At 41.5% G+C, this 144179-nt stretch overlaps 6 protein-coding genes across 9 annotated transcripts in view; 3 read left to right on the top strand and 3 right to left on the bottom strand.

Moving 5' to 3' along the window:
• Positions 1 to 14045, bottom strand: part of LOC308411540 (lipopolysaccharide-induced tumor necrosis factor-alpha factor homolog) — a 16806-nt gene extending 2761 nt beyond the window's left edge. Inside the window, exon 1 of one of the 2 annotated variants that reach the window (XM_080905476.1) lies at positions 13898 to 14045. The gene's annotated coding sequence lies outside the window, so the exon portion shown is untranslated. Of the gene's footprint in view, positions 1 to 1662; positions 1981 to 13897 lie in introns of those variants that run through there. The other variant, XM_080905475.1, reaches the window with a different exon arrangement.
• Positions 14046 to 15358: 1313 nt separating this feature from the next.
• LOC308412015 (myeloid-associated differentiation marker homolog) lies at positions 15359 to 21420 on the top strand (the record flags this gene model as incomplete). Its single annotated transcript, XM_080906084.1, has 3 exons — positions 15359 to 15625; positions 16034 to 16402; positions 19349 to 21420. The coding sequence occupies 3 exons, from the start codon at positions 15359 to 15361 to the stop codon at positions 19571 to 19573; spliced, it is 861 nt and encodes a 286-aa protein (XP_080762210.1). The 3' UTR covers positions 19574 to 21420.
• Positions 21421 to 30353: 8933 nt separating this feature from the next.
• Positions 30354 to 35973, top strand: LOC308411188 (somatostatin receptor type 5-like). 2 transcript variants are annotated; one of them, XM_080904986.1, is made up of 5 exons: positions 30354 to 30637; positions 32257 to 32736; positions 32812 to 32959; positions 33073 to 33411; positions 34656 to 35973. In XM_080904986.1, exons 2-5 carry the CDS (start codon positions 32294 to 32296, stop codon positions 34728 to 34730), a joined length of 1005 nt encoding a protein of 334 aa, XP_080761112.1. In that variant the 5' UTR covers positions 30354 to 30637; positions 32257 to 32293; the 3' UTR covers positions 34731 to 35973. The 2 variants fall into 2 exon arrangements, with proteins under 2 accessions (XP_080761112.1, XP_080761111.1); XM_080904985.1 differs by having other exon boundaries at positions 32257 to 32959.
• A 30204-nt stretch (positions 35974 to 66177) lies between these two features.
• On the top strand, positions 66178 to 117526 carry LOC308411011 (Na(+)/H(+) exchange regulatory cofactor NHE-RF2). Of its 2 annotated transcripts, none has more exons than XM_080904698.1 (6): positions 66178 to 66902; positions 67932 to 68228; positions 105050 to 105271; positions 111827 to 111980; positions 113461 to 113585; positions 113686 to 117526. In XM_080904698.1, the coding sequence occupies exons 1-6, from the start codon at positions 66696 to 66698 to the stop codon at positions 113848 to 113850; spliced, it is 1170 nt and encodes a 389-aa protein (XP_080760824.1). In that variant the 5' UTR covers positions 66178 to 66695; the 3' UTR covers positions 113851 to 117526. The 2 variants fall into 2 exon arrangements, with proteins under 2 accessions (XP_080760824.1, XP_080760825.1); XM_080904699.1 differs by having other exon boundaries at positions 66179 to 66902; positions 113461 to 113579.
• On the bottom strand, positions 78946 to 81906 carry LOC308411010 (uncharacterized protein). Its single transcript, XM_080904697.1, has 2 exons — positions 79617 to 81906; positions 78946 to 79469 (listed from the first exon to the last, which is right to left on the bottom strand). Exon 1 carries the CDS (start codon positions 81859 to 81861, stop codon positions 79855 to 79857), a length of 2007 nt encoding a protein of 668 aa, XP_080760823.1. The 5' UTR covers positions 81862 to 81906; the 3' UTR covers positions 78946 to 79469; positions 79617 to 79854.
• Positions 117527 to 142373: 24847 nt separating the features above from the next.
• Positions 142374 to 144179, bottom strand: part of dhps (deoxyhypusine synthase) — a 7843-nt gene continuing 6037 nt past the window's right edge. Inside the window, exon 10 of the mRNA XM_080905146.1 lies at positions 142374 to 143007. Coding sequence (XP_080761272.1) covers positions 142912 to 143007 — 96 coding nt within the window. The 3' untranslated portion in view covers positions 142374 to 142911. The remainder of the gene's footprint in view (positions 143008 to 144179) is intronic.

Raw genomic sequence — 144179 nt, 5'->3', positions numbered from 1 at the left:
TACTGAGCTCATTACCCAGTGTAGCACAAAAAATATGTTAAGAGGCCCTCCAATCTGTAACCACAAGTATTCAACTCAACTCAACACAATTGCAGTGGCTTAGATACGTAGACAGAAATCCAAGATTCACACTCTTTTGGGGGCGGGGGGGGGGGGGGGGGGGGGGGGGGGGGGGGGGTTGTAGTTTTTCTGCAGTTTATATTATAAATATTTAATATAATGCTAGATCCGCCCCTGCACAGTTACCAGCCGTCAGCTACGTAGAAAAGGATCCTGGTGTAGAAAGTAATATTAAATAAATTAGAACTACAGCTTATCAAGGTTAAGCGTGCTGCTGTTGTTCAGCCGCTGGTTTCCTCTTTCTGGCACGAAGTGGGCCAAAAACAAGCAAGAGAGACGAACTTGCGACAGAAAAGCCGATCAGCTGATCATTGATCAGTTTCATGAGTGAGGTAGCAGCAGGAAGGGGAGGGAGAGAGAAGAGGCAGTCGCTCCATATATCGTTGTTAAGCTTAACGCGGGAATGCTTTACAAACATTCAGAGATGAACTTACACACTTGCTCTACTTCTTACTTGCTCTATGTGTTGCTTTTTGAGGGGTTTTAGCCTATTTCACATCATCAGACAGCTTTATTCATACAGGCGCAGGTAGTTTTGAAGAACTTTATTCCCTTTATAAACAAAGTCATTACTTTAAAAGTTATATCTGTCTAATATTAAAATGTGTTTAATGATCTGAAACATGTAAATGTGACAAATATGCACAAAAATAAGAAATCAGGAAGTGGGTAAATACTTTTCCATAGCACTGTATATATAGCGCAGTCATCTGAAGTACTAATAACAAAGAAATACTCTCTCCAACATAAGCAAATACCTTAATGATAAAAAAGTAATATTTACTAAGTGTTATTCAAGGGCTCAAGTAAAGTGGCTCCAAAAATGTTCTTCCTGAATGTTACAATTTTATATAAAATACTATGAAAAAAACTCAACTAAGACGGGTTGCTCATATAGTTGGTGTGGGTTTTTTTTGTTGTTGTTGTTGTTTTTTGTGGTTTTAACTTCGACAGTGTTTTGTATTTTAAAAATTAAATCTTAATCCACATCTACACAGAGCTGAAATGAACTGAAGTACCAAACAGGAAAGTAACAATAACGAAGCTATGCTACTGTGTAACACATTTACTTAGTTTGTGAGACATGATGCAATCTGGTTTGAATGCACTTTACTCAGTTTGAGTCCTGTTGTACATTGACTACAGATTACTGGTCTTAGTCTCTTTTTATAATACAGAGCCTACATTGTGTACCGTGGGCTGGTCAGTGTGGTAGGAAAGAGGCCCAGTCAGTCCAACCAAGCCTTTCTGTATCTTGCTCTAAATCCATCCTAAATCAATTACAGAGAGCTACAAACCACATAAACTAATGAGGCGCTGTCATTCCCCTGAGCACACCCTGTGCACCTCATCCAGTTTTGTTTGAATGTTCTTTCTGAATAAGCGTTAGTGTTGATGAAGCTATGAAGCATAACTACAGAAGAAATACCTTTTTTTCCATTTCTGTTCTACAAAAGTACATAAAAAAACAGGCAGTCTAACTATGAACCAGGAAGAAACTCATCCTTATTTGACAGCAAACGTAAAACAACATTAACTTACCTCTTATCTCACCAAAAAAAAGTTTTTTCCTGGAGCTCTCTGTCAGTGCCTGAAGGGGAAACACAGTAAAACCACAACAGGAAGGTCCATACAGAGTACCGATGGACACGACTGCTACAAAATCTTGTAAACCAACGGAGAAGAAGCGTATTTCCTCAGTCAGCTTTGGAAGGCTTTTGAGCTGTGGATCTGTTAGTCTTCACTCTCTGTTTCCCCGTTCGCTCCCTCCTCCCCTCATATGTAACTGGGTGTGTCAGAAGAAGAAGAAATGAAGAAAAGCATTTCCCTGTTCGCTCAGTTATTGTTTAAACAACCCATAAAAAGCACAGCCATAAGATATATGTGAGCACAAATATGAAAAGACAGGGAGAGTGTGTCCCGCTGCTGAGAATAAAGTGTTCCTTGTTTACCACAATTTGTCTTATCAGTTTTAGCCTGTGTCTACAGCCCTGCCTACGTGTTTAAAAAAACTACGCACGCATAGAGTCCGATAACAGCATGAATCATCTCACTTAACATCTGGAGATCAAGAAACAAGATTTATTTTCATGTGAACCGTTTTTGTTTTGTTATTTTCTTAGACTTTGGTAGCGTAAACCAATCAATGCATGGTACAGCTTTTGGTTTCTGTATTCTTGTTTTTTTTTGCCTACATCTGTGGTTTCCTGTGGTTTTGACTTCCTCAGTGAACTCAGTAAATGAAAACTTATGTGGCCATATTTTCTTTCACATCCAGCCTTGCTCTTTAGAAGCACAATGAGAAAACTGAATTTCGTAAGGACATTCTCAGTCTTCCAAAACAGTTTGAATGTGCTGACAAAAATGTGCTCAACCAGATTTACAATACAAGAAATAATGTTGTACTGAATAATAGAATAGCAGCTATATAAATGCCTGCTATTCTATTATATATCCACTTTCCTCTCAGGTGCTACGTGCTTTTACATGAATATTTGTTTCTCATTTCCTGCATGAGTGTTGTACGTTTACTTCCACATTTTTGTGATTGCTTCCATTTGCCCTCTAAACACATCACTTTGACACACCAAGGTCTTGCGATATTCAGGAAAGGACACTGAGAGGTTCACGGGACTGTTACAATACCATTACTCATCACTTCTGGAAGACACTGCAGTGTCCGAGTATGAGTGCAGCCGGCCTGACCAGTGTCTGCTTTCAATTTACGACCACTAGAGGTCAGCGTAATTCCAGTGTTGCAACACTGTTTTTTATTTCCTCTAAACTTAGGGAGCAGTTCAAGCATCCTTCAGACTGGAGAGTGCGCCAGCACACAAAGAGTATCTCAAGCATCCGGTAATTGCAACATAGATTGGTATTTCTTGGGAATCAATTCCAGGCTTAAAACTAGTGTGATATCAGGCTTTAATATAAGAAATGTTCCTGTTTCGTGCCATCAGACAGCACTAGATTGCTTTAAGCAGAACAATGATTGTTCATTGACCATAAACAAAGGTTTGCATACTGTAGACTGTATTATATGCTAATCTTGAAGTCCATCCATTCATTTCCTTCATTACTCAGGGCCACAGGTGAGCTGGAACCTATCCTAGCTGTTGGAGAGTAAAAGGCGGGGTACACCCTGCACAGGGCACCAGTCTGTTACAGGGCTAACACATAGAGACAGCCAAGCTTTCAAGCTCACATTTACATATGATCCATTTACAATGGTCATACAAATATATATTCATAAAGTAACAAAGGAGTAAACATTTGCTTTTTTAAAAAAAGAAAAAAAGTGTGAGGAGCCAGACATGTATAGGACAATCTAATCTAGCGCTACTGGTCTGAATGTTAGTGATGTGCAACACCACTAATTTCCTTTCCGATCCGATACCAAGTAAAATTCAGGGTGGTATCGACGATACTGATCCGATACCGATACTTTGTACAAAAACTTATTTTATTTATTGTATCTCAAGTTATAGCGTCATAATGATTACAGGACATCAGATTACTTGTTCTTATCACTTAATAATGCAGAATTCATCATATAGAAATAAAAAACTTGAATTTGTGCACTATTTGAACACCTTGCCTGCCTGCAGCACTAAAGGACTCCGTGAGAGACGTGTGTCTCACCCTAGCAGCACCTGTCTCTGTCCACTCCTCCTCTTCAGTTCGCCTCAACATACGCTCGTCATGTTCTGTGATATGATTTACTCTGAGGTGTTTGACAAATTTGTGGTGTTGCCACAACACCTCACTTTCTTGCAAACCACGTCTGTGGATGTAAAATACGCACATAACTCCAGTTACGCTCAGTCATTGTTCTGAGTGCGCACGCCAGAGGCTGCGACACATTTATACAGCCGTATTTCGCACATGACTAGTAGTAGTAGTTCCTTCTAATGTAGACAATCCGAATGAAATAGGTTCTTCCCACTGTGTTCCTGTTAATGATAAACTACAAATTTACCCGAAATTACTAAAATATCGATATTTTACTGTGAGAATCGATTCTAGAACATACAGTGGCTTGCAAAAGTATTCACCCCCCTTGAACTTTTCCACATTTTGTCACATTACAGCCACAAATATGAATCAATTTTATTGGATTTCCACGTGAAAGACCAACACAAAGTGGTGTACACGTGAGAAGTGGAACGAAAATTATACATGACACAAAAAAAAAGATTTCCCAAGCCTTGAACATCCCACGGAACACTGTTCAAGCGGTCATTCAGAAATGGAAGGAGTATGGCACAACTGTAAACCTACCAAGACAAGGCCGTCCACCTAAACTCACAGGCCGAACAAGGAGAGCGCTGATCAGACATGCAGCCAAGAGGCCCATGGTGACTCTGGACGAGCTGCAGAGATCTACAGCTCAGGTGGGGGAATCTGTCCATAGGACAACTATTAGTCAGGCACTGCACAAAGTTGGCCTTTATGGAAGAGTGGCAAGAAGAAAGCCATTGTTAACAGAAAACCATAAGAAGTCCTGTTTGCAGTTTGCCACAAGCCATGTGGGGGACACAGCAAACATGTGGAAGAAGGTGCTCTGGTCAGATGAGACCAAAATGGAACTTTTTGGCCAAAATGCAAAACGCTATGTGTGGTGGAAAACTAACACTGCACATCACTCTGAACACACCATCCCCACTGTCAAACATGGTGGTGGCAGCATCATGCTCTGGGGGTGCTTCTCTTCAGCAGGGAAAGGAAGCTGGTCAGAGTTCATGAGAAGATGGATGGAGCCAAATACAGGGCAATCTTGGAAGAAAACCTCTTGGAGTCTGCAAAAGACTTGAGACTGGGGCCGAGGTTCACCTTCCAGCAGGACAACGACCCTAAACGTAAAGCCAGGGCAACAGTGGGATGGTTTAAAACAAAACATATCCATGTGTTAGAATGGCCCAGTCAAAGTCCAGATCTAAATCCAATCGAGAATCTGTGGCAAGATCTGAAAACTGCTGTTCACAGACGCTGTCCATCTAATCTGACTGAGCTGGAGCTGTTTTGCAAAGAAGAATGGGCAAGGATTTCAGTCTCTGTGCTAGTGATGGGATTTCCGGCTCTTTTTAGAGAGCCGGCTCTTTCGGTTCGGCTCACTAAAAAGAGCCGGCTCTTTCGGCTCCGAACCGGCTCTTCAGGTTGTTTTGTTGCTTTAATTAATTTATTATTAACAATAATATAAAATTATGCACAAAAGGAATTACTAACGTAAAAAGTGGTTTTATTTATATATGTTTATATATAAATATATGCGGTGGCCCCTAGAGACAAAACACGTACAAACTCCAAAACACATTTCTAGCATGAACTGAACTTCCAAAGCAGAGCTACTAGATCACTTAAATTACACAATTGAAAGCATGTGTGTATTGTTTGTGTATTTATACACAGGCACTCATATATATATTCAAATAATTTAAAAAAAAAGTTCATTTACCTGTTATTACCACACACCAAATCCGGTCGTTGGTACTTGCTGGCTTGTGTAGCCACAAGATAACAAAGGCTCAACACTGCGCCCAGCATCCTGGAGCACTTCTGTTGTCTTTTGTACGTGTTTTGAGTTTTTATGTGCTTCTGAGTTTTTATATGCTTCTGAGTTTTTACGTGCTTCGGAGTTTGTACGTGTTTTTACGTGTTTTGGAGTTTTTACGTGTTTTGGAGTTTGTACGTGTTTTTACGTGTTTTGGAGTTTGTACATGCTTCAGAGTTCGTACGTGATTTGAAGTTTGTATGTGCTTTGTCTCTAGGGGCCACCGTAAATATACTTTTATTTATTCACTCCACATAAAATGTAATAAATAAATCATATAATACAAAAATCAACTATTCACATTTCAAGTTTTAACTATTTAAATTTTCAGCTTTTTCCTTTCACAAATTTAAAGTGAAAAGAACACAAAACACTGCAAACCACAACACAATTAAATATAAATTATAATATGAAAACTAAAAGAACATGCATATTCTCTGTCATATGGACCTGCATGAATAAACTTTCTCAATCCTTTATCATCTGCAACCGAAAATAGTTGTGGATGATTACTATACCTTTCTAATGTTGTTGTCCCTGCCTCTCTTTCTCTCTCTCTGGCTCTGTTCCTGTGCTACTGAGTGTAACTACCGCCCCTCCCCCCTCTGCCCAGCGTAAAGCACAAGGCTCGCGTGCAGAGTGAAGCGGAAAAAAAGTGCGAGAGAGAGGCTGAGAGAAAGAAAAAAAAAAAAAAAACCCACGTGACGGCTCGCGATAAGGAGCCGGCTCGCGTCGTTCACGTCAAAGAGTCGGCTCTAAGAGCCATTTCGTTCGCGAACGACCCATCACTACTCTGTGCAAAGCTGGTAGAGACATACCCTGAAACAGCGGTCCCCAACCTTTTTCGCGCCACGGACCGGTTCATGCCCAACAATATTTTCACGGACCGGCCTGTAAGGTGTCGCAGATAAATACAACAAAATAAAACTAGTACCGGTACCGTAAAAAAGAAGATTTATTCATAACACACATGAAAAGACCCAGGAATACCGAGTTAACAATAAAAACGATAACAAAATAACGCTGAAAACCGATAAAAACCCTGAAAACCATACATTTCACACCTGAGCCTCAACTCTCGTGGCCCAGTACCAAACGACTCACGGACCGGTACCAGTCCGAGGCCCGGGGGTTGGGGACCACTGCCCTAAAAGACTGGCAGCTGTAATTGCAGCAAAAGGTGGTTCTACAAAGTATTGACTCAGGGGGCTGAATAATTAAGCACACCCCACTTTTCAGTTATTTATTTGTAAAAAATGTTTGGAATCATGTATGATTTTCGTTCCACTTCTCACGTGTACACCACTTTGTGTTGGTCTTTCACGTGGAATTCCAATAAAATTGATTCATATTTGTGGCTGTAATGTGACAAAATGTGGAAAAGTTCAAGGGGGGCGAATACTTTTGCAAGCCACTGTATGTTCTAGAATCAATTCTCACATTAAAATATCGATATGTAAATGACTGGTATCGGAGGAATCGATATTTCAGGATCAATCCGCACATCACTACTGAATGTGGCAAGTGTTTCACATTTTTGCACTGAAATCAAATCCTGGACAGTTTAACAATGAGCAAGTAGCTGCAGCTTGTTTGTGATTGAAAATAAAGACAAAAAAATAATGCCTTGTTTTACTTTATTTTATTTTAATTTACTTACTGAAAGTTAGGGCATAGTATATATTATTCTGAGGGAAAAGTGAATTTAACCCCTTTAACTTCCACCCGTGTTGCAAGAACTGATTCATAGTGTCTGTCATAATCACACAGGAAATCTTGCAAAGTGAACCTGTTCACTAAATGTGATTTTCTTTTCTTCATCAGATTCAACCCAGAAGGTATTTATGTCTCACCCTGGGGTTAAATCAGTGATCTTTTTCTTTTTAGGTGAATGTGTAAACCACTATGTTACTTCATTCAGTGCATATTTTCACAATACTAACTTATCTCCCCAGGTAAAAAAGCAGATAAGAGCTCTATTAAAATATTATAGTGTACAGATCATAAAACAGTGTTGGAAAGGTTTAGTCATCAAATTGAGCTACAGATGGAAATTGCTCCAGTTTTAAACAAAGTAAGATCAATTACAGTCCAAATACTTTCATACATACAAAAAACATAAATGGAAAATATGTCAAACAAAATTAGAAAAATAGTGTTGTGTTCCTTTACTTAAGTATATGTTCAGACAAACACTCTTGACACCAAGGTTAATTTAGGATTACAGCATCCATCAACAGCAGAGCAGGGCAGGAGGCAACTCCCAGGGAACGTTTGCACAGATTTGTGTCCACGTTTGTGATCTCAGAACTCAGGCCCAACCATGGGACTCAATGGACGGCAAGCATAAGTGTTTGTTTCTGTTCTAAGAACAAATGAGCTTGTGGTTCCTCTTCCTTCCCCTCACTCACACGTCTAATACAAACACACACTGGGTGGGTGTTGGGGTTTATTTGCCTGCGCTTGGTACATGGCTGGCAGTGATTGGTTTAAGCTGCACATTTTTCAAAAGCCACACTGACACAGTTTCACAGAGCTTGATATTGTTTCCTCCAACATCTCTAGAAACTAACATTTAACAAAATCCCCAGTGATTTGTGTCTTTTTCCATTTTGAGAACATTTGAGGACTTTGTGGCCTATGACCGTACCCCTGGGTGCTTTTCAATGATAAGTGGTGAATAGTGGGAATGCTGCGACCTAACTTGACCCAGCGATCATTCTTGTTGCTACATGTTTGGCCTTCATTTTCATTGGTTTTTGTTCTATTGTCATGCTGTGAGCTGTCATCTCAGACTGAAACTTCCTGCAGTCTGGGTAGGCTAACTGTGAATGAGAAACTGTTTACTTGGAGTAATGTATTTGGGTGTGTATGTATCATTTTGTGCAGATGTCGTCTTTAGCTCAGTTACTCTGTCATTCAGAGTTCTGGTTTTGGGGGGATTTTTTTTTATTGAGAACAATGATAAATACACTCAAGTCACAGGGTTGCTTCCACATCCATTTTTAAACAATCACACTTTTTTTGCTGTCGCTAAAGTACTCCGGCTGTGCATTGGAAAAGCCGCAGGTTTAAGGATGTAGGCCAAGTTCAGGTCTCAGTTTAATCAGCGTTCATAGTAGCTTGTACTACTGCGTATGCAATTTTAAGCAAAAGTGACCTGATAAAGACAAAGAAGTCAAGTTATCTTTCCTGTTGGGGCCTAAGTGGCCATGCTTGGAAAGTCTCTCTTATCAGCACAATTCCATATTATTATATAATTATTTTTATTTCAAATAGTTTTCTATTGCTCTATTTCCTCTATTTTTAGAGGAATAAACTTTGTATTCAGCATTTCTCCCATTTCTAAGATGCTTATTGTGGGGCCAGGATTCTGTCTGGTGCGCATTACAAGAGTAAGAGGTCATCTTTTCACATATCTGGCATTAAAATAAACAAATGAAGTTTGTAAGTTATAAGTTTAATATCAATCGTGTGAGGGACCAGTTTACACACTGATTGTTTAATGGAAAAATCAAAGCTAAAGTTTGTTATTATGTTGTTATGTGATATTTGTTTTAAATGTGTGCTCCAGTATCTGATAAAACGATTAGCTGTTATTGTAGCCTCTGTTCTGTTCTGTCATCAGTAGGGATCTCTCTCTCAGCCACACATTTCTTGTGAGAGTTGTATGTGTTGACTTTTGTAAACTAGAGCCAATGGAAATTTGGAGCAGTGTCTCAGGATGATCAGTGGGGGGTAAAATCATAAAATAGTGCTGTCCCATGTAAAGTGAAATACTCTGTAACCTTAGTTATAAAGTATAGTTGTTGTAATAGATTATTATAAGGGAGTGAGAACTGAATCGATGGGGTTATGTAGTATTCAGAACACTTTCCCAAATATTTAAGGGATGAGTCAGAGTTAAAATAATAGCTCTGTGCCAATCCTACACTATTTCAACACAAAAGTTGATCCATAAAATCTTTCATCTACAATCCTGTGAAAACATGTTTTTTCACAGGACTCTGTGCAGTCCTGAGCTCCCCATGAACCAGTAGCTTGTAGAACAACCTTTAGCAGCAATAAATTTAAGTCACTTTCAGTATGACTAATTAGTGTCCCGCATCATGGAGGAACTTTGCCCCTCTCTTCGTTACAACTTTGTTGAATTTTGCAGGCACGGCTCTCTGAAGGTCCCACCGCAGCATTTCAGTCAGGCTGAGGTCTCGTCTTTGACTCGACCATTGCAGAACCTTGATTCTTTCCTTTTTCAGACATTTTGTTGTAGATTTGCTGCTGTGCTTGTGATCATTGCCCTGTTGCATTATGGGCAAGTTTTAACTGTTGGTAGATGACCTCACAACTCAATGAATGCAAGCTGCCCAGGTTCTTTAGCCACAAAACAAGCCAAAATCATGACCGCTCCACCACCGTGCCTAACAGCTGGTATGAGGAGCTGCTGTAGTGCTGATATGCTATGTTTGCTTTTTCCAAATGTTTCGCTGTGCATGGCTATACATCTCCACTTTGGTCACATCTGTCCAAAGGACATTGTACCAGTATCTTTATGGTTTGTTCATTTAAAACTTTACAGACTTAATCTGAGCTGCCATGTTGTTTTTAGAGAGAAGAGGCTTTTTCCTGGAAACCCTTTCATATCTATTTAGTCCAGAGAAGTCTGTGATATGGCATTGCTCCAGACTAGCAACAAAATCTCTGCTTTTATAGAGGTGCTCTATCTGGAGATCAGATAATACAGGCATCTAATTATCCACACCGGGTTTCTATTTATCCTCTTAATTTCTACTGAAAACTGAGTTGCTTGTGAGCTACATAAGCAGCACAAATGAATTCAAAAGCACAAAAATAATCAAAATAAGCAACATCAGCTTCTAACGTTTTTGTTATCAGTTAAATAATTAAGGTTTTATAGGATTAGTTAAGTCTCCACTTAAGCCATCTACGTCCACTGTGAGCGACCATCTTTGAACAGAGGCGGTGGTTTACAACACCAACTGTCTGCCATCTATAATCCAGTTCTGAGATCCCTCCCCAGACGCCTTAACGCCCACTCACATCCTGGGCCATCTGACCTCAGGAATTCGCATGATAAGGTGGGGCCAGGTTTCACAATGAGCTCACCCGAAACCCTGGCTGATTGGGACCGACACCCAGTTTCACACCTTGGCTCATGTGATTACGAAGTCCAGACGCTTTTCTTTGCAAGCTCCTCTGACTACGATGACCTGGATGACTGAGAACCTTCACAGACTTAAGTCTCCGCTGTTTTACCCATAGACTGTATATAAAGATGGATGTTTTCTCTGGCTGTGGAAAATGAAGCTTATATGAAATTGGCTTAAGCTCTTTCTCAGTGCCAACAGGGGGAGACTGTGTTTATAATAGAGATGGCACGATACCACTTTTTTATGTCCGATACCGATACCAATATCATAAATTTGGATATCTGCCGATACCGATATGAATCCGATATAGTGTTTTTTAATCAACAAAACTGTTTTTTAAATATCTTGCTGCATTTTGTATAAGTTCATACTCAAGTTTAAAACAACAACTACACTAAAGCTATTCTGTTATACCTGTATCCAAAAAAAATATTTCATAGTTCAGCAATACTGATCAATCTAATAAACTTAAACCTACACCATCCTCCCTATTCTGGTATTTTAAAGAGTACTTAGCATATATATTAAGTAGGGGTGCAACGATACACAAAATTCACGGTTCGGTTCGGTTCGATACTTTGGTGTCACGGTTCGATATTTTTTCGATACAAAATAAAATGTTCATGCCTTTTTAATTTGTCATTTATTAAAATTATAAATATATATTTTAACTCAAAAGTACAGTTTTTAAATTTAACTCTAACCCTTGTGCGCGTTTTTTATTTTGACAGCGAATGCGCACCTGCGGACCACTTATGTGCACCCCTGGTTATTTAGCTCGTCATATTGCAGCCACAGAAATTCTTTTGTCCATGAAACCATAAAGCTGCACTTTCTTTTTGCCTTATAGTCTGATTTGTCATAACTTCTCCGTTTTGTGGTAAGCTTTTCTTTGGCTGTCACTTCTTCACCCTGACCTGTCTTATTTGGCTCAGCAGAACTAAAATATATATCTGTCTGTGAAGGTTCTCAGTCATCCAGGTCATCGTAGTCAAATATAAATCCTGCTGCTTTTACACACGCACTCACATAAGCTCAGCGATTCTCTGCGCGATCAACCTCTCACATGTTTAAGCTTGCTGCAGGAGATTTCACTTGTCATGTTTGCATAGTAAGCTAACGATTAATAAGACGATGTCAGAGGAATTGGTGCACAAATTATCATCACTCACAGATCAGTGCTGTCGCTCTCTATACACAGTTCGCACGATTGCAAAGTGAAAGCAAAAAAACAAGCGCAAATTCAAACGCAATTTCAATATATCACATATTGACAGTGGCTCACCGATGCCAATGACATAATTACCCAGCTACATTTCTGAAAGAATGCAAAAGCATTGACATATATTTTTCCTTCCTACAATAGCCCGACGGGCAGGGTAGCCCGTCTGAAAAAAATCGCTAGCCCCAGGACGTCGGGCTAGCGATTTTGCGAGCCCTGTATCTGATTGAGGAATCACTCATCTTTGGAAAAGAGAGTTTATTACAGAGAAATGGCTCTTTCCAAAATAAAAGCTATACTATCCGCTTCTTCTGGGCTATATTCTCAGCAGCATAAGGAGAATCATGTGCTAACAGCTGTCTAAATGACTCGGCTAAAGTTAGTAGCATGCTTGCTTGTTTTTTTTCTGCTTCCACTTGTCTTTGCACTAGGATGATGTCGGCGTAAATGTGCAGTCATATTCGTTGTGTTCCCACTAGTGCTTTCAGGTTAATCTCGTTGAAATGACCTTAACGCCACAACACGGCAAATCTCCGTTAACGAGCTACCGCCGATCGCCCCGTGCATGGGGCTAGACGGCCAACACGTTAACGAGCTAACTGCGCTAACACACTAGTTCCCACCCATGTAATTGAGCATTGCATGGCGCATCCAACATACTGTTTTACTTTAGTCCATGACTCGCTTACCTTCAGGGTCATACGTCACATGAAAACCAAAATAATTCCAAACGCCAGATCTGAATGAAAGTAGGGAACGTCCATGTTGCAAGGAGAGCTTAACTTCTGTCTTGCTAGCTTGCCCTGCGCTCTTCCTTCTGACTATGCTGTCTGTGTTGAGCGCTCAGTGAATCTGCGTTCGACTGCTCCGCCTAGGGTCGACAGTGCAGCCTAGGCGGAGTAGTTGAACGCAGATTCACTGAGTGCTCCACACAGACAGCATCGTCAGAAGGAAAGTTGATAAAATAAATTACAAATGTTGTATTGTTCGATACATATGCGTACCGAACCGAAAGCACTGTATCGAACGGTTCAATATCGATACGAATATCGTTGCACCCCTAATATTAAGCAACCTAACTAATAGGGTTCCAACTCCCAGCAACAACAAAAATAAATAAATAAAAAATAGGGAACCACCCCTCACGCTCCACCTCATGATGCTTAATCGACGTAATCAACCTTAATTTGATGCAGTGTGGGGAAAAAAATGCACAGAAATCAATTATTTTTCAAGAAATATTAAATAGATTCAACATCTTTCTTCAACAAAATTGCAGACTGCACAGATGGTACCTTCACAAAGGAAAAAGTACTATAGCTTACTAGGGTATATATATATATATATTAGACTTAATAGTTACTATATACAGTAATGGACTTCTATTCATTTTGCATCAAATTAAAACTTTGGCTGTCAGATAATTATTTATTAAAAGCTAGACATTTTAAATGAGAATAAGAAAGAAAAGTATGTCTTTGTGCCCCCTTTTCCCTGTTAATGCCCTATCGGCCCCCCTGGCTAAACTTTGCTAGATCCGCCCCTGCACAGTTACCAGCCGTCAGCTACGTAGAAAAAGATCCTCGAGTAGAAAGTAATATTAAATAACTTCTAACAACAGCTTATCAAGCTTAAACGTGCTGCTGTTGTTCAGCCGCTGGTTTCCTCTTTCTGGTGCAAAGTGGGCCAAAAGCAAACAAGAGAGACGTACTCCAGACAGAAAAGCCGATCAGCTGATCGTTAAGCAGTTTCATGATTGAAGTAGCAGCAAGAAGAGGCAGTCGTTTGTTAAGCTTAACGCAGGAATGCTTTACAAACATTCAGAGATGGACTTACACACTTGCTTTACTTCTCTCGGGGATAACTTTGTCGGAGATGAAATGCCGGGTTGCTAGCGAAGCTCCAAATGCTATCCAGACCACTGACAGGTCCCGCATGCCACAGCCGCTCTATCACGTGATGCATACTGCTCCGACGTGCTAACGTTCTGAGGTGAGTTACCGCATGTTGCAAGTTTTGTGAGGTGCTTTCGTGATATTTAATGGATCGGATTACATTTTTTATTTTTCTCCGATATCCGATCCAGTAATTTAGGTCAGTATCGGACCGATACCGATACGTAATATCGGATCGGTCCATCTCTAGTTTATAATAGAAATAAGTTTGACTGTGTTGAAGCTCACTTCATAAACCCTATTAAAACAATCTAAACTTTAACCCTGTAAAACTTGAATTGACAGGAAGTTCTTTTTCTTTTAATTAACATTTTCTTGACTAGCCACTTTTTTAAATTTGCATATATGAGTTTTAACTTGTATTATATTTGCTATATCCAGAAGTTAATGCAATTTATTGCTTTAAAAGGTGGTGGTGGTGGTGGGGGGGGTGGCACTTGGCATTAAAGGGTTATTTATCTTACAATTGTAGAAAGAGGTCTCAGTCTCTACTTGCTGTTCTTTTTCTGGTGCAGCATGATGTTTGTTCAGTAACTTATGGTCCTGTTTAGTGTTGCTAGATAATGACTTGCATGTGTTATGGGGGGTGGGGTTTTTTGTACTGTAGTGTGCTGTCCCTCTGTTCCTGATTTTGGTACAGACCATTCATAACATTCTGTTTCCAAACCCTTAGATGCCGATGCAAAACTCGAGGCTTCAAGCTGGGACTTCACTAACCGATGAACAACATTACTGAACACTGACTGCATCCACAGGCTATAAGTACTGTCCACGTTAAAATGTTAAATAATTTGTATAGTAACTCGGATCTTTTTTTAAATTATTCAGATAAACAGAAGTTTTTTTTCACAATATAAAGCAACTAATTCATATTTCTTTGAAATAATCCTACTTTACATCTGTAGATAAAACAATATACCATGTTCCTAAGGACCATTTCCTCAGCTTCTTGTAACATATTAACAGATTTAAGCTGTAAAGGCCAGAACATGCCACTAATTTAGAATTCGTAATGGATGAACAATAGGGTGACTAGAGAAGTCTGAGTCTTGTGTCAGCAGGTGTTGTTCCTGTTATACCTAACAGCTTAGTCAATAAACCAACCCTTCTACAGTGATAAGCAAATGTGAATGTCATACATTTCTGCAGCTTTGGATGGGATGCAACGAGGGAGCGGCCGCAGTTTCCACATACCTTCAGTTACATTCGACAGCATTTCTGCTGAGACAGAAACCAAACAGCTTCTACATAGCATAATAATAATTTTGAAGTGAGAGAAATAGAAGAGGTGCTAAATTAACGATCGATCCAGCTGTAATCTGTCTAACGGCTTACAGTCAGCATGGTTACGGTGGACTTCAAGACACTCACAGCACCGGTGGGCATTTTAAGGATACTGGCAGTGGTCTTAACCTGCATCTCCTTCAGCCTGGTGGCATCACTGGGCCACATTTCTGTGTCCTTCTGGGCCTGGTGCATGTTCAGCTGGTGTTTCTGCTTCTGCATCACCTTCCTCGTGCTCCTCCTGGAACTGACAACTCTAAATACAAAGCTGCCCATCTCCTGGGATGACTTCACTGCTGCATTTGCCATGTTGGCTACCCTGATGGTATGTGTCGATTTTTATTTTTTAAACTCTAATGTCATTTGTCTGTTCTTGCTATAGCTATTGCTGCAGGTTGTATGAAGGACTAGCCAGCTTTCTTCATGATCACTGCCACTGAGACTTGAAGAAAATAAAAGTGTTTTAAGCTGAACTTAAATTTAAAGGTTTCATACGGCTCAAACTACTTTAAGTACAATTAAACTACTTCATGAAAAATAAGAGGCAGATTAACTATGTTTTTAGAGATAGACATATCAACACCCTAAATGATGAGTTTAAAAGTCCCATGGTAGAGCTTTATTTTTTTGCAGCTTTATCAATAATCTATAACTAGTTAAACGGAGTGACACACAAGAAATCAGTCAAAATCAACTCTGAGTAAAAAAAAATTCCACCCTTTCTTTCACACAGATGTTCACAGCAGCTGTTATCTATCCATATTTCTTCGTCTGCTCTAGCTGCGGCAGAGGTATTGGTGCCAGTGTCACGACCTGCTTGGCCTTCATCCTCTACGCCGTTGAGGTGGGGCTAACCCGGGCCAAACCTGGTGAGATCAGTGGATTCCTTTCCACAGTCCCAGGCCTCCTCAAGGTTTTAGAGGCCTTTGTGGCCTGCATCATCTTCATCTGTTTGGACTTCACCTTTTACTCTATCTTCCCGGGGCTCCAGTGGTGCGTTGCCGTCTACTCCATCTGCTTCATTTTTGCCCTCCTCGTCATCATTTTTACCATCGGCCGCCTGCTGTCTCTCTTCCCTGCGCCCTTCGACAAAGTCTTGACGGTGTGCAATGTGCTGGCAGTGCTGATGTACTTCACAGCTGTGGTCATTTGGCCATTTTACAGCTTTAGGAACAATTTACGCACCAATGATTTTTACATAGTCATTACTGTGATGACCTGCTTGAACCTCATTGCTTACATTGTGGATACAGTTTACTCGTTTAAGCTCGTCTTCTTCGTCAGCAGAACATAGGTTGCAAAAAGTCAGCTTGAACTTATCTTTCATTGATTGATTGATTGATTGTATGATAGTTATTTTTATGATGGTTTATGTCATTCTTTTACTGCAGATTTCATATTAATTAGAGTAGCTTTTTTTAAACACGATTTTGCATTTTTTGAAGCGTTAACGTAGCTGTGGTTGATTCAGGGTTTTTTTTATTCAGGTTTATGAGCCTGTAAAAGTACCGAGTAGGAAACTCATTCAGTATAGTTTCTTACAAATCTCACCCTGATAAAGAACACTAAAATCCAGTCATTGTGGTTACTGAACGTTATTGAACAAGCCTACATACCCATATGGTTGTTTTAGCACCTCGGTAATAAAGTATGATAAGTAAATCTTAAATAAATACCACTTTCATGGTTTCAGGGTTAAATAATGAACTCCCCTTTGAGAATGTTTGCAAAGGTGTGTCCAAGTGTGCATATCCTGCAATACACACAGCTATGGGTTTTGAGCTAACAACTCCACTCCCTTTTTTTGATTATGGGCATGGAGTAAGTGAAAGAGAACAAAAAAAGAGCAGATTTAAGAAAGTTTTTTCTTCTTGTAGTTTTTTTAAAAGGCAGTCTTTAGCTGTTAAAGAAAGAAGCTGCTTTGTTTTGTCCTAATGATTTAACTGCTGATGATGAGCTGAGCTGTCGAACGGCTCCTCATGTGTGTTTACACAGGAAAAGAATTACTGGACGTTTACTGCCAGAACAGGTTTATTTAGGTTTATTTATTCAATCCAAAGCTCTAAAGCCAGTTGGAACAATAATCAGTGACGACTTTGCTGTTTGATTAGTCTACAATGGTTCTGGTTATTCTTTCAGTAAACAGTGAAAAATGCACAGTTTAAACTGGTTGTATTTGGATTTTGTCCAAACAGTAATAAAACATTATTTTTATAAATATTTTAAAGTTTTTAAAGATGAAGCACACCTTCACTCAGTGTCACAAAATAAAAATTTTCCTTAGTAAATCTATTACTTAAAGGGAGAGTACAGGATAAGTACTTTTCCATTTTAGTTTTCTTTTAACGGACCATACGAACCATAAAAGCAGTTGCTCAAGGTTAGCCCAGTTTGCTTATCAGAGTATAAGTAATAAAACTGATAACCACTAGCATATATGGTTGAAGCGTAACCTTTCACCCATCATGTAGTTTTGTGAGCAATGAGAGATTTTGTTTTTGTTTTTTAAAAAAGGAAAAAGCTACAAAATGGAAAAACTGGAGAGGAAGAGACCACATGGGTCACATCCACATTCTGCATCTGCAGATTTAATGTGTGTTAAAGTACCGTAGTGATTGTGTGTTCTTTTAAATGTATTCTTATAAATGTACACTTTTCTCTGCTTCTTTGTTTTGTGGTTTGTTTAAGGTTTTCTTACATTTTAAATATTCCATGAATGTTTAAGGAAATGAATCATATGATGTCCAATGTGTTAGTGTAAATGGAATAGTACTTATATAACAGTACTTATTATCTATTCTAACCCTCATTTATCCAACCTTTCACACACATTCGTACAAGCTCTTCATTCTATAGCACCTTTTGTAGCTTTCATGCTAACACTCACACGGATGCACCATGGAGGGAACTCAGGTCAGTGTCTTCAGTGCCTGAAATTTAAAAGCTCAATAACATAATTTAGTGTCCCAAATTGCTCTCTTTTAACTACACAGAAGCAATAAATCAAGTCAACAAAACTACAGGAAAAAACGCATTTATTTCTAGGATATGACCTACACCCCATCACTATGCTGTACTGAGCTGGGTTTGTGCCAAAGACCAGAGTCCAGTGTGGGTTGCGAGGCTAACATGATAACGCTCATGAGTATCCAATCAATGGCGTGAAACAGGGGTCATAAACAGCTCAGATAAGCCCAGGATGCTCTGAGTGAATGTGCACCACCACTTGCGTTTCTGTTTCAAAGAACACACCTGCTCTGGTCTTTGCCTTCATGGACATCTTTAGCTGCTATCATTTAAGCTGGTTTCAAAGTCAAAGGCTTGCTGTACACTGAGTACAGTAAACTGACTTGGAAAATCAAAGAATACTTTTTTTTTTTAAGGTCAAAGACACTCATCCTGTCCAGACATGGTGAATGTAGATGTCCGATCCCTTACCCAGCCAGTGGGGATCATGCGAATAATGGCAGCTATCCTCACTTGCATGTGTTTTAGCCTGGCGGGAGCGGCAGGAGATGGTTCATCTTCCTACTGGGCGTGGTGCATGTTCACTTGGTGCTTCTGCTTCTTCTTCACGTTTCTGATTGTCATCCTGGAGTTCACCACCGTCAACAGCAAAGTACCTTTCGCCTGGGATGACTTCACTACCGCTTTTGCAATGCTTGCGAGCCTCATGTGCCTGATCGTCTCCATCATCTACCCCACTTTTTTCACTTGCAAAACCTGCCACCGTGCTATCGGTGCCTCCGTGGTCTCCTGGGTTTGTTTCGCCACATATGCAGGTGAGGTGGTCTTAACACGCCTTTATCCTCGTGGGGAAACCAGCGGGTTCCTCTCCACGCTGCCGGGGATAATGAAGATGCTGGAGACCTTCATTGCCTGTCTCATCTTTGTATCCCTGGATCAAGGCCAGTACACTGGTAATTCAGGAATCCAGTGGTGTGTGGCTGTGTATTCCTTGTGTTTTATCTTTTCCATCATCATAATCCTGCTCACCCTCGCACAGCTGACCTCCTACTTGCCGATCTCCTTCGACATGGTGGTGATTGTCTATAACATTTTGGCAGCAGTGATGTACACGACAGCTATGGTGATCTGGCCACTCTACAGTTTCTCTAACAACAAACAAAGACCCCCTAACTGTGGTCACTTCTGTCCCTGGGATAAGCTGGTGGTGGTCACCTTCATGACAATCTTTAACTTTATTGTTTACACCCTGGACGCTGTGTACTCAATACGTCTTGTGTTCTGCATCATGAATCGTGAAGACTAATATGAAACAAAACATGCTCTGTGTTTGCATCACTCTTAATAGAACAAGGTTATAAAAGTGTTTCAATTTTTTATAAACTTGTGTTATACAGCTGCTGACCAAATAACGAATCCAATATAGTCTATTATAATCTAAAGTGCTGTCTTAAATAACTGCATAAAAGAAATGTAAAGTACCAAAACATACTCAGTTAATGATTAGATCTGTGGTATCACTGTCGTAAGATCTAAAAACAAAACAAATATCTGAGTGGAACTTTGGATCCTCAGGTGATCGAACAGTACAGGTAATAATGTTGAGGTCATCTATAGCTCTGCTGCGTCGTGTAGTCAAATTATATGCCAAATAAAGGTGGGTGTGTTCACATTCATCTTTTTACTTGACGGTGTCACAACTTTCTGATGAAAGGAAGAGTTTGACAGTTGACATTTCGCTGTATAATAAACACGGTGGTTATTTTTCAAAAAAAAAAAATGAAGGCCAAGAGCAAAATGTTATTGATGCACTCTTGAGTATTAGCGTAAAGCCTGACTGATATGTTATTTGTTTAGGCCGATACCGATATCTGCTGATTTAAAAAGTCTGATATCCAACATTGGATGAAATAAATGTAAACAGATTTCAGCCAATAACTGCACATTTGCTGTTTGTAGTTTATATACTTGTTTACATTCTGGCCAGTCAGCTGGTTGTTGTGTTTGTGGCAACTTTCCTGTTGCCAACAAGAAAGTTACTGAATGCCCTCTGCTGGTCAAAGTTCTCGGCATGAAGACTCGTGCTGCATGAGTGCTTCTCCAGTCCCTTGGTTACTTTTTAATTTTCATTTACTGGCCAATATAAATGCCAGTACAGTCAGATCGACATTTAGATAACGGTATCTCCTTCGAAGGTGAAGGTCGATATTGCTACCTTCATGTAGAACCAAGTATCCTGCATTGAAAAGTGAAAGCAAAAGTCTAGTATTATTTTGTTTGTGCTGAACTACCTAAAAATGAACGTGTCCTAGTTTCAACAATAGTAATCTACAAACCAATGCGTGACATTGACATGTATGTTCATCTTTTAGATCCAGTTAATAACAACTGTTTCCATGTTCCCAGACTTTCTGCTATTCGGGTGTGGTCACCTGAATTATATAATAAAGACCACATTTTGTTCCCTAAATGTCAAGCCAGTGTTGCAGATAAATATATAATAAAACCAAAATCCTTAGTGTGCAACACAAACAGGAAAATATAAACACTGAAAGGCAAACAGACCTGTCACTGAGATGGGGCTGGAAGAAATGAGAGAAATACAGGGACATTTGTTTTTTTTCTAAAGGCGGAGATGAAGCAGAGACAGCAGTGAGACGGCAAGAAATTTCCAGACCTTGGTGGGATACGTGGGAAAGCCAAAAAAGAAAATGAAGTTGGATTTGTTGGAAGGTGTTTTCTTTCTTTTTTCCCCCCTTTCTTTCTTCTTTAGAGATGTGCTGGGCAGGCCTGGAAAGCCAGGAAGCAAAAAGTAGAACCTCAGTTAATTCTTTTAAAACAGCTTCATCCAGATCTTACATGTAATCCCAAAAGTATTGTGCTGCCCGGTATACCAATCTGTGTGAGTGAGCTTGGGTCAAATAGAGTAAGTGAAGCATGGAAATTTAGCTTTTCTTCTCATGTCAGTCTGTCAGAAGGAAAGACCACATTTAAGTAAATCGTCTATATATGCCAGACGTGACAGTAAATTGGATTCTGTAAGGTGTGCTTTGATTTAGATTACCGAATGGACAACTCACGATCAACAGTTCACGAGTTTCTTCCACTTCAGGGGGGAAAAGAGGTATGAAAAAGTACACTGTACAATACATCCAAAATGTGCCTTCCTTATTAAAAGGAGTTGCAGTAAAATGTATTTTGTGACTGTATTTACTATTCAAAGCATCTATGTAAAGAGGTGTTACGTTTAGTGTGGTTAAATCAACCAACGCTTTCTCCCTGTGTGTTTGCTCATTAAATACCAGCAGAGTTAGTGGTAATCATTAACTAGTTCTAACTTTTAGTTGGAATACTAAAGTAATACGGAAGAGAACAAAGAATTGTTGATAACATAAAGCAACTGTTCAATTATTAAAGTACAAAACTACCATAGAAAACATAATGCAAAAGAGTTTAACACAATCTTAAGCTGAATTATTATTTTGAAAAATGAAACAAACAGTTTCAGTTTAAGAAGCCTTATAGTGCGCAGAGTGCACAGTGAACACATAAAAAATAGGACCCCCTGATGATCCTCTAATCGCCTGAGCCAAGGTGGGAAACTGGGTGTGGCTCAGGCGATTAGAGGATCATCAGGGGGTCCTTTTGTCCCTCTGTGGGGGGACACTCCCACTAGGTTTATATCTGGGACTCTCCACCATTTGACCTTAGAACTGAAGAAGCTTCTCGGATGAGAGGCGAAACGTCTTCAAGCAACTTAAAGAAGTCCAGACGCTTTTCTTTGCAAGCTCCTTTGACTTCTTCTTCTCTAGTTTCACCAAATGCAGCTGCTAAGGGATTTGAGTTCTCCTAATAAACTTCTCCTTGACCTAATATTGTAAGATCTTTACCTCACATTATAAAGTCAGTGTTTTGTGAATTAGAACTAAATGAATAAATACAACCGAAGTGAACTGAATGGAAGCTGAATTAAATTATATTTAAATTTATGGCCAAAATATTGAACTGAAGACTACTCAAGGCACATATTTGATGCTTAAAAAAAGCAGTTGCTGTATCTTCATGCAGGTATTTTTTTTTTTTTCCTTTCTTCATTTTTTTTGTCTCATGTGTCCAAAGAGACTGCAGCTGCAGATTCAAAATGCAGTCATTTTACCACATGCACAGCCAAAATCCAACTACACAACACAAGAAATGTTCTCTGTTTATCAGCACTGAGGAGACACGTTTAAAAAAGTCAGATTGAAAAAAAACATCTGGAGGCTTGATGAGTATATTCAGCTTGAGATAGAGGTCGACTGATCGTCCGTCAGCGTGCATGTGACTGTTCAAAATCAGGGATTCTGGCTGTGAAAGAAGGCTGAAAGTCAGCAGTGTGAGTTAACACAGCATGTATGTTTAATGCAACTGGTGATCTGTATGTCCAGCTAATCTCGTAGGGCATGCTACTGCAAGAATATTTCATTCTGGGACTAACAAGGCAGAACAATCTGAACCACACATCACAAACCAAATGGTATGTGATAAATACAGGCACTGGTACAGCCACAGAGAAAACTAATCTACGCACAGGGTTTAGGCCGTACATTAATTTTAAGCAAAAAATCCAGGCCTACTCTATGTCAGCATGTCAGCAATAAAATTATGCTAACCCAGTTATTCGTGTGCAAGTAACATGGCCCAGCTGGTAGATTTGATTGTGGCAAATTTGTGTAAACCCGTGTGTGTGTATGTGTTCGCGTGAGGCATATTCTTCGTCACATCATCACCGAGCAATATTCAGATCAATCACTGCTATGCGGCCGTCACAGTGTTGTTCAGAAAATAGCACAGAAATTCATTTGTCCCCATGCTGAACTTTCTAGACCGAATTGTTATGTGATTTATTGAATTATGTTCCCAACTAGATGTGAAAAAAACACGGTAATCTGTGTTTCAAAAGAGGTCCTTGAAAAAAGAGGTAAGAAGCGCCAGAGGTAGGTGCATCTGACAGGAAAGAGAAAGGAAAGACCATCAGAGCAGCAGATGAGAGGCTTCCTGTCCTGGAGAGGAAAGGGATGAACGTGCAGACCACCCCAGAGTCAAAGCAGAAAGTCAGCCTGAACGTTTGCTAATGATAACATGTGGATAGTATGACTGAATTTTATTGTTGGGAATTACTCATCTTAACGTCAACTGACTCTGCTTTTTAAAGGGTTTTGTTAGAGGGGACACGTGCTCCTTTCCTTTCATACCAACCTGCAGTACATTCATCAAACACTGAAAAGCAAAACCTTTCCACGGGCGCAACCTCAATTGTTCCCTTTAACTTGCTTTCAAAGCTGCTTCATTTATACAGTTAAATTCAGACATCATTGTTTACCTCCTTAATAATTATCACCAAATATAAAAGAAATACTATTTCTGCAGCACTTTTGAAATCACAAAAACAGAGCTTTAATAAGACTGAAACATGAGAATAATAACTACACCCACCTGCTGCTTTATTAGTTGTGCTTTCAGCTTGTACCTTTACAACACATGTCATATTCAACAAGCTGCCATACCAGCATGACAGGATCACATAGTTGCTGCAGATTTGTCAGCTGTACATACATAATAAAAATCACACCACCACATCCCAAAAGGGCTTGGAATGCTGATCTACATGATCAGCAATAATACTCAGGTACTTGTGGCATTTAAACAATCTGCAACTGGTACTAAATGGCCCAGAGTGCGCTAATATCCTCTATACTACACCAACAACAACAACCTGAATTATAGGTGCAACATGGGATGGCTCATGTTGGTTGTACCAACATGAAACCCCTTACCTTCGAGGTGTGGCACCTTGTGTGGTCTTCTGCTGCTGTAGCCTATATGCTTCACAGTTGCTCGTCTGCATACAACTAGATTTTTAACTTATTGTTGCCTTCCTATGAGCTCAGAGCAGTTTGCCCATTCTGCTTTGACCTCTGGCATCAATTTGGCCTTTTTGTGCAGTGAAATGCAGCTCATTGGATATTTCCTCTTTTTCAGACTTCTCAGCAAACTCAAGAGATGGTTGTGTAGAAAGTCCCAGGACATCAAACTCAAAGTCACTTAAATCACCTTTCTTCCCCATTCTGATGCTCAGTTTGAAAGGCTTTCTTGACCACATCTGCATTTCTAAATGTACTGATTTGCTGCCATGTGATTGGCTGATTAGATATTTTTGATAAACAACAAATTAATGTGTACATCAAATTAAAGGCAGGTGACTGTAAATCAAATACCACAACTAAAGTGTACAAAAAACAATCTCTATATAAAAGAAAAACCAAATGCAAGTCATTTACTTCTTTTTAAAGCAGATTTGGAGACACTTCTGTGCAGGTCTTTAAAATGTCGGGGAACACAGACTCGTGTATTTTGTTAAACAACTTGAGTCAGTTCAGTTTAGCCATGGCTTATTCATTCATTTAATATTTCTCTCTTACATACACACCTCTCTGCAGAGGTTATTCTGAGCTGCTTCCTTTTTGTGTAGATCCTTCAATTCTCCAGGGGGAAAGATGAATGCAGGCTGACACTGTCTCTCCAGTAAAAGCCAAACGATGCCTAAATGCTTAGTGACATGTCTCGTTTTAGAAATTGGTTGTTGCATCCAAAACTAGTGTCCCGACAAGTTATAATTATCATTGTCAAACTGGCTTATTTTGATAATACAATCTAGCCTTTCAGTCTTTCCTAATTAACTCCTCTAATTTGCCCTTCAGGGTAAAGTATAAAGGGGCTTTTGTTAGAAGGAATATTAAGCACTGCTATTATTAGCATAATGAGAAAGGGAACATGGACCTGTGTTCAGATCCTCTCAAACTATGCGATTTGTAAAGGCTCGAAAAAATATAGGGTTTGACGCCTGAGTGGTTGACAAGCAGTGGAAGAAGGTGATGTTATGAGCTACAGAATTTAATAAATATCACTACACTGTCCACTTCATGGAAGATGTTTATTTTAATAAGTGAAACCAGTAGTAAATTTTAGTGCTTAAACTGGTAGTAGTAGTAGTAAAACAGGTCTTATCTTTGATCATAAAATATTCAAACTTCCCCAAAACTTCAGCTCTGGCTCATATCATATATAAAACTACTTTATTACTAACCCACTGCACCGTGGACAGAGACAATGTTATCCTGTCTTCCTCCCCTCACCCCAACCGGTTGTGAGAGATGGCCGCCCCTCCCTGAGCCTGGTTCTGCTGCAGGTATCTTCCTGTTAAAAGGGAGTTTTTCCTTCCTACTTTCACCAAAGTCCTTGCTCATAGGAGGTCACTCTGCTTCCTGACATTGGACCCACATTAAACTCATGGACTGAACATACACACACCAACAACCACCAATAACTGAACACACACACACTTGAGCAAAAACAAACAAATGGCCAACTGTACCCTCATACACACAATAATAACATGGCCTGAACCACCACTCACAACCACTAGCACTTTATATAACCACTGTAGAAATTATCCACATATCTCACTGATCTAAACTGCACTACTGTCAATGCTGTATAGACAATCATTCTATACAATACAATAATTATAGTCCTACAACTGTTTATAACTTGTATAGTTCATATTTCATATTTCTCTATAGTTTCACATTTATATCTTGTACATAGCTTGAACACTCACTACAGCCTGTACATACTTATAGTTATAGCATATTCATAATATACCTTCATACCATGTACATTGTAACAATAATAGACCCATTTTTGTAATATATCTATATATCTAAATTATTGTTAATATATATTTTGTAATATATCTATATTGTTGCTAAAGCACTTTCTGGATGGATGCAAACTGCATTTCATTGCCTTGTACTTGTGACATGTGCAATGACAATAAAGTTGAATTATATTCTATTCTATATGATTGTTGGGTTTTTCTCTGTATGTATTATTGTAGGGTCTACCTTACAATATAAAGCATCTTGAGGCGACTGCTGTTGTGATTTGGCGAGGTATAAATAACACTGAATAGGCCATAACTTGAGTTAAGTTCAAGGTAAAGTTACTTTAACTTAACTCTGTCTTTATGTCAAATGATTTATGAACTTGTTTTTTGTCAGTGATGTGACATGCAAATACAGACAAAAACATGTAATAAATCCTCAGAGTGATGGTGTACTTTTGATTGTATAACATAAAAATGCATCAGTTTTGTCAAAAAAATTATAATTTAACTAAACTATCTTTATCTTTTTAATCACTGATCACTTTCAAACCATGACCCTGCAGTAGAAAAGTTGTTAATAAATTGGATGAGTGGATGAACCCATCTCTGCATAGATATGTTGAAGTATTTTATTAAAAGAAAAGGCCTTTATGAATGACTGATATCTGATGGCCTTAAAAAAAGTGTGCATGGTTATTAGAATAATATTGAAATCCCACTAGGGGAAGCTGTTACTCCACAAACACCCTGAGCCATTAAGCACTGTCTTATAAAAGAAAATAATTGAATCAAATTGTTCCTCTGTTGTGTAATACTTCTCCTTTCAGATATTTTTTGAATATATATATATATATATATATATATATATATATATATATATATATATATATATATATATATATATATATATATATATATATATTTCAATAACAAACAGCTTCGGCATTTCATTGAATTACACTAAATCTGTTTAAATCAGGAACTGCCTCATTGAAGTGTAAAGTCCAGGAAGTGCCGTAATAACTGCAAATACTGCAGCTTTTCACATTAGCGAGATACTTTAGCCTTGCGGGTGGTTTTAAACTAGCAGGGAACGTGCCAAATTATAAAATGTTTGTTAAAACTCTCATCTTGGCACACATTTGACAAAGGGGTTGCTTGAATCCAGGTAAACCTTGTTAGCTTTTAGCACGATGCTTGTCCCCACATGCTAACACCGTGCACGTTAAGGTCACCACAGCCATCGGCTCCATTTGAAGTCTGTGTAGAAGCAAACAGCCTCATTATTTGCCTTCGTTGTAACAAAAGTAAATGCGCACAGGTGGCCTGGTGATCACTCTTAAATCACTTTTAAGTTGAAGCAGAAAGTAAATAAATGCAGGCTTTTTTTGTTGGATCAAGATTGTCGTGTCTCCTACCACTAGGCACAGGCCAGTTTCTATAATACAATTTAATTAAACTTGCATAAAAGCTTATGACATGACTGCACTGTGATGTAATCAGATCACAAGATAATAAACAAAACTCTTACCCCTGGGTGCTGTATGTCAAGAAGGTCACTCTAAATAGCTAGCTCACTTCAGATTCTGTGAATTTTAGCTGTTTTTAGCTCTGCCAAGGTGATTTTAGAGGGAGTTAAACACATAGATCTGTCAACACATAGACACACAATCCCCACTTTGGACATCATCTGATTAATCTCTCTCTTCTGTCTTCCTCTTTCTTTCACTCATCCCCTCTGTCTCCTCTTTATAACCAGAGGTTCAGTATTGATTTAGCTGGGTCAAGAGCTCCTCCAGTTCCAAGCACATAAGTATCGCTCCATTTACCTAGAAGTAGTTCTCTCATCGATCTCTGCCAGCTTTTTGCCGTCGGCCAGACAAAGTCAGTGACAGACACCGCTCTGATATCATCTCAGTGCCCACAGAGAGAAGGCTTGATATAGAAAGGCAGGGGGCATGACAACCGCTGTAAGCCACAGTGACTCGTATGAGAAAAGAAAGGCAGAGATCAAGAAGAAAGGAAACCGTTATGCTTCACTTCCAACTGCATTTCAACATTTTTATATTTTCTACATGAAGCCGTTATTGGACCGTGAATTTACTCATGAAAGAAAATGCTTTCTCATGTTTCTAATGCAGGCTTATTCATGGATGATCTGATATCCTCGTGTTGGTGTTGTTCCCAGACCATCATGAAAATGTTGTTCCAGGTTCAACATTGCAAGTGACCAATCACATTGTTGTGACGTTATTCTTTTGCGCGCCAAGCCATTCGTGCATTTATGAAATTCCAATGTTGCAAGGACAATATCAATTCTGCTTACCGTTTATTAAAGGGTTACGGTTAGGGTCAGGGTCAGGGTCCGTTGATCGGCGGACAGAGGCGGTTTCACGCAGCTTTAGTACAGTTTTTTGTTTTACGCCGTTTTTTCCCGAAGTCGCAAGAGTATGACGTCACAACATTCTGATTGGTCACTTGCAATGTTGATCCTGGAACAACATTTAGTATGATGATCTGGGAACAACACCAACACGAGGATATCAGATCAACCCTAATTCATAGATCATTCATCGTTTAATGAAGGGAAAAAAGATGCTTTCATGAGTAAATGACATGTATAATACAGAAAAACTAAATTAAATTAAATTAAATGAAAAAGGAAGCACTACGAGAGTGCAAACCACTGCCAAGGCAGCTCACTCTTTGAGCAGTAGTACTGTATTGTGTGTATGTGTGCTCTTTAAACATACACTAAGAAGTTTGTAGTGTAGTGACATATAAGAATAGCATGACAGATGTTGGAAGGTCAGAGGTCAAACGTGACATCATGTCTCCTATAATGTGATATTTAGAATCTCTAGATATCATTCTCTACATGCTTACATGTTGTCAATACAAAATATGGCAGTAAGAAACACAGTTTATAACAGCTCTGTATGACATCATAATAATTTTGACCTTCAAATCTATTGACCTTGAAGGAGAGAGTCAAAGTTTAACATATAGTAAACTGGGTTAATTTGGTTTGTTTCAATACATGACAACAGTTTGCCATAGTTCAAATGATAGTGTGATTATTTGGTTAGCATTAAATTTGGTCTGCATATGATGCGGAAATACGTGTGTGTAATCTTACGTGTTCACCTGTAACAGAAAGAAGAGTTATTACACAGTTTTATAAAGAACAGAAGGAATGCAAAGAGCGTTCCTTCGACAAAAAGACAGAATAAATCTGCATCCCTCAGTAAGAACAATGCAGCTGGATGAAAGATCCAGGTGTTTTCTTCTAGCAGCTAATGCAGTCTCTGAGGAGAAGTTTAGAAATGTCTGGTATGCTGACTTTATTCTAACCTTCACTGCACCAGATTTTGGCTGGAGCCACAGTTTAGACATCTAAACTGTATTTGAGCTCCTCTTTAATAGTCCTGCTGTTAATAGTTACAGACCAGTTTAGCAACTTTTCATTTGTTTAGTTTTCTATAAAGTAAAAAGCATTTGTGAAGCTCTTTAGTTCTGGAAAAACTAAACAAAAACAAAAACGTTGGCTGTATAAAATTTGAACCCATGAGCCTGCATTGGTGAGAGCTTAGTATAAATGAGCCTTATCATTATCCTGGTATCCTAAATGCCCCTACACACCACCTGTCCCTTCAGGGCAAGCCTCTGTGCACACCTGTCCGGCAGTGTTTACTTATAAACAGTTGATCTGGTTTGAACCAGTGAACTGGACCTTTCAAACTGTGAGAAGTCACTGATGTCCCTGTGTGGTGTTTTAGCCTGATACAGACACGACACTAATGACATGAGCGGGGCATTGTGTGAGTGTGCCTCTGCAAGCGCACTCTGCCTGCATATGTGGTGTGTGTGTGTGTGTGTGTGTGTGTGTGTGTGTGTGTGTGTGTGTGTGTGTGTGTGTGTGTGTGTGTGTGTGTGTGTGTGTGTGTGTGTGTGAACGCTGCACTGACCTGGATGACAACAACATGAAACTAATTGCTTGAAATTAGGCAGCTTTCCCACACAATTATCATCAAATGTCTTCCTCAAAAGTGCACCCTCACCCTCCCTTCCACTTTCCTTCCCTTTTCCTTTTGCTCTAATATCTCAGGTGCCCAAGGCCACCATCAAGGTAATTTATTCCTCTGGCTGGAGCTTGGCACTGCTCCATCTCCCTCCACTATTTTCACAATAATGGTAAAAGTGTCATGTTATCATTAACCTAAAGGGCGGCAATAAAAGTCGCAGTAAAAAATTAAAGGAAAGGAGGGCTGTAATGCATGCTTTTATACCAACAACTGACCTCGTGGGTGGGGCTTCCTCATCCGAAGGCGGGACGAAGTTTCCCCACACATTAACACTCACAGTGAGTCGTGGATACTACAAGACCTTCTCATCATTGCAGGAGAGCATCTCTCCGCACACTGGGTTTTCTTCTCTAGAAGAAGCTTGAGGAAAATCGTGGGGAGGCGAAGATAACAGCAGTCTTGGCGTGGCTGGTTATGGAGACTGGACCACGGAGACTTCGGGAAGATGGCACAAAATGAGAAGTCAAGTGAGATGCTTCCTGTTTAAAAGAAATTGTGAAAGGAGCGTTGGCGTTTCCAAAAGCGCATGAGTGCCTAAGACGCGCTGGGTCGTGGAGAGGCGCACGGGAGCGCACAGGTTGGTGGAAGCAAATGCTTGGACATGAATTACATGTTAACTTAGACTGAGTTTAAAGAATATTCGAAGAGGTATTTTAATAGTTTAACTAATATTTACCAAAAGTGGGCAAAAATACGTTGTCATGCTTAGAAAAATGTTCAAGAAGCCTTAAAGTTTTATTTATGAAAGTAGTAGTTTAGTTGATTTCGTTTATTGAATATGAATATGAACGGTTAAACTGTCTCCCTTAACTGGGGGCTATGGTGGAAAACAAAAATGGCAAGCTTAAAGCAGCCTGAAGGCTCAGGGGCTGGACATATTTTGTTTTCTCAACATTATACTGCGGGCTGCGCGTCACTCCTTTGTTTTTCAGCGTGTTTCGGTTAATATTTACGTCACACTATTTATTTGTGCAACAAATTTTCACAGCTTCAGCTGGGAACGCCCGACAACAGGCAGTTATAAGATTATTTAAGTGAGCTACCGAAGGAGCAGTTACTACAAGTGCGCGGATTATTAACTATTAGAATGCTGGCTGCTTTGGTCGTTGCCATCATTACTCTTTGTTGTTTTACATCGTGTGACACGTTTATGGCGCCTGGGGGCAACTTTGAGATGCCAACATGAAACAGAATACCAGTTTGAAGGTTTTGGGGTGTTTTTAACAGCAACAACAACATAAAAAAAGGTAGAAGCTGTAAATAGGAGAAGAAAGTTGATTGTTTTTGCCACTTTTTACTCTCTTTATGTCTGATGAATTGGTTCAGCTGAAGTTAGTCTGCAGTTTTGCTTTGAGCTTTGCATCTGTACCAGCTTTTGAAAATATCTCTCATTTGAATTACATCGTTTTGGTTTAGTTTAGCGCCTCAAACAAATATACATTAAAAAATCTCACTTAAAGGTTGGGGGGGGGGGGGGGGTGGGGGTTTAAACCAAAGGGAAGAATCCTCCTAGATCTGTGAAAATGCAATATAGATTATCATGTCCTTTTTCTTTAATATAAAAAGCGAATGTAATCAAATACGTAATGCTTGTGCTGGCCACAAACACATAAAATGATGATCACGGCTGCCTGTTCTGGTGAAGTGGCAACTGTTTTGATTGCAGCAGTGAGCATATGTGAGAAGAAGTGAACTCAAGAGCCTTGGGAGGCATTTTCTTTACTCTCTCTTTCACTCAGAGTATTCACTGGAGAGTTTCTCCTGGTAAATATGAAGAAATCGGTGCTCTCCCCATATGTTGCTGATTCTCTGTGATCCAAAGGGCAGCAAAAATAGAGTTCCTAAAGCAGAAACCTACAGAATAGTAAATCCTCCACAATATAATAAACTATAGCTCTTTTCATATGCACTGCAGCAGCAGAGGTGCACAAACAGAACTTTACTCACTACCGTGTCAGTGTGCACCAGTGTGCAAGTAGCATTAATAATATTCTGGTACATTTATGGCTAGAGAGTGACTGTCATGTATGCAGACTTCTGAACTCTCTATCCAGATAACAACCTCATAGAAAGCACACAGATTGTTAACAGCACTGCAAATGCATTTGCAGCAGTGAAAACATTTACGGGGTGATTTAGGTTTGTGGTATAATAATTGTACAACTCTGTCTTTTTCTCTTTTGTGACTTTTTCTAGCATAACTCCAGTGGACATCAGCTCTACCTCCTTGAAGATGGAGGACTACAGTGGGATATTTGAGAATGTCAGCATCTCTTCCACTTACAACTTTACTGCGGACAGTTTCTCAAACACCACTATGCTGCTACCGTTTAACAAGGTCATTGTCATCATCCACACCATCGTCTTCATCGTGGGTTTTCTGGGTAACACACTGGCCATCTACGTGATGGCCCGCTATGCAAAAATGAACACAGCAACTAACATTTACATCCTGAACTTAGCTGTGGCGGATGAACTCTACATTCTGGGGATTCCCTTCATAGGGACCAACAGCGTGCTTTCCTATTGGCCATTTGGAGAAGCTGTCTGCAAGATCAGCATGACTGCTGATGCTATGAGCCAGTTTGCATCCACCTTTTCCCTGACACTGATGAGCATCGATCGCTTCCTTTTCGTGGTTTATCCTGTTCGCAGTGTTAAATGGCGGAAACCAAGGTTGGCGAAGATAACTAGTTGCATAGTCTGGGTTGTGTCATTCCTGATTGTTCTGCCAGTCATCATCTTCTCAAGTGTACAGGAGGACTTTAAGACCTGCAACATGAGCTGGCCTGAACCACATGATGTGTGGTCTGCTGTCTTCATCCTCTACACCTCTATCCTGAGCTTCTTTGGTCCTCTGATTGTTGTCTGCCTCTGCTACCTCTTCATTGTCATTAAGGTAAAGTGACAAATAAAAGCACCCTGTGACTTAGCTAATATATTTTTTTGTTATTCTGCTGAGATTCTGCTCTCACGCTCTCATTAAAACTTTCTTTTAATTTTCCTTTTCAGGTGAGGTCAGCACGTGAACGTGCAGGCCTGACTAAGCGGCGCAAATCCGAGCGCAAGGTGACACGCATGGTGGTCATCATCGTGCTGGTCTTTGTATTTTGTTGGCTTCCCTTTTACACCACCAACATTGTCAACCTGATTCATATCATCCCTGAGCACAGTATGGACATCTACTTTTCCGTGGTCATCCTCACCTACGTCAACTCCTGTGCCAACCCGTTTCTTTATGCTTTCCTCTCCAAAAACTTCAAAGAGAGCTTCCAGAAAGTGCTCTGCTTTCAGAAAGCAAATGTTGCCAGAGCTGCACAGGTGCTGCAGGGTAGACAGAATGATACCAAGGTAAACCAATATCCTGTTTTCTCATACAGCATTTGTGCAAAGTTTTAATAGGAACAGTAAGACACTAACACTTGAAGGGGTGGTGGCGGTGGCGGGGGGTCACCTAACCCTTTTTATTGATCCAATTAGGTGCAAAGTTTTTGCATAGATTACAGCTGTATTTTAGGTTATTGTCCACAGCTTACAGGTTGCATTGGCTGGTTAGCACTAGACAGTCCTGGGTGTTAAATCCGTGCATGTTCTCACGGTGCCTACGTGGTTGCTCTCCACATACTCCAGCTTCCTCCCACAGTGCAAAAACATGCATGCAAGGACAATTGGCTTTTATAAATTGGCTGCACGTGTAAATGTGAACATGAATGGTTATCTGTCTTTCTGTATTGGTCCTGCAACCTATCCAGGGTCTACCTCCCATGGCACTTGCAGCCATGAATTGGATTAGCAAAGAAAAATGGGTAGATTTTCTTTTCCTTTTTTTTTCTTTTCTCAACATATATAAAACACTCACAACAGCCCTGAAACAAGCTATTTTTACAGTCTTCATCTGCACATTGTGTACATTTGTGCGTCTCAAGCGGTTCCTTTTAATTGATGTGGCTTTTCTGCCAACTCTGCTTCGAAGGCCAGAATCCAAGAAAGGCCAAGAAACACATGTTTACCATTGACACTCGGGCATTTTTCATGCAGGTACCATTTCATCTGAACTTGTGAGGCATGTTTCTTCAAAGTGGAGATATTGATGTTGTTCTCTTGGTTACCCGTGAACCCTTACCCTCCACTTGTATTTCTAGTCTGGTTAGAGCTAGCTCATAACAAGCGTTATATCTCTATTTCATTGAGTAAGAAGAAGTTGAAGAGGCTTATTTGAGGGTTAGTCTAATGATCAGTTACACTTTAAACAAGCTAAAATTAAGTAGAAATATTATTGAGTAACGCAATCCTTCACTGGAATACAGATTAGTTCTGAAAATATGCCTCTGCATTCCTGCCCAGATATGTGTTGAGATCTTTCAAGATAATGGCATTTCCTAGAAACACTAAACTTCTGAGCACTTTTTTTAGCGCATGTGAATGTGTCAACACAACTAAATGCCTTCCTGTCTCTGAATTGCAAATATCAGCTTGTACTTTTGAATAAGTCTGAAAATTGTAATAATACTTACCCAGATCCAGATCTATATGTTTTCCATTGCTGCATTTACTGCATCTCTAATCCAGTATTGTGCCTGCTTTTGTCTCCATAGTCCGTCCAGCTGAAGGATCTCAGGACCGCTCACAGTGAGCCTCTCAATACAAAAAATGTGGTGAATGGCCAATGACTGCTGATCCACTATGTACTGTTTTGATACCACATGGAACCTGGATGCTTTCTCCCTTGTCATTTAATAACCTGCCTTTATTAATGATCATTTCTTCCTGAGTGGAACATTCAAAGGAGTAAAAAGAAGTCATTGCAGCATATTTTTTATGGACTTTGTACTAGACTGACTGTGTTATACAAGGCATAAGTTTATGTCATGATGACGTAGAAAACGTCATCGGATTACAAAATGCTGAAAATTTTCAATTTGCATTATTAGACCCCATGCTTTCTCACCTCTATTAGCTTGTCATGGTGCTGTTACCTGTTAATTCAGTCAAATGTGCATTTCAGTGAAAGTACTGACTTTACCTTACTGAGCGCATTTGGGACTAAACAACTATCATACTCTTTTCTGTGTTGAAGTAACTGTGATAAAAACAAGAGGGGTCTTTTAGTGCTCAGCTTAAAAGAAAATTAGGTTAATTTTTTTGAAAAGTGAAAGCATTCCTTTAGAAATAAACTGTGTATAACAAAGTAGTTAATCAGTTCTGTGGAAATACCGGTATACATTTTAATGACGTTAGATTGAACGTATATTCATGTATCAGGTATTAGCCTTACATTCACGCCATCTTTGACCCGGGCTCCTATTGTACCGCTTTATCTCAGACACTGTTCGTTCTTTAATTTGTGAATTTACAGTATTCGGTTTGTACTGCTGTTACTAGACTTGTGACTGTCTTGTTGATTGATGTAAAGCTGGCTGAATGGTCATGACTGTTACGGTGGATTTTCATGTGACAGGTTTTTTGGGACATATTAAAGTCAGTCTGACAGACTGGAGTGGACAACACGGGGAAGTAAAGCAGCATTCTCAACCTGGTGGACAAACCTGCTGAGCAGCACTTACCCGTCTTATATTTGTAACATGAGTCAAGCAAAAAGCATGTGACCAGTCGTGACTTTGAGCTTGGTTAAAAATCCAGGTGGACTTGTGAAAGCCTTACAGGTGAGAATGGAACAAGGGAATTTTTTTGTGTTCAAAGCACTGTGAATTATGAAAAGACGAGTGAATTTGAGTTTGTTATGCATATGAAAGTTAAATGTGTTGTATATGGGTCACCTATACGAAGGAAAAAAATAGTGAAGCTACTTTGACCATTAATAAACGGTGACGTCTGTTACTCTGCATCTCCATGGTCACAGTTGCTCCAAGACAGTAAGAACAGTAACTAACTAAACAAAATTAATTGTATATATATATATATATATATATATATATATATATATATATATATATATATATATATATATATATATATATATATATAACAAAGTTGCATTATATGTACATTTATTCCACTAACTGTGATTGTATGTTTTTTTAAATAAAAGCAGATGTATGTTTCAGCACGTTCCCATTGAATCTGATAGTAAATGTTAATATTTTTATGCATTATTCCTTCCATTCATAGGAGTAGTAAAAGGGGAGTAGCTGTCTCATTTTTCTTATGAAGGAAAATGGTCAAATAGTAAGTAAACACTGGTATGAGAGCTGTTAGACATATAAAATGCATACATCAAAACAAAGTATCTAATATTTCTAAAGTAGCAACATGTTTGTATATTCTCTAATTTGTAGATATGGAATGGGGCTGACACACAGCAGGATGTATTATAAGTGCACAGTTGTGATATGTGCATTCACTGGGCCTCTTGGCAGCCACACCTGTTCACCTGCTAAATTCCTTAACACAATTATCTAATTAGGCAATCACACTGCAGCAGTTCAGTGGATTTAGACACATAAACATGCAAAATAACCTGCTGAAGTTCAAACAGAGCATCAGAATGAGGAAGAAAGGTGACTTTGAATGTACCGCAGTTGTTGGTACCAGACAGCCACCAACTGAGTATTCCAGAAACTGCTGGGACTTTCCCACATAACCATCTCCAAGCTTAACGGAGAATGGTCAGAGAAAGAGAAAGCGGGCTTGTTGTTGTGAGAGGTAATGGTAACTCAAATAACTCATTGCACCAAAGGTATGCAAAACAGCATCAACAGATGGTCCACAGCAGCAGAAGACCATGCTAGGTGCCAGGTCTTTTCAGCTAAGAACAGCAAACTGAGTCTACAGGTTGAAACAGGCTCATCAAAACTGGATAACAGAAGATTTTAAGAACGTTGTCTGGTCTGATGAGTTTCTACTGCGACTTTTGGCATAAACAATAAACATGGTTCCATCCTACCTTGTTTTTACAGTTCAGGCTGGTGGTGGTCGTGGTGTAATAGTAGAGGGGATATTAGCTCACTGAGAAATTTTAAACACCGAAGCCTACATGAGTATTAATGCTGACCACTTCATGACTGCAATGTACCAGTCTTTTGATGGCTGCTTCCAGCAGGATGACACACCGTGTCATAAAGATCAAACCACCTCAAACCAGTGTCTTGAAGTTGACAATAAGCACCTTTGGATGTCAAGTCAATATGGACCAAAATCTCCTAAGAATGTTTTCAGCACCTTAAACCTGTTGAAAGTGTATTTTATGTTTAACAGGAAGGAGGATTATACAAATGTTGGGCAGGGTTTTCACATACAAAGACGCAATGACATTAACAACCACATAATATCCCCACATTAACACTGACAGGGTGTCAAAGGTGCTAAAAAACCGTCTCATCATTTCAGGAAAGGATTTTATTCTCTGTCAATCTAAGAAGTGTAAGAAAATCATGCAAAAGCAAAAATAATGTCAGAAAGGTTGATATTCTAAATTCTAATTATTCAGCCATTAATATGAACATTTAAAGTGGTTTTTAAGACTTGGAAAAATGTCAGTCCCAGTGCAACCTGAAGGGAATGGGTGATGGAAGTGTTTGTTTTCTCAACAGCATACTGCGGGCTGCATGTCACTTCTGTGTTTTGGACCATGTTTCAGTGAAGCTTTGCATCAAACCCCAGTTCCAAAAAAAATTAAGACTCTGACTAAAGTGTAAATACAAACAGAGAGGATTGATTTGCATAGAAAATGTATCAGATGTTTAGTTTGAGACATTATCATATTTTGTGGAAATATTAGCTCATTTTGAAAAACACTGGACCTCTAAGAGGTACTAAAAAGAAACAGCTGGAGGTTGTTGGGTTAATTGATAACATGTCAACTTAGGAATATGATGGGGTATAAAAAGCGCTTCTTTGAGAGGCAGAGAAAATGTAAAAATGAACAGTCACCAATCTGAAAAAATGAATTATTATTACTATTATTATTACTATTATTACTATTATTATTATTACTATTATTATTATTACTATTATTATTATTAATAATAATAATAATAATAATAATAATAATAATAATAATAATAATAATAATAATAATAATAATTCATTTCTAAATTGCGTAATAAATTTCAGAATAATGTCCCTGAACATAAAATTGACAACACTGTCTTCCTCTCCTCACCCCAACCCAACCGGTTGTGGCAGATGGCCCCGCCCCTCCCTGAGCTTGCTCATAGAGGGTCATATGATTGTTATGTTTTTCTCTGTATGTATTATCAGTGTTAGGGAGTAACGGAATACATGTACCGGCATTATGTATTCAAAATACAAAATATGGGTAACTGTATTCTGTTACAGTTACTGTTTAAATAGGTGATAATTAGAATCCAGTTACTTTCTTGAAATAAATGGATTACACAGCGGTCTTTTCCTGCTTCATGTGTTGGGCTATCCCCGCTCTAATTTTGGTAATTCCACGCATTGCTGGAAACCCAAACAAAACAAGCAATAAGAGGCGCTGTCAAGAAATCTGACTGTGCAATGCAAACTCTGTTTGCCAGCAATCAAGCTGCTCTCGGTGTCAAAAGACTCCAACCTAAAGAAACATCTGGATGCCAGTTCTTTAAAAAAAAAAAAAAAAAAAAAAAAAAAAAAAAAAAAAAAAAAACTAGCATTGACCTACTGCAACTACCTTGTTTCTTCAATGTACTATTGCTGTGCAATTTATTACTATTACTGAAGACTGCATTACAACCTCCTAGCTGCAAATAATCATTTGCAGTTCTGAAAGCAATACCTTTCAGAATGACACATACAGTGGGGCAAAAAAGTATTTAGTCAGCCACCGATTGTGCAAGTTCCCCCACCTAAAATGATGACAGAGGTCAGTAATTTGCACCAGAGGTACACTTCAACTGTGAGAGACAGAATGTGAAAAAAAAATCCATGAATCCACATGGTAGGATTTGTAAAGAATTTATTCGTAAATCAGGGTGGAAAATAAGTATTTGGTCAATAACAAAAATACAACTCAATACTTTGTAACATAACCTTTGTTGGCAATAACAGAGGTCAAACGTTTACTATAGGTCTTTACCAGGTTTGCACACACAGTAGCTGGTATTTTGGCCCATTCCTCCATGCAGATCTTCTCGAGAGCAGTGATGTTTTGGGGCTGTCGCCGAGCAACACGGACTTTCAACTCCCGCCACAGATTTTCTATGGGGTTGAGGTCTGGAGACTGGCTAGGCCACTCCAGGACTTTCAAATGCTTCTTACGGAGCCACTCCTTTGTTTCCCGGGCGGTGTGTTTTGGATCATTGTCATGTTGGAAGACCCAGCCTCGTTTCATCTTCAAAGTTCTCACTGATGGAAGTAGGTTTTGGCTCAAAATCTCACGATACATGGCCCCATTCATTCTGTCCTTAACACGGATCAGTCATCCTGTCCCCTTGGCAGAAAAACAGCCCCATAGCATGATGTTTCCACCCCCATGCCTCACAGTAGGTATGGTGTTCTTGGGATGCAACTCAGTATTCTTCTTCCTCCAAACACGACGAGTTGAGTTTATACCAAAAAGTTCTACTTTGGTTTCATCTGACCACATGACATTCTCCCAATCCTCTGCTGCATCATCCATGTGCTCTCTGGCAAACTTCAGACGGGCCTGGACATGCACTGGCTTCAGCAGCGGAACACGTCTGGCACTGCGGGATTTGATTCCCTGCCGTTGTAGTGTGTTACTGATGGTGACCTTTGTTACTTTGGTCCCAGCTCTCTGCAGGTCATTCACCAGGTCCCCCCGTGTGGTTCTGGGATCTTTGCTCACCGTTCTCATGATCATTTTGACCCCACGGGATGAGATCTTGCGTGGAGCCCCAGATCGAGGGAGATTATCAGTGGTCTTGTATGTCTTCCATTTTCTGATGATTGCTCCCATAGTTGATTCTTTCACACCAAGCTGCTTGCCTATTGTAGATTCACTCTTCCCAGTCTGGTGCAGGTCTACAATACTTTTCCTGGTGTCCTTCGAAAGCTCTTTGGTCTTGGCCATGGCGGAGTTTGGAGTCTGACTGTTTGAGGCTGTGGACAGGTGTCTTTTATACAGATGATGAGTTCAAACAGGTGCCATTCATACAGGTAACGAGTGGGGGACAGAAAAGCTTCTTACAGAAGACGTTACAGGTCTGTGAGAGCCGGAGATTTTCCTTGTTTGAGGTGACCAAATACTTATTTTCCACCCTAATTTACGAATAAATTCTTTACAAATCCTACCATGTGGATTCATGGATTTTTTTTTCACATTCTGTCTCTCACAGTTGAAGTGTACCTCTAGTGCAAATTACTGACCTCTGTCATCATTTTAGGTGGGGGAACTTGCACAATCGGTGGCTGACTAAATACTTTTTTGCCCCCACAAGTCTAACAGTCTGGGGTCTATGAATTAACCTCAGCTAATAGTTACCTTTAAGTTACTGTTAAGTAACTTAACGGAATACGTTACAAGCTACATTTTGGGCCGTGTGTTCTGTAACCTGATGTATGATACATTTTAAAAGTAACCTTCCCAACACTGTGTATTATTATTTACAATATAAAGCACTTGAGGTGACTGCTGTTGTGATTTGATGCTGTATAAATACAATTGAGTTGAATTGGATAATATCGTGAAAAGATTCAAGACAAGGTCAAAAATCAGTATAGATTTCTGTGATCTTTGGGCACTCAGACAGCATTTTATTAAAAACAGCCATGATTTCGTTGTGGATTTTTTTTCAGGATACATATTATAAAATCATGTCGGTTTTTGATGAGGCTTGTACACACTGGATATCCATGCTGGAGTGTGTTATATAACAGGATTACCATGCTAAGCATCTAACTTGTATTATCAAAGTGCATAAGACCCATTAATTTAGGTAAAGTATTATCCACATTTGTATCATAGGTGTGCCCACTAGTGGAATGAGTCATGAGGCTGTGCCACATGTTGCATGAGAGCCTGTTGATGCACACTGTTTGCTCTGGAATTTAACAAGTAAAGCTACTATGTAACTTCTGACAGTTTTATGGAGCGTGGTGGCAGGTTATGACATACAGATAGTCGACATTGGCCCCTCAGACGATGCACATGGTATAACAGTCCAAACAGCCCAAAGTTGTAAAAAAAAAAAAACCTCGTTAGCAAGATTTAGGATCTATGGGGAGAAAAAAAAATCTCTTATGAGTGGTAAGGGAGACGCTTCTACTGTTTAAACTTTTGAACTCACTTTGGCCCTGAAACTGTCAAAAGTACTAAAAGGTGATGAAGAACGATAAAAAGAGGGTACGGGCCCTATAAAAGACAGGTCAGATATACCCCCACCAGCTTTTTCCTGTCTCTGTCTCTGTCTTTGCTTGCTTTGCTATGTGTCGTCTTGTTGTTCGGTGTTTTGCTGTTTATATGACTGTTTAATAAGCTCTGTTTCAAGATTCTACTCTTTTCCAGAGAATCTTTTTAAATGATTTGATTTTAATTGGATCTAAAAGGGTGGATCTCTATATCATTGGCTGGATAAGGTTATCATGTTAGATTCAAAATTTTCGACCCAACAATTCTGTTGTGGAAATCAATGCACAGGCTCAGGAACACGTGCAGAAATCACTGTCCATAAATATTCCTCTTCTCTAAAGAACAAGCCCGCACCTCTCCAGGCCTTTTTCCATCTGCTCTCATTACCAATCACAATGTCATCTTAATCGACAGACTCCTACTTGACCTCATCTGTCAACCTCTTCATCACCACAACAAACAGGAAGGAGCCAATCTGTGATGTAGTCGCACCCCCACCTTGAACAACTCATGCCACCTTTCCAACATCATGCCGTGCCACAGCTCTTAGCACCCTAAGCTTTCTCCAGATCCACACAGACTCGGTGCTGCTCCTTCTAACCTTCTCTATAACTCTCCATCAACACTCTCAAAGCAAACATCACATCTACAGTGCTCTTTCTCTGCATAAAGCCATGCTGCTGCTTGCTAATTGTAGCCGTTCTCCTCAAACATATCTTGACAGCTCTTTCCCATAGCATCATGCTCATCACCTTTCCTTCTGTCTTGTCAGCAGCTCTGCACACCATTCTTATTCTTGAAAATCTGTGCCGGTGCAATTCTTCTCCATTCCTCAGGCATTCTCTCTGATTCTCCAGGAATCAAACTATTTGGTTTGACAAGTAGTTTGACGTCCCACTTTCTTCTCTCCTAAACATTTCCACACTTCCCCTGGTATGTTATCTGGACTAACTACCTTTCCACTCTCCATCTTCTTCATAGCTGCCCTCACTTCCTCCTCACTAATGCTCTGCATTTCCTAATTCACTAACTTTCCTACATCTATCTTCCTTTCTCTGACATTTTCTTTATTCATAGGCTAATCAAAGCACTCTTTCCACCTTCTCAACAGCCTCTCTTAACTCATTAGTACATTTCCATCGCTGTGCTTAATCACCCTGACCTGCTGCACATCCTTCATAGCTCATTCTATGCCTACCCAGTCAGTACAAGTCCTTCTGTCCTGCCTTAGTGTCCAGCTTCACAGACAAATGACTACAAGTCTTTTCCTTTCCATTTGCCACCTAGTCTCCCATTACTCCTGTCTACTTTCTTCGTCTCCCTGACTTTTCTTTGTCAACCTCTCCTGACCTTCTTTGAATACGTTCCCGTCTTCTGTCCAGAGAATACTCCAAATCTAAATATATCTTAAAGATTGGTTAAATTATTTATCTGTTTTGCTTTGTCTGTGACTAGAATATGTGCTCATTTTTAACATTTGGTACTCCGAGTCTGAATTATTTGATTTGGGTATTGCACCTCAAACATGCTTGGACGGAATATTCCTGCAGAAATCTATGTTCCCTCGCTTACTTTGACTTCAAACGAACTTTCCATCTAGTGTTTTTTATAAGCTGAAGTAAAGAATGCAAATGATAAACTCTTCTTAATAAAATGTTTTGATTATTTTGTCATCCTTTTGCATGAAGAACAGTTGTGTTAAAAGACTTAACACTTGTGCTGAATACGGTGAATGCTGCCTGTTCAGTTACACGGGACATGATAAAGTGGTCATTTTTTTGATAGCAGCAGGGAAAAGATGTGAACAGCAGTGATCCTGAGCGCATTCAGGATTCTTCATGTGCATTTCCTCTTGTTCAGTGTTCAATATTGCAGAATGAGATGCCAGATGGTTCATCTTTCAACAGGGGTTACTTGCCACTTAGTTGTCTTATTCTCTCTGTTATTCCATTATGGAAATCTAATCCAGTGACAGTAGCAGCACACAAAGCCTGCTCAACTAATGTCATCCTCTTCCAAAGCGCAGCCTCCCATTAAAAGAAATAGCATGTTGGCCACATGCCCAAACAATTCACAGGAGAGTTTCTCCTGGTAAATATGAGGAAATCAGCGCTCTCTACATATGGTAATTCTCTGTGATCCAAAGGGCAGCAAAAATGGAGTTCCTAAAGCAGAAACTTACAGAATAGTAAATCCTCCACAATATAATAAACTATAGCTCTTTTCATATATGCACTGCAGCAGCAGAGGTGCACAAACAGAACTTTACTCTCTATCATGTGCACCAGTGTGCAAGTAGTATTAATAATATTCTGGTACATTTACAGCTAGAGAGCGACTGTCATGTATGCAGACTTCATGTATGCCCTCATAGAAAGCACACAGTGTCATGATCCCGGGTCGTTGACCCAGTGCTTTGAGTTTATTGTTATTATTTTCCAGTTTCTGCTGTTTTGTTTTTGTTCTTAGGGTTTGAGTTGTGTGTTTAGTGTTCTATTATCCCTACCTGTGTCCTTCCTCCGTGTTCTGTTCGTGAAACAGTCTGTGAGTTTCCTGTTTTACTTTGTAGGTCTGTGTCTCGTTATGCCCATTAGTTCCAGCTGTGTCCCCTCCTGTGTGCCATTTCCTAATTACCTGGTGTGTGTATTTATACTGCGTGTCTGCCTGTGCACCTCGTCGTGTCATCTGTGTTTCTCTGTGAGTCTTCTGTGCTATTCAACATTTACTCTGTATTTTTCCACATCTCTCTCTGCCCAGCATTCTTCATCTGCCACCTCTGTACATCTCCCGCTGTCCTTATGTTTTTCAGGTTTGTTTGTTAGTTTTTCCCAGTTTAGGGTTATGTTCAGTTCTGCCCCCACCTTTGTTATTTTCACTGTAAATAAATCTCCACTCGCATCTCCACTGCCATCTGCATCTTGGGTCCTCCTTCATTCCACCACACGACTGCTGCCCCAGCCGTGACACACAGACTGTTAACAGCACTGCAAATGCATCTGCAGCAGATAAATTCCTGCTGTGAAAACATTTTATGGGATGATTTACGTTTGTGGTATAGTAATTGTACAACTCTGTCATTTTCTCTTTTGAGACTTTTTCTGGCATGACCTCAGCGGAGGTGAAATCGAGGACTACAGTGGGATATCTGAGAACGTCAGCATCTCTTCCACTTACAGCTTTACTCCTGACAGTTTCTCAAACACCTGCTGTATGCTGCTACCGTTTAGGTCATCATCATCATCCACACCATCGTCTTCATCGTGGGTTTTCTGGGTAACACACTGGCCATCTACGTGATGGCCCGATATGCAAAAATGAACACAGCAACCAACATTTACATCCTGAACTCTACATTCTGGGGATTCTCTTCATAAGGACCAATAGCGTGCTTTCCTATTGGCCATTTCGAGTCGCATCTGCAAGATCAGCATGACTGCTATGAGCCAGTTCACCTCCACCTTTTCCCTGACACTGATGAGCATCGATCACGTCCTATTCATCATTTATCCTCTTCGCAGTGTTAAAACCAAAGTTGGTGAAGATAACAAGTGGCATAGACTGAGTTGTTCAAAAATGATTTTTCCACTGAAATTCTGCCCTCATTAAACTTTCGTGTTAAAATTTTACTTTCAGGTGAGCTCAGCATGTGCACATACAGGCTTGACTAGGCAGATTAGATCTAAGTGTAAGGTGACACTCCTGGTGGTGACTTTTGTGCAGGTGTTTCTACTTTTTTGATTTGTATTTTTTTTTTACTTTCAGCATTGTCAACATGATTCATATCATCCCTGAAAAAAGAATAGATATAAACTTTTCCATGGCCATCCTCACCTACAGTGGGACAAAAAATATTTGACAGCCGCCAATCGTGCAAGTTGTCCCACTTAAAAATATGAGAGAGGTTTGCGATTTTCAGCATAGGTTCACTTCAACAGTGAGAGACAGAATGTTAAAAAGAAATCCAGGATATCACATTGAATGATTTTTAAAGAATTTATTTGCATAATGGTGTAGAAAATAAGTATTTGGTCAATAACAAAAGTTGACCTCAGTACTTTGTAATATAACCTTGGTTGGCAGTCAGACATTTCCTGTAGGTCTTCACCAGGTTTGCACACACTGCAGCTGGTATTTTGGCCCATTCTGTCATGCAGATCTGCTCAAGAGCCATGATGTGGGCTGTCGCTGGGCAACAGGGACTTTCAACTCCCTCCACAGATTCTCTATTGGGTTGACGTCCACTCCAAAATCTAGAAATGCTTTTTACGTAGCCACTCCTTTGTTGCCTGGGTGGTGTGTTTGGGATCATTCTCATACTGGAAGATCCAGCCACTTTTCACCTTCAGTGCTCTCACTGATGGAAGGAGGATTTTACCAAAAATCTTACAATACATGGCCTCATTCATCCTTTCCTTATTGCAGATCAGTGTTCCTGCCTTTGCAGAAAAGCAGCCCCAAAGCATGTTTCCACCCCTATGCTTCACAGTGGGTATGGTGTTCTTGGGATGCAACTCAGCATTCTTCCCAAACACAGCGAGTGGCATTTATACCAAAGACTTTTATTTTAGTTTTATCTGACCACGTGACATACTCCCAGTCCTCCTCTGAATCATCCAGATGGTCTCTGGTAAACTTTAGATGGGCCTGGACGTGTGGTGTCTTAAGCACGGGAACGTTTCAAGTGCTGCAGGATTTTATGCCATGACGATATAGTGTGTTACTAATAGAAAACTTTGTTACTGTGTTCCCAGCTCTCTTCAGGTCATTGACCAGTCCCACCTGTGTAATTTTGGGCTGTTTCCTCACCGTTCTCAAGATCATTTGTACCCCACGAGGTGACATCTTGCATGGAGCTCCAAGTTGAGGGAGATTGTGAGTTTGTTCCATTTTCTAATAACTGCTCCAACAGTCGATCTCTTCTCACCAAGCTGCTTGCCTGTTGTGGACTGGCTCATCCGAGTCTTGTGCAGGTGTACAATCTTGTCCCTGGTGTCCTTAGACAGCTCTCTGTCTTGGCCATGATGGAGGATAAAGTCTGACTGTTTGAGGTTGTGGACAGGTCTCCTTTATACAGATATCAAGTTCAAACAGAATCCATTAATACAGGTAATGAGTGGAGGATAGTGGGACAACTTGCACAGTCGGTGGCTGCCAAATACTTTTTTGCTCCACTGTATGTCAGCTCCTGTCAAAACCAGGTCTTTATGCTTTCCTCAGTAAAAACTTCAAGGAGAGCTTCCAGAAGATCCTTTCCAAAAGCAAATGTTGCCAGAGCTGCAGGGGTGCTGCAAAGTAAAAAAGAATACTACCAAAGTAAAGCACAATCATGTTTCCTCGCTTAGAAACTGCACACAGATGTAATGTGATCCATGCACATCAACATTCTTACGCCTGTCATTAAATATTCCGTTTGCAGCAATAACAGTCTGGCAGACCTCTGACCTGCCACAAGTAGGATTTGTTTGGCACTACTTCAAGATGTTTCTGCAGCTGCTCGGTCAAAATCAAATGGAAACGCTGTTATAGACTGCTTCTTCTCTAAACACATTAGAGCTACACTTGAGTCATTGTGATGTTATAGAAACACACTGGGTCAAATTCGGTGGAGTTTACAGGGTATGGTGTGGCTTGCAAAATGGATCAAAACTTCAACACCAAGAAATCTCATCACACTTCCTTCGCCATGCTTGGAAGTTACCATCAAGCACTTCATTTGTTCTATCGCTTACCTTTTTTTTTTAACCCAACATCAAACAAATATTTATCCGCCATAAGAACTTTTATTGTCTCCATTCTCTCCCTTCTTTGCGTTTATTTGCTCATTTTAATCTTTTCCTTTTATTGGTCCAGCTTTTTTCTTGGCAAATGTGTTAAAAAGGCCAGTATCTAAAAAATCACCTCCCATCTCCTTTTCCTAAACACCTTTCCTTGACCTTGATGGAAGACAACAAAGAAAGGTGTGCAGAAGAATTCAAAAGAGAAGCATGGTGCACATAGAATACAAGATATAAAAATATCTATCACTTTGCAGATTTTGCAGACTTTCCCAAAGAAAATTAAGCTTAGAGTCATTTTCCAGTTTCACACAGGAGAAAATTTGGTGTATAGTAACACAGTCGGTGTTTGTGTGTCACAATCAGGTAAAGAATACTAAAATTTTCAAATGTGGGTCAAAAAAGGTATGCCAATCTAAGTATGTATGTCTACTAAAGCCCAAAAGCTGCTACCAGACAGACCAGCAGTTAAAATAACAGTAAAATAACAGAGAATACCAGCAAACATCTGCATACATAACACAAATTATCAGTGGAATTCAGCAGTCATGGTTGCTGAAAATGTGCCCATGTTGACAGGTGTACAGATGGTTCAAAACAAGGACACGTCCAAGCATTTAGTAGTAGTTTAATCTCAGCATACAAATGCTCAGTACGGCATGTGCTTTTGGCAGCACAGTTAAATGTTTTCCAGTCCATGAATTGCAAATATCAGTTTTGTGCTCTCTTTCAGTTTCTGAAGATCCCAGAACCACACGGGGGGACCTGGTGAATGACCTGCAGAGAGCTGGGACCAAAGTAACAAAGGTCACCATCAGTAACACACTACAACGGCAGGGAATCAAATCCCGCAGTGCCAGACGTGTTCCGCTGCTGAAGCCAGTGCATGTCCAGGCCCGTCTGAAGTTTGCCAGAGAGCACATGGATGATACAGCAGAGGATTGGGAGAATGTCATGTGGTCAGATGAAACCAAAGTAGAACTTTTTGGTATAAACTCAACTCGTCGTGTTTGGAGGAAGAAGAATACTGAGTTGCATCCCAAGAACACCATACCTACTGTGAAGCATGGGGGTGGAAACATCATGCTATGGGGCTGTTTTTCTGCCAAGGGGACAGGACGACTGATCCGTGTTAAGGACAGAATGAATGGGGCCATGTATCGTGAGATTTTGAGCCAAAACCTCCTTCCATCAGTGAGAACTTTGAAGATGAAACGAGGCTGGGTCTTCCAACATGACGATGATCCAAAACATACCGCCCGGGCAACAAAGGAGTGGCTCCGTAAGAAGCATTTGAAAGTCCCGGAGTGGCCTAGCCAGTCTCCAGACCTCAACCCCATAGAAAATCTGTGGCGGGAGTTGAAAGTCCGTGTTGCTCGGCGACAGCCCCAAAACATCACTGCTCTCGAGAAGATCTGCATGGAGGAATGGGCCAAAATACCAGCTACTGTGTGTGCAAACCTGGTAAAGACCTATAGTAAACGTTTGACCTCTGTTATTGCCAACAAAGGTTATGTTACAAAGTATTGAGTTGTATTTTTGTTATTGACCAAATACTTATTTTCCACCCTGATTTACAGATAAATTCTTTACAAATCCTACCATGTGGATTCATGGATTTTTTTTTTTCACATTCTGTCTCTCATAGTTGAAGTGTACCTCTGGTGCAAATTACTGACCTCTGTCATCATTTTAGGTGGGGGAACTTGCACAATCGGTGGCTGACTAAATACTTTTTTGCCCCACTGTATATGATCCATTTGTGCTCTCTTTCAGTTTCTGGCATTGTCGATAAACCTTAAAATTATAATCAATACATATTTTACGCAGTTCTCTAGCCCAAAGCCAGTCCTGAGGCCAGAACATTTACAAACCAGGGTTTTGTGTTGCCTTATTAATTAAATTTCTAATCTGTTATTGTGTCTGCTTTTGTTTCCAGCTGAAGGATCTCAGCACCGCTGACAGTGAGCCTTTCAACACAAAACATGGGGTTGAATGGTCAATGATTGCTAAGCTTCCAGCTGTTCTTTGAGGGGTTTTTTATTATTATTATTACAATCGTAGCATTTTGTAGTCAAAAACAATGTGGTAAGAGTGAACATAGACCAAAATATTAAAGATGAAGGTGGCCAGAAGTGAGCCGAAACTCAATAAAAGAGATGTGAAAGATATTCCTCATAGGTTCGAAACTATAAATGACTACGTTTTCATCGTTACACTGTTTACATATCGCCTCTATAAAAGGGATCTGTTACAGCTATCTGTTCAGGTAGTTTCATTTCATGGAAAGAGGAGGTATAAATCCATAAACAAATTTTAATGTACCTGGAATCATTAAAATTTCTTAGTAATCATAAGGTTTTAGATATTCTTTAGACGCATGTTGGTGTTTGAACAGCCGCAGTCCCAAACTGATGTAGTCCAAGTCCACGGTGTAAATCTTTCCCAAAAGATGTGTCGTTATGTTAAACAGAAAAAGCTCCCACAGAGTTTGGCAGACCTGGATGACTTGGGTGACCTATTTGCACTCTCAGTTCACTCTTGTTTTTCAAGAGAGGGTGCACAATCTTAGTGAGTGACCTCCCTCCAGACCAGTGTTGGTCAAGTTACTTGAAAAAAGTAATCAGTAACTAATTACTGATTACTTCCCCAAAAAAGTAATTCCGTTACTTTAATGATTACTTATTTTCAAAAGTAATTAATTACTTAGTTACTTAGTTACTTTTTTAAAACATGATTTACAACCTGAATAGGTGATAAAGTGATAGATCTTTCAGCCCAATTCTACTTTTTCTGCATAATCCATCATACAAAATGTAATCAAATGGAAAGGTCTCTTTTTTTTAAACTTGTTTAAAATCTTTTAACTTTATGCATCAAGCAAAAATTTAATTATATGCAACTCTCTCTGAAGAAATTAGTTTAACATTTAAAACTATTTTCTGCACATTCCAGCACATAAAATAAAATATTCTTTTGTGTTTACACTCACTATTTCAAATAGATGCAAGTAAAAAACAGCAGAAAATAAATAAAATCAAAGACTCAGCGGTCCTGTTGCTCTATTTTCACCTGTAAAGCAGGAGTGGGGTAGGCGGAGGTGTGCTCTGGTGCAGGTGTGCCGCAGCGGTCAGTGGAAGAATCCGCGAGTTTCTCTGTGAATTTCCCATTACGTGGTAGCTTGCTTGGAAGTTTAGGGGGTTTCTTCCCACGCACAACGGACACTAATGTTTTTGTCACTTTTTATGGAATCAAAGTCAAAGTAAGGTCAGTACTTCCACGCTTTAAACGCTGCACGCTCATACTCTCTCCTGCACTCGATACAGTGGGGCAAAAAAGTATTTAGTCAGCCACCGATTGTGCAAGTTCCCCCACTTAAAATGATGACAGAGGTCAGTAATTTGCACCAGAGGTACACTTCAACTGTGAGAGACAGAATGTGAAAAAAAAATCCATGAATTCACATGGTAGGATTTGTAAAGAATTTATTCGTAAATTAGGGTGGAAAATAAGTATTTGGTCACCTCAAACAAGGAAAATCTCTGGCTCTCACAGACCTGTAACGTCTTCTGTAAGAAGCTTTTCTGTCCCCCACTCGTTACCTGTATGAATGGCACCTGTTTGAACTCATCATCTGTATAAAAGACACCTGTCCACAGCCTCAAACAGTCAGACTCCAAACTCCGCCATGGCCAAGACCAAAGAGCTTTCGAAGGACACCAGGAAAAGTATTGTAGACCTGCACCAGACTGGGAAGAGTGAATCTACAATAGGCAAGCAGCTTGGTGTGAAAAAATCAACTGTGGGAGCAATCATCAGAAAATGGAAGACATACAAGACCACTGATAATCTCCCTCGATCTGGGGCTCCACGCAAGATCTCATCCCGTGGGGTCAAAATGATCATGAGAACGGTGAGCAAAGATCCCAGAACCACACGGGGGGACCTGGTGAATGACCTGCAGAGAGCTGGGACCAAAGTAACAAAGGTCACCATCAGTAACACACTACAACGGCAGGGAATCAAATCCCGCAGTGCCAGACGTGTTCCGCTGCTGAAGCCAGTGCATGTCCAGGCCCGTCTGAAGTTTGCCAGAGAGCACATGGATGATACAGCAGAGGATTGGGAGAATGTCATGTGGTCAGATGAAACCAAAGTAGAACTTTTTGGTATAAACTCAACTCGTCGTGTTTGGAGGAAGAAGAATACTGAGTTGCATCCCAAGAACACCATACCTACTGTGAAGCATGGGGGTGGAAACATCATGCTATGGGGCTGTTTTTCTGCCAAGGGGACAGGACGACTGATCCGTGTTAAGGACAGAATGAATGGGGCCATGTATCGTGAGATTTTGAGCCAAAACCTCCTTCCATCAGTGAGAACTTTGAAGATGAAACGAGGCTGGGTCTTCCAACATGACGATGATCCAAAACATACCGCCCGGGCAACAAAGGAGTGGCTCCGTAAGAAGCATTTGAAAGTCCCGGAGTGGCCTAGCCAGTCTCCAGACCTCAACCCCATAGAAAATCTGTGGCGGGAGTTGAAAGTCCGTGTTGCTCGGCGACAGCCCCAAAACATCACTGCTCTCGAGAAGATCTGCATGGAGGAATGGGCCAAAATACCAGCTACTGTGTGTGCAAACCTGGTAAAGACCTATAGTAAACGTTTGACCTCTGTTATTGCCAACAAAGGTTATGTTACAAAGTATTGAGTTGTATTTTTGTTATTGACCAAATACTTATTTTCCACCCTGATTTACGAATAAATTCTTTACAAATCCTACCATGTGGATTCATGGATTTTTTTTTCACATTCTGTCTCTCACAGTTGAAGTGTACCTCTGGTGCAAATTACTGACCTCTGTCATCATTTTAGGTGGGGGAACTTGCACAATCGGTGGCTGACTAAATACTTTTTTGCCCCACTGTATATGATCCATTGTTGATCTGCACACAGCTGTTGCCACGAACGTCCCACTCGCTTACGTCACTGTCGTGAGACATTCTCACAAAAAATCACGGTTTTAGTAACGCAGTAACGCAGCGTTCCTACGGTGAAGTAACGGTAATCTAATTACCGTTTTTGCAATAGTAATCCCTTACTTTACTCGTTACCTGAAGAAAGTAATCGGATTACAGTAACACGTTACAAGTAACGCGTTACTTACTGCCCATCTCTGCTCCCAACTGATCAGGGACCTGAATTACTGAGAATAATTAAAATAAAATAAAGAATAAAATCACTGACGGCCACAAGTGCTGCCCCTAAGCCCCCTAGTAGATGCACATACTGTCGTGCAAAGAAGTGTTTGCCCCCTTTCTGATCTCCTGTCGGAAAGGGGGCACCTGTTCTCAATAAGAAACCTAATAACTAGTTGGGCCATCGTTAGCAGCAAAAACTGCAATCAAGCAGCTAACTCTTTTAGAGCTCTGTGGAGGAATTTTGGTCCACTCATCTTTGTAGAATTGTTGTAATTCAGCCACATTAGAGGGTTTCCAACATGAACCACCTTTTTAAGGCCGTGCCACAGCATCGCGATCAGACTCAAGTCAGGACTTTGACTAGGCCACTCCAAACTCTTCATTTAGTTTTTCTTGGACTTGTTGGTGTTTTTTGGATCATTGTTGTATTGCAGAACCCAAGTGCGCTTCAGCTTGAGGTCACTAACGGATCCATTCTCCTTCAGGATGTTTTGGTAGACAGCAGAATTCATGATTTTCCAGGTCCTGAGGCAGCTAAACAGCCTCAGACCATCCCACTGCCACCACCATATTTGCTGTTCCTTTTCTGAAATGCTGTTTTACTTTTACGCCAGATATAACGAGACATACACCTTCCAAAAGTTCAGTTCTTCTCTTGTCAGCCTACAGACTGTTTTACCAAAAGTTATGTTCCTTTTGCTCAGCAGCGGTTTTCGTCTTGGAAATCTGTCACACAGGCCATTTTTCCCCAGTGTCTTTCTTTTGTTAGCGTCATGAACTCTGACCTTAACTGAGGGAAGTGAGGCCTGCAGTTCTTTGGATGTTGTTCTGGGCTCTGTTGTGACCTCCTGGATGAGTCATCACTGCACTCTTGGGGTAATTTTGGTCGGCCTGCCACTCCTGGGAAGGTTCACCACTGTTCCATGTTTTTGTCATTTGTGGATAATGGTTCTCACTGTGGTTCACTGGAGTCCCACAGCTTAAGAAATGGCTTTATAACCTTTTCCATACTGAGAGAGCTCATTTAATTTGTTTCTTATTTGTTCCTCAATTTCCTTGAATCACTGCATGACATCTGGCTTTTGACGATCTTTTAGTCTTCTCCACTTTGTCAGGCAGGTCGTAGTTAAGTAATTTGTTATAGAGAACAGGTGTGGCAGTAATTAGACCTGGGTGTGGCTAGAGAAACTGAACTTACCAACAAAGATGTGATACACCACAGTTCATTTATTTTTTTATTTTTTTATTTTATTTTATTTTATTTTTTGTGTCCCGTTTGGATCTTTAGCCATCAGAATTGTTGTCTTAAGGCCAAGAAAGATGCCAAGCGGATTTATTTTACCAAGTGGATCATCATGGCCTTGCCATATTGGTCCATTTGATTGACCTTTATTATAATTATGAATTTATTTTATTTTCAGTTGCTACAAACGGGACAGACATGACTGGGGGATAGGACAGGGGGAAAGAATGAAAGAAAGAGAGGGAGAGAAAGAAAACCAAAGGGGAGAAGAGACGGTGAGAAGGGGGGGAAGAAAGAAAGAAAAACAGACAAACAAACAAAACACCTGGGTCACCTGTATGGAGAAAAAAAACAGAAGAGAAAGCAAACAACAAAGAGCAACATAATAAAAAAAAACGGCACCATCACAATAAACTAGCTAGCAGTAGCTATCAGTAGATACTAAGTAATAAACGATATTGTGCAGCACGCAAGATAGACAGCGCACAATGTGCTTTGAGGCAGCAGCCAAGAAAGCTGTAGTCCACGTCTGTGAATACCCGTGTGTACACCTGTGTGCATACCTGTGTGGATCAGCATGCTTGCATTCCAAAGGTTTCTCCATGTAACGATCTGCTAGGGAGTGTGGGGAGCCACAGCCCCGTCCTCCAGGGTATGAAGCAGGTATGGAGGAGATCAAAACTCCAGACATCCAGAGGCCCCCAGAACACAAGAGACCAAGGAAGACCAACAGAGGGGCAGCCGCGCCACTGTCCCAGTAAGAGCTGAGGAGAGAGTCCCAGATGAGGGCTCACTCAGCAGCCGCAGAGCAGAAGCCAGGGGGAGTTGCAGTGACGCGCCGGCAGCCAGCTGTGCCTGAGTGACCGAGCCCCAGGCCGAGAGGCCGGGGGCACCCCACCTCCGAAGTGGCCCGAGCGAGCCCCAGGCTCCAGGCCCCGATAAGCGGCCGCCAAGGAGTGAGCCGGTGTGTACCCGGACGCCCACCCCCACACACAAAGAACCACCAACACACCGACACCTGAGGGAGTCCACCACTGGCAGGGGAAGTGGTGGTGGGTGGAGATAGGCCTCCAAACCTTGGAGGGCCTGAGATGTCCCCAGAGAGGTGGCGTCTGATACCCAACCTGACATATAGACACAGACATACAGGCACACACAGACACAAACATCCATTCCCACCCTCATGCTCTCATATGCACTCACTCCACACTCAACCAACGTGGAGACAGACATAAAGAGACGCTGTACACACGATCACACTCCCCAAGCGTACTCTACGAACCGGGTCTAGGTACCCTTGCCCCTGGAGGGGGGAACTGCACCCAGACCCAGGTGGTGTTACCCTTTTCCCTGTGGTGGGGAGAGGCAGACCGCCCCGACTCCGCAGCAGCAGGGAGGCCCCACACTCCAGACCGCAGTCGGACGACCAACTCCTCCTAGCCCCCCCGCTCCAGCAGGCCGCAGAGAACGGGGGTGAGAGAAGACTCCAAACCTCCCTCCACCCGCTCATTGTAGTGTTGATGCATGTGTGTTCTAAGGTGCATTTAAAACCCAGGAGGGCATGGAGCTACCTGCCAGAGAGCAGCAGGTAAGCGCATAGTCCCTCCTGCTAGCCCTCAATGTCTACGTGTATTCAAAATTGAATACACCACAGTTCATTTATATTATATATCAGATTTGTTATTGGCATTGATATACACCATTGTATATCAATTTGAAATCCTAGGTGACTTCCTGCTTGAGTTATTGCATTCAAAAGATTTTCAGAAAATTTGACCTCTGACCTTGAGTTAGAGGTCACTGAGATTCAAACACATGTGGGGTTTTAGCAGATATACCTATGATATGGATTTCAAAATCTTACGTCACCTTGTTCTCGGGTTTTCACATTCACAAACTTGGGTGTCCATGCTGCCCGCCCGTCCCCCCACCTGCCCATCCAGCGGATGAGTTGGGTCTTCGTAATGTTATTGCATGGACATGTATGACTGCCTTTGGAACTGGGTCATTAGTGTCATTTGTGTTTATTGATGATGTGACTGCAGACAGAAGTAGTAGGATGAACAGTCGTGTTTACTCGTCTATACTCTGTCACATTCTGCCAAAAGCTGCAAAACTGATCAGACAGGGCTTAACAATGGAAACGGTTAATGGCCCAAAATATACTGCAAAAGAGTTTCTCGGGGCTAATAAATCAGATATTCTTCAGCAGCCAAGTCAGTGACCTGATCTCAACCCAAAAACATTTCAGTAATTATAAATGCAAAAGTGAATGAGGTTGTTATAAAGCCCAACGAGGTACCTCAAGGAGAAAATCAGCATTTTAGTGATGGGCTCTAAATGGACTGGGTAGCTTCAGCCTATCCCAGCTTTCACAGATTGAGAGACGGGGTACACCCGTGGACAGGTTAACAGTTCATCACAGGGATAACATACTCAAATCAGCAGCCAGTCACCAATTAATCTAAAAGCCATGCCTTCAGACTTTTTTCCCCCACACATGCAAAGAGAGATCATGCAAATTTCATGATCTTGCAAACCACTGCACCACAGAACACCTTTGTTATCCATAGTCTGTTTTACATTTAAAATATGAACTCATTATGGCAATGATCTAAGGATTTTAAAGTAACACATCTAATAAAAAAAATTGCTTGACCACTTCATAACCTCCTCTAAGATATACATATGAGTGTCTAACTCTTTTCTGCTCCACAGCCTCCACACTTGACACTTCTTTAAGAAACTTTTTACCTCACTGCTTAGCCCTTATTCTGCTGTGTTTTTACTGACAACTTGCTTTGTGGTAACTTGTGAGGGTGAACACACACAAAAAGTTTTGCAGTCATGCAGCTTTTGTTCTAGCTCCTTCAATGTCATATGCTAAACAGTATTGTTATTAAACAGAAAACAGTGCACAGTACACTAGAAGTGTTTTTTGCTCTCTGCTGATTCTAAGAAAAATCAGCCACGAACGACTAAGCACAAGTAAATGTGATCTTTCATACACACATAACTTCAACTATACTCAGAAACAGACAAATCCCAGAGGTCCTTCCAAACTTTGACAGGAATTACAGGAATGGTTTGTTCCGCTATTATTTTGCACCGCTAAAAGACACTGCAATACAGCAGAAATCACATGGGGTTCTCACTAAGTGAACACACCTGCAGGTCCACTGGTCGGGTTTTTGTGGGGGTATTTCATTTCGCCCAGTCAGAACCGAGTGAGGTGCACCATTAATTTCCATTAACAGCACGATTCTGGGGAAGACTCTGGCCTTGCGAGAAAGCACATCCTTCCGTGTAAAGCAAAAAACCCAGGATAGTTTGTTAACCAGCATGACGCATGTCTACTTTCTTTTCATGACATTTAGTGCCTTTTTTACAATGTTGGGTTTTAACAATGCAAAGTATGTGCATAAAAAGCAGTCATGAAATAAAAGCTAAAGATTAACACCGTAACATCTGAACGCACATAGATTAAAAAGAAAAACTCAAAAAGCAGCTTTGTGGAACTCGCAGCTATTGCGGTCATTTAGCAAATTCTGAGAAGCACATGAGACCAGCAAACTGGAAATCCAGTGATAAAGTTGAGGAAACTGTTGCCCCTGAGGCTTAAGGATGATACCTGAGAGTGAAACAGCTCATGGGAACAACACTGAGATTTTCCCACATTTCAAGTTACAGCAGACATTTTTGTCAGGAAAGCGAGCAGACTGTGATACGAGGTTTGTCACTATAACAGTGTGAACAAACCACGGCACTCAGTATAACTTTTTCAATCTAACTTTTGATTCAAAATATGAATTATTAATATATATTTTTTAAAAAGCTGATAGGTAAGCTCGTCTCCCTGCAGCCCTCTTCACGTCACGCACTCAGCACTGTACCAGCGAACAAGCTGCAAGTTAATTATTGTGAAGGTCGTTAAAATTATTGATGGCTGGAGGGCAAAGCTGTAAAGGTACTGCAGGGGCCCTTCCGAGAACCTGTTTGCAATTAACTGACGCAGGACATATCACAGATCAAAATACATGCGCAATTATTGCTCCTAAATATGAACATTTAGCAAGTGCATAAAGTTTTTAACATGTTTGCAGAAGTTATGAACAGAGGTCCAAGTTGCAAGTGTTTTGTTGTTGAAAAGAACCATGCCTCGTGAGACAATATTAGCAACACCATTTTATTTGAGGCCAAAAACAGCCCAAAATACATAAGTAAATAAAAGATGCTGACTTCAAGCAGGTTTATTACATGTAAATTTTCCATGTTTTGTTGCATAAGTACAATGTAGAACATTAAATTTAATAGAATCTGGTTGAATGAAATGAACTTGATTGGTATAATTTCAGTTTATAGCAAGCATGCTTTCTGTAAGATTACAGTTTTTCTCAAATGTTAAAACACAAAAGCCAATCCTGTAACCCAAATGACCAGTAGTCTAAACACATTTACTAAATGTAGCCACCATATTCCAGTACCATAAACACATGTCACATGAAGACACAATTCACAAAACACAACCCTCTGTACTCATAAATCTAAACACATTTTTCCTTGCTAAAACACGTGTTGCAAAACAACTCTGCTCATATCCTCAAATGAAAGCCCATGTGATGCAAAATGCTTGCCACAGTCACCAATCTTTGAACACAGGGAACACACCTGGCGTCATTCACTACACACAATGACTCAAAATTGAAGACACTTGTTGCTAATGCTGTACCCTCATGTAAAAGCAAGTTCAGAGTGCACAGTATGCTGAAGGTTCCAAACAAACACAATGGATGAAGGCAGAGTCAGGGGAAGAGGAATTTGATGCAGAGGAGGGAGAAGAGCTGGCCCTGGAAGAAGAGGAGCAGGCCAATGAGGAAGAGGAGTTCAAATGAGAGGAGGAAGAGGAGCGACCAACGAGGAAGAGGAGAAGGCCAACATGGGAGAGGAGAAGGTCCAGGAGGGAGAGCAAGACAACCTCGCACCATCATTACGGACGAGATGCGAGCAACAGCTCAGCGACATGATGCCGCACAGTGATTGTGGTGTGTGTGTGGTGTGAATACAGTTTTTCTCAAATGCTAAAACACATTTCACAAACGTTACCACCAGGTCCCCCAATGTCCAAACACAACACCCTTCTCTAAAGCTACATAAACACAACCACACCTTCCCACTGCAAAACTCAAACTCCCACACCAAGAGAGCAGCTCGAAGCTGTCAAAACTGTAAACACTATACACAGCATTACACACTACAGCAAAACAATTGAAAACACAATGCTCAATTTGTGAGAAGGTTCTTTGTTTCATAACTGCCAATGCATATTTTAGAAACTATACAGTAACGGATCGTCGTAGATCTCTGCAGAGGATTAGGCATTTAGATTTGTGAGTTTCATATGAGTAGTATAAATCTATAGAAAATCCTGCATGTACGTACACTACTGTAACACAACTCAATGCAAAAACAGAATCTATTGCACACAACAGTAATCTTGAAAACATGAACAGGGTGTGAAGTTTTTTTATTTACGTTATTCACACCACACACACACCACAATCACTGTGCGGCATCATGTCGCTGAGCTGTTGCTCGCATCTCGTCCGTAATGATGGTGCGAGGTTGTCTTGCTCTCCCTCCTGGACCTTCTCCTCTCCCATGTTGGCCTTCTCCTCTTCCTCGTTGGTCGCTCCTCTTCCTCCTCTCATTTGAACTCCTCTTCCTCATTGGCCTGCTCCTCTTCTTCCAGGGCCAGCTCTTCTCCCTCCTCTGCATCAGATTCCTCTTCCCCTGACTCTGCCTTCATCCATTGTGTTTGTTTGGAATCTTCAGCATACTGTGCACTCTGAACTTGCTTTTACATGTGGGTACAGCATTAGCAACAAGTGTCTTCAATTTTGAGTCACTGTGTGTAGTGAATGACGCCAGGTGTGTTCCCTGTGTTCAAAGATTGGTGACTGTGGCAAGCATTTTGCATCACATGGGCTTTCATTTGAGAATATGAGCAGAGTTGTTTTGCAACATGTGTTTTAGCAAGGAAAAATGTGTTTAGATTTATGAGTACAGAGGGTTGTGTTTTGTGAATTGTGTCTTCATGTGACATGTGTTTATGGTACTGGAATATGGTGGCTACATTTAGTACATGTGTTTAGACTACTGGTCATTTGGGTTACAGGATTGGCTTTTGTGTTTTAACATTTGAGAAAAACTGTAACGTAAATAAAAAAACTTCACACCCTGTTCATGTTTTCAAGATTACTGTTGTGTGCAATAGATTCTGTTTTTGCATTGAGTTGTGTTACAGTAGTGTACGTACATGCAGGATTTTCTATAGATTTATACTACTCATATGAAACTCACAAATCTAAATGCCTAATCCTCTGCAGAGATCTACGACGATCCGTTACTGTATAGCTTCTAAAATATGCATTGGCAGTTATGAAACAAAGAACCTTCTCACAAATTGAGCATTGTGTTTTCAATTGTTTTGCTGTAGTGTGTAATGCTGTGTATAGTGTTTACAGTTTTGACAGCTTCGAGCTGCTCTCTTGGTGTGGGAGTTTGAGTTTTGCAGTGGGAAGGTGTGGTTGTGTTTATGTAGCTTTAGAGAAGGGTGTTGTGTTTGGACATTGGGGGACCTGGTGGTAACGTTTGTGAAATGTGTTTTAGCATTTGAGAAAAACTGTAATAATAATATTAAATAAACATTTGATTTATATGAATATGTTTCATTTTACTCTAAATTATTGCTTCATGATTTTGAGTGTTTTTGGCAAACTACAGAAAATCTGCAGCTATGTTAACTCAGGTTTTACTTGGAAAATTTGAGATAAATGCTAACACGGAGCATATTACAAAGTTTTTCCCTGTGCGCTTTAGCAGTGCAACACATGACATTTATGTTGAGCGATGCTATTTAAATCAAAGCTTACTTCCTTTACTTACCTTAATGCTAACATGTTGATATTTAGCAAGTGTGTTAAATAACAAGTAAAGGTGTTTCAGTTGTGTTTTATCTAACGGTAATTTTTGTGCAATGGAGACAAAAGACAAAACACACAGCTGCTAACCACAAAATTCAACATGCCAATGGCTACCAGCTCGGTCGGCTGTCCAATTACTTTTCACTGTGTATAAAAATGTAATTCCTGAACAGTTAATGCAATAGTTTACTAAACCCTGCACTTTAGTCCCATCTTTGATTTAAGATCCCCTTGTTGGTCTGCAGAGGCAATTTTACAACAACTATGTCATCATGCAAACACTTTTGGATCTGGCTGAAACTTACAATATCTATCATACAAAGATATATAAAGGGAGTGCAAAATCTGAAGTATTTATATATATATATAAATACTGCGCGATCCCCAGTACCCCTAGGGGTCCTAGTAGACACACATATGGTATCCATTTCAAAATCCTACATCGCCTGCCTGGCGGGGTGACGTCATTAACCTGTCAGCCTTTTAACAGCTTAGGGGTAAAAATAATAATAATACAGCATGAAATATGATTTCAGACTTTGATGCATTTAAATGAATGCTTTAACAAAGGCATGCATTTTGGCTGAAAAACACCCAAAATCTCTCACACATCATTTGCAGCACTGTCTGTCAAGTCAGTCTTAACCACACCTAAAAGAAATCAGTGTATTGTTTTTGGAATTTGAATTGAAAGTCAGGAAACTTAACATTCTTTCCATGTGATTTGCACACATAGCGGAGAGAGGAGCACAGAGGGGATCAGCAAGAAGAAGAGGAGGAGGAGGAGGAGTGAGCTGCCCTGTGTGGTTAATTAAAGCTGAGAGCTGTGCCCTTCTCCACCCCACAGTGTTTTCTTTTCCTCCCTCTGCCAGGAGGGGGAAGGTAGGATGTCTCTGTCCATTTCAATAATGTATGACAGATGGATCCGAGAAAATAAACTCAAGATGCATGGATGCAGATTATTGAGTGTGCCATAATACACTGAAACCCAGATGTGATTGCTGTCTATCCGCACCTCTCAATTTCAAGTTTAAAGTACAAAAGAGCAGTCGGTGGAGTGTCACAACGGGAGCACAGATGACCCAGAGGACTGGGACCGTGATGATGATGATGACTTTAAGATTAGAAAATGGCATATGTCATACTTATTAATGCAGCATTTCCTGGAGCAGTGCCATTTTCTTCACACCGGTTTATGTCTCCAAAAACCCCATTTGATATTTCAGAGACTCTCTGCAAAACCGACAGCAGAAGGAGCCTCACAGCAGGAAGGACTCCAGTGTGTCAGTAGCAATTAAACCAGGTCACACGGGTGTGACGGAGATCCAGATCGCGCCTGTGTTTTCTAAGTTGTTTATATCAATTAGAAAAAGCATGATTTGAGGAGATGAGGGGGTAAAACTTGGGCACTAAATTAGGCACTTGAGACTACTTCGGTTGTGATTGCGTCATCGGAATAAAATACCTGAAGCTTGTCCTGCTGTGGACACTGTGTGTGTGTATGTGTTGCGTGCTTGTTGACTCATGGAGCCATTTAGGTGAGGCAGTGACAGCTGTGACACAGACTAAAAATGGACATTTTCCCCCAAGAATTCTCCCCCCGATGGCACCAGCTGTCTTCTTTAATATAAACAGGCAGCAGAAGACCTCGCTGGTGCTGGTAAAACACATCTTACAGTGTGTGTGTGGATGCTGACAATCCCCAGCTGTTTTTCTTTCTATGCGCAGACATTCACTAAAACCTTCTTTTCTCCTCCGGGAGGTGTCAGTCACTGAATCCAACCCACCCTCACCATCATCTCTCCACCTCACCTCCACCATCCGCCAGTATAAGAAGAAGAAGCGGTGATGTGATGATGACATGGAAACTGGAACAGAAAGAGAGCTAGAGAACGTGCAAAAGTTCATGTAGGAGGAGGGTGATTGTGTTGAGCGCTACATTACAATTTCATATCTCCCCTCTCGGTCCCTGTCAGCAGAAGAATGCAACATGAAACGCAGCTCTTGCAGCACAATCAGGGCCTGACAGGCAGAATAAATCTTCATCATTATGCAAGCTCATGAGCGCATGTGTTTTTTTGTTCTTTGCGGTGAAAGGTTTGAGTTTTAGCCCTTGGGGGGGCTATTTTTATGAAAATCAGCAACACGTTTTGGCCATTAATGCACAACTTTTTAATCACTCCAAATGATTAATCGCTATCAAAATTGTTCCCAGTCATTTTTTTCAGTCCGCTAATCCTTGGAGCTCCACTGCTGATGGTTCATCTAAGGACTATTTTATCCCCCAAAATAAAATTAAAAGTGAGAAATCAGCAGCAGGGTTTGTCACATTTTGAGAGAGAGTTATATGTTCCTCGGGAAATGTTAACACCCATCTAAAAATAAAGTGAACCTCGGAGCAGGAACGATAACGACCCACTTTCTGCTGCTGTGTTGTCTCCGCTGAAAATTAAATTCCCTAAAGTGCCCCACCGTGAAAAGGATGATCCTTCCATGGCTGATTGACAGGAAACTAGTGTATTAAATGGAACAGTCATCAAGATTAGACAGTCCATCAGCGGGTAGGCGTACAGCTAAAATAACAGTGAGCCAGCCTGGACTCCAGGCCTGACAAACAGTGATTTCCTCGAGTTCCCAGAGGAGCTGAGAGAGGAAATGATGCTCCGACTCAGTGGAATCATCGCTGTGAAGTGAAGGATGTGCAGATGAGCAACAGCAGTTGTGCCACGGCAATACAAAGAGTAATAAACTGAGATTGACCATCTGTTTTTCATTACTCAAGGCCGCGGGCTCAGACTGGATCCAGCTGGATGAGTATTAGTCCATTAAAGGTGAAAGTTAATCACCTGCGTACTTTCTGATGAGAAAAAAAGTAAATAAACGGGATAAACTCTTTAGTTCTGGAAATCAGTCTAACCTGCTGGTGTTCATGTCAGCATCAGGTTAGAAATCACACTAAAGAAACATTTCCTGCTGAAATAAATACTTGTTATAGGCTAAAATTATTTTTTTTAAAAAGGTTCACAGTGAGTATTTTGTTTGCTCAGTATTTATCACAGACTGCTTTATTTATCCGTGTGATTCGTTTCAGTAACATACCGCCTTTTTTATATTTGTCTGCTTTTGTGTTTTTAAGCCTTTGAAAACATGCATTTATTTTTTAAAGGGTGACCGGAACTGTAACTATGGTGTTGTTTCTACTTTGACAAGTGCTAAACGATTACTGAAATGTGAGTGTTTAGCGCCCTCGTTTTGTCATAGTATGAACTACAGCACCTGGTTAGTGGGAAGGTCGTTGGTATCAGTAACGGTTATGAGATTTTTATGTCACTGCATTCTGTTTTTATTTACATTTTCCCACCATCCCAACTATTTTGCAACTGGGGTTGTATATATACATTATTTATTAAAATCATCCATCCTAAAAATACAGATCTTCTTCTACTTCAGAATCAGAATACTTTATTGATCCCTAGGGGAAATTATTTAATACTTCTATCAGCTTTCAGTCTTTTTGTCATGCCACCATCTCTAAGGGGCTAGGCGCTGTCTCTGTGAAAGAGCCAAGAGCTTTAATTTCCACTTCCTCCATGCAAAGGTTGGCTACAATACGTGACACTGGGGAGCCCATGGTACAAGCTTTTGCCTGTAGAAATGCTTGTTGTATTTAAAATATGTGGTGATAAGGCAGAGGTCTAACCATGTGCAAATCTGATGCTGTAGTTGTTTTCTGACTGCCTCAGTTGCATGTATACAAATGAAGAGTGAGACCACATCAAAGGACACGATGGTTTCATGTAGATCCAGGGTAAGTTTCTGGACCTCGTTCGTGAAGTCAGTGGAGTTTTTGATATGACAGGGTGTGTTCCCCACACACGTCGCCATTCAATTACAGTATTTACATTTACCAATCACTTTATTAGATACACTTTGTTAGTACTATGTTGTGCCAATTTTCCTTTTGTAGCTGCTTTAATTCTTCATTGCGTAGACTGACACAGTGCAGGAAACATTCTTTAGAGATTTTGATCCATATTCACATGATAGCACTGTAACATTGCTGCAGATGTGTCAGCTGCACATCCATGATGTGAACCTCCTGTTTCACCACATCCCGAGCTTGCTCTATTGGACTGAGACCCAACGACTCTGGTGGCCATGTGAGATCACCTGAGCTTCGTGACATAGCGTAATATTCTGCTGGAATCAGCCAACACAAGATGGGCACACTGTGGTAAAGGGATGGACATGGTTAGCGTCAATATTCAGGTTGGCTGTGGCATTTAAATGATGCTCAGTTAGTGCTAAGGGGCCCAATAGGGCCTACAAGGTAGGATGGATGGATGTTTTCATGTTGCTTATTCCAAATTCTGACACTACCCTCCAGAAATTGACACTCATTGGACCTGGCAAAATTTCATTGTCCAGTATTGTTGAGCTCATGCAAACTGTAGCCCAAGTTTTCTGTTCTTAACTGACAGGAGTGACAGTCAGTGTGGTCTTCTGCTTCTGTAGCCCATCTGTATCAAGGTACAAAGTGCTGTCTTCTGCATACCTTTGTTGTAACAAGTGCTATTTTATTTACTTAACTGTTTTACTTGCCTTCTTCAGAGAACTGCTGCTCACTGGATATTTTCTCTGTCTTTTTTTATTTTTTACTTAAATGACCTTTCTTCTTTTCTTGTATCCTTTTTGTTTTGCTTTTGTTCCAGCGTTCACTGGGTTGCTTTATTGTGAAGGTTTCAACAGGAAGTACAGTTGCGCCCTCCAACGCAACATAAATTCAATGTGTTAAGTTCATTTTTTTAGCAAAGATCTCAAACAGCAATACCATTGGCGTTTTTGATGGTCTGCATCAGGGGTGGCAAACATAAGGCCCGAGGTCAATTGTAGACTTTCAACTGTCTTTTTATAATTTTTATAGCGTTTCCTTCCAATAAAGATCTCCTCCGTGACTATTATACATCTCCACTGTTAAATTAATTAACAAATAAATAAATAGAAATTTATCTGTGTAATAACAAGGGCTGTTTTGTTTTACAGCTACAGGATAGTCTGGCCAATGAGTCACCAGTAATTTGTCTGTAAAGTCCAAAGAGTCGTGCTGACAGATGTATTTGATTTATAACATCAGAATCTCTTTAACATGTAGAAAAACTGAGGCATTCTGTTGAAATTCCACTTTCTTATGTTTTATATTAAGTTAATGAATGTGCAGTTAGAGTCGTTAGACAAGACTCTCAATGTACAATGAGTTTGACATCCCTGGTCTGCATTAATGAGGATACTTAATTAAGGATAGTATAAGGATACTGTATTTGAAACGGCCTACTTACTAAAAGCTTTGGGCTCATCAGTTAGATTTTAGTGGGTATTTTAGTAGCACAGTTATGACATTTATTTGAATAATAATATGTTATGAAACGGCTCCGAAACTTTAGATGAACTGTTGTCTGGACCCATTACAATTAGGCTACCAGTTGGATGTATTGAGAGTGAGAATCCAAATAGCTGGGTGTTTTCATTATTTTTAGGACACCGTTCAAAACCATTTCCTGCCACCCAGGGGCAATGTTGTATCATTTTTAGTCCTCCTTCCCTGCCCAAAACAGTGAGAGCAGGTAAGCGGTCTGGGAAGAGGTGGTGCTATTGCGCACGCGGCTCTAACCCAGAGCAAACTGTACTCAGCGTATGCTCTCCGAACTGTTGTTATGGAGAAATTTCCAGTGAGAGGAGAGGACCCGGCAGTCTATTCGACGTCTGCAGTAACAGTAATGGTGCGCTGTCGGGGGCTCTGAAGTCTGTGCGCGCCCGTCGGGTTTTTGTTGGAGTCTTTGAGCCGTGCGCTTCAGCTTGGATACAAGACACAGGATCTGCTGCTGTTGCTTCGTTACCTGAAGTTTTACACTTTGCTGCTTCTTGCATGCACTATTTTTTCTTTTTCTTCTTGTTCTGAAGCGCATCTGTGGCTGTTCCACTTTGTGTTTTTGTACTGGGAGAGCGCGCGTGTCAGCCAGATATGTTTTCTCCAAGAAGTTTAGCAGCCCTGCAGTCGCTCTCCTAAACTCCAATATTTCCATTTATTGTTATTATTATTGTTGTTGCTGTTGTTGTTATATTTTACTTGAACACTTCAGAAGCTTTAAACTGACAAAGGGGGAAATGGCCAAAGTGGGGAAACCGCGGCTTTGTGTCATGACAAAAGGGGAGAACGGGTATGGATTTCACTTGCATGGCGAGAAAGGAAAGAGCGGCCAGTTCATCCGCAAAGTGGAGGCTGGCTCCCCCGCAGAAGCGTCAGGGCTGCGTGCCGGTGACAGGCTGGTCGCAGTGAACGGAGTAAACGTGGAGAAGGAGACGCACCATCAGGCAAGTAGATGTGTTTATTATTTAACTTGTGTCTTAGCTGGCTGAGCAGGGGCTACATCAACAGGTGACACTGGCTGATGCAGACATCCTGACACGGTGGCGCATAGCCTCCTCCTCCACTCGGCGTCACAGACCAGAGGTCTGCAGGTTATTGAATTACAAAACATTTTGTTTGGAAACAAGGGGCGCGCTGAGCAAGAACTTTACGCAGGCTGTATTCCTTCCCTTGCAGTTTTTTTTTTCCTAGTGAAATTCAACAAATCAGCAAGTCTCTAGTCAGTGGCCTGAGCTTAAATATAAACCGGTCCCTGTAAATAAGATCTTAACAAACTGTGTGCTCCTCTATTTGCAAGGCCTGGCTGGTGGTCAGATAGAGTCAGCAGGCTCAGATAATTATTTTCACAAGCTTGCAGGCACACGGGGGAAGATCAGCACCAGCCTCCTCTCTGTGTGCTGTATATTAGGTTTGTTGCAGCTTGAAAGACGAAAACAAACCCTCTGACTATTGTGTTTGAAGTTCAGGGAACAAATCTGCCACCCAGGTGTTTCTAAGGAGCCTCATATTCCTGCTCATATGACAATGATCTATAACAACGACAATGATAATTGTCAGTTTTGAAAACATCGCTTCCCACTATATTCCCACTACAGATGTATGGGAATAAATGGTTAGAAAAACTGATGGATCAGTTGATACAGTTGCTTTGTCAAACAGTAAGAACCAAATAAATACAAAGTTATGTTAAGAAATTCAGTTAAAGGAACACACATACCCCAAAAACCTAGAGCCATCGCCTTTTTCAAAACGTTGCTTATACAGCATTTTTCCTAAAATAAAGATGCAAATCACAGGCCTGCATGTTAAAAGGTGTATACAGCCTAATATAATGGTCAGTAATTATATATTAAACAAGTCCTTGATGGATGGATTGGGACTAATCCTTCATAGGAGTAGCATTTAATTATCTGCTGCCAAACTGTAGAGAATTTAATGTATTCAAACCAAACGTTCGATGTTCCATTCCTCAGGTGGTACAGAGGATTAAGGCCATGGACAACAAGACCAGGTTGCTGGTGGTTGACTCTGAGACCTATGAAAGCCTACGCAGCCTGCGCCTCACAGCAACAGAGGATATGGCCGTCCTTAGAATTGGAAATCCTTCCTCCTCTTCCTCTCCACCTGTGTCTCCTTCTCCAGCACCATCGTCAACACCATCTTCCCCCTCCAAGAAGCGGGAGAACGGCTCTCTGTCTAAGCAGCCCGTCACAGTGAGCGACCAGGTGCAGAAGCCCACTAGGAGGTCACCGTCTAAGGCTTCAAAGAAGGTAAGGACGTGCTGGATCATCACAATGGTCACACTACACGCTTACTAAAGCACTAATATGTGTGTTTCCAGGCTTGTTAAGGAGATATCTGTCTAACAACAAAAGAATTTAAAACTTACAGAAAGAGTGTGTTTTCTTTTTTTCAGTGTGAACCAGCTCCCCAGTAAACCCACAAATAACTGTCAAGCTTCTCGAGCCAGTCATCATAGAAAATTCTTAGAGATTTGTCTGCTTGAACACACCCGAGAGTTAAAAATACGCACTTTGCATTAGAACAGATGGAAGGTAGTGACTGAGTCATCACTTTGAACAGACTCTCCTCAGCATGCTTTCACCCTAGACTTGTTTTCTTGTCGCTTTGCCAGTTTTTGATCAGATACGTAGATAACATTCAGGTTCCACAGTCTGCGTTGTTACGTGTGAATGCAATGAATGCGGGTGAAGCATTCCAGATGTTGTGTTAGAGGTCAAAGAGGATGTGAAAGGTCAGAGGTTAGGAATCTGGCACCAGGCAACGTAGTAACTCTGCAAAAAGAAAATCCACAGAAATCTTGAAAATAAAAAAGTTGCAATACATGAAAAATAATGACCTGCCTATATTTTGAAAGGTTGTAGATCGAGTGTTTTTACAGGACAGTTACAGGATCGCTGTCACAGTTGGTTGCCTAACCTGTAGTAAGCATTCGATACTTTTTATTTTCTCTTTTTTTTTTGGATTCACTGCTTATTATTACTCCCCTTTGTCCTGAAAAACAGGAAGCGTTTCCGCCCGCTCTGTCTCTCCTGGAACGCTCTGAGATCTGATTGGATTTGGTTTCAAATGGTCTTTATTGGGGGGAGGCCGAGGCTCAACTTCTATTCTCTGCATTTACACAACATGTGTTTTCACTTAGGCTTGCCTTGCCAATATGTGAGCAGCACTCAGGCAGTCCTTCTACCAGAGCAGTGACAGGCCCAATCAGTTAAATCTTGGATGCGTGTGTTTGCGTGTGTGTGTCTTTTGTCCAGCTCTGGCTTTGACCTGTGGGGAGAAATCCTAGTACTCGGTTCAGGAATTGCTCAGCGGTCTCTCGTTTCTCTTTTCTGTCTTAATGAGTCTAATGAAAGAATTGAAGAAAAGCTCAGCAAGATGAGCCAAAAAAAGGCATCTGTGGTTCCGAATAAAAAACGAAGGAAACCTGTTGATGTATCAACAGTTCACTGAAACGACTTCATTTGCTCAGGCACCGTGACAGATAATCAGCTTCTTTCTATTTTTACTGGCGCAATGAAGAGTTCCTCTGTGGCCTGACTGATTCCTGTGAGCCTCCAAAGAATCGGACTTCTTCGGACATATGCAGACTATTGGCACAGCCTGCTGATGCAGCACGTCCCCTTGTTTGGTGTTTACAACAATGAAAGTGGAGGGGAAAAACACACAGACCACCGAAGAAACACAGAATAACCGAGACAAGAATAAACTATAAAAATACATAGTAAAATACTCCTCCCAATTCTTTGTTTTTGATTCTTGTAAAAGTTTCTTTTTGCTCATCAAAGCAGGAGAGCCAGACCGCTGAGCTAAGCAAATTTCCTCATAGGTTTCACTTTTTTAAGAGAAGGTAGGAGAGGGAACTAGAGACAGAGCAGATAGAAGGAACCACAGCCAGTGCTAACCTTGAGCTTTGCAAGAAGAAGTTTCAGGAAGTGCTCTCTCCTCTTTGCAGTGCAAAGGAGTCACACAATGAGGGAGAAAGATGGGTTGTGCATGTGCCAGTATAGCAGTGAGGGTGGTTGTGCATGTACACAGTGTGTTTCCAGGGTCTAGCCTCCTGCTGGGGATGTTTTTTTTTTAATTGGATACCTGACCCCCAAGCTGTTTTATGTTACTGGTGTTTTTAATTTGCACTTTCAGTTCACTTTGTGCAGATTATGTTTGTATATTCAGTGAAAATCACAAATTTCAAGCTATAGCCGGTTTTGCACACGTACATTGTTCATTTTCGAGCTATTACCTGGTGAAGCTGGGTACGTACCAGATTTCAGGAATAATACCATGCTAGCTTCCCAATGAAAATTCAGTGTAATGTCCAAATGAGCACATGTAAGAAAAGAGTGCCCTGGCTCCTGAACCCATGCGCTGCCCCTCACCAACAAACACACCTTCTAGTTTTCAGAACTCTGCCACAGACAGTTTCCTCCTGCTGTACGATGGGAGAAAGGGCAGATGAGGCGACGTCAGAGCTGCATTGTGACCTAAAATAGATAGACTTACCTCTGAATCCACGAAAAAAACACCTTTAAAATAACATATTAACATAAAAGGACTTGAGAAAGATCCTATGTTTTCTTCAATACGAAAATTATCCAAAAAGAACAGGAATTCACTTCATGCCTGTTCAATGGTGCCAGTTTTCCTAAACGTAGACAAGTATGGCTCAAAATGGGTTTCAAAGTTGGAACCTACTGCTAACTAACTCAGTGAGAGCACTGTACTTTTTATTTACAGCAACAAAAATCACAAAATTATTGTTAGGGGATGGGAGGGGAGGTGTAGGAGGTCCCAGTGTGTCAGCTGCAAAGGGAAAATCTGGGCCATGATCAGTTCAGTTTCAAACTATGTCCGTCAAATGCCAAACTTTTATTACAGCTTGTGTTTTTTTTAATATCCCCTTGTCTGCTGAACGAATAGAAGCTTCGACAGCCACAGATCATGCAGGTCTAATAGCCTAAAATCGCTACATGCGTAAGAAACATGACATAAACTTTTTTCTGCAACTGTAATTACTTTCACATTTCCCCAATAAATATCCCCATGAGAGGGATTTGTGTGTTTGTGCATGTGTTCCCCAGGTTACATGACACTGTCTGTATTTTCCCTCTGTTTTATGGCCGCTCATCCCCCAGGTTACTTTTTTCCTTTGCATTCCTCTCATGTTTACTTCTCTCTTGATTTGTGGTACAGCAGAAGGAGTCGAGAGGGCGACGGCTGAGCGATGGATGGACTGGCTGTGTGTGTGCATGCATTCTAAATCAATATCCTCTCTCTCTCTCTCTCTCTCTCTATATATATATATATATATATATATATATATATATATATATATATATATATATATATATATATGACCAAAAACAAAAAAAAAATGAAGAAGCAGACAATTTTTTTGTGTTCATCAAATCTCTCCTAACATAAGTAGATCATGACACCTTTGCCTGGTAACGGCTGTTTTGTTGCCCTTTTCAGCATTAGAGAGAAGTGTCACTATCACTGAGCACCGTTCTCAGCTTTCAGCTACTTTTGCCCACTTAAAGTGAGTAACTGAATTACAGAACCACATTAAAGGCATTTTGTTTTTCTACCTCTTTGATTGAAGATCAGAAGAAATTAGCTTATTTTTGGTCTCTGAAACAATATTCGTTTCCATCTCTCCTAAAACCTTTGGCCTGTTGGCACAATAGCAGCCACTAGACTGTGTAGAAAGCCTCTAGCAGAAACAGTGATCCTACTGCCTGTGCCTGCTCCTGGGAGAGCAGAATAAAGGCTTCAAGGACAGCAGCATCAGCAGTTTAGGTTAAGCTGCGTCGTCTTACCTCAGCACACACCTGAGGTGTCTGTGCTCCGTCCACGAGCTCCTCTTTCCCTCCTTTGCAGACACACACATGCGGTGAGGTGTGTTATGTGTGTGTCATTAACACTAAACCTTAAAGATGAAGCATTGGGTTTCACTTTCTCTCCAGAACCTGTTTTGAAACAAGCACACACACAGACATGCATGCTCACGTACACATTTACCTAGAACAGCCAGTGAAGGATATCACTTCCCAGTTCATTAGTTACACCTTGCTAGTACTGGGTTGGACTTTTGCCTTCAGTGCTGCCTTTAATTCTTCATGGCACAGATTCAACAAGGTGCTGGAAACCTTCCTCTGAGATTTTGGTCCATATTCAGATGAGAGCGTCACACAGTTGCTGCAGAGTTGTACATCGGCTGTACATCCATGACAGGAATCTCTAGCTCCATCATATCAAAGGTGCTCTATTGGACTGAGATCTGGTGACAGTGAAATCATTGTCGTGTTCAAGAAACCAGGTTTAGATGGTCTGAGCTTTGTAACATAGTGCATTTTGGAAGCAGCTAACAGAAGATGACTACACTGTGATCATAAAGAGTTGGTCATGTTATTCATCCCTAAATGCACTGAAATATGGTTGACTGTTTAGATAATTACATTATTAAAAAGCAGCTAGATAAATGTATCTAATAAAGTGGCCAGGGACTGTATGGTTGCAGCAGCACCCTGCTACAAAGAAAAGTGACAGCAGACAAGACTTGAATGAGGAGCTGTGGTTGGAGGTGGGTTGCAAAAGAGCTTGCAGAGAAAGCAGCATGTATACATAGAGTAGAGCTAGCTGGTGTTTGTTGGCACTGAGATTAGGAATTAACCCGTGGTGTACTGGGATTGCATACTAAGTTGTTTGTTTGTTTTTTAAGTGTAATATAGAAAGTTTGGGGGGAGAGGACTGCTTGCATTACCTCATCTGTGGAAACTGCTGCATTTCAGAGTGGATATTGTTTCTGTTGTTCACCTTTCCCTGGCTGGAATTTTCCTCTTTTGTTCATGGTGAAGCCTCCGACACACATAAATATATTGCAGCCTTTTGTTGGTCTTTCCAGTCCCGCTGGACTCCGGGGTGGTTTGACACCAGGCTTGTTAGGAAACACAGAGAAAGTCATTGCTATGGTGACGGTCACAGTGACACCACTTAGCGTGCAGGAAACATACACACGGCTAAATTTGGCACAAAAAGTCTATATGTGGAAAACAAAGAAAAGGAGGAGAGAAGTTTTACAGCTTTCCCGGTACATGATGCAACATCTGAGCTGTAACTTTAATAGTTCTGTTTCCAGGTGATTTGATACTTAACAACATGTCCCATTCAGATACTGATCAGTATGAAACAGTGCAACAGCAGATGACTGATCCTGCTTCTAGCCCACTGAGAAGCTTGTTTTTAAATAAAAATGTAAAAGATTTGCAGACGTCTTGTAGAGATCACCTGTTCCCTGTGGAGATGCATCTGTCAAAACAGTTACAGAGAGGAGGGGCGTGGTATGTGAGGGTATTCTGCATCTGATCGTGAAACATTTGCATGATCAAGTTTGGCATATTAACGATTTGATGATGATGATGATGATGATGATGATGATGATGATGGTGCAAGGACAAACATGCACATGTGCATATTTGTTCAACAGGCAGTTGCATCGCCCTAAATTCTGACTTCCATCAAACCATTATGACCATTGTAAAGACTCTATATTATAGTGAGAAAACCACAACAACAACTTAGACTAAAAATCCTCTTAAACGAACTTAAACAGACCCATGTATCCAGGCTTGGGACCGGTCGCTAGAAATACACTAAACCGTTTTAGAAAATGCAGATTGTTGTAGTCGTTTGAGTGAAAACCATTTTGTGAGATAATTATGGACAGACATCACGATGTTTAAAAGTCAGGGCTTGAGGTCAGAGGGGTGAGGAGTGTAAAAGAAATCTGCCATCAGTGTTCTCTGTATGGATAAAACAGACGAAAACAGTAGAGGTGCTTTTAGCAGTAATGTACATCTCTGTGTATTTAACCTTAAACAGATCCGCAAAGGCAAGAAAAACATCTGCTTTTCCTCTGTCTCTCTGCAGATGTTGTAAACCGTCACGACAAGGCAGGCTTGTCTCTTTCCTTGTTTGACATGTTGTATTTTAAATGCCCCTTTTGCTTCTTGGTCTCTGCCTCCTAAAAATGATTATTTCTGGCCATTAGTTTAACAACAGAAAATGAGACCACGGCTCAGCTCTGACTCAGTGGGAGTCACATGTCCTGTTCTCTGGTTCAGCCTCTCATTTTGCCCGGGATAATAGGAAAAAGATGTTGCCTGTCAGCTCCAATGTAACAGCACAGAGCACAGGATTTGTCTGGGGGTCCTGCAGTCGCCACTTCAGCCCGTGTCATAACCTGCAGGATTGCCCTCCTCTAAGGTGTACTGTGAGGGGCAAACAGATGAGAAGTTGTTGCTCTGACAAGGCGAGCCATTTGGGGGTGTCTGTTACTGCAAAGGGCTGCACAGAGGCAGCAGTTTGTGTGAGGTACTCTGCAGAGTTTTCTTTTAGGGCGTTTTTTTTGTTTAATCTCCCTTAAACTGACGTCTTCTAAACAGATGTTTCATGCTTATGAAGAGTTTGAAACTAATTTACTTTTTACTGTAAGTTGGCGAGAGTGAGTGACTCTTACCAACATCTGGAGCTAGTGTACAAGACCCTCCACCCCCTGCTTTGAATACCAATGTTGTTACATCAAGGGTCCTGATTCTGTGTGTGTGAGAGAGTGAGTAAACTTAATTCCTGGAGTGGGATCACGTAGGATGTGGAAGGGTCACTAGTGGGGAACGATGGTATGTGTAGGCTATGTATTTTGGGGAATTGCAACACAGAAATTGAAGGTGGGTAATGCCAGAGAGACATGAACAACTGAGAGTACTGTGTTAAATGTGTGTGGGTGGGTATGTGAGAGTGAGCACAGCTGTGTGCTTCTTGTATTATCTCTCCCTATGCAGAGCTGATAATGTATTCAAATTGTTTCCCAGTTAAACCAGTGGATGTTGACCTGAACACTTCGCCAGATGGACAGTTTAAGCGATGTAGAGTTACCTAAAATGAATTAGATACAAAAATGTCTGGTTATGCATTTTATATAGTAGATGCTCTTTTCTGAATTTGTCACCTAGAAAACCTTAAAAGGTGTTTTGACACTGCTCTTCATTGTTAAGAACGCTTTGAATCAAAAGAAGATCGCAGTTATGTACATTTGGCAGTAAGACTGCTCTGGGCACTCCCTGCTTCTGCATACACAAAAGTAGAAAGCATATGCATGTGGTTCTCTGGTACAGAACAGCGCGGCCATAGCGGACAGCAGACTTGACACTGATTAACTTAAAGCAGGAAAAGCCTGGAAACGGCGACCTGGACTGGAGATGGGTTGCATAGTGGCTTGCAGCAACTGTAGAGAGGCTGAAGTAACTTAAATTTATATGGGGTTTTCCAGTTGGATACATAAATAATGTTCAGCTGAGGCTGACTAGAACTGAGATCAGCTGTATAAACTAATCCAGCAGGACATGCAGGTTGAATTTTACGGACTTTTCTCTTTTTTGGCATTTTATGTCTAAATCTGATGTTATTGGTGCAGTGCTGGTGTAGTGAAGTCCTACTATTTTGAGCACCATATTGCTAAACAAAGAGTAGTATTTCATAACATCTAGATTACTGAAATAGACTTTTTACTTGTCCATTTACTTGTTAGGTCCCCCTGTGACCTTTTAATACCATATGCACATACCAGTACCTTTAGATCCTTGGGCAGAGGGATTTTGTCTGGCTAAAAACTAAAGGGGGCAGAGCTTTTGGTCTCTGGCCTTCATGGCTCATAAAGTTAGTAATATATATCTTATGTGTTTTTTTTTTCTTTTTTTCATTGGTTTCAGTTTATTTTAGAACAATATTGAAACCACTTCATGGCCTGATTTCAGCACTATATTAAGGTCACTGATGGTGAGCTCTTGATGCGGTATGTGGCTAACTGAACTTCAGATCCTGCAGCAAATCTCTGCTTGTTGTCCCTTTTCTACAAGCTTAAATCTGTCCAACATCTGTTTTTCCTATTCAGCAACTTCCTTGAAGTCTCCACTAAAACAAAATATTGTTTATATAAAGTATCTGCATTAACTGATTCCCATGTGTTTTTTAATATATTGTGCCTTTTCTCTGTGGAGCACTTTGTAGCTCTTTTTAATGACTTAACAAATTACCAAAGCCATACGTGGATGGATTATGAAAGAACTGAACTCTTGCTATCTAAAAATCATATCTGTGGCAATTAAGAGGCTTGACCCAAATCCTCAGCTTTATTTATAGATTGTACTACTTTTGTGTAGCCCTTACTGGCCTGAATGTTAAAAACAGACCTGTGATCCGATGCCATCTTTGAATCATCGGGGACTAGCATCCAAAAGCTTTTCCTGAAACCATTAACTCTGATATTTAATTTGCGATTTTGAGTTCTCTCACAGATAAATCTTTTCTGTTTGGGTAATGAACACTCTGTTCTGCTTCTCTGTCTCAGTTTTCTTAATGTCATCTTTTAAATGTCAGTTGTTGGATGTTGGAATGTACAGTAGGTCGGCCGCAGCCAGGGTGAGGATCGAACAGTGCACTGCCCACGCAAAGTGCTGGCAAAAAATATGAGAGAAAGAGACAGAAACATTGTAACATACAGAGAACTCAAAAAGCAAGCAGCAAGAAATTATTCTGTTGAGTGAGAAGTCCTTGAAAGTAGTAAAGAGAGCTTTTTGTTTGATGCAGACTTGCTGTCACATCTCTGCTGCTTCCCTGAAACACTCCTCTTTATATCTGCTACACTCACAGCTGCAGGCCAGCATCTATTCCCATACATCGATCCTCACAGAGGTCACACACACACACTTTGAAAAACACATCTGACGTCCCACTGGCCTTGCTCTGTTTTACTCAGCTTACACATCTCAGACCTGTTTAATTGAAGCCATCTTTTGCTCTGTCTGTGGGAGTCAAGTAATGGGAGAGAGGTTTTGCTTCCTTATGGATCAACTGGGAATTCTAAGGATGCTTGAGTAGTGACAAACAAGAGGAGGAGGCTTGACCTCACCTGCATGTGAGGTGAGGTCAAGCCTATGTTAATATCAGAATATCACAGGAGAAATTGAGATTCATCAGACCAAGCAATGTTTTTTCCAATCGTCTATTGTCCCCTTTTGGTGAGCCCATGTGAACTGTATCCTCTGTTTCCTGTTCTTAGCTGACAGGAGTGGCATCCGGTGTGGTCTTCTGCTACTCTACCCCATCTGCTTCAATTTGTTGTGTGTTCTCTGTAAACCCTAGAGATGGTTGTGGAGAAAAATCCCAGTAGGTCAGCAGTTTCTGAAACACCCAGATTAGCCCGTGCCATACCAACAACCACGCCATGTTCAAAGTCTGTGTTGAGGCATCCAGCACGGATCATGCTTGTATCTCCATGATATGACTGTTGTAATACATGCACATATATAGGTCGGTAACTTGTAGAACTTCTTTCTATTTTTGGATGACTGATAATTATCCAAAACCTGGTCGAATGTCTTGTTTTGTTTAAAAATAAAATACACATAAAATGTTAAATTAAATCACGAATTCAATTTCAAAGAATTTTTGTTACTTTTTTGCTTGAAAATGACTTAAACTGATAAACGTTCTATTTTGTAATCAATAGATAAACTACTTGTTTAAGCTCTGCTCATTCAAACGGTTTCTTGGACACTGTGAAAAACACACGCAAAACCACAACCGTCACCTCTGAGAGTTGAGGGATATCTGCCACGCACTGATAACAGGGGTGTGGACGCACTCATCCAAACGTTACATCACTCACGGCCGTCCCATCACACAGCAAAAACACAAAATGGAGAGAATTTTTTACATGAATTTGAAGGTGGGAAAACAACCAGAGGGTAGAGAAAATAACTGCCCCAACCTTTAAAACATCGCTGCCTCTTTCTAACACATACATCATCACATTACCACCAAATGCGTCAACATTGGCCCATAATTTGAAATGGCATTTAAATGTATGTAGAAGCAAGCTTTTTGTTTTTCTGCCAGTTTCTTCATGCTGGATGTGATACTTGAGCAGAAAGCTGGCATAAGTTATCATGGCATGGAGGGTGAAATGCAAAGCAAACAGGAGATTAAGGAAGAATGAGGTGAAGAAAGATAGTGAGAGATAGCGAAACTCTGTAAGGGGGGCTTAAACCACCTGTTGTGCTTTCTGGCTTTGCATAGTTTCACTAACCTCATGCATGACTGTGAAAATGAAACAACGACAGATCACTGTTAGGATTCAGGACGCTGAAATCACTGAGGCAAAGAGTCTGCTCTCTGGAAAATCCTTTTGGACAGTCAGTGTGTTTGATGTTTTTCCTTCTGTAGTGAAATCGGGCAGTGAGAATCCCATCAGCTACATACAGCGGCTCTCATGGATGATTTGCTCCGAAGGTCACATTTGTTTCCAATGAAATCACAACATCAGGAAACACAGCCGGCCCATCACATACAGTGCTGTGCAAAAGTCTTGAGCCACCACTCAGTTTGTTATCATTTCCTCAGGAAATGGGAAAAAGGTGCAGTGATTTATTGAAACATGTGCAAACGTACTTGGAAATACAACATTTAGGGCAAAAATGGAGTCTGTACAATTCTAACAAGCTTGAAAGTCAATATATGGTGTGAATACCTTTATTCAGCACAGTCTTTGTGCATTTTAGATTTGGATTCATGGCTCCATCAGACCTGTTGCCACTAATTTTCAGTCCAGCTCTTGTGTAATTTGACATACTTCAGCTTTCTCTCCCTGTTTCCCTTCCTTAAAAATGGTTTCTTGAGAGCCAACCTTCCACTGAGACAGTTTCTGATGAGGCTTTAGTGAACAGCAGATGGATCAGCTGACGGCTGAGATTTTTTCCTATTTTTAAAGAACATGACTTCCAGATACTGTTCATCTGCTGTAGGTAGCTCTGTAAACATTCCACTTGTTCTTTTCCCCAGTTTCTTTAAGCACACACTGCATGCCGTGCGGAGATATGCAGCAAATAAAATGCTATTTTATGCCCGTCAAAAGAGAAATTTACATCAATTTGATCTGATTTAGATCAGCATTACAAAAGAATAATATGCAACAGTCTGATATAATATATAATATAATAATGTTATTATTTCAGTAGCTTTCTAAAACTCTGTAAGGTTGTCAGAGAACTGTATTTCTTGTCAAATGTTTTGGTAGTTTGCCTTTTTTCCAGCCTGCAATGACATTTCAGAGGGTTGTTTAATTGCCTCTGCATCAAAGCTATTTCTGTGCTTATTAAGAAGAGTCAAGCTGAGTGCCTTCATATCCATCATGCTCTCGTCTGGGCTTGGTGACAGCAAAGGCCCCCAGCTACAAAATTACTGCACAATATGTTAGCACTCACAGGAGTTTTGCACCTAATTACAGCTTCAGTCTGTGTACTGTTGCACCCAATGTGACCCAGTGTCCTATATTGAGATTCACAGCCAGCTAAACTCTCTCTTGCATCACTTCCTCCAAGGAACAGGCACGTGTTGTATTTGGACAGGATTTAATGCAAAAAAGTGTGAAACTGAAATGATACAGAATACAGAAATGTCACATAAACATTAGCTTGGGTTGAATTTAAGTGGACATATAAAACACATCAAAAGTTTCCAAATCACTTCAATAATGTCATATACCCTCTCTTAAAGGTAAACACAATTAAGAAACTTACTCATATTGCCACTCAAAGGGATTTAACGGAGTGGATGGCTTTGGATCGGAGGAAAACACACCATGTCTTGCTTCACTCATGAGCAAACACTTCCTATCACACTTCTTTTAGTGACTAATTGGCTCAACATAGCAAACTGTGCAAACCTGCGCCCCCTATAGGCCTGGAGAAATAACATACAAACAGTTCCAGTACACTCCCCGCCTGGCATTATTTTAAGATTGCCACTAGACCCTATTTACACATGAGACCAATCTCTCAGAAGAAGGATACAGTCCGAAATGGGTCTACAGAATGTCTTTGCAATCTTGTCGCGTGTCACCTTCACTTCCATCTTTCTGACAACTCCATCTCTGCTTGGAAGTGTCTTCACGATGACACCCATAGGCCACTCATTTCTTTTTAGTTGCTTGTCCTTCAGAAGAACAACGTCTCCTTCCTTCAAGTTTGGTTTGCTGCGCTGCCATTTCTGACGACCTTGGAGCATGTGGAGGTACTCCCTCTGCCACCTGGCCCAGAATGTGTCGGCAAGGGCTTGAACTCTCTTCCACTGCCGTGTATATATGTCGGCCTTGGTGAATTCCCCAGGTGGAGTTGGAATCGGATCGAACTTCTGGGTGAGCAGAGCTGAGGGGGTCAGGATTAAGGGAGCGTCTGGATCCGAGGAAACGGGTACAAGTGGCCTTGCGTTGATAATAGCCGTGACTTCCGCCATTAACGTTGTCAGGACCTCGTGAGTTAGAGTAGGGTTTCCTGCTTGTAGGAGCATTGAGTCCAGGATGCGTCGTGAGATGCCTATCATACGCTCCCAGGCGCCACCCATGTGAGATGAGTGAGGAGCATTAAACACCCAGGAACACCTCTGCTTGCGTAGGTAGTCATCCACACTTGTATCACCAGGTTTTGGGGAATGCAACTTTAGGTCCTTGGAGGCACCAATGAAATTGGTTCCGCAATCTGACCTCAACTGTTTGGCAGGGCCTCTGATCGCAAAGAACCTGCGAAGAGCATTGATGAAACTGGAAGAGCTGAGAGTTTCAATCACTTCAATATGAACAGCCCGTGTAGACATGCAAGTGAACAAGACTGCCCATCTCTTACTGTTTGCATGACCACCTTTGGTGTGGCGTGTTGAAACCTCCCACGGTCCAAATACATCGAGGCCAACATAAGAGAATGGGGGGTCCGTCTGAAGGCGTTCGGCAGGTAAGTTAGACATGATTTGCTGCTCTGTTCTACCTCGAAGCTTTCTGCAGGTGACACATTTGTGGATTACACTGCTGATAGACCTCTTAGAACCAACTACCCATAAGCCACTTGCTCTCACAGCCCCCTCAGTGAAGTGTCTTCCTTGGTGCTGGGTGGCTTCATGGTGATGTCGAATGAGCAGTGTTGCAATGTGATGCTTCCCTGGTATCAGAAGAGGGTTAGCCTGATGACTCGGCAAGCCAGACTCTGCAAGTCGACCTCCTACTCGCAATAAGTTTTTGCCATCGACGATGGGATGAAGTTTGTGAAGAGCACTGTTGCGAGGTAAGTCTCGTTTCGCCATGATGCATTTTATTTCTTCTGCATAGGCTTCACGCTGGACACACCTGATGATTGTGTGCTCTGCTTCATATAACGCTTCATCTGTGAGACTAGCCTTACAAAGATGCCAGCCGCTACAGGCACCACCATCTTTAGACTTGAAACTGTGGGAGATGTGGCGAAGGTAGGCCACCGCTTGGACAAGGGAAGTCCATTTTGAGAATCTTTCAAAGCGTGATGAACCCAAGGCACCTGGAGCAGTTGTGGTCACAAGCACATTGACGTTACGTCGAATTTCAATGTCCGACTCTGGATCGACGAGTTCAAATGGACCCTTTTCTGGGGAGAGAGTCTCGTGATTGAGAAGAAATGCTGGGCCGTACAACCATGAAGTACCAGAGAGTTTGTCTGCTGGTACAGACCGAGAGCCATGATCGGCAGGATTGTGCTCTGATGGGACGTATCTCCATTGATCTGGTAGGGAAGACTGCTTGATTCTCTGTACACGATTGTTCACATATACATGGAATCTTCTGTTTTGATTGTTAATGTATCCTAACACCACTTTACTGTCAGTGTAGAATGTTGTCTTGTCAATCTTTACGTTTAGTTCTACTGTGAGAAGCTCTGACATCTCCACAGCAAACACTGCAGCGCACAGCTCTAATCGAGGAATGGTCGGTTCTGGTACAGGAGCTAGTTTGGCCTTACCCATAACGAATCCGACCTCACTGTGCCTATCTTCATGTGTGACCTTCAGGTAAGCTACCGCAGCGATGGCTTTCACTGAAGCGTCTGAGAAAACACAAAGTTCGATGAATGTGGCTTGTGAGATGGAGAACGTGACGTAGGGGCGGGGAATGTGCAGGTTTGTGAGACTTCGTAGCGAGTCATGCCACCTTCTCCAGCCGTCGTACATGTCTTGGGGTAAGGAACTGTCCCACTCAAGGTTGCCGCTGGAGAGCTCTCTGAGAAGAAGTCTGCCTTTGATGGTTACAGGTGCAAGCAAACCAAGAGGGTCAAACAAGCTGTTCACTGTTGAGAGTACGCCCCGGCGAGTGAAGGGTTTTTGCTCTTGTGGAACGTGGAATGTGAACGTGTCTGTTGTGGGGTTCCAACTTACCCCCAAGCTGCGCTGGACTGGAAGCTCATCTGTTGTTAAATCGAGATCTTTGATATCTTTGGCCCTATCCTCAGGGGGGAATGCACTCACCACTTCCACTTTATTGGAAGCAATCTTGTGGAGACGTAGATTTGAGAGGGCAAGCATTTTCTGAGTTCTCTGTAGGACATCAACAGCCTCAGCTGCAGTTGGGAAAGACTTTAATGCGTCATCGACATAGAAGTTGTGCTCTACGAAGTCTCGGGCATCAGTTCCATACTCGCTTTCTGCTTCCCTTGCTGCCAGTCTCAGCCCGTAAATTGCCACTGCAGGGGAAGGACTGTTACCAAAGACATGCACCCTCATTCTGTAGTCTACTACGTCTTTGCCAAGGTCGTTGTCTTTGTACCAAAGAAAGCGAAGGTAGTCTCTGTGGTCTTCTTGGACCACAAAGCAGTAGAACATTTGTTCAATGTCAGCTGTGACTGCGACTGGTTCTTTCCTGAAGCGAAGCAGCACACCCAAAAGTGTGTTGTTCAGGTCCGGGCCAGAAAGCAGCACCTCATTGAGGCACACTCCATCAAACTGTGCACTCGAATCAAACAAAACGCGTATCTTCCCTGGCTTTTGGGGATGGTACACACCAAAAATGGGGAGATACCAGTTCTCTTTGTCTCTATTGGGAGGTGGTGCGAGCTCTGCATGTTGGTTATCTAGCATTTTCTGCATGAATTCCACAAAATGTGTTTTCATTTCTGGTTTCTTGTCGAGCGTACGTCGTAACGACATCAGCCGTTGGTAGGCGTAGGACCGGTTATCCGGGAGTTTGCGTCTGGGGGTTCGGAACGGGAGTGGTGCAACCCAGCTGTTTGTATTGTCCTTGAAGAAGCCTGCCATCTTTTTCAAAAAGATTACATCTTCAGCTGAATGAGCAAGGTGGTTGTCGTTGCTGGTGTGACAAAACACAGAGTCTCCCAAATTCTCAGCCGTGGGCTTTTAGTATTTAGTATTTAGTATTTATTTATTTATTGTCATTGTCAAGAACAATGAAATTGCGTTTGGGGCTTCCATACAACCCAAAAAAAAGAAGAAAATAATAAATACCCCTTAAAACCCAAGTGTACATATTTAACCCAGTGTGACTCCAATGCAATAAGACAATCCTTAGCAATAATGTTCGTAGAAATTCAGACAAAGACCTGAGAAACATGACAAAATACAACAATGCAACCCATTCAATATTATTGTACTGTGAGATATGATATCAGATATGATAGTTATCTATTTAAGAGAGAGCAGATGGCGGTTGACTGGAGATGGCTTTGGTTTGGCTCAGACTGAAGTCCTCCTTTACACTAAGGTGACTGTCGCAGGGAGTGAGATAGCTTGGGCGCCCATTGTCCAATACATAGGTTTTCAGAACATTCACTTTACTTGGCTTGTGGGCATTACCAAGACACACATCGCCAATGATAACCCAGCCCAGGTCAAGCTTCTGTGCAAATGGGTCATTATCTCTGCCATTGATTTGCTCCCTCACTTTGTGAACTCTCAGAAGGTTGCGTCCTATCAGCAACAGAATGTCTGCACTTGGGTCGAGAGGTGGTATTTGAGCAGCTATTGCTTTCAGGTGCGGGTGGTGTAAAGCAGCTTCTGCAGTTGGCACCTCTTCCCTGTTGTTGGGGATGGCATTGCACTCAATGAGCGCGGGGAGAGGGAAACTCATTTTTCCATCTAATGACTCAACCATGTAGCCACATGCTCTTCTACCAGTCGTGTGTGTTACACCACTACAAGTTTTCAGCATGTATGGTTCAGGTGTGGTTTGTATGTTAAATATGTCAAAAAACTCTGTCTTTGCAAGTGACTGGTTACTTTGATCGTCAATTATTGCATACATCCTTCTGGCGTTGTCTCGCTGACCCTTGGGATAGACTTGCACTAAGCAAACCTTAGAACAGGATCTCCCTGTGATTTTATTTCCACATACCTCTGTGCATGTGGCAGTAACATCCGGGTCTTGTGGATTTGCTTGCTCCCCGCCGTGCACTTCAGGAGATGAAGGAGGTCTGAGCATTTGCAGTGTTGGGGCAGGATGAAGAGCTGCCAGGTGTTTCTCACTATTGCACTCTTCACACTTAATCATGACTGTACAGTCTTTGGCTTGGTGGCCGGTGGAAGCAAGGCAGCGGTAACAAATGCTATTGTCTCTGAGGAACCTCTTCCTCTGCTCAAGCAGCATAGCTCTAAAGCCCCTGCATCTTTTGAGTGGGTGGGGTTTGTGATGTATGGGGCACTGTCTTTCAATGTCTTCGTCTGCTTTTTTTACCTTTGATCCCTCTGATGATATGTCCATCTTGTGCACTGTAACCGATGACCTTTGGTTGTGGTTACTTAACGGTTTTTCTTTTCTGTAGCTGGACATGTGGTTGGCATAGGAAAGAGTCGTGTTGAAAGGTGTGGTAAAGCTTGGATCATTCCTTGCTTTTGCTTGACGTTTCACAAATTCGACAAAGAATGAGAATGGTGGGAAGCTAACATTGTGGTCTTCTTTAAACTTTGACCCTACCATTGTCCACTTCTCTTGAAGATGGAAGGGCAGCTTCTCCACAATTGGATGTACTCCCCTAGCTGTGTCGAGGTAACTTAAACCAGGCAAATAACCATCTAGCTTTTCAGCTTGGAGTTCACACAGCAGATCTGATAGGTCGCGAAGCTTGTGTGGTTCTTTACTGGAGAGCTTTGGAAAGTCTCGTATTCGGGCAAACAGGGAGTTTTCTATTGCTTCTGGTGAGCCGTAACATTCCTCTAGTCTCAACCATATCATGTTCAGACCGGCAGGTGGATGCTTTATGTTGACTGCTTTTAATCTCTTGGCGTGTTCAGAAGACTCTGGGCCTAACCACTTAATGAGTAGGTTGATTTCTTCAGTGGCTGTTAGACCAAGGTCCCTAACGGTGCTCTGGAATGTGGCTTTCCAACTAAGGTAATTTTCTGGCTTGTCGTCAAATTTAGACAGCCCTCCAGTTATTAGCTGACTCTTGGCTAAGAATCTGGCGAGGTCGCTTGCTATGGTGTCTGCATTATCATTTGAGCTTAATCCGTGCTGCAGTTGTAATGCATCGTGGAGAGTCTGTGGACTTACATCTCTTTGTAGTCGTCTCTCTGCCCCATCTTGTGGCATGAATGAGTACTGCACTGGCTCTTGTTTGGGACAAAGAGGTGTGTACATTACTGGTTGTTTGGATTGTTCATTCTGATATTTACTGTCATCATGGTGAGATGTAATGTCTGGAACCAGGTCAGTGTGGCTGTGTTTATTTATGTATTCACTCACTTTTTGCTCTGGGGTTACTTGTAGGGGTGACAATGGCCACTCTTCCCCTGATTCAGCTTTGTCAAATTGAGCTGCTGCTGACTCCATTACCTCTGCTTTAGCCAAGGCTGCATCTGCTTCCTTTTGGAGGTTGATTACATCCAGAGTTGCTTCTAGACGGGCCTTTTCTACTTTAATGTTCATCTCCTTCTCAGCGTAAGCTAATCTGGCTTTTGCTGCTTGAGCTTCTGCTTGTGCCCGCGCTGCTGCCATACTGGCTCGGGTTGATGCTGACGACCTGCTTGAACATGCTGCAGATGATCTAACAGTCAGTTTTCCTGAAGACTTTGAGGACCTTCTTGAGCGAGTGGACCTTGCTTCCTCGTCGTTTTGACCTTCAGCCTCTGATTTCTCCATGTTAGAGTAGAACTGTCACTCGACGTCCCTCGCAGAGCGCTATGATTTCACTGTACTGTTGCACCCAATGTGACCCAGTGTCCTATATTGAGATTCACAGCCAGCTAAACTCTCTCTTGCATCACTTCCTCCAAGGAACAGGCACGTGTTGTATTTGGACAGGATTTAATGCAAAAAAGTGTGAAACTGAAATGATACAGAATACAGAAATGTCACATAAACATTAGCTTGGGTTGAATTTAAGTGGACATATAAAACACATCAAAAGTTTCCAAATCACTTCAATAATGTCATATACCCTCTCTTAAAGGTAAACACAATTAAGAAACTTACTCATATTGCCACTCAAAGGGATTTAACGGAGTGGATGGCTTTGGATCGGAGGAAAACACACCATGTCTTGCTTCACTCATGAGCAAACACTTCCTATCACACTTCTTTTAGTGACTAATTGGCTCAACATAGCAAACTGTGCAAACCTGCGCCCCCTATAGGCCTGGAGAAATAACATACAAACAGTTCCAGCACAGTCTGACAGTTGAACTGCAGGCATCTTCAGCAGGTGTTAAATGACAACAGATATCAGCATCCATGCTTGCTTAATCACCTATTTAAGTCAGCATGACAAAAAAAATCACAGGAAGCTCATATGTAAGTGTTTTTTTCTGCATTGCGGTGTAATTCCAGGCTAATAAATGCTTTTCTATTCATCTGTTGTACTCATAGCTTGAATTCTAGGGAGTGAATACATTTTTATGGAAAAAGTAATAAATCACTGCAGTACATATTTAAAGATCGTTAAATGAAAGCACTACTGTAACCTCTCAAGCCCTACAGATACTTAGAAGGAGCTGTTACCAGTGGAAACCAGACACAATCACAGAGTCTCAGTCAGATGGAAGTCATGTGTGGGTGCATGCGAGTTCATGAATTTCAAATGGTCATTTAGAGCCTGAATTCATTTGTGCTAATGACTTACATTTGACATGAAATTCTGACTGTGCAGCCATGTGACAGCAGGCATGTGGAGTCATCAGCTGTGGCTTTTTAAAATTATAACTCGTGATTTTGTTTAGCATGTATGCTGTTGTTGTCCCTGAAATGAAGTTCTGTTTTTTAAATAGTTGTTGCTTTCTTGCTGAGGAGCTCGAGACCACTCTCATGCTAGTAAATGTGGAACCAGCAGCCAGCCAGCATAGCTTAGCATTGTTAGAACAGCAATAGCTTTAGCATCGCTCTGGGTTCTCGGCTAGCTTAGAGTTAGCATGTTATCTAAATTAGCATGCTGTCTGTGCAGGTGAATGCAAAGAGCTGAAGTTGTTTTAGCGGCATAATGCAGTTGTTTATGTTCTGGATGCAGTTTCCACTTTAGCATCACGCTGTCATCCTTTTGTGCAATAAAAATAAAAGTTATGTCCATATCCACTCTGCAGACCGGCCACTATCGTCCTCCTGCAACACGGGAGCTGAAATCAACTGAATATGTAGTGCAAGTGCAAGCAGAACTAATAGGTGAAATCAATAGTAAAACAGACTGACAATTTCAAGGAACTGGACTGCTGGGAACCAGTTCTCTACTGGAACTTCAAGGTTCTTGGTTCCCATCTCTACTTGCCTACCATCACCACTAATTAGCATGTTAACTTTTCTTTGTCTTTCTTGGCCAGCAGACAAACAACGAGGGGAAACTATTAATTTCTCAAAGCCAAGAAATAACGCAGAGCATAACCTCCAGAGAAATAGCAAACAAAGTTTTTTCCTGATTATTGGACACGGTGACAATAAATAATATAAAGTGTGTCCTTTTCCTAGCTTTAATTTGGTGGTATGCAGACTTACTGGCTTTCCTCATATCTGCTGTTCTGATAAGAGAGTGTTATTAATCTTCCCACTGTATTCTCAGGATGGTTTAAACAATTAGTGTTAAAAAATATGAACCTTTAACAGTTAGTATTCATCTCCCCAAAATTCCTCCAAAGAGTCCAAGCAGTCACCGATGATAAAGCCTGTGGAAAACTTCATCTATGACTGATGCAGTTTTTCCAGGTTACAATTTTCCAGTCTAATCACGCTGCTCGGGAGTCAGGAGTTATGTTCTCAGGAAACACTTAAAGAGCAGGTGCTGCACGTATTACTCACCTACACACACACACACACACACACACACACACACACACACACATGCAGTGAAGCTGAGCAAAGGATTTTGTAAACAGATCTAAGCAGCTCTGTCCTGGTAAAGCAGCACTGGACACACAAACCAAACACTTCCGCTGCTGTTACACAATAACAACACCAAAATCAGCAGGAAAACCCATCAGCTATTTAAATCTCTGGCCAGTCTTCACTCTTTCTCTTTTCTCTCTGTCTCTAGCGCTGCCTTTCTCCCTGCCCTCAATGTCCTGTGCATCATCTCTTTGACCAGTGCTCTCTTCTGTTGCTTATTTTTCTAACCCACTTTCCTCCAGTTTCATTTTTACAAGCCACAAACCCTGCCTCTGCTTCCCTTCAGTTGGCCTTCAATTCTCTTTTCTCTCATTCCCCTCCTCACTCCTGTCTTTCTCACCCACTGTAAACTGGCCTGAGTTGCTCTTTCCCTCTCTGCTTGAGCAACACTTGAAGCAGCTGCACGTAGGGCACACACACACATATATATACACACACACACACGCAATTTGAAGGCAGAGTCGTTGTGGTCTGCAAGTCGGAGACACAGCAATTTTCTTAATTTGGTAAAGTCCCATTAAACTATCCTCAGATGGGTTTCTGAAGATTTCAAGTCTTTCCTTTACACTCTCAGATGTGAAGCCGTGTTTTCACATTATATATATATATATAAAAACACCCAGCACGCCCCTGCGGGCGGTTTATCCTTCAAGCTCGGGTCCTCTACCAGAGGCCTGGGAGCTTGAGGGTCCTGCGCAGTATCTTAGCTGTTCCCAGGACTGCGCTCTTCTGGACAGAGATCTCCGATGTTGTTCCTGGGATCTGCTGGAGCCACTCGCCTAGCTTGGGAGTCACTGCACCTAGTGCTCCGATTACCACGGGGACCACCGTTACCTTCACCCTCCACATCCTCTCGAGCTCTTCTCTGAGCCCTTGGTATTTCTCCAGCTTCTCGTGTTCCTTCTTCCTGATATTGCTGTCATTCGGAACCGCTACATCGATCACTACGGCCATCTTCTTCTGTTTGTCTACCACCACTATGTCCGGTTGGTTAGCCACCACCATTTTGTCCGTCTGTATCTGGAAGTCCCACAGGATCTTAGCTCGGTCATTCTCCACCACCCTTGGGGGCATCTCCCATTTTGACCTCGGGACTTCCAGGTTATACTCGGCACAGATGTTCCTGTACACTATGCCGGCCACTTGGTTATGGCGTTCCATGTATGCCTTGCCTGCTAGCATCTTGCACCCTGCTGTTATGTGCTGGATTGTCTCTGGGGCATCTTTACACAGCCTGCACCTGGGGTCTTGCCTGGTGTGATAGACCCCAGCCTCTATGGATCTTGTGCTCAGAGCTTGTTCTTGTGCTGCCATGATTAGTGCCTCTGTGCTGTCTTTCAGTCCAGCTTTGTCCAGCCACTGGTAGGATTTCTGGATATCAGCCACCTCCTCTATCTGCCGGTGGTACATACCGTGCAGGGGCCTGTCCTTCCATGATGGTTCCTCGTCTCCCTCCTCTTTCTTGGGTTTCTGCTGCCTGAGGTATTCACTGAGCACTCGGTCAGTTGGGGCCATCTTCCTAATGTATTCTTGGATGTTCGTTGTCTCATCCTGGACTGTGGTGCTGACACTCACCAGTCCCCGGCCCCCTTCCTTCCGCTTAGCGTACAGCCTCAGGGTGCTGGATTTGGGGTGAAACCCTCCATGCATGGTAAGGAGCTTTCTTGTCTTTATGTCAGTGGCTTCTATCTCCTCCTTTGGCCAGCCTATTACCCCAGCAGGGTACCTGATCACGGGCAGGGCGTACGTGTTGATGGCCCGGATCTTGTTCTTACCATTCAGCTGACTCCTCAGGACTTGCCTGACCCTCTGCAGGTACTTGGTGGTTGCAGCTTTTCTAGCGGCCTCTTCATGGTTCCCATTCGCCTGTGGGATCCCCAAGTACTTGTAACTGTCCTCTATGTCTGCAATGTTGCCTTCTGGTAGTTCAATCCCCTCAGTTCTGACTACCTTCCCTCTCTTTGTTACCATCCGACTACACTTCTCCAGTCCGAACGACATTCCAATGTCATTGCTGTATAGCCTGGTAGTGTGGATCAGTGAATCGATGTCTCGTTCACTCTTGGCATACAGCTTGATGTCATCCATGTACAGGAGGTGGCTGACAACTGCTCCGTTCTGTAGTCGGTATCCGTAGCCAGTCTTGTTAATGATCTCACTGAGGGGGTTCAGGCCTATGCAGAACAGCAGTGGGGACAGAGCATCTCCTTGGTAGATCCCGCACTTGATGGTGACTTGTGCTATGGGCTTGGAGTTGGCCTCTAGTGTTGTACGCCACATCCCCATTGAGTTCCTGATGAAGGCTCTTAGGGTCCCATTGATCTTGTACAATTCTAGGCATTCCAGTATCCAGCTGTGGGGCATTGAGTCATAGGCCTTCTTGTAATCAATCCAGGCAGTGCACAGGTTGGTCAGTCTGGTCTTGCAGTCTCGGCTGATTGTTCTGTCTACCAGTAGCTGGTGTTTTGCGCCTCTGGTATTCTTGCCAATTCCTTTCTGTGTCCCGCTCATGTATTGACCCATGTGCCTGTTCATCTTAGCCGATATGATGCCTGACAGGAGCTTCCATGTAGTACTGAGGCAGGTTATTGGTCGGTAGTTGGAGGGGACCGGTCCCTTCTTGGGGTCCTTGGGGATCAGGACCGTCCGGCCTTCAGTTAGCCATTCCGGGTGTCTCTCGTTAACTAGCAGCTGGTTCATTTGTGTATATATATATATATATATATATATATATATATATATATATATATATATATATATATATATATATATATATATATATATATTTATTAGGGGTGCAACGATATTTGTATCGATATTGAACCGTTCGATACAGTGCTTTCAGTTCGGTACGCATATGTATCGAACAATACAACATTTGTAATTTATTTTATCAATTTTCCTTCTGACGATGCTGTCTGTGTTGAGCGCTCAGTGAATCTGTGTTCGACTACTCCGCCTAGGCTGCACTGTCGAGCGCAGATCCACTGAGCGCTCAACACAGACAGCATAGTCAGAAGGAAGAGCGCAGGGCAAGCTAGCGAGACAGAAGTTAAGCTCTCCTTGCAACATGGACCTCCCCCACCCTCATTCAGATCTGGCGTTTGGAATTATTTTGGTTTTCATGTGACGTATGACCCTGAAGGTAAGCGAGTCATGGACTAAAGTAAAACAGTATGTTGGATGTGCCATGCAATGCTCAATTACATGGGTGTGAACTAGTGTGTTAGCGCAGTTAGCTCGTTAACGTGTTGGCCGTCTAGCCCCATGCACGGAGCGATCGGCGGTAGCTCATTAACGGAGATTTGCCGTGTTGTGGCATTAAGGTCATTTCAACGAGATTAACCTGAAAGCACTAGTGGGAACACAACGAATATGACTGCACATTTACGCCGACATCATCCTAGTGCAAAGACAAGTGGAATCAGAGAAAAAAAAGCAAGCATGCTACTAACTTTAGCCGAGTCATTTAGACAGCTGTTAGCACATGATTCTCCTTATGCTGCTGAGAATATAGCCCAGAAGAAGCGGATAGTATAGCTTTTATTTTGGAAAGAGACATTTCTCTGTAATAAACTCTCTTTTCCAAAGATGAGTGATTCCTCAATCAGATACAGGGCTTGCAATATCGCTAGCCCGACGTCCCGGAGCTAGCGATTTTTTTCAGTCGGGCTACCAAAATCTATCTCTTCCCTGCCCGTCGGGCTATTGTAGGAAAAATATATGTCAATGCTTTTGCATTCTTTCAGAAATGTAGCTGGGTAATTATGTCATTGGCATCGGTGAGCCACTGTCAATATGTGACATATTGAAGTCGCATTTGAATTTGCGCTTGTTTTTTTGCTTTCACTTTGCAATCGTGCGAACTGTGTATAGAGAGCGACAGCACTGATCTGTGAGTGATGATAATTTGTGCACCAATTCCTCTGACATCGTCTTATTAATTGTTAGCTTACTATGCAAACATGACAAGTGAAATCTCCCGCAGCAAGCTTAAACATGTGAGAGGTTGATCGCGCAGAGAATCGCTGAGCTTATGTGAGTGCTTGTGTAAAAGCATTTCAGTTCTGCTGAGCCAAATAAGACAGGTCGGGGTGAAGAAGTGACAGCCAAAGAAAAGCTTACCACAAAACGGAGAAGTTATGACAAATCAGACTATAAGGCAAAAAGAAAGTGCAGCTTTATGGTTTCATGGACAAAAGAATTTCTGTGGCTGCAATATGACGAGCTAAATAACCAGGGCTGCACATAAGTGGTCCGCAGGTGCACATTCGCTGTCAAAATAAAAAACACGCACAAGGGTTAGGGTTAAATTTAAAAACTGTACTTTTGACTTAAAATATATATTTATAATTTTAATAAATGACAAATTAAAAATGCATGAACATTTTTTTGTATCGAAAAAATATCGAACCGTGACACCAAAGTATCTAACCGAACCGAACCGTGAATTTTGTGTATCGTTGCACCCCTTATATATATATATATATATATATATATATATATATATATATATATATATATATATATATATATATATATATATATATATATATATATATATTCAGGCATAGGCCTGAACCCCCTCAGTGAGATCATTAACAAGGCTGGCTACGGATACCGACTACGGAACGGAGCAGTTGTCAGCCACCTCCTGTACATGGATGACATCAAGCTGTATGCCAAGAGTGAACGAGACATCGATTCACTGATCCACACTACCAGGCTATACAGCAATGACATTGGAATGTCGTTCGGACTGGAGAAGTGTAGTCGGATGGTAACAAAGAGAGGGAAGGTAGTCAGAACTGAGGGGATTGAACTACCAGAAGGCAACATTGCAGACATAGAGGACAGTTACAAGTACTTGGGGATCCCACAGGCGAATGGGAACCATGAAGAGGCCGCTAGAAAAGCTGCAACCACCAAGTACCTGCAGAGGGTCAGGCAAGTCCTGAGGAGTCAGCTGAATGGTAAGAACAAGATCCGGGCCATCAACACGTACGCCCTGCCCGTGATCAGGTACCCTGCTGGGGTAATAGGCTGGCCAAAGGAGGAGATAGAAGCCACTGACATAAAGACAAGAAAGCTCCTTACCATGCATGGAGGGTTTCACCCCAAATCCAGCACCCTGAGGCTGTACGCTAAGCGGAAGGAAGGGGGCCGGGGACTGGTGAGTGTCAGCACCACAGTCCAGGATGAGACAACGAACATCCAAGAATACATTAGGAAGATGGCCCCAACTGACCGAGTGCTCAGTGAATACCTCAGGCAGCAGAAACCCAAGAAAGAGGAGGGAGACGAGGAACCATCATGGAAGGACAGGCCCCTGCACGGTATGTACCACCGGCAGATAGAGGAGGTGGCTGATATCCAGAAATCCTACCAGTGGCTGGACAAAGCTGGACTGAAAGACAGCACAGAGGCACTAATCATGGCAGCACAAGAACAAGCTCTGAGCACAAGATCCATAGAGGCTGGGGTCTATCACACCAGGCAAGACCCCAGGTGCAGGCTGTGTAAAGATGCCCCAGAGACAATCCAGCACATAACAGCAGGGTGCAAGATGCTAGCAGGCAAGGCATACATGGAACGCCATAACCAAGTGGCCGGCATAGTGTACAGGAACATCTGTGCCGAGTATAACCTGGAAGTCCCGAGGTCAAAATGGGAGATGCCCCCAAGGGTGGTGGAGAATGACCGAGCTAAGATCCTGTGGGACTTCCAGATACAGACGGACAAAATGGTGGTGGCTAACCAACCGGACATAGTGGTGGTAGACAAACAGAAGAAGATGGCCGTAGTGATCGATGTAGCGGTTCCGAATGACAGCAATATCAGGAAGAAGGAACACGAGAAGCTGGAGAAATACCAAGGGCTCAGAGAAGAGCTCGAGAGGATGTGGAGGGTGAAGGTAACGGTGGTCCCCGTGGTAATCGGAGCACTAGGTGCGGTGACTCCCAAGCTAGGCGAGTGGCTCCAGCAGATCCCAGGAACAACATCGGAGATCTCTGTCCAGAAGAGCGCAGTCCTGGGAACAGCTAAGATACTGCGCAGGACCCTCAAGCTCCCAGGCCTCTGGTAGAGGACCCGAGCTTGAAGGATAAACCGCCCGCAGGGGCGTGCTGGGTGTTTTTTTTTTTTGTATATATATATATTCGATTCTATACCTGTGTGTCCACAATAGTTAGTCTTGTATCTAGTCCTGTGAGGTTACTTTACATGTTACTGAGGCGCCCTGATTGAAGGAATTGCCTCCACTAGTTCCTCTGCCGTCTCTATGTCCCTGTTTGTCAACCATGGCATCAGTCCCATGTGTTTGCATGTAATGTCGTGGAACATTATTTTAAGTTAGATTTGGGTCAACTCTGGCTTCAGTGTCCACTCGAGGGGATTTCACTCAGCGATGATGTCATTTATTTATTAACCCATGTAACTAAGTGTGTAAATCATGATTCGGTTTAATGAAGAAGACCTCAGCAACACATGTATTGTCAACAAGACTGTAACACGTGGTATAAAACAGGCAGGTTTTGGTGTCGGCCACAAAGGTCAGAGTGAAAGCCAAGCCTGAGCTAAATGGCTGTCCACTAACCTCTTTCCCGCTAACGCAATTCATTAAAGAAAACTTTATCTGCCCCAGCAGGGCCTCTTTTTCTCACCGCAGGCATATTATGCCATGTCACGGTACAACAAAAACACTTTTAATATTGTTGGCCCTTTTATTCTGAAATTGATTAATACGTCCCTTACTACAGGCTGCGTCCCACTATGCTTTAAACAAGCTGTAGTTCAGCCTCTTCTTAAAAAACAAAACCTGGACCCAACTGTTCTGTCTAATTACAGGCCCATCTCAAAGCTTCCTTTTCTATCTAAAGTTTTGGAGAAAGTGGTCTATCTACAGTTGCAGGCACACCTCGATTCTAATATGATCTCAGAAAAATTTCAATCTGGTTTTAAATCATTACATAGCACTGAGACAGCACTTTTAAGGATTTTTAACGATATTCTCTTAACTATGGATTCTGGCAGCCCTGCTGCCCTTTTACTGTTGGACTTGTCAGCAGCTTTTGACACGGTTGACCACGACATTCTGTTATCACGGCTAGAATCGCATGCTGGCCTAAAAGGATCTGCCCTTCAGTGGTTTCGCTCCTACTTGACAGAAAGGTTCTTTTATGTCAATATGGGCCCCCACAACTCCAAATTAGCTCCTCTTAAATACGGCGTTCCTCAAGGCTCTATTTTGGGTCCCGCCCTCTTCGCACTCTATTTGCTGCCATTGGGCTCCATCTTCTCGCGGTACAGCATTTCATTTCATTGCTTTGCGGATGATCTACAGATTTATCTACCTTTAAAATCAGGATCAGATCAACCGCAGCTCTTATTACGCTGCCTTGACGATGTTAAACAGTGGTTATCATTAAATTTTTTACAGCTAAACGAAAACAAAACTGAGGTTGTCATTTTTGGCAATTTCAATCATATCGACAGCACGTTGGGTACCCTCTCCTCGTATTGTAAAACACATGTAAAAAACCTCGGAGTTTACATTGATGGTTCTTTTAAATTGAATAAGCAGGTGAGTGCAGTAGTTCAGTCCTGCTTTTTTCAGCTAAGACAGCTAGCCAGGATAAAGCCATACCTTCCGGCTGACGTCTTCGAGCGTATCATCCACCTTTTTCTTACTTGCAGATTGGACTACTGCAATTCATTGTATTATGGCCTAGATCATGCCACCATCCATCGCCTTCAGATGGTTCAAAATGCTGCTGCTCGCCTGCTAACCGGTACCAAACGGAGAGAGCATATAACCCCAATTTTAGCCTCTTTACACTGGCTCCCTGTCCCCTACAGGATCCAATTTAAACTCTTACTTTTTGTTTTTAAGTCACTCAACGCCCGAGCCCCCCCCTACTTGTCAGAGCTCCTCTCTGCCTATGCTCCAGGAAAACCCACGAGATCTAGTTCAAAACTATTGTTGTCCATTCCACGGACTAACCTCAAATCTCGTGGTGATAGATCCTTCTCTGTGGCAGGTCCCAGACTTTGGAATAGTCTCCCCTTTAATATTAGATCTGCTCAAACTCTTGAGCAATTTAAATCTTTACTAAAGACACACTTTTACGCTCTGGCTTTTAACACATTATGACCCAAGCATTTTGGATTTATCTGAATTAGTTAGTATTGTTTCAATTCTTCTATTTTATTGTTTCTATTGTTATTATTGTATTACACTGTAGTTTTTAATTTTATTGTTATTGTTAAGCACTTTGTGCAGCATCGGCTGTTGGAAATGTGCTATATAAATAAATCTGACCTTGACCTTGACCTTGACCTTAACAATGCAATTAATTACTTCTGCAGTTAAACAGAACAGGGTTATCAGGAACTCTGGGGCTTTTCCTACTTGTCAAGTAAATATGTCTGCAGGCCTATTAAAACAAGGACAGGATCAAGATGAACAATAAATAGTTAAATGCTCAGTGGCACACAAAGATCATTGTGGCTATTATCGAGTAAAGTGAACAAACAAAGGCAGGCATTTCTTTCCACGGCTCCAACGGGTGTCAAATTCATTGCATGATTGATGTCTCCAAAACACCCCTGATAAAAATCTTTCCATGCTAAAAAAAAAAAAAAGTGAGGATCCTCCCCAGATGACGAAGGACAAGCATGCATGGAAACAAGAGCAGCAGCTCCTTCCTTGTGCTGTGCACATTGCTGCTTATACTAGAGTATTTTTTGATGTAATCTCATAGATACTTATGTATGAAAACATGCAAACTTTTTCTTTTTTTTAAGTGGTCAGCTGCTACATGATTACAGCAGAGGTGCTTTCTTGTGTTTTGAACACTTATGGTATTTTCTGCATCGCATGCCCAGCTGGAAAACAGACTGTCGACTCCAGTGAAAATGTTTCCAAGCTGAGGAGTAACAACAACAAACTGGGATACAGTTTTTTAGGTCATGAAAGAACTCTGGTCGGGTTATGGAAAGTCATAAAATAAATTACACCAAGGCCACGGAAAAGAAAAAATAAGCTGCACATTTAGTTTAGTTCCAGATTGTATTTTTTGTCGGAATGTCAATTTTTTCCATAAACTTGTTCTAAAGTTAAGTTTTATTTGAACCATTACTGACATTTGATAGATGCACAAGTGCAGTCATTAAAAAATTAAACGTTTTCACGGGATTCTGTGCAGTTCTGTAAAACCTTGTAGAACCACTTTCAGCAGCCGTAACTTGAAGTCATTGTTTTGTGTATTACTTTTATCATTCTCTCACATCATTGTGGAGGAATTTTGGCCCACTCTTTAATTCAGTGTTGCTTCAGTTCACTGAGGTTTGCAGGTATTGTTTATTCACAGTTCTCTTTAGATCCTGCAACCGAATATCAGTCAGGTTGAGGTCTGATCTTTGACTAGGCCATGCAACACCTTGATTCTTTTCTTTTTCAGCCATTCTGCTGTAGATCTGCTGCTGTACTTGGGATCATTGTCCTGGTGCATGTCCAAAGATTGGCCCAGTTTTAGTTGGCTGATTTCACTCTACAGTGCTTTGGCACACAGAGGAGTTCATGGTTTAATCAGTGACTCAAAGGTTCCCAGGTTGTCTGGCTGCAAAACAAGCCCAAATCATCACACCTCCACCACCAGGTTGACAGTTGGCATTAGGTGTTTGTGCTGATATGCTGTGTTTGGTTTTCACCAAACATGGCGGTGTGCATTACAGCCAAACATCTCCACTTTGGTATGCTCTGTCTAAACGACATTGTTTCAGAGTTGTGGTTTGTTCAGATGCAGCTTTGCAAAGCTAAGCCATGCTGCCATGTTTTTTTTAAGCAAGAAGAAGCATTTGCCTGCCAGCCTTCCCAAACAAGTTGTACTTGTTCAGTCTTTTTCTATCTTTTTGAACTGTCATAAACTTTAACATGTAGCATACTAGTCGAGGTCAGTAGAGTCTTAGGCTACGTTCACACTGCAGGCGAAAGCGCATCAAATCCGACTTTTTTGACCCTATGTGACCCATATCCGATCATGGTATGACAGTGTGAACGGCACAAATCCGATATTTTCAAATCCGATCTGGGTCACTTTCGTATGTGGTACCGATACATATCTGATGTTGTAGAAAGCGACTGCTGTTTGAATGTTCATGTTGCATTAAATCAGTCTTTTACGTCACTGACACAAGACAGACGCCAGAGAAGACATCGCGAATGCTTCCTGGCCATCCCGTGAAACTGTTGGGAAGACAACGTTGGAGAAATTTGAACATTTTATTTGTACTGTAAAATCTGCAGATTCTGACAGAAATCTGCAACTATCCTTTGAAGCACCGCTCCTCTCTAAAAGAAGCAATAAGGATCATAAGTAGGCCATATGTAAATAACTTTATAACTTAAAGCAAAATTGGGAAACGTAAATTCCGGAACAAGCCTTAGATACAGCTTCTTTTTTTGCAGTTTCCTTCAGCATTGCACAGTTTCACCTTGGGGTGAATTTGTTGGGATGTCCACGCCTAAGAAGATTGTGCCATCATATTAACACACCCCTGAATCTTCCAGACCTGCAAACTGCAAAGCCTGTGCTTTAAAAGAGGTGCTCGCATTTGCTGATGATCAGTTAATCAAGTTCATTTGATTAGCAGCATCTGGCAGTGCAGTTAGTTTCTAACAGGTTTGCACAGATTCATGTGGAAATTTTCTTTTCCAAATGCAATTGTAATGTCTTTGGTCAGTAGACACCCTATTTATCAACAATAGTGGGTGTGCTTGTTTTACAAACATGATAAGCTGAATATCGTTATTATTTAATTTCATGACACTTGTCATATTTTAGAGCTTCCCACATCTGTTTTAGAAATACAAATTCAGCATGAAAGACTGCATTCTTTTGTCTCACGGTTCAAAGGGCTGACTGACTCATAAAGAGGCTATTAAGTTTACAATAATCTCTACGGAAGCCACTTGATGCACACACACAGGGGATCTAAAGTTTCTTTGTAGGAAATCTAGGGCAGGTATAGCAGTGCACACACGTAGGCATGACCCAAACACACACCCTGGCTGTGAAAGGGTTAACAACCGGTCATGATCCATCCATCGCAGCAGGCCGCTGCTCAATTATTCAACAAGCTGCGATCTAGTTTCATCACCTGCCAATGCCACTTTCAGTAGTCACTGCAAGGAGGAAAATATGGAGAAGCATCTGTGCACATAAACCAGTTAAACATGTAAACTGGTGTGTCTTCTTTCTTAGTCTGCCAAACTTCAAACTGCTCCCATTAAAGTGCACACTGTTTTGGAGATCAGTGATAACGTTTTGCGATATAACCTGTGTTGTGAAGACCAATATAAGTGATAATGGTTTAACCTTAAAATCGTAGCATTGTTCAGGCTGGCCATAAAGTCAAGCTCATGCACAATCCAGACAGATTAGTTGCTTTCATTGCAAGCCCACATGAGCTGATAGTTCATCTGATATCCTTCCGTGCATCCCTCTGGCAAATCGCATATCTTGCGTGATATTTAAGCTGCTTTAAGCTGCACAGTTACTTGTGAACCTGCAAGCTGTTTTGCAACCCACCTCCACCCCAGCTTCACCTTTCCGGCTGTATCAGTGACAGTGTCTGTTATCACTGATGCATCCTCTGTTCTGTGTTGGGTCTTGCAGCTGTTCTCACCATCTACAGCTTTCCACATATACATATGAAATGGTGAGAAGACCCCAGAACACAGCTTAGTGCTGCCTTTTTTTGGCTAATTTTGTCTTGACTTCAGTCATTTTCTGGGGAGAAAAAAAATATCTACTTTCAGGTAGAGAAATAGAGCTTTATTTGTGAAGACTGCTAACATAGGGGCCTCAATCTAACCCAAGGTTTTAAAAAAACAAATCCTCCTTATGTAAAAATTACAATTAACTGCAAGGAGCTGAGGCCAGGCAGGCAGCAAGAATCCAGGAAGTTACAGTTACTCAGCGTTTCTCTCTGATTTCTCAGACCTTCCACTGATTTAGTGCTCTGACGTTGGACTCGTCTCTGCACTTGTCCTGCTAGACCTTAGTGCTGTGTTCAGTACTGTCGACCGCAATAGTTTATTACAGAGATTCATGTCATAAGAATTAAAGCAACTGCACTGCAATGGTTTGAATCATGTCTATCTAACGAGCTCTAATTTGTTCATGTAAATGAGGAGTCCTTACACACACAGGTTAATTATGGAATTCCACAAGGTTCTGTGCTAGGACCAGTTCACTCTACATTATTATGCTTCCCCCAGGCAGTATCATCAGTATCAGGCAATGCATACATTTTTATTGCTATGCAATAAAGCATGAAAGACTGCATTCATAGTTGTGTCCTTGACAGACACAACTATGTCTGTCAAGGAAGCCAGAAGACACACACCAAATAGTTAAACTGCAGGCGTCTCAAAGACACAAAGTGGCAGTTTTCTAGCCTGAGGAAACATGGGCTGGAAGTCATGGGAGAGCCATGAATCAAACTCAGCCCTGCCAAGTCATGGACAACCATCGTATGTTACATAACTTGCACATGCATTAAGTATAACCTGCAATAAAATGACCAGATTTTAGGTTAAAGTGTTTTTAATTAGACTTGACAAGTGTTTTTGTATATGCAGTTTATATGTCACTATCCATTTTGAGCTACTAAGACGGCTCCCAAGTGACACAATTTGTCTCGAAGGACAAACTGAGCTACCGATGGCTAATGAATCTGTTCACCAGTAAATAAATCTATTGTACAAAATATGGAACTAACTGGGCAAAAGCTGCTAATGGAAAAAATATGCATAAGAAAATAAAGTGAACCAGCTCTGGCATGTCATCTCATACATTAAACAAAAGAAAGTTCAGCCCTCAAACTTTTAGTGCAATCAAAATAATCCCAATTACAGAGTTAAAGAAATGACTTGGGTATTCACCCACACATGCATCTACTGAGACCAGCAAAATGTCATTGTGGCTGGAAACTAATGCAATCCTTTGGAGGGCACTCGTCCCTTTGACAGCAAATCGTCTCAGGAAGTCACAGTCAGGATGCTCGGGTCAGTATGCGTTTGCATGTCATGTTTAATGTACAGCAGTAAGAGTGGAATATTCCATATTCCTTATAGAAAAGCAGCCTGGTCATTTTCCATGAACTTGTAGTTACATGGTCTCTCTGCTTTTTTCCAGCATTTCCTATCGCTTCTCCTCCTCTGTTTTGAAAAACAAAATGTCCAATGCTGATAACTTTCCTGATGACAAGCTAGTTTGCTGACAAAAATAAGAACATTACATCTCATTTTTCTCTCTCTCATCAAAATATTTTCTCCAAAAACCATCAAGTTTTCAGCACCCACAGTTCAAACAAACACAGTGGCTACATTTCATTTGTTTGCCTGCGATTTTGGCAAGGTTGTGTGGTAACTTAAAGCCCTCTGAGCCTTTTGGCTGTCACCCTTCGAATCTTTCAAATCAGCGCCTCCGTCCTTTACAATTTCCTCTTGCCCAAATTAATCTTCCTCGATGTGGAGCGGAGTACACACACATACACGTGAGTGAGGCGTGCAGCTAACCTGTGCTCTTAGTTTTATGCAGAAGAAACCCACAGCGCCAAAATAAAGTGTCCTGAATGCACACTATGCTTTCAGTGGGGTGCAGACAGGCACTGGGAGGCGGTTGGAGGTTAGATTGGCAGGCGCTTACGTCTCCCCCGACCTAATAACTCCCAGCTGTGCTCCTCTCAGTGTTTATGTTAGAGGAGTTCCACTGCAGACCTCGCCATCGTGTCTTACTGGAAACTTCTGTCATCATGATTTCTCTTAGCACTCTGTGTTTATGTGTTAGCTCTGCATATTCTTAAGTTGCCTGTCTCTCTTTTTTCTTGAACTTTATTTCCCAGCCCTCTCACTGCATCTAATTTTCTATCCCTCCCACACATGCACGCTCACTCATTCACTTCTCTCTCAGCCTTCCTCCTCTCCTCCGTTCTGTCATTTTCTTGTTAATTCCCTTTGCCTACATCCCAGGATAGTAATGCATTCGATATTGCAAATATTTTTTCTCTCCCTTGGACAGTCCGCCCCAGCTGCCCAACCCAGGCACTTCCTCTCCAGCCAGGAAACAGAGGACTGTGAATTATTCCATTGTTTGTCAGTTCTTACTCCCTTCTCTTCTTTCTCTCCCTCCATCTAATGGCAAGCTGCCCAGATCACTGCTGCCCTAAAGAATTCTGCGCCTGAACTGAAATTATATGTTGCCATCTTTGTTATTTTTGAGGTCTTTCTTGGTGAGAACTGCTGTGGAGATTCATGTTCTCGGGAGCCGTTTGCGTTAATGTCCAGGAAGTTGAATGGAAATGAGTGACGAGTTAGAAAATAGGGAAAAAAAAGAAAAGAAGAAGCTGTCATCAACCATCATCTCCTGTTAACACACCATACTACCTTTGTCTCTTTTCTCTCTCACCCTGCCCACATGCTCCATATGTATTTATAGCCGGCGCAAGCTGGACCGTGATCTTAGTTTTTGCATATGCAGCGAAAGCAAAAGGCTTCTCAAGTTGCGTAATGTGGCTGGAGCTACATCATGTGAACACAGCGTGTGTACATTATGTGGACTCCAGCTCAGCCTGTCTGTTATCTCAACGCTAATATCAGCAGGGGTTATGGAGCTGGCCATCCCTCTCGCAGCACATTTCTCTCCTGGGTGTGTAGGAGGGTAAATCAGCATGATCACACTGTAGAACTCAAGGCACAATTATACAGGTTCTATAAATGTCTTCACCCAGGCTATTAGTCAGAGATATGCTGCAAATGGACATTTTCAGTCCAGATTGAAATCTTATAATAAAATCAGACATCCTATTAAATGAGTGAATGGTGGTACATGAAAAGGAGGTTATTGTTATCCAACAAAAAAATCAGCCGGAACTATTCAAAACGTAACGCGGTGAGTATGATTAAATTACCACTGAATTTAAGCATCACTTTTTATGTATAAAATATTCACACAGTGGAGAGGGAAGTTGGTGGAGCGTGTTTAGTTACCGGCTTCTGAAAATCATCACATGGTCTGCAGAAAGGAGCGTGTTACTTTGATGGATTACATCTTTTTTTACATTTACATATGAACCACTGTACATATATCCCTACATAAATACCACTGCTGTGATGTAACTTCTCTGCAGACCAAACATCAGCTGCGATTGATCTCATCTCTCTCTCTGATGCTCACATGTTTTATTGTTCACACTTTTTATTGTTTTCTGACATCATGAACTGATAGCTGTTGGCAATTTATATTTTTTCACTTTTATTTCTATTCCTATGGTATATACACTCACCAGCCATTTTTTCAGGTACACCTGTTCAACTGTGTGTTAACACAAATGCATAATAATTAGCCAATCACATGGCAGCAATTCAGTGGCCTGCTAAAGTTAAGAATGGGGAAGAAAGGTAATTTGCAGTAAGTAACTTGCTGATAACTGGGATTTTACCACACAAAACAGACCATTTACAGACAATGGTTGCATCAGGGAGCCCTGGGAAAAAATGCCGTGTTGATGTCAGAGGTCAGAGGATTATGGCCAGACTGCTTCAAGGCAACAGAAACAACCACGCTTTGCAGAAGAGCATCTTTGAATGAATAGCAGGTCAAATCTGTAAAACTAAGTACAGCAGCAGAAGTCCACACCAGAAGCTAAGAACAGGAAAGTTCACACAGACTCACCAAAACTGGACAATAGAGGATTGAAAAAATGTTACCTGGTCTGATAAGTTTCAATTTCCTTTGTGACACTCTGACAGTAGGGCCAGTTTGGCCTGAATAACATGAAAACATGGATTTATTCTCACGCTGGTGATGGTGGTGTAATAGCGTTGTGGATATTTTCTTGGCCCACTTTGGGACCCCTTAGTACCAACTGTCCATTTGTTAAACACCACAGCCTATATGAGCATTATAGCTGACCGTGTCCATCCATTTATGACCACAGTGTACACATCTTTTGACGGCTGCTTCCAGCAGGATAACACTCCATGTAACAAAGCTCGAATCACCTCAAATTGGTTCGATAGTTGCTTCACAGAAAGAAAGCCATAGCTGATGTTGTATTTCCTGCATGAAGAAAGCTGCGTTACGATACAGCAGACCGTTGCTGGTTGTAACCACTGTCTGATCCTTTAGCTGTGTCATTGAAGTTTGAAAGTTAACAAACTAGTTTGCCAGCTTATTACCAACTGCTGCCTCCGTGACTGTAGCTGTGATTATGACTCTAACTGTAGCTATGGATGTGGTTTGGCTGTTAGGAATATGGCTGTGAGTCATTAGCTTAAAATGTGTGTGTGTGGCTGACTATGTCAAGTGAATTGTGCTGGTTGAGTACAGTATTAAGTTCCTACAGTTGTTGCTAACACATCTGTAATAGAAGGGCCACAAAGAATGGCGTACAGTTACAAATATTCAGAATCAGAATCAGAAAGGGGTTTATTGCCAAATGTTGAGCAGGTTTACAACATTAGGAAATTGCTGCGGTGCTTCAGTGCAAACATAGTGTCATAAATAGCACTTAAATAGACATGAAAAAATAAAAGTAGGGATAAGAATTCATGCACACTATTTGATTGTACCAGCACTACTGCAATAGCCATGTCCTCAGGCAACACAACTTGTCAAAGCATGGCCTTTTAAAATGAGTGATGTGTCAAGTGTCAAGTCACCAGTTCTTTTTCTAGTCTCTGTTGAGGGTTTCCCTTAACTGACAGTGTAGATTAATTGTATTGTGTGTTATGCAAAGCAGGCGAACAAACATCTTTTTCCCATTCACTTGCAGGAGGCCCAGGCTGAAGCTCAAACCCAGCCCGAGTCCCAGTCGAGGCCCCAGGTCAACCCATCCGAGCTCGCTCCACGTCTCTGCCACCTGGTGCGGTCAGAGATGGGCTACGGCTTCAACCTTCACAGTGATCGGTCGCGGCCCGGACAGTACATCCGCTCCCTGGACCCCGGGTCACCTGCAGACCATGCCGGGCTCCAGCCTCAAGACAGACTCATAGAGGTGTGGAGTCTTTGTATCTGTAATATTACTCAGAAATGTAAAGTGCAACATATTACTTGTAACTGTTCTTGAAAGCAATGCAGTAATGTTACTTAATTACTCACTATATGAAGTAATCTGTTACATTACTCTATAAATGACCTGAAATGCAATGTTGTATAGTTAGTAGTTACCAGTTCCACAGACCACGCAAGTAACTATTCTAAACAAGATGCACACACAGTCTTTCTTTCAGTTTTGAATGCATGACCATAAAAACCAGAAACACAAAGCAAATCTTTTCTTTGTGTTGGTGGTTTTGCCGCCCCTCCCTTTAGACTTCAAAGCGATCGTCATGGTGATTCTACTGTAGATGTACAGGTAGAAATGGAGGCTGCAGCTCCGACTGACGCCCGTTGAAGTTCAGGGCCTGGTTTGCTGGTTTGGAGTTGCCATACGTTCAGCTTTAACATCACTCTGGGTTCTATCTGTGTTAGTAGCATCATCCAGTTTGTCTGTCCTGGACTCACTTTGCATTTCAACATCTTGTCCTTTCGTGCAATAAAAATAAAGTTAATCTTCATTCCTCAAAAGCTGTAGACCTCTCCACCATTTACCTCCTCCAAGCCCAACATGCAGATGACTGAAGAACCAAGTAACACAAGAAAAACACATAAGTATTATTGTAATGTAATTACTTAATTTACTACAACAACGTGTTACTGAAAAGTGTAATGTGATTACAGTAATTTGTGACTTGGGAACGCACTACACACGGCACTGAATATTATATACAATTCAGTGCAATCCAGAAAAATCACATTGTCCAGTAAATTTTTCCTCTTTAAAGGTAGGAAAGTCCAGTTTTTACAGGTGTATGTGTTTGTGATGTAAAATTAAGTTATTCAGACATGAACAGTATGATGACAACATCCCTGACCATGTGAGATTTTGAAATTGGTTAACTGGATATAGCCTAAGTTGAAGGTTGTGCACAGTCCCCAAACAGATACTTTTAGGACATTGATAGACTTGCATGCTGAATGAGTGAAGTTAGTAAAGTTTAGCAGGTCAAAGAAGTGTCCTTAAGCAATCTAAGGTGCAAAATTTCCAGAACAACATATTAAGTAATTATTGTGTGAGAGGTTTTTTGGCGTGGGCACAGCAGACCAGAAAAACAAGTGAGGATATTTTAAAGCACGTAGACGCGCACTGATGAGTTGATTACTGGTGATGCATACTGCATTCCCGTCACGGAAGATTATAAGAACCCCAAAAGGCCTCTTTCGTAAGAAAATCATACCAAAACACTTCGCATGACTTTCTTCGTAGCTGTTCCCTCATCACTAGAAGCTGATGGGTGACTTTACATTATGTTTGCATTTGAAAAAATCCATTTGATTTAGAGTATTTGTACACAAGACATTCGCCACCTTATTGGAAACATTCAAAATTCAGCAATAAACCATTTTAAATGGTATAAAATGGAGATTTTTCATTAGTTGTTATTTTTAAACAAAGGCTTCAGGATTTGAGAGCAGTCTCACACATGTGATCAAATACAGATGTGACCCTGGCTGTAATTAAAACGGCGGGCGTTACACGTTTGTGTTTCTAAGGATAACAGGACCTGCAGCCTGAACTCGAGCTTTACTGTGTCAAACTGGTGAGGCAGAGCAGGGTGGTCTCAGGGGAGAGGAGGATCTGCTATAAATCACTTTGAGCTGAGACACGAAACAATACGGAGCGTATACGTGCTCCCTCAATAACATGTAGAAAGAGACTGAGTGAGGTGGATAGCAAAGAAAGAATGCAGCAGAAAATGAAGATGCATGTGCAAAAAAGAAAAACAACATAATTATTTCAGATTTCCACCGGAGTGAGGAAACTGGTTAGAAAGTTCACGGATGTTTGGTGAACTTTCCCCTAGATTAACCAAAATCCACGCTACTGAAACATCATCATCATTATAAGTCGTTCTTCATCGGAGTGTACACACTCACACAGCATTCACCCTCGATTCTCATGACCTTTGACCTCTCCGGCTCTATATCAGGGTTGAGACTAGAGTGCAGCACATTACATCAAACAGGACTCCAACAGGCTCTGATAGAAAAGTTAAACGAAGCTAAAATCTAGCGAAACATACTGATGCTTTTGTAGCTCCTGGTTTCAGTTGATAGCTCGCAGATATACTTCCTCCTAAGTAAATAAGGTGGTGTATTACGATGGGTAGAAGAGTTAGATGAAGAGAGCCCCATCAGCCAGTTAGCAGTTATGACACATATTTAATTTGAATGTACTGGCAATCCTAAGCATAAAAATCACAATATGCCATTAGAGCAGATTCGGTGGTGCAGTTTTTTAGCACTGTCGCCTCATAGTAAGAAAGTTCTTGGTCAGCTGGGACCTTTGTTTATGGAGTTTGTATGTTCTTCCAGTGCCTGCGTGGGTTTCCTCCAAATGCTCTGACTTCCTCCCACAACCCAAAGACATCCATGTTGGGTTCATTAGTGATTCTAAATTGGGTGTAGGTGTCAGCGTGAATGGGGGGGTCTGCTATTCTGCGTTAACCTTACCACAGACTGACAACCCATGTCTCTCTCAATCGAGCCCTTCCACAACCTTAGTTGGAGTTTAACCCTCCTGCCATCCTTTAAAAAACTCACACCCATCACCCTAGGGACCATTCTCAGCCACGCCATAAAAAGACCATATATCCATATTTTATTCCACTTTAAAATAGCCAACCTTGTAAAACTACTTCTCCCTGAAATATTCATGTAAAGTTTTAATTATATTTTCGTTGTTTTAACCCTTCAAATCCCTGTGAGCGCCCTGTGTTATAAGCCCCAAAAACCAAAAAACGAAACTAAATATTTCCACAAAAAACCAGTTGAAGTAATATGTGATTGTCATTATAAGTAGGCCTTTAGATGGACCAAAGATTGGCACCAACATACATTTTGACCTGCCATTATTTTTTTTGCATTTTTTTTGCAATTTAAAAATTAAAACTTCAAGGCCCTGAGTCTTCATTGACATCCAAGAAAAGAAGAAAAAATAAAATCATATGATGATAATTTGGGGTTGAAAAATAGCGTTTATAATGGAAGTCAATGGGCAGAAAATGGTCCCCAGGGTGATGGGTGTGGGGATTTCTGCTGCTCAGCCATTTTAGGCTGATTTAAGGAATTCACACTGGAATATTAACATTGACAGGTAAAAACTATCCTGTGGCAAGTTTGGTTATATTCCACTGAACACAGTGGAAATGGCAGCCATTTAACACATAGCAGTGGCACAAAAAGGTCCCAAGAAGGCAGGAGGGTTAAGGAAATGCATGGATATTCCGGAATGCTTAAAGTGAGTTTTGCCCTTTTTCTCCAGTCTTTATGCAAACCTAAACGAGCAGAGCAGAGTTGCTGTTCACCAAAGTTAGCAAGAGGCGAGTTTGTGCTGGCAACGTGCTTATCATTAGAAAATAAAGTGCGCTGATGCTTCACTGGAAAATTAGATGGCTGGAGAGAGAGTGTGGGAACATCCTGTAGCAGGTCAACGAAGGCACTGACTGTCCTCCACCTCCCTTCTCCATGGAGACAGAAACCGAGGGACACTCACAGACATGAACATTCATATACAGATGAAGTTGAATGGTACTCAACCTTACTAATTTAAAGCGCTTGAGTGAAATTATGAATACGTATGCATATGCAGAGTAAAGAGCAGGGTTAATTGGCATAGAAATAACACGCCCAGTATTGTGTGCTTATTTAGAGCAGAGAAAAAGTTATTTTTAATTTCCTGTCAAATTCAGTGTATGAGTTGTTTGTGGATCAGCAAATCTGAGTCTTTGTGAAGTTAGTTGGCTGCTGTGTGAGTTAGTGTGGGAGAGCACCCTGATAATTACAGCCATCTCTGACCATGCGTCAAGATGCGCTTGTGTTATCTGTCAGCAGCTTGTTAGAGACCATGACAGATCTCTCTTTCTCCATCTCCCGGCGTCTTTTTCTCTCACTACGCCCCATTACACAGGACGCGTGTTAAGACTATGATGAGAGCTCAGCTTTCTGCCCATGTCTGGCAGAAGCCCTGACACCAGTGAACGCCTCATCAGTCTCTGTGCCAACTGCCTCACTCAGTTTTTTGCTGCATATAGATCGGTGCAGCCTCATGGACCTCCTAGTTTGCCTATAGTTACTCATTTAAAATGGAAATGCAGCTATGTGTGCCTTCTTGACTCCCACACCATGTGCAAGTTTGATGTGAAGATCACTGGTGGAATCTTACGCTCTAATTCCTGGTAGAAGATTTCTATTGGTGTAACATCACTACAAACTTGTGTCCATGGAACCTGTTAAATTCCCTGATGAAGGCATTGGAGTTTTCTATGTTGAAAATAAAAGTAAAGGTATTTTAAATGTGATTCAAGTTGCTGTAAGGAACGCTTACACTACTATCCTAACAGAGCACTTTGCACTTTGCTCCTAGTCAGATCCTTCAGCTTTCAGGCCCTTTCCTGTAGAAGCAGCTCCCAGTTTGGTTTCAGAAGGCAGACCAGTAAGGCTTAAAAACTTCCTTTTAGATCAAACTTAGTTTCAGTTATGTTCCACTAAGGCTTAGACTTCACTCTTCGTATGTTTCTTCTCTTTCCCCTTATCCTCCCTCTCTGAGTCTGGAACTGCTGGAGGTTTCTTCCTGTTCAAAGGGAGTTTTTTCTTTCCACTGTCACCAAGTGCTTCTTCAAAGGAGGTCGTCTGATTGTGGAGGTTTTCTTTTCGTTCTAATATTGTAGATGTAAAACACCTTGAGGCAAGTGTTTTTCTATGGTTTGCAGCTATATAAACAAAACTGAGTTGAACGGAACAATTGAAATGATTGTTTAGCTGGTAAACTTTAAAAATTGTTGTTCTATGTAAATTACATTAACATCTGTTACAAGCATGACTTAATCTGAGGCAAAATACTTGCAAACATTCATCTAAATCACATTTCATGCTTTGTTTGTTTGTCCGGCATCCCCTCCTGGGACTCTGCGTGGACAGAAGTGTTAAAAGTCACTCACAGTATCACATGCGTCATATTCTCAGATGTGTGGATGCATTTAAAATTGTTTGTTTCGATCAGTCCAAGGTTAGACCCACATGTGCAAATAGCATGAAAAACGTGAACTGCAGGTGGCAGGACCTCAGAAACGCACAGTCAGAGTATCAAGAGGTCCCACAAGGGTTTGTCCCATGAGAAATAAGCTTCTGCACGTTTCTACAGCCTGTATTAATGAGCTCAGTGGGCAAAGAACAGAGTGTATTGTCTTGTGTGGGATGGACTGTTAATGAAGTCTGTGAAACATGACACAACACCTGTTGTTTGGCCAAATACAAAGATGTTTGTTCTCTCGGATTCAAACTGTCTGTCTGTCCCTCTGGCTGACATAAGTCCTGCATTTGTGATTTTTTGATGTAGAGAGGTTCACATTTTTCCATCTGTTGATCCTGCTCTCTCTACATTTCATTTCCATCTACTCTCTTTGCCCTTCCCTTCATTTTCTGTTTCCTGGTCTGTCATATTGTACCTTTTTGTCTACAGTTTTATTTTTTAAAGCTCAAATTTTCCATCCTCCTCTATCATAAGCAGTGAAATTTTACACAAATTTCCCTTCAGTACACTGACACCTGAAACTTGCACTATAGCCAGAGCCAAGGAGAGCCATCAATAATTGATTGTGTACCGACACTAACTCGGCATGCCGCGACTGCTGCCTTTTGAGAAGCCACGGTCTACTCAAAGTTTTCAAAACACAGCATCTAGATAAGATGAGGCAACAACAGACTGTTGTGTTATGCAAGTGAAGTGTAGAAAGCAAGGGCGACGTCACACAAGAGTAGATGTGGATGTGTGCTTTCCACACTGTTACGTCACGCTGCATCCATGGCCACACGTACGTACAGATGTAAAGAAAAAAGCTTTGCTTAATCGCTGTTGCAGAAATTCAAGAGGTAGTAGAATTGTTGCATTTTTCAGGCCCCCTGAAAAATAAACTCTGTGCAATTAGTTTGTGGCTGCATGGCTCCCCCTGCTGTTTGAATGAGGTAGCACAGACTTCTGTACTGTACTGTCCCTTAAAAACTGACATTTCAGCAGAAGTCAAAATACCCTAAATGTCATTCCTTTAGGCTAAAATTTTATGACTATTCCTAAAGTGACCCAAAATGACCCTGGGTCGAATCAAGGAAAATCATGTTTTGAGGGAGTCTTGAATCATCAAACTATACATGCCATGTCTGTGTGTATTTTTTTTTATGGGACAGTGATGACAAAGTTGAATAAGGACCTCAACACTGTAATGAGGGCTGTCCGTGTTCCCATCCCATTTGCCCAGATTGCCCAAAAGACACTTCATGCAGGTGTTCAGTCCAAAATAGAGAGTACTATTCACTGTATAGCTAACTATTAAGAAATTCAGTTTAAAGCTGTCATAAGCCTGGATGGAAAAGTTAAAAAGAATAACATGTAAAAGCATGATTCTTTTAAACAAAAGCAACCTTTCTTTTGTGTGTGTGTGTGTGTGTTTTCCAGGTTAATGGCGTTAACATCGAGGGCATGCGGCATGCAGAGGTGGTGGCCTTCATCAAGAAAGGGGGAGATGAAACCTGGCTGTTGGTGGTGGATCCAGAAACAGACGAGCACTTCAAGAGGAGGGGATTGATCCCCACAGTCAGCCATGTAAAAGGTGGGATTGTGCTACATCAGGCTATTTGATGGGCTTGAATTTCCAAGAAGCCCTGTTGAGGAAGCACATGGCAGATATTTTATTGCATTATTTTGGTGAACATTTTTTCAAAAAAGATGTTTATAGTTTTTATAAACTAGATAGAGCTTTCTTCTTTGTTAGAAGACAGTCACAAAGATAGCCTGTTTAAACAAAAAAGCTTTAACTACTTATTAAAAGACTCTACGGAGTCAACTTGTAGTAATAGATTGTTCCACGGTTTTGGTGCCACAGGCTGAAAGGCTTTGTCATCCCCTCTCATCTATTTAGTCATGTACAGGGAAAACTAACAAATTCAGAGCCTGTGAATGAAGACATCAAGCAGCAGTGCAATTTGTAGGTAGATGACATAAATAATCTGGAGCCTGGCCATTTAGTGCTCTGTTTGTAAATATAAGAATTTTAAAATCTCTTGGGAGCCAATGTAAAGAGGATAAAATGGGAGTAATGTGAGCTTACTAGAACCTTTTAACAGGATGGCCACAGTATTTTATATCGCTTGGAGAGGTGAAAGAGATGATTTGTCCAAGAATGTAAACATGGCATTACAGTAATCTAAACACAATGGCACAGATGGATGAATATTTTTCTCCCGTTCACCTGAGGAGACCATATGTTGCAATTTAGAAATGTTCTTTAAATGAAAAAGGCAATAAAGATAAAGATTTTTCATCCAAGTTAAAGCCCAGGGAAGAATTGTTGAGCCTGGCATATTTTATGATCTTGGTCTTGGTCTTGGTGATATTTAAAACAAAGCAATTGGTAGAGAGCTAATGACTAATCTGTGTTAAACAGTGGACTAGGGGAACCTCACCTGTCCAGCTGGTGAGGTTTTAAAGGGATATAAAGCTGAATGTCATCGATGTAAAAACATTTGATAAGAAAAATCAATAAAAGATTGAAGGATGCCAGCTAAAGTATTTAGGATTTAGAAAGAAAAATACTAATTACCCCATGACTAAACCTTGTGGAGTCCCACAGTTTAGGGAGGCAATGTTAGAGGTGCACTTGCCAACCCTAACAGAGAAAGACCTATCAGATAAGTAAGAGGAAACCCAATCTAACGCAGAGCCAGCGATACCAGCTAAAACCTTAAGCCTATAAAGTAAAATGTTACAGTTAATGGTATTAAAAACTGCACTGAAGTAAAATCCATAAGACGCCATAAAAAGATCATTATACACCTTTAAAAGAGTGGTGGCAGTGGAGCGCTGCTTTTTACAGCCAGACTAATTTGGCTTTAATTTGTTCAGGTCATCTGCTTAGCACTGACTAAAAAGTCTAGCATACACAAACAAATAATTTGGGGTATCTTCCTATGTAAAGTTATTTTTTTTTTTGAACAATTATTATCAAATAATGACAAAAGTAAAGACAAGCACTATGTCAAATAAGCCGTGGGCTTGGAAAACACTTCCTTCATATGTGAATGTTTTCGCAGACTATGACGGTCCATCCATATCCAATGGCTCCCCCAGTCCTCAGATCAATGGCAGCTCTACCACTCAGTCCATCCGGTCCACGCATTCTGACCTCAGCAGCCAGGGCAACAGCACGCAGGTGGATGTGAGCATTTGTGCACAGTGACATGTTTGGGCTTTGTACCTCCACATAAAAGCCTCTACCCTAATCCTTTGTTTGCATCTGTCTGTCTCATCATTTCTAGCTGGCAGATGATGAAGGTGGCCAGCTGTCTGACCCCTTTGCCGAGATGGGCCTGAGTCTCAGTGCTACGGCGGCAGAAGAAAAGAGGAAGGTCCGTGGTAAAGAAAAGAGGAAGGCCCCGCAGATGGACTGGACGAAGAAGCATGAGCTCTTCAGCAATTTCTGAGACATTCTGCTCTAAGGACACGACAAAGGACAGAGATTTATGCAGATCCCTGAATGGGAGACTTATCCTCTTGATATACAGATTCTCTTCTTCTTAGACAAAGAACCAAAATAACCCTTCAAACAGAAGATATTTTCATCCTGGGATTTAATGTGACAGAACTGTTCGAAGGATTTTACTTCTTAAGTGACTTAATAGTTCCTTTTCGTTCAAGTCCAGCATAAAGGAAGTGCTATATGACTTTGTGACTGCAAAAAATATGCTCAGAAGGGAACTTTGTCCTTACATGTACTGCTGTCCTTGGGGAAAGTGCAGTCAAATATTCACAAATTTGCCTTTGTCTTTACTTGATTATCCCATTCTCCCTACTCCTAGAGACTCTTTTTGACAGCTATTTTTATATTTAAAAAGTATAAGCGACTATGATTAAACAGTATCCCATTATCGTGGACTGCGTTTGAGAGACTTTTGAGGACACTGTGACATGAATGATTGTGGATAATGTGGGGATTTTGTCCCACAGAAGTCATAAGAAGCCCAAAGTTTGACAGAAGATCACTGTGAAAGAGTTGAGACCCTCCACCTTCAGCCCATTGATCCCATGTTTGATTGTAACCACTGATAAAGAAAATGATAGTTGAGCATAGTGTATCCTACGTGTATTCGTACCTTTACTTTGAGTCGATTACTTTGATTTACGAATCCCCTACTTGTTATTTAACCATTAGTCGTAATAAGTGTATCACCACTAACCTCTATTTACAAAGTGCTCCAGTGCACACATGCATAACAAAGGGAGGCACCACTATTATTAATTGTGTTATTGAAGGAAATAATAGGCATGAAAAGTGAGGGAGTTTCTCAGGGGAAATAGTGTGAGGGATGAGTTTTGTTGTTGTTATTGAAGGCTCGATGTGTACAGCAGGGGGCGAACTTACACCATGAATAGATACCCCCTTTTGACACTAAATGGAATAGATGTTTATCCAGACTTCATTCATCATCTTAAAATGTCCCAGAAACATTAAATAATTCAGATGAAGTGGAGAAAATAAACTTTAGATAATTTGAAGATGTATTTGTATTAGACAGCATTATTCAGATTTAATGTGAAGTGGCCTACACTTTATGAGCTAGTTATGTTTTGTTGGACTTTGATTCAAAGGTAAGTTGTTAAATATGAAGGTATGAAGCTCAGCATCATTTTATAAGTAGCTTTGGAAGGGAAATGTAATTGCTGGCCACGTGCTAATAATCAGTCAGTATTAACTATAGTATTGTCTTGTAAATGTGAAGTTTATCAAGTTGATTTGTGCTCAAGGAAGGTCAATATCTTGTGACAGTGCTGGGAGAAACCCCTGAGCCACCTTTCATTTTTTTCTACATTTTGCTAGGAAAATAGGAAATGTATGCAGTGATTTAACAAAACATGCAAATATACTTGTAAATACAGTATGTAAGGCAAAAATTCTGATGAGATTGTAAGTCAGTATTTTGTATGACCACCTTTATTTTTCAACATAGCCTGAATTCTTTTAATCCGGTCTTTAAGTCTGACGTCACTGGGCTCAAACTTCGCTGCAGGTCCCAAAGTCAAATGATCACTATGGCATCACTGAGAGTTGAAAAACTGTCTAAAGTCTTTCATCTGTAATAAAATGATCAGCGTTCTGCTCTACCAGGTGTAACATTGAGTTTATCATCCAAGCATCCATGAAAACGGAATTTATGAAATTTAACGGAGTAGAAATTAGCAGGAAGTTAGCTCGCTAGCTTCCATCTAAATACAATATAGCATGTCCTGACTGCGGGACTTTGGAAACAAATTCAAACGTACAGCTCTGTTATCACTTCCAACATAAATGAAGACAGAAAACTAAACAGCAGTGACGTTTGTAGGGTTACTGAAGTTTGGCTAGCTGGTATATAATGATGTGCTACGTGACCGCTAGCGACACAGCTATGTGAGCACACACTAACGTTTGTCCACTCGATAAAAGTTAACGTGAGTGTTCTCGGTGGTCAGGAACAAATGTAATCACATGGCAGGATGCTGTAAACGGACCAAACTTCAGCCAGGAGAACAACTGAGATAATCCATCCACAATACAAAGTTAGTCATTCATATACTGCTGCATGGGCTGGGCTGTAGTTACATCGTAAGGTTTTAAAAACTGAGCTTAGATAAATAATTAGCGGTAATAAAAGCCGAGGGATCCCAACAGTGATCACTGACTGTTTTAGGAGCTTTTTGAGATTAAATAGAAGAAAATACAAAACATTAAACATGTTAACAACACAAAAGCCATATTAAACGCAGACTACTTTAGGCCCGGAAGTAGGATTCGTGACGTCATCACTTAACGACTGGATAGCTTTCTTGTCATTTCTTTCTTCTTTTCTTTTTTTTCTCGATAGGTTGAAAGTAACAAAGTGTCTAAAGATATCATTTTAAACTGGTTCTTTGCTAAGTTGTCTGTCATGTCTACATACAAGATTGGTTTATCCCTTGAGTTAGATGCCTTTTTTAAGCTTGAATGAGTCATAGGTCAGTTTTAAGTGCTTAACAAAAAAAAGAAGGTACAAAGACTGGACTGAAAATGATTGAAAAAGCAGCCAATTTCAAAAGAAGAGAGAAAAATTACAAGAAAATTGGGTCTATGAAAACAAAATGTGAAAAAATGAAGGGTGGCTCAAGTCTGTTGCGCAACTCTGTACATTTTCCTGCTTCCGGCCAGATATAAAGCAACTGTGTCCGGAAGGAACAAATTCACCTAGAAAGCCCACTAATTAACTTGTGTGGTCTATTTTAATGATATGTTTTCTTTTTAATGAGCTTTTGAGACAAACTGGACAAAAGATGAGAGCCAAAACGCTTTTGTTTTTATCTCTTTAACTGCACATCACTAGGCTAGCTGTTAATGTATTTGTGCTAAGCTAAGTTAGCCAGCTACTCCCTATAGCTTTCTATTTTACTTACAAACAACAGAATGGCATCTATCCTCTCACAATACAAAAACTAAAAGTATGCGTATTTACCATAACATTGAACTATTTAATGTTCAGCTTTTCAATATAAGAGGATCCATGCAAGTACACTCGTAGAGATTGCATATGAAGCTAAATATCTGTATGTATGTATTCTGTAAGTGACAGCCCTGCTTGACCACTGCAAGAAGACAGTAGTTGGAGTCATGGTATCTCTCACCTACAGCTTGAGCAGTTTGTGTGGTGTATTGTAGGTTGTAGGGAGTGTCAGAGAAGCACACATTGAGGTCAGAGATGCTCTGGAGGATCTAGTGGAAGAGACTGTGGGAGCCATGGAGCTTACCGAGGATTATTACACATACAGGGACAGCTGTCATACACATGCTCACACACGTTGGGTGCACAATGTGTGTGGAGAGGAGTTATACATGCCATAATCCAACCAATATTGATATAATGTATGACAGCAAGTGGATTTCTGTTCTCATTCACGACCACAGTCTTTCCACACAGTGTCGTGATTCATCTTCAGTGTCTGTCTGTGTGCGCTGTAGGGCTCGCTCTGTATGTTCTGACAATCAGCAAAGCAGTCTCTTGTTATTGCGGCTCATGTTTGTACAGTAAAAGAATACGGTATATGTGGCAGGTTGCATTTTTTTTTCAATAAAGTGTGACAATGGTGTTTCCATCACTCTCTCTAAGATGGATTTGAGCTTTGTTTTGACCTATGTTGTATCACTGAAACATTTCTTCTCTCTATTGGTGTTTTTTTTTATAGTCACAGTATCTCTCATTTGCTCCTCATTCCTCTCTTTCCCCCTGAACCCACTCGACCTTCTGTGGCCCAGGATTATGTGGGCATACAGTTTCAGTTTCAGCGTGTTGTCAGAATTCTCCTCCACCCAGCTGCTTTGAGCTCTTTGGGCTGACAAAGGTGAAACCGAGGTCAAAAGTGCGCTTGCGTGCACATGTGAGCGTGCATGGCGAATTTGAGGCTTTTGTGTGCACCGCTATCGTCTGCCTTGAAGAGAACGACCTTTGGCTGTAATTTTTTCGCTCTTTCTTCACTCATTCCCCACAAAGTCTTCTTCTATGACTATTTCGCCACGTAAGCAAAGCACAGGTTCATGATAAGCTACTTTTTGTATTAGTGAGAAATAGCCTTTTTTAGGGTATTGCAACAGTTCAGAACCTGGAGGTCTGGACCCCCAAAATAAATCTGGAGGGACACGAGAATATTAATTGTATATGAAATAACAAAACTAATATAAATCACATTTGGCTTTTCTCTAATCTTGGCTTTATATGTAAAAAGTTTGGTAATACATGCAACACTCAAACTTCAACATAAACAGTCACAGCCACTGCATTAGGTACACCTTGGTAGTACGGAGTTGGATCCCCTTTTGCCTTCAGAAGTCTCTTAATTCTTCTTAGCATAGATTCAACAAGATGCTGGAAACATTTCTCAGAGATTTTGGTTCATAATAACATGGTAGCGTCACAAAGTAGCAGCAGATTTCCCAGCTACTAATCTACTAATGTAGATCCGACCATTCCACCACATCCCAGCGATGCTCAATTGAGATCTGGTGACTGTGGAGACCATTTGAGTGCAGTGAACTCATTATCGTGTTCATGAAACCAATTAGAGACTTGAGCTTTATAACACGGAGCATTAGCTCACAGGAAGGAGCCACCAGAGGATGGTAAACTGTGGTCCTAAAGGGATGGACATGGCAGCATGGCATTTAAAAGATGATCGATTGGTACTGAGACACTCAAAGTTTAGTAAGAAAATATCCCCCACACAATTATATCACCAGCAGCAGACTGAACCACTTTACAAGGCAGGATGGATTCATGCTTTGATGCTGTTTATGCCAAATTCTATAATCAAAGCAGAATTTGAGGCTCATCTGACCATCCAACATTTTTACAGACTTTCCAGACTTTCCTGTTCTTGGCCAACAAAAACAGCCCCTAGTTTGATCTTCTGCTGCTTTAGCCCATCTGTTGTGTGTTCAAAGATGCTCTTCTGCGTACATCAGTTGTGATGAGTGGCTATTTGAGTTACTGTTGCTTTCCTATCAGCTTGATATGAACAATGACATAAGCAAGGCATTTTCATCCAGGGAACTGGATATTTTCTCTTTTTTATTTAGGCCATTTAAACCCTAGAGATGCTTGTGTTGGGGAATCCCAGTAGATCGGCAGTTTCTGATCTACTTAGAAAGCCTGTCTGGCACCAATATTCAAAGTTACTTAAATCACCTATCTTCTTAATTCTGAAGCTCAATTTTAACCTCAGCAGTTCCTCCTGACTATGTATACACATATAAATGCATTGAGTTGCTGCCATATAATTAGATATTTACATTAACAAGCAGTTGAACAGTAATAAAGCGTCCAGTCACTGTATATTATTGTGGGTGTATGTAAATTCCCTTTATAATGAAAAAGAAAAAATAAATAAAGGGTAGTCCACTAGGGGGCACAACCAGGATTTAGGAATCCAGGAAGTAGGCCAAACCTTACTTGCTTCAGTCTGCTAGTACATCCAGTGCCCTACCTGATCTTTGTGAAAAGGCAGTGCTACACGTGGGCACATTATCAAACTCCCTGGAGGTTATGGCAAGGCCGAGCAGTGACGCCAGCACATCAAAGGACAGGCGCCGTTCAAAGCACTCTGCAATTTCAGAACAGTAAAAAAAAAGAAAGGAAAAAGAAGCAGGAGAACAGAAGCAGAGAATAGAGCCACAGGTGGGCACTTTCTGTTTAGCCGATGCAAGCATTTTTACCTACTACTGATGATAGATGATTGCCTGTCATGCACCCTAGTTTTCTGTTCTCCTGCACTGTAATACCTCAGTGTAAACAGTTATTTTCACCTATTTGCAGCCTGTTCTTTTCCAGCCTTAGTTTATATTCTGTTCAGTGTGTGTGTGTGTGTGTGTGTGTGTGTGTGTGTGTGTGTGTGTGTGTGTGTGTCCTTTGATCCTGTTTGCATGCACCTTAGTGCCACCATCATCCCACCCAACTATGCCAACCATTTCACAGTGCCAGGGCTGCCCGGGATGCCTGCAAGGAGAGAGAGAAACCAGAGACTGACAGGGAGGTGCACAGAGAGAGAGAGAGATGGAAGGGAGGGGTGGAGGGTGCGTTCCCATGGCAACTGTGTTTTTGTTAGCGCTCGTGAGTCAGACAAGCAGTGAGTCACAGTCAGGAGGAAACACACACACACACACAGTCACATTCATACGCTCCCACTCACTCAGAGAGAAGCCAAATAAGGACAGCTACATGCACAGAGAAGGAGACTGAGAAGGCAAAAAAAAAGAAAAGAAAAGAAAAAAGAGAGGGGAACGAGACGAATAAATTGCTCAAATCCAGAAATAATCAAGAGAAAGAAAATAAAAAAAATGATAAAAAGCTACAAGCGGGTCCAGGTAAATGAAGAAAATACGAGGAGAACGAGGATAGAAGAGTGCACAAAAGTGGAGAGAAGCAAAAAAATAAATAACTAAAAGCCAAAGGGCATGAGCTGCAGGCACATAACCTCTCCCCAGAGCACCCTTCACATGGGCGGAGGCAGCGGAAACACACATACAGACACACCCAGTTTGTGCACACCTTGGCTTAACTTGCTAAACCACCCATTTATTGTCTCACGGCTACACACCGAGGAAGGCCACCTGGTTATGCACAACAAACTTTGCATAATCTGCAGGTCAATGTACACTTTTATTATTTTTTCCTAACAAACTGAAAAAAGCGACACGTTTAGCAAAGCTTTTGACTTCAGATCTCGTCGTGTAATGAAAATGAGTGATTAAACCCGTGTTTCATCATCTTCTGTCCTCTGCGACCAGTCGACGTTCCCACGGCCTGTTGCGATTTTTTATAGCCGTATGGTCCTTTGGGTGGTAAACGTGACTAAAAATTATTTACACAAAGAAGGTGTTTGTGTAGGCAGTAGCAGAGCGTGGCTCACCCCCGTATAAAATGTGTGTTTTGACTACTATTGACCCCTGCTGAGTAACAGAAAGTAGACCGCACACAAACGCACACAGATCTCTTTTTTTTTTCTTCTTTCTGCACTGATGTGTGCGCGTGTTTATAAGCTGTCATAAACGTTCACACACTGGAAGACCTAGTTGCTTCACAAAGCTGACTACCATCTTCCACTCACGGGCTTTTTTTGTCCTCTCAGTTCAGTTCCCCGACTTTTAATGGTGTGATATACTACTGGAGCTTTTGTGTAAATAGTGAATGAATGACTGCATTTAGTAGTATTTAAAAGGAACATGTGTGATCATTTAAACTCTTTAAAACAAACCGGGTGAAGGGAGGGAAAAAAATGCAACTTTTCCCTTCTTTCTCTCTGCTCTAGTCTTTGACTGAAGTTCAGCTCGAAGCACTCTATCAGAGCTCATGTTGATAACCTGTCATGTCAGCTTTATAACAGCAGAGATAAGGCACTAGATATTTCAACTGTCCTCCAACTGCCATGGGTTTGTTCATTTTTTCACAATGTACACAATATTGTCAAAAGTATTCACTCATCTGCCTTCACACGCATATGAGCTTGAGTGACATCCCATTCTTAATTCATAGGGCTTAATATGATTTCAGCCCTCTGGAGCTATAACAGCTTCAACTCTTCTGGGAAAGCTTTCAACAATTTAAGGAGTGTGTTTATGGGAATTTTTCACCATTCTTTCAGAAGCATATTTGTGAGTTCAGACACTGATGCTGGCTCATCGACTCGGCTCTACTTCAACCCAATGGTGTTCTTTTGGGTTGAGGTCAGGACTCCGTGCAGGCCAGTCAAGTTCTTCTACACCAGACTCACACCAATACACAAAGCTTTGTGTATTGGTGCGCAGTCATGTTGGAAGAAGAAGGGGCCATCCCCAAACTGTTCCCACAAAGTTGTGAGCATGAAATTGTCCAAAATGTCTTGGTATGCTGGAGCATTAAAGGTTCTTTTCACTGGAACTAAGGGGCTGAGCCCAACTCCTGAAAAATATCTCCACACCATAATCCTCCCTCAACGAAGCTTTACACTTTGCACAATGCACTCAGACAGCCACGGAAGTGACTGGAACACCTGACTTCAATGATTTTAATGTGGGGGAATATTTGGGGAAATATAGTGTGAGTACAAGAAGGTCAAAAAACAGCAAAGCCTAAACTATATTCTCACGTATGTTTAAAATTAATTTCCTGTGCTTCTATTGCAGGTGAGCAGCAGGTGGGGAACGTAAAATGTAAGTGCTGTACTTGTAGAAAGGGTGGGGGTCAGAGGTCACTGCTGAGTGGGCAGGGTATCTGGGAGCTAACGAGGGAGGGTAAAATGTGTTGTGGAGCTGTGAAAGGGCGCAGGAGAATGTGCACGCCTGTTAACGCACAAGTGATTAATGAGACGGAGGAAGCCAGTCGGCCCGTGTGTGTCACTCCAGATGATGTCAACGGTTGAGCAGAGGAACAGAAACAACCCCGTTGCTACAGACAGGCTTCCTCTCTCCTGCGCTGAAAAATTATGCGTTACACATACAGTACGCCACATTTCATCAGTTCCTCATACAGAGAAGGAACAGCACATCCATGAGGAAGGTTCACAGGTTTACTTTATTCTCTATAATTATTCCTGCCTTGAAGCAGTTTCGGCTTCCTCCTTTTTGCAGCCACAGTGGGCTTTCGTTATTTCTGTCTTGATTTTCTCAATCAAGTCTCTGTGGCGGCTTGTCCTGTTAACGGTTGATTAAAGTTCTGGTAGTCACACTCAAAGTAAGAGTCGCAGAAATTCCCCTGTGAGTTTTTGGGGCCCTGGTTTCTCTTCTGAGGCTGCTCAAAGGTCACCTCTTGGTTTCACAGGTTATCAGTCTATGTTTTTGTCAGCTAATATTGACACGATCGAGCTGACTTAATCAAACAAGAAATCATGAAATCATATAAAATGACTCATAGGATGTTATAACCCGATTATAGCATTTCGTTCTCACTCTGCTGACTTATTTGTGGTTCCTTAGTATTTTAAAGTAGTATGGGAGGAAGAGCCTTCAGTTTTCAGGGCCTTGTTCTGTGGAACCAGCGCCTAGTTTGGAGCCAGAAACCCTCTCTGCTTTTAAGATTGGGCTTAAAACTTTCCTTTTTGAATAAGCATATAGTTACAGCTGGATCGTGTGACACTGAATCCTCCCTTAGTTACGGTGCAATAGTCCTGGCTGCTGGGGGCTTCCCATGATTCAGTGTTTCTTCATTACTCACCTCTTTTAACTCTGTCTGTTTATGGACCACTCTGCATTTAATCATTAGTTATTATTAATCTCTGGCTCTCTTCCACAGCATGTCTTATGCCTTATCTCCCTCCCACTGTTCCCAAGTGCTTGCTCATAGGGTGGGTTTTTTTAAGTTTGGGTTTTTCTCTGTATTATTGTAGGGCCTTTAAAACGCCTTCAGGTGATCTGTTGGGATTTGGTGCAATATAAATTAAGCTGAATTGAATCGTTTTAGGACACGTCTAATACAGCAGTTTCAGTTTGTTTGGGATTTTTATTAATTTCTTCCTCTTTCTATGCTTTATGGTGTTTTAATCATAAATGAAACCAAAGCTATGATTGTGGCTGTGGCCAGCACTAATATTGTTTTCCATCTTCATGGCCCCACCGACAAATAGATCATTCAACCATATCTGCATTTAATCTTTCCTTCTCCCTTCAACTTGTTTTGCTCTGTCGCTCACTCCCATGCTATGAGCTCACTTCAATAAAATTCACCTCTGTTTCTTCTTCTCTGTTTATGTGTCCTGAGAATTCAACTGTCGACTGAGTTTTGACACCAGAAGCTGAACCCAGAGGGGTTGGCTGGGTGCATGGATGGATGGATGTCTATCAGAAAGGGGGCCACACAGAAAAGTATGGGGAAGTAGAAAGAACAGGAGAAAGGGGCAAAAAGAAATCACAGCACACAAGAAAGTTAGGTAAGTTAATGAACTGGTGTTGAGTAAAGAGACGACAATGAGCAAGAGGGACAGCAGCAGTCGAAGGAGGGGGGGAGGGAGAGGGCCAAAAGAAAGGCAAGCACAGAAGGCAGGGGGTTGTAAAGGTGGTCTTGGCAGCGTATTTTTAGCACACTGAGTGGAAGAGGGCGGTATCTTCTCAAGGGGTTTTTCCAGAGGAGTATATTTAGAGGCAGGGTGTGTAAAAAGACAGAGGGAGAACAGGAGGGATGTGCACTGTACACTAAGGCCTGCCTGATGTAAGAGTCTGCAATAAGACCACACACATTCCCTTTGTACTCTCTGTGCCACTGCCCTTCTCATATCTGCCTCTTCACCGTATACGAAACACTTTACAGTATGCAAGCAGGCCACCGCCTCTGTAAGTCGCTTTCAGGCGTTCACTTATGTTTTTCACTCTTGAACCCGCACGTCCTGGAGTCCTCTCACAAGCTCCAAAACACACAGTAAACACACGCATTCTTGACCCAGTTTTTTAAAGCACGGGAGTAAGTTTCTCGACCTGCCTGCCTGTAGTCGGGCAGGTCGAGATATTTAAAACAGCCCAACAGCTTTTCAGCACATCAACTAACACCAAGGCATACCAGACACCGCAAATCAGACAGCAATTTTCCAAATACTGAGGTAGCTAATGTGGTATAAAGTTGAAGGGAGAGCGGGAGACAGCTGAAAAAGCAATGCTAATAATAATGAGAGAAATGAGAGAGACGGGAGAGAAAGAGAAGTGTGGTCTCTGTGTATAGCTCTGCTAAGGATAATAGCATGCATGCTGGCTGAGGCAGACAGAGGGAGAGAGAGGAGGGGAGGAGAGGAGAGCGAGCGCAGAGCCGCAGTGACGCCATTGTGGTTCCACAGCACTTCCTGTCTACCGCCACAGTGTTTGTGTGTCCTGTCTCCAGGGCAACTACCAATACATAAATACCAGAGAGGTAGTAGGGAGAGAGAGAGACAGAGAAAGAGAGAGCATAGGAAAGAGAAAATCAGGACAGACCAGTCAAAGTCAAGTGGATACATTCGGAGCCTCTTAACTGACTGTTTTGAGCTCAGCTTAGATGTGCTGGTGTGTTCATGGACTTTATGACCGAGTACTGGACCAGTTTCCAGCGAATTGGTCCAGCATGGATGAGGTGTAGAAAAGCTATGACCTCAAATGTCCCAGGACTGGGTCAGGGTTGGATGGGGGAAAAAAAAAAAAGAGGCCAGGAATGGGAGGAAAATGCATAATGGCGCTAATTCAGGGTGGAGATGATGATGATGATGATGATGATGATGATGATGATGATGATGATGATGAGAGCAAAAAAAAGAGTTGACAGGTTGATTAAGGAGGCCACCTATCAGCTGACAGGTTGCTGGTTCTCTAGCAACTACGCCAATACTGCTGCAGATCCAAGCAATATATCTATTTATACGCATTTCACAGTGTACCAGACTGTTTTATTGACGTGAAAGGAAAAATGTTAAAAACAGTCTTTGAAGTACATGCTCCCTTAACCTCTGCAAGGGGAAAGCGCTCCGCTGTGTACTCCTCTTCGACTCCAAAAATCACATACTCCTTGTTTAACTCAGATACAGATGTTTGTGCACTTACATGCAGTACCGCAGATGTAAAAATCCAGCATGGAGCTGCAAAACAACTATCATTTTTATTACCTGCATAAGCCAGAAGTAGCCAATCAACAGCCAGCTGTGTTGTTGTTGTGCTGACACATGCACACAGTAAAGGTAATAATTGCTTTAACTGTAAAGTGGGAGGCACATCTACTCATTATTGTAGTGAAAGGTACAGGTGGGTGTACCTACAGACACCAGTTTTCCACACTCAGCTTTGTGAAAGTTATTCATACACCGCGGGGTTCATGCTAGCCGTATTTGCAATGGGAATATAGCAACATAGCAAATGTAAGCATCAAGACAAGTGATTTGGTACAGCTTTGGAAGGTAAAGAAACCTTTTTTTTCAATGAGTAGGTTTAGTCTTACTTCACAGTACCCGCTTCTCCTTCTCCTTCTTCTGCTTGTTAACTTAATTGATAATGGTAGCACACTACCATGCTCTCAAGTGATAATTTGCAGATGTTTGGCACATCTAATATTTGTGTTTATGCTGTTTGAGAGCATGTTAGCAGGCTAAAATCTGAGCTCCATGAGAGAGAGAGAGAGCTTGCCGTCATTGCTCTTCTAGCAAGCCCTACTACTAGCAATGTTGGCACTGTTTTAAAGAAAGCTGCTGTGGAAAACTGTGCCAGCAGCTAGCTTGCATTACCAGTCAGCTTTATCGCCACAACTTTTCTTCAAGCTGGGCAGAGTTAGAGAAGAAGAAGAGGTAGACTGAGGATTGAACGACATACAGGAGAAAGGACAAAGCTATGATTACTAATCACGTAACAGAAAACACTTGAGGCAATTAGGTTTTACAGATGCGCTCATTTTTATTGGAGTAAAATTTTCTTGAAAATCTTAATGCAACGTTGCAGTGTTATTTGTTCTGCAGTAACAAAAACAAGGGTAGAGCGACTGATTTAAAAGGCCTGGGGGGCTTTGGCACCAATAAGGCAGGCTGAATGACATTTAGGCTTGGGTACGCTAATCATTAAAATCAGTCATCAGATTGCAATGTTTGTTGCAACAAGCAATATCTGGAAGAGGCTAATCACTATGGTAAAGTATATCAATATGATCTTCTTATAATCTCTGTTCAGAGGGCAGAAAGTCGTTTGCCTTATACTTGATGACAGCATTGTTTAGGCAGATTTAAAAAGGACTCAACAAAAGTATTATTTCATGTAGTGAAGGGAGGATGGATTGTTTCAAATCCTTGGGCTGGCTCTTGACATGCAAAGGCAATAAAGTCAAGGTCGTGATGCCCTTGGGGAAAGCATTTGCAGGGCCCAGTTTCCAAGAACAGAAGAATAGTTTTAAAACTTAAACAAATCTGTGAATGCGTATCTCTTTCTGCAGAACCTGCTGCCGTTCACAGGAATGTGCCCTTAGCCAATGTGTCTGGTTAAATAAGGGTAACGCTGATACCTCTCAGATCAGCTGGCACGGCAAGCGGCTTTTTCTCCCAAGTCTCCTGAATATCTGTCTCTCTCCAAAACCATTTTCCGCTGCCTGTTGCATAATTGGATCTAACTCACCATGACAACCAAATGGATGTTGATTTTTTTTCTTTTTCCCAGACCCCGCGGCCCAGATTAGAGTCGCTTACTGTCGTCTGACTCACCGGTGAAGATGATCGCTCAGCTGAACGTCCGCTGTGACCCATCAACACAAGTACACACTGTTCATCCGCAATAAAAAAAAAAGTGATTTTTATAGAGGCTTACTGAATGCGCCAAAAAATATGAAAAACACACAAGCCGTCCAAGAACACACACAGAAATACATGTTTTGAGTCCCATGTTACATGTTACATGTCCCATGTTGAGTCCCCTGAGCTGGGACACCAAAGCAAACCAAAGTGTGGAGAATATTTTTCAATGAACTACTATTCAGTGACTACTATAACTAAAAAATGACACAGCTCAACCATGACTCCACAGAAGTGCCCACAACCCTCACAGGATTTCTGCAGGCCACAGTGAAGTTAGGTTTTTTTTTTTTGCAACATGTAATCTCCAACTGTACAAAAAACAGAAATGGGAATTCACACCACCTCGGCCACAGTTATCTTTCGAAAATGGACTGATATATGTTGAAATATAGACATATGCAAACATGTACAAATGTTGGATTCCATTTCCCAGAACCATAAAGTACAGAGTATGGCCTTGGAGTGGAGAAGACGCATCGTTTTCCAAATACCACAATCCTCACCGTCAGCAGGAAAAGCTCGAGAACGTTACGCACCAGAGTGTTCTCATTAATGTGTGCAAAAGCTTTGAGAGAGCATCGGTTTCATATCTTTCCTCTGTTCTGTTCATATTTTAGACAGACTGAAAGAAGTGCTACCAGCCTGAACTTAAGAGTGGCACATCTCTGTTTCAATTCTGTGTTATCTCAGTCATTACAGTATTTGGTTTGCGTGTGGCAGCGCTCATTGCCGTGCCTGTGAAGCAAAGCAAAAGAGGAGTGTGCACGGCACGCATAGTGGTTTAGACCACAAAATAAAGATGAAACTCATCGCTTAAAAGAGCACGTTAACAATATTCATCTCTCAGTTCACCACCTCAGAGAGGTAGTTTTTTTGGGTTTTTTTGCTTGCTTGACGCAAGCAGGTCATCATTTTATAAGAAGAGTAGGAAAGGAGAAGAAAAAGATAGAGCTCCATCATCATCATCAACACAAGTTTACACATACCCGTATGTAATCTTTGATAGCTATCAATCAAAAGTTAAGGCCCTCATTAAAACCTTTTGGCTCTTGTGCAAAGCTGTAAATCCCCTTACGAAGACAACATAGAAACTGAGGTCCGCAAACAAAACATTATCCCATCCGAAGATAAACGATGTGTCGCAGGCGGTCACGTGTCTTACTGGCACAGTCATTTCGCTAAGCTTGAGTGTATGCGTTGCCTAGAGACGCGTATGTGTGTGTGGAATGTGTGACGTCTGATCTCGCACAGGGGCGTGGCTCTCTGTACAGGACTTTGCTACTCTCACGCACACACACCCAAAGGCTTCAGGGGAAGTTGTAAAGCTTCTAATAGCCCCTCTCAGAAGCTCATGTTACTGCCCCAGTGTTGCCTGGAGGGTTGGTTGGGTGGGGTGGGGGTCCTACGCTTGACAGGTGGAGATGAAAATCAAACGCTTCCAAAGACCCGAAAGTTACAAAGACAATGATTTTAAACAGATTGTAAGCCAGCATGAGTGATTTAAGTCGTTTTTCAATGCTTTATTGATTATCTGACGTGGCGTAATTGATCCAAAGATCTCTCTCAGTTTGATCTTTATGTACCAAATGGAGCGTGTAGGGGAGGGAAAAATATCAGCCATGTTTTGCCATTTGCTAAGATTGCTGTGATCCTCCATAAAATCTGTTTAGTGCCTCAGGGTTAATAGTTTTATGACCTCAACAGACACTTTTTCAGCTTTGACGTCTCTGATCTGAAATCCACAACATGCACGGCTTTGATCTGACTTTTAAACACTCAGTTTAAAGACTTTTTAACAAGTGTGTCTAACCTCATTAATGTCACGTTTAACTTTCTTTTATTTCTTTATATTTAATTTCTTTTTTTCGGTTAATATGGTTAATATCTGCTTATATGGGGATGAGTATAGACATGCACTCTTTTTTCCTAAATTGACATAAATGGGCAAAAGTAGCAAACTCGTCTCAGTGTACATTTAGCTTCTTCCTGTCTGCTACTGACACAAACAGCCCTTGCTCATTTATTAGCAGCTGTGCAGCCAATTATCTCCCTGCCCCCTTTCCTGTGTTCTACCAGCAGCTTCGGCCATGCACAGGGGAGGAGAGGTAGGGAGGCAAAGGGGGGAGGAGAGGAGAGAGAGAGAGAGAAGGGGAGTGTTCCTCTCCTCTGACATCGTCATAAAGGAATCCCCTCTGCTAGGCTGAGCCCGCCTACTTGCTTACTCTCACCCCGTCTGGCTCCCAGACACACTCGCGTTCACACACACTCCTGTCTGCACGGCCAAAGCAGGAACGGACTGACAAGGAAAAAAGGACAAAGAGTGGGAGACGCGGAGACATTGCGAGAGAGACGGGAGATGGGATGGGGACTGTGAAGGTCAACTTTTAGAGTGTGACATTGAAGAGCGTGAAGAACAAGAGGGAGAGGAAAAGGAGTAAAAACTGTTGTCTCAGGTAGGTACAGCAGTGGGTTTGCCTCTTCTCAGGACATGATTATTACTTTTATGACTTTATGATCCATGAACACTGTGTACCTTCCTCTGACTTTTTTTTTTTTTTTTTAAACCTCTGGTCTTCCACAGAGGGGCAATTCAGCAGTTCCTGCAACCTGTTGATCAGGACGGGACGTTCACACAGAGTCGGAGTAAAAGTCTGCCTGCTGTTCAAATGTACTGTGTTGTTGGCACTGGAATATTGCCCCGTTATGAGGTCTGCCACTGTGGACCGGCTCCATTACAAAGGTCAGATGAATACAGTGCCATTGAATGGGATGGTTTCATTCCTCGCTGCCTAACTCGCTTGTTAATTTAAAGGTTATGTACCACCCCCCCCCCCGTTTGAGTGATTTCAGGCATAATTGTTTCGCCTCCACCTGTTTCCATACAGCTTTCTGCTTATACAGTATGTTTGTCATCTGTCTGCCCATGTGTGTCATCTGCCTGTCGTCATGTCTGTCAGTCTGTGTGCCTCTCCTTGGGGTGTTGCTGGCAGCACGGAGCGCTAAGTGAGGTCATAAAAAGCCTGAGAGGCGTAATGGCAGTGTTGAAGCAAGGCCGGAGCCGCTCAAACATTCCTCTCATTGTTCAGGGGCCCCGTAAGTCTGCGAGCTCCCAAACCTCCATGAAAGGAAGGGAATCCAGTGGCTACTGTAGCTAACCCACTTTGAGCTGCATTTCAGGGCTGGCTCTCTGTCTTCCTGTTTGCCGTCCTGTCTGGTGTGTGTGTGTGTGTGTGTCGGGGGTGTTGGTATAGACCAAACTGAGTAGCGGAAGGCAAAAATGGAACTGAAGGAGGTAAAAGTGAGGTTGACCTAAAGAAGAAGGATAAGATAAAGTGGTATTAATTTAGCCCCGACAGTGGCGTCTATCACTTTGCTCCGTATGCGTCTGGCTGTGACTTCAGATAACCTCCATGCCAAATGACATGGGAAAGAGAAGGCACGGGTCAAATGTGTTGTTATTTTGCCTTCTGCTTTGAGAAGGTGGAAAAATGGGGTGATGGATGGATGGTGAGAAAGGATGGGAGGAGCAGAAGAATGTGGGGATCTAACCCTCAAGCCTTGGCTTTGGTGGGGTGGTTTGAGTGGGTGGGTGTGCCCGGCAGCAATCTGTAGGAATGGGCCCAGGCTCAGGAAACCGTGGCGTAGTGGAATAAAAGTGTGTGTGTGTGTGTGTGTGCAGCTTCAGCATCCACTTGTGCATGTGTGGTTCAGTGGCAGCAGGGCAGCTGTACTCTAAGTACAGGGCTGGTGGTGGTGGTAAGGGTGTTTGGCAATGAATCAGGCTGAGGATAGGATTACACGCACTGGGCTACAGGGAGTGGACCACGGGCTTGGGCTGGGCTCTTCACTGCTGAGGCTAGCTTTACAGCCCAAAGAGACTTTGAGCTTTTCCCTTTAAAAAAAAAAAGGAGTTGGAAATACTTCTTTTTTACTTCTCAGACTAATGTCCCACATGTGGCGCGTTCCATTGATTCCAGGCCAGCCAATGAACGGTCGCCTTTAATTTGGGAAAACTGCAACATAGAAGGCCCATAGTAGAGGCCTGGGCTCTTGTTTGAATGTCACTAAATGTCACAGCCTCAGCAATGATTACACCCTCGCACGTAACATGAAACAAATACAATCACATGCGCACACATACCCAGACAGACCCTGTCTGGTAGAAAGCAAGTTAAGGTGTGGTGCTGCGTTGTGTTTTAGTTGGCGGGCTTTGCCGTTTCGACTGCAGTTTTGTTGATCCTGTGGTTGATTTTCTGGCGGATTAAAAATTCAGCCTTGAATCTGGATAATTTTTTTTCTTTTGATGTGTCAGCTGCTCGCTCCTCATCATTTAACCGTTTTTAGGCTTTTCCACCTTTTCTTCCCAGGAGTGAGTTTAATAGGCGCAACAGAGAAGATAGCAATTATGGAAAGCAGACGTGGCAAATTTACACCGTAAGAAGGGAATTAACATGTTACTGTAACAATTGTGACTTCATGTCTTGAACTTATAGCATTTACAGAGAAAGATGAAGCTGTGGCTGGAAACAGCTTCATCTGGCCCCTGTGAAAATCAGTGGAAACATAAATGACTTGTGCTCGGCTTTGAGAAACAATTCTTAATGACATGCACGAGCCTGGGAATCGTACTGCTCACTGTTTGTTCTGTTAAGCGGTCCACAGCCTGGAGGTGCGAATGATGTCAGCTTGGTATTTTTACTATTCACAGTTTATGAGAAAGAGTGAAAACCAGCTTACGCGAACCACACGTTTGCCACTGACATCACTGTGTTTGCTCAGTGATAGTGAACATATTGCGTGTGTGTGTGGAGAGTTCGGTAGATTGCGCTTGGCCTGCGGAGCGTGTGTGCATTTCTGTGCAATGCGCACACAAGGACACGGGCAGAGAGAAGATATGTGTTGAAACAACAAGGGTTTGAGATCCAGCTGTCCCAGCAGAGGCTTTTCCACTTAACTGTGTGCCCTTGTGTAAACGGCAATGTCAATTCTGAACTCGAGCCGACGATCTGAGAAAACAGCCAGTGGCCACGTCTGCACTTGGGCCGCCATACGTCGTGTGCATGAACAATAAACACACATACACACCACGAAACCATCAAAGAACCCACACATGAGGCCATAATCCACGAAGACATGCTCTCTAAAAACACTTTAATTTCACTAGAGTACATCTGCTGGCAGGCGTCACTCGGTGATGCTCATTTTCCAACCCTACGCCTCCGTCGAGGTGCAACAAGTTGCCACGGTTGCGAGCTACCAGTAAGATGCAGCCTATATGCCACATACTTGTTATTTCCAATGATAATAAACATCCAGTATGAGAAGCCAGTAGCAGGAGGGCCGCCTGTATCCTCCCCCCAAAAAAAACAAAAAAACAAGGCGAATGTGAGATCCTCGCAGAGAGTGTTTGAGGTGAGGTGTTGGACAGCGTGCGTCAACCAGAATGCCGTCATTACAGGGGAAGGAATGAGCTCATGGACATTAACGGGCTGCGGGTTTGAGTGGGGGGGGGAGCGAGAAACCGATGGAAACGATGAAAAGGCAGAGAAAATAACACACCAGGATGAAAAGAGATGGCGGTATAAAGGGTTTAAGGTTAAAGGCGGGTAGGAGGTAAAGGGAGCAGTTGTCGTGTCTTTGATGGATGCCAAGACCTTAATTTACCTTCTTTCTTGACAGCATCTTGTTGTGACCGTGTGGAGACCGGCCTAGGCTTTAAAAAGCGCAACTCGTAAAACAGAAAGGAAATTAAGAAGACGTACAACTGGGATCTAAAGCGGGCCGCACTGGGTACATTTTTATGTTGACATTTTGGTTTTCTGTTAACCGAGCGATTAAAAAAACTGTCCCGAAGGCAATGTAAATGTACACTTTAGTTTACTGTAGAGTCAAAAAAGTTGATTTTGAAAGTTAGCGAGAACAGACAATGCTATTCTGTTTTCTTCCCAGTAGCACCCAAACACTGAACCTCACTTTGGCCTGGTGAAAACTGGAAAGCTTCCACATGAGATGCTGCTTTTAGCTCAAAACGATGCTCACAACTGGGCTGGAAAAAGTTTGCGTTCTATTTATGGAAGCTCTGTCTAAACACTAGATTTGTGAAACAGAGGTGCCCACTTTAGTGATAACATTTCCCGGCCACTGCCCCAAAGAGACAACAGACAGCCAGCTAAAGCTTATTTAGAGTCTGGAGTTCCCACTGACTCATACCTTGTACACAGCAAAATATTCAAGCTGCTGAAAATAAGAGCAACTCAAAGGAGGGCGGCAAAATGAGCGGATCAGCCGGGATCTGGAGACTGGAATGGTGTTCATTAAATAAAGTTTATCCTGTCCAGACAAGTGAAATTCAACCAAAAGAAATTCACAGCATTATGTTGTGCTCCGGGGCGGGATGGCTGTGTGTGCTTCTCTTCTTCTCCTTTTTTTTTCTTTTAAGGAATACGCAGGATCAGACTTGATGTTTTCACAATGTATAAAAGCAAAGGTTCTCTATGCAACATGAAAATCCCTAACAATTTCTTAAGAGATTTTGCTGTAACTTAGCAGCAGAGGAAACATGCTCCAGTGCTCTTTTTCTCATTTTGTTTTGTCTTTGGTTTTCCCCTGTTCACAAGGGGCACAGATAAAGGGTGCAGGGTAAGCGTCTGTTAAAGGCAGTGCCATTCGAGTGGCCACTTCCTTCTAACCTAATTCTCCATTCTGTCATTGAAAAGCTATTTTTATAAGAGGCCACGGGAAGTCTGGGAGTTGACAAGGACCACGTACAGTGCACACAGGGTTGAGAAAATGCAGTGACTGACCTGCGAATGACAAACATGTGACAGAGCCAGACTGCTCTCTATGTGTATTGGGGGGGTTAAAGAAGAAGGGAGCTGCTGCTTAAAAAGGTGACAGTGATGCTCAAGTCTTATTGTGGTATTTATTACTGCGCATGCTTTGAAGTCTTCTTTCCACCACAGACCGTCCAGCTCTATCTGTTGGCCAGGGGAATTCCTGGCAGAGTGATTTTTTTTAAACTAGAGGACTGAATCACATTGCCAGGGATTTCCAATGGCTGACACGAAGAAAGCAGCCTCTTCGTCGCACGCGCGCCAATTTGCCAACTCATACACAGTCACTCATTTGCATACACACATAGAAACGTCTCCTTTCTGTGTCACAAACAGATGCCCGTCAAAGCCTGGCTGTGCGGCAGCAGGACTTAACCCACATGTGAACAGTGAGTGTCTGCCATGTTCACAGTGGTTAAGTTCTGCCGCCACAGGGCTGCAGCCTGCAGGGGACAAGGGAGAGGAGTAAAGGTCAGGGAGGGGCCGCACTGCATCAAAAACACCACTCTCCACATCAACACCAGGCTTCACATGAGCATGATCTCGTCCCATGACTATATCCTCCCAACAAAAATCTGCTTTTTTATATAAGATGTGGATCTAGCCGCCTGTTCGATGATTTACTTAAGAACCTGTGACCTTCTTTGGCACTTGAACCCAACAACAACAAAGCAAAAAAGATCTTTATCTGTCACACCATCGCCCATTTTTTTCTGTTATCTCATCGCTGCCCTGCTTTCTCAAGCGGTTTATAGAAACTTGAGCAGCAAACTCAGTGAGTCTATTTTTCCTTAAAGGAAGCTTTTCAGGAAGTCTGCCACACAAACCCGGCACCCATCAAAGGAAGTGTCAAAAAAGCCAATTTCACCTAAATGACAGCAAATGCTGTGCCATACTGCAAATTTTGGTATCGATCCGATACCAAAATACAGAGCCAGAATTATCAATGCTGCTACTTTTAACTGATAAATGCAGCTTATGTAGGGGAGTGTGTCATGACTTATGAGATGAATTACCACAATAATTACTCAGTACAACAAATCAGCGTTTCATGTGGCTGTCTCTAAAGCACTCTGGATCAGCTTCTGTCCTTTAAATGTGCTACGTACTGAACATAAGGATAGAAGAGTATCGGTCCAATTGTGCTAGTATCCATCTGATACCAACACCAGTATTGGTATCGATACTATCAATATTTGAATCGATCCACTGCCCGCTACTAGAAAGCATCACGTTGCCGGTAACGAGGCAAATACGTCCTACTCCTCAACAGCCAGATTGATCCTTTGACTTTATTTTTACGAGCTTTCCTGATCGTTGCTAAATTGACAACATGTATCGGAGGCTGTGTGTGTGCACGCGCGTGCGGGAGTACTCCATGGATGACTCAGTAGTGTTACGAGTCGGCACTGTGATGTGGCTGAGTGGGATGCATGGGAACAGGTATCGCACTCCATTATGAGCGAGTGCCTGGCAAAAACAGCTAATCTGGTGAATTAGCCGAAATTGTTCGGTCTCAGTGTGTCAGAGCCTGATAAATGTCAGGCGTCTCATTAGTGTCGAAGGCTGCTCCCGTTCCTGTTGGGCGGGCAATATGTCATCTTGTGTCGTCGGGTGTATTGCTGGCTGCCAGGCTCTCTCTGGTGTGTGTGTGTGTGTGTGTGTGTGTGTGTGTGTGTGTGTGTGTGTGTGTGTGTGTGTGTGTGTGTGTGTGTGTGTGTGTGTGTGTGTGTGTGTTTAGTTTCACTTCTACCTGTTGATTTCTGCATGAGCATCAGTGTCTGTTTGGCTCGTTGTTGTGTGTCTGTGTTTATGTGTGTGTGACCACCTCTGTCCCCTCCTCCTCACCCCCCCGCTGGGTCGGTCTCCTGTGCCTGCTGTGCTGATAATCAGTGTGTGACGTCGGCTGGCTCAGTTCAGCAGGAACAGGGGACTGTTCTCATTTCCACACTCTTTCTCTCTCTCACACACACAAACACACACACACACTTTAATGTCAGTTTAATAACAACATTAACACCAGCGTGTTTTCTTTAGTTATGCAGCTCTTTTTCATGACATACACAGACATTTAAAAGCATATAACCATAAAAGCTTATAATGTATTATAAATGTTAGAAATTTTTTAAACTGTATTTTTAGGGTTTCTTTCTTTGTTTTTTGTACCGTGATCTATGAAAATGAAAAAATATATCAATTAATTAAGTCTGTTTAAGTATATTTGAATCTTTTTTGGAAAAATAAAACTTGTTTTGGAAAAAAAAGAAGACCTGTGCATTTGTGTTCTGTGACTCATTCCTTCACCTATCAAATAAACCTCTTTAACCTTTGCGTCTCTCACTTGCTCTCCATCACTTTCTTTGTCTTTCTTATCTACGCTGAGGTCGCAAGCAGGAAATCAGATATGCGGCAAATGGCCACCAATCAGCAGGTAAAAGTTACACCGCGCCTGCTTACGTTCGCCTGTGAAACCAGAGAGCGAATGAAATCACTCGGCTCTGGTTTTTTGTGTGGCGGTGAACTTAATTTGTAGGCTATGTTTCTATTGTGTACAGAAATTCATATTGCTTAAATCCAAAGAGCTTTCTGTGCCATTACGCAACAATAAGCTTTTACTTCCTACGGATTTCGCACAGTCTGTCACACTTACCACACAACTGAAAGATTTGTGACAACAGAGGTGTGTGTGTCTGTGTGTGTCTGTGTGTGTGTGTGTGTGGGGGGGGGGGGGGGGGGCAAAATCAAGAAATTGACAGGCAGCAGTTTCAACTTTCAAAATAAAGAAAAAGTGCAAAATTCATCACTATTCTAACTCAAAACTACACTCATAATTCATCAATCCGTGTCCACATTATAAAGAAAATAAGCACTAATGTGGAGAAGGGGGGGGGGAAATGGACATTTCTACACAAAAACCATAAAAAAATATATATATATATATAAACAATGGTTATGAGAAGAGGACAAAGGAAAGTCTTACACTGTTTTCCATTTTTTCATTTGTGCTTTAGTTAGGATGTACTTTTTGTTTCCACAGCGACCTGAAAGTGAAAAAAGTACAGTGAGAGCTATGAGTGTAAAGGTTTCACATCTCTCTTTTTTTTAAACTGTTTAATCATCACCCTAACCTCATTCATGGACATGTCAGAATTCATTCATTTAGCTAAATGCAGTTACACCTCGGTAATTTTAACAAGAGCCTGTAAGAGATATAAAAACCCTCATGCATCTTCTCCATGCAGAGTCCAGGTTTATTTCGGTGCTGTTAGGCATTTATTTGTTGTTGCTCTTTCACACCGTTTTGACCACATCCTCAGCCCATAGACATTTTATAAAAATACTTGTAAAAACACCCACCGAAAGCCTACACAAAAATACAGCAGGAAGTGTAACAAACATGACTGTATTGCAGGGTTAAGTTTTTTTTGTACATTTTTAACTTGAGCTAGCTTTCAACCTTTCCTGAGCTTTGCCTTAAACAAGGTATAAAAAGTGGTCTTACTATAAATGAGCAAAAGGGTGCTTTTAATAAAGTACTAAAGTATTGCTAGAGTATTTTTATTAAATAGAAATCAGTTCACTTCTATATCAGTTTCTCTCAATTTGTACCCCTTTAATTACTCTTCCACATTGTTAAATTTATTATTGCTCTCCTATCAAATTTCTTTACAAATTATACTTTTTTTTAAATAACAAAAGAGACACTTAACAAATGTGCATGAAAATGTTAACCAGCTATTAATATTAACTTTATTTATATGGCACTTTTCAAAACACGGCATTACTATGGGTTATTTTTCCACGCAGACATGAAAGATGTTTCACGGCGGCAGCTTTAGAGAACATCAATACTATTAAACACAATTTGTAATCATTTAGAGCAGGCATGACAAACTCACTACTTTGATCTTAAGCGTGTCGGATCAGTCAAACTCCTATTTTCTGTCAGTGTAAAGAAACTAAACTACACAACTGTGAGATGAGGAAAAGATGTGCAATTTCAATAACACGTCTCGGTTTTTGTATATAATAGAAAGATGCTGCTGTTGAAAACAAAAGAAACCTGTGAGCGTGGATCTTTCTGTAAGAAATAAATGTGTAGAGTTACTGAAAATGGCATTGCTCAGACTATCCTGTGATTATAAAGTACACATTTTTATTTATGTATTTTTTGTTTACCACGAACCCATTCTAAAAACAAACAAACAAATAACTGGAAAACTGGAACTTTTCTATCATTTAATTGTTTAGCTGTTTAGCTTTAATTATGTTTTTGTAACATGAATAACCCAAGGTTAGGTATTTATCAGTTGAGGAGCTGTAAAAAAAAAAGAAAGAAAGAAAGAAAAGAAAATACAGTTAAAGGACCAAAAGGACCAAAATTCATGTCCTCCCTTACATTTTCCAAAATGGTCATTTGGGCCACAATGGAGTCTTTGCTGGGCCATTTCTGGCCCCCAGGCCTTATGTTTGAGTGCAGTAAATAAGAGCTTAGAAACTACTAAATGGAAAAGTGCACGACTCCCATACATACATACACACACATATATATATATATATATATATATATATATATATATATATATATATATATATATATATATATATATATATATATATATATATATATATATATATATATGCAGTATAGTGCACTATTAGTATTTGGATGTAAAGGTACTGACTACTAGAAAGCTCAAACCAAAGCCCGTCCTGATACCTGGGTTGATAATGCGGTTTTTCTTGCTACAACAAATCTGATGAAGAACGATGACGGTGCAGCAACAGACACATGACATCCGGATGTTTGTCCTTGTCCAAGCGGTTGCCAGAGCAACGCAGACACATGGCCGTCATCAAACTCAGCCAGCTGCGTCACTGGAGGAGACGGCGGTTCAACTGACGACTTCCTGTTTCTGAGAAAGCAAGCGAGGTGTGTGCAGTGCCCCCCCCCCCCTCCTCCCCCTCCGTCTCCACCACTTCCACCTTCACCTCTGTCCGTCCATTTATCACAGCTCCACCCCCCTTTCCATACATTTATTGCCCTCCCTATCGCAATGTTTATCTTTCCGTCGCTATCAGCCGCCCCTTTCTCGCTCCCCCAGCACGCCCACGCAGCTGCACTCCTTCACCTGCCGATACCTCTCCGGGTGGACCAATAGGCTGCCGAGATGGTGTTCCCGTGGCAACAACAAACAGGTAAACATGGGTGGAGCGAGGACGCCGCGGCTTTGCAACAACGTGCAGAATACTCCCTCGTATGTAGGCCACAGGTTTGGTTTCATGCTTTTTTTAAAGGAGTTTTTTCTGTTCGGGGATTTAAAGTAACTGAGGGAATCTTTCTAGAAAGTTAACCGAACTATAGGCCTGTTATACATAAACATTATATTAATATATACATATATTATTTGCTCTGCTAAAGCTACCTTACTGCTAGCTTAAACTTTCAGTAGGCTAGTTTAATGATTAATTGGTAGTGAAATCAGATTTTAGTCCATTTAATTTGGTAAAGTGGTAAAGTGAATTATTTATATTTTGTTTTGTTTTTTAAATAAATGATCCAATGATATGTTTTTCCATGTATAAAGTGTCTTGTGTATATCATATTTTTCCCATTCAGTCACACGTAAGAAAAAAAAAAACATTAACAAGGTGAAAACACACTCTGCGTCATGCGTTATTCAACTCCCTGAATCCAGAAGGATATCTTTGTATTTTACATCTACTTGTGAAGACACGATGATAATCTTCCTCTCTCCTTTCAAAAATTCCTGCATACAGATCCGGATAGACATCAAAAGGTAATTACTTCTAATCTGGGCCGAGCCCAAACTCCATAACTCTTTGAGTAATCCTGCAAGCATACATCCTTGGCGGAGGTTAAAAGACAGCGAGGGAAAAGTGTTATATTCCAAAGAGGGGATGGTTTTTGGACCTTTTGCAGGTTGGATTCGGTCTGAGAAGCAAAGCTCGGGGCAAATTAATGTGGAAAAAGTCTGCAAAGCAGCTAGTTGAGCTAACTGAAGGTGACTCAGACAGACATTTTTATCAGCACTTCCCTTCTCTTATCTGGAAATATGGTGACCGGACACTTGAAAAAAAAAAGGGGGGGAGGACACAGTTTAAAGAGACCCAAAACGGTGAAAATAAAGAAACAAAGCAATGGGAATTGGCTCTTGCATACACTTGGACACGACTTTACTCAGAAACCAATGTAAATATGTAAATGGCTGCATATTACTTTTCTTTTCCCCTTTCACTCCTCACTGATCCACCCCACCCTGCAGCTGTGCAGCAGGTCAGTGCTCCCTCTCCCTCTCTCTCTCTCCCTCCCAGTCTGGCTCTTTGGTTCTCACCATAAAAAAGCTGCCAATCTGGCTGGAAGAAGACATAATTGCCATTATGACTGCTGCGGCCCTGCACATCACACAGTATGCTGATTGTTCCTCAGAGCAGGAGGAGAAAGGGGGAGGAAAACACTGTCTGCTCTGTGCAGACGCCACACAATATTATCATAGCGTGACTACAGCTCATCCACACACACAGATACACACAGACAGGGTCTCTACTCACTTTTTTCAGCCCACTCAGACTCTGTAATCTTTCAGCTAAGTGCAGAGCAAACACGGGTTTCTATAGGGATAAAAATCCATACACCGCTGCCTTTAAAGAAAAAAAAGAAAGAAATTGTAACTGTCAATCCCTGGGTAAACACACACTTACACACACAGTGCCACCACCAATAGGAAAAGATAGAAGGCCTGAATGGAAAAGCAGCTTGTACCAGAACAGGAACACCCAGTTAATGTGTGTGCGTGTGTTTCTGAGAGCATGTGGAGCTGAGGTTTTTGGGAAAGCTGACCTTACCCCGTGTCCAAGTCCACTTCTTCAGCTCCAAAAATTAAAAGGTCACAAACACATTAAAAGTACTGACACTTTAACAACTCCATAATATAAATAAATAATTTTAAAATAGCTTCAGCGAACATGTTACACACATCCTGGTGTAAAAGCAGCTCTGTGCAGAGGATGTGAGAGCACTGATTAGCTGCAGGAAATATCCATTCCCACAGTAGTAAACTGATGTACTTCGAAGGGAAACGTCTTTATCCTTGATACTTGATTACACGGCTTATTCGGCTGACGGCACAAAGAAAAGGGGCCAGGGAGTCCCACCTCCAACGGGTGGAAGAAAACTGTGCTGCATCTGCATGCGCGTGAGAAAACAACCCCACGTGCACGTGCCGCTTGAGGGATTTGAAGGTAGGATCTCGCAAGCCGCATCAAAGCCATTAGACTCGCTCAACAGACTTTATTCAAGCATTTGCCGCTCGCTGAGCAAGTCGAGCCAGATTTCAATTTTCTTTGTTTTTTGTTTTTTTTCCTCTCCTTGAAACCTTAAATTCTGCCCGAAGCAACAGAGCGCAGAATTTGTTTTATTTGCTCAGTTTGGAAACAGTTTGATGAAGGATTTTTGAATCTCATAACTACAAAAAAAGGGGGGAGGGTCATAAAGTTGAAGGTTTATTTGATTAAAAGCACTGCTCTAGTCTCACACAACCCACCACAACTATTAAGGAATATTACAGCAGGCCAGGGGCCAATCATATTTATCAGGAAAATAAATTGTTAAGCATTTAAAGGTCTATAAGGTCATAAAAGGCCACTGACACCAGGCCTATAACTGCATATTTTACTGCATTCAAACAGCTGTTCTTCAGGTGTGAATAGTTACATTTTAGAGTCTGTGCATCAAACAGAGCTAAAAACCTTTTAAATTATTAATATTAAGTAAATTAGAAAATAGTCTGCGGGCCAGCTGGCACACTATGGCATGCCCGATTTGGCCCCGCAGGCTATAAATGGAGTATTGCTGCCATAAAGACAGCTTTAATGACACCGTTAATGTTCGCTTCCCTCACTTTAATGGAGGTTTTAATTATGCGTTTTAGCCCCGAGGTCACAGAGGTTTCGGATATCAGAATATCTTCTATTCAGAGGTATGCAAATGTAAGTTTGAATTGTTTCAAGTCAATCTTGTAAACACGAGGAAAGTAATTCAGACCTGTGCCTTTACAGAGATGTAAATGTGAAAGTTTAACAATCAGAGCTTCTTTATTCATTTATTGCTTGAGTACCTAATAAAGTGACCTCTAATCAATGCTTAATAGCCACCTCTGTGTTCCTGGATGAAATGCTCCTGAGCCACTTCAAACTCTTTCTGCAAACTTTTTATGCAACAAGGATCGAGTCATGTGAAATTTAGTGTCATATGACAGGTCCTCCGCAGCCTTTTCTCACAGGACTACTGCACAAAGTCTCTGTAAAAGTGCAATAAACCTATTTTAAAACAGAGACAGAACTGATGATTTCATGGTTTATTAAGACATACAGGGACATCTTTCATCCTGTAACCATGACGAGAAAGTAAAGGTTTGCTTAATATAATAGAAAATAAGAATTATCGACCGGTGTATGTGTGACGCCACAACTAAAATGAAATAAATTAAAACTATACACACACACACACACACACACACACACACACACACACACACACACACACACACACACACACACACGCACGCTAAAACCAGTTACATTATAGACATAATCGTCTCTTTGGTGCATGCATTAGCATGATATCTATGACATTTCAGCTTTCTGAACAGTAAGAAATAGAAATGCTGTACTTGTTCAAACAAGTAAATACTGGAAAGCATTAAAACAGGAAAGCATCACCACCGTTTCCCATTCAATAAGTCGTTCAGTTACAGCACTGTATGTATGACAGTACACGGTCTTGAAGCTGACCCAGGATCAGGCTGAAGTGTTCAATTTGACAAACAAAAGGCGTAAACCAGAGGAGCAAAGACAGTCGTTTTTAAACAGAGCAGCCAATTAATCCGTTTTCTTGCCGGCGGCCAGCTTGTCGACGTGTTGAGCGAAGGTCTCGGCCACAATCAGAGGGAAGACCAGAGAGGCATCGGCGTACACCTGAGAACCAAGAACAGAGCCGCTGATCACTTTTCTATTATGATAAAAATCATATTTTTTAAACAATGATGCTGTATTATTGTTTTTCACTAAAGTGAAACCAGACAGTTTTCCTAGTTATGCTTTTCAGTGCCTTGGATGCACTCTGAGTACAAACACTGTACAGACGCTGCCACCTTGAGGCCAAAATGAGGAACACATCTCCTAGTTGCACCACCATTGACACCATTTTCCCCCGTTCTGTTTGACTTGTTCTCGTTCCTTCGTTGTGTGCGAAGAATCTGTTGCTCTGCTTTGTTACCTCGCTGCCATTTCTGGTCCAGTATGAAAATATATCTAAACACTTTGAATGCCCCTAAAACACATTTCACTGGAAAAGAAGGAACTCTCCAAACATGGAACAATGAAAGCAATAAAAACGCAAGTCGCTCAGATCAAACAGAGAAATTCTTTGTTATTAAAAACTCACTGGCCACTTCAATTTGCACATCTATTCATACACTGCTGAACTACTGGGATTTACATACAAGAGAGTGATCTCAAACTGGTTTTCGGAACAGGACAATGAGTTCGCTGTACTCAAATCACCAGACCACAGTCACCAGATCTCAAACCAGCGGAACGGCTTTGGGATGTGGTGAAACAGCAAAGTCTCGTCAGAAAGCCGACAAATCTGCAGAAATGTGTGATGCTATCCTGTCAATATGGATCAAAATCTGTGAGGATAGTTTCCAGCACCTTGGAGAATTAACACAGTTTTGAAGGTAAAAGGGGTCCAAACCAGCAGAACCAAGGCTTATCTAATAAAGTGTCCGTGACTCTATATTAAGCATGACAAAAAAAAGAATTAAAAATTAAAATGCTGGTGGCTCCCAGTACCTCCCCCCAGCCTCTTAATAGCACCTATGGTGTAAATGTAAAAGTTCAAGGTGATTTTCAGAAAAGACGAGCTCTGACCTTGAGGTTCAGGTCACTGAGATCCAAACTTACTGCACTTACAGTATGAATTTGAAAATCCCGTGTTCACAAACCCCCTGATAATACCCCATCAACCTTTGACAGCTACAGGTAAAAACCCAGTAATTTAATATACTAGCTTAGCTTCTCAGACATTACTCAGTAGTCATGAAAACAGAAATGTTTGGATCAGTCTGGCCCGCAGTTATACGATC

Source organism: Rhamphochromis sp. 'chilingali' (genome assembly GCF_963969265.1).
Source record: "Rhamphochromis sp. 'chilingali' genome assembly, chromosome: 15".
Lineage (NCBI taxonomy): Eukaryota > Metazoa > Chordata > Actinopteri > Cichliformes > Cichlidae > Rhamphochromis > Rhamphochromis sp. 'chilingali'.
This window is presented reverse-complemented; position numbering and strand designations above follow the sequence as displayed.

Excerpts from the sequence above, each read along its gene's own strand:
- LOC308411011 (XM_080904698.1), top strand. The coding sequence starts at position 66,696 with ATGGCCAAAGTGGGGAAACCGCGGCTTTGTGTCATGACAAAAGGGGAG. Across the intron at positions 105,272-111,826 it reads CTCAAGACAGACTCATAGAG|GTTAATGGCGTTAACATCGA; the intron begins GTGTGGAGTCTT and ends TGTGTTTTCCAG. Across the intron at positions 111,981-113,460 it reads CACAGTCAGCCATGTAAAAG|ACTATGACGGTCCATCCATA; the intron begins GTGGGATTGTGC and ends ATGTTTTCGCAG.
- LOC308411010 (XM_080904697.1), bottom strand. The coding sequence starts at position 81,861 with ATGGGTAAGGCCAAACTAGCTCCTGTACCAGAACCGACCATTCCTCGA.
- LOC308411188 (XM_080904985.1), top strand. The coding sequence starts at position 32,294 with ATGGAGGACTACAGTGGGATATTTGAGAATGTCAGCATCTCTTCCACT. Across the intron at positions 32,960-33,072 it reads ACCTCTTCATTGTCATTAAG|GTGAGGTCAGCACGTGAACG; the intron begins GTAAAGTGACAA and ends TTTCCTTTTCAG. Across the intron at positions 33,412-34,655 it reads GTAGACAGAATGATACCAAG|TCCGTCCAGCTGAAGGATCT; the intron begins GTAAACCAATAT and ends TTGTCTCCATAG.